A 144179-nucleotide genomic window follows, 5' to 3' on the forward strand; every position below is an offset into this window, starting at 1 on the left:
CTATACACGGTAATGGATTCATCTGATGACGAGTATTTTGCTTCTCCTAGTGTGATTAATGCAATTATTAACACAAAAGAGTTTGGAAAACATCAACAATGCAAAAAAGCGCGCAAAACGCTCTGAAACTGTTTTCTCGCACTCATCGGCTTTGCTCTCTGCTCTTGTCGGCGTTCACTGTGTTATACACAAGCTTATTTATATTGATTTGTATGTAATCAGTTTTATCGCACTGACAATCTTTATCGCACTCACAATCTCGGCACCCTTAGAAACTAAAATGTATTTTTTGACTTTATTTTTTTACAGATACAACCTCCAAACTAAAATTTTGTGTGTTATCGGAAGCCAAAATACAATAAAAATACAAAAAAAATATTTTGAAAAACTCGGAAGGAACTCATAGTGAAACCCTTTAATATAACTTAAACAAACACACAAACTTGTAAAGCTAAAGGACAATGTAGGCGTACTACACTTTCAAGCAACATTTTTTGTTTTCAAGATTTGGTTAGTCGAAGTTTGTAGGAGTTCCTGGTTCAATTAACCTTTCTATATAAGGAGCTGCGTTCCAGCGATGATGCGAAGAGCCTAAATACATTGGCCGCAGGGACGATTAACTTAGTATTTAACGATTGCTTTGTTCTCGCGTGCTTTGTTTGCTATGTACTTTGTTTTGATATGTGCCTAGAATACAAGGAAGCTATGCCCAAATATACAAAAAAAAGATCTATTCATGCAACATACTTTTGCTTATGGTTTTGATTATTGATACAAAGAACTACAAGCATTATTTTTATCTAGGATGACTAACGTCAGTAACGGTACAAGCCTTTTGGATGGCCTCTACGGACGCAAAGCGTTATCCTTTCATGGCCAAATGAAATTTTGCGAATTGGTAGAAGTTACAGGGAGCCACATCTGGCGATACGATGAGTGATTGATGGTTAAAATGCGATTTCTAGTCAAAAAGTCAGTCACAAGAGTGGATCGATGAGATGGTGCATTATCATGCAATAAGCGCCAACTTCCTCCTTCGCGATATTCAGGGCGAACTCGACGAATGCGATGCAGCGAACGCTTCAAAACGCCAAGATAGAAGATTGCATTGACGGTTTGGCCCGTTGGCACGAGCTCCTTGTGGACAATTTCCTTGGAATCGTAGAAACAAATGAGCATCGACTTGTTTTTTGACTTCCCCAAACGCGATTTTTTGGCTGATGGCTCGTCGGGAGCCTTCTATTAGGCACTTTGACACTTAGTTTCAGGTTCATGTTCACCAGCTACAGGTTCATTCATCACCAGCTACAATGTTGTAAAGGAAGTTCTCGTCTTTTCTCATCTCTTCAATGGGGTCTTTCGAATGTTGAATTCTGAGTAAATTTTGGTCCTCAGTTAACTTTTGCGAAATGAAACGTGCACAGACCTTTCGTAAGCCCACATGATCAGTTAAAATGCGAGAAATCGATGTTTTGGAAATATTTAATTCCGATTCTATGAATTTCATCGATGATTTCGGTTCATTTTTGATAAATTTACGAACAATTTCGATGGAGTTTTCGGTGATTACTGATTTTGGGCAGCCCATGGCCCGTATGTTCAATGTCATTTATGTCCTCACAACCATCTCTGAAGCGTGTAAACCACTCATGAACTCAGGCACGAGAAAGACTACCATCGTCATAAACTTTTTTCATCAATTCAAATGTTTCGGTAAACGTTTTACCTATTTTAACACAAAATTTGATACTAGCTCTTTGTTCGAAACTTATTTTTGTACTGATAACACCGACATACTGACACTTGAGACACAATAACTTCGCGTCCACTGAACCGAATATCACCAACTTTCACTGGAAGTCAGCTAGGGATGTAACTTCCAACGCACTAACTCATTAAAAAGATGGCGCCATCAAAAACATTTTTATGATGCCAGTTTCGTTTATTTTGGACTTTTCCCTGTATATATATTTTTTTAATTTTTTTTTTAAGATTCTTAACGTTGCACAATTGCACAAATGGCATTCCATTTGATAATTTTACTTGTTTTAAGAAACATTTTACAACATAATCGCTACTCGTTCTCCACAAGGCCTGCTACGGTTGTGCGTTTTAAACGTCTTCGAAAAGAATTCAGCCGAAGGAAGCTGGATGCTGCATCGTTAGCAAGATTTTTTAGTCGCTGTTTGTGAGCTATGGCCAATTGATTCGTTACTTCAGCCACAGTTGGTGTGCCAAGGTCACGATGAAAGTCACTATTCCTTATATTTAAGTAGTATGGCGCGTTTACTCCGCAGGATTTTGTTTCACAGAGTTCGGATAGAGGTGGTGTACTTTTGGTTAGCGTATTCTCAGAAATGTATACCGTAAGTTCAAACCGGTGTTTGTGTTTGAAAGTTATTATGAACGAATGTTCAGAGGGTATAAAGACTTTTCGCCATCGATTAATACAGTAGAAAGATGAGTTGCTGAAGTTAAACGTAGTCGTACAAGCCCTGAAGACGATCCACGTCAAGGACGTCCAAAAACAGCAACAACACCAGAAATCGTAGAAAAAATACAGGTACATCGTGTTGGAAAATCGTCGAGTGACTGAAAGACATTTAGTTGAACCCCTATTTATCTCATTGGCAAGCAATATTTTGACTGAAGTATTGGGTTTCAGATAGCTGTGTGCACCTGGGTGCCGCATTCGCTAGTAATGGAACAAAAACACATTCGAATGCGACTTTTTCAGCAACATTTAGACTGTTTATGTTTTCGAAAGCAGAAAGTGGATTTGGTGCGTCGATACCTCACTATGGATGAGACTTGGGTCTATCACCATGATCCTAAATCAAAATAAAAGGCTAAAGAATGATGTGAATCTGGTTCTTCGGCTTCGAAACGAGTTTGTTCCCAGAAATCGGCCAAGAAGGTGTTAGCATAAGTTTTTTGGGATAGGTTAGGTAAGATTAGGCTTGGCAGCCACATCGCACATAGAGACAGCGATGCCACTTAGACGGCGAAATGGGTCCGTTGTGAGCCGCAGGGGCTGGGCTACATTTCCCCTTCCATATTGAACCATCCTGAGCTTTTGAAAACGCGTAAAAGGTTTTTGATACCCAAAGTGTATAGATTATCTATATTCATTAAGAAATAGGATCTTAAATATCGGTTCCTGCTTCTGGATAGAGCCGGGCATGTGCAGAAAAGATGTTGAATTGTTTCGAACTCCTCCTCATTCTTGCAGGTACGACGGAAATTATGCATGTAAAGGTCTAATCTCCTTGCGTGATTTCCTATGACACAATGTCGTGAAAGGGCCCCTACTAAGGTCTTAATTTGAAGTGTAGTCAATTTTATAATATTCTTGGACAGACGTAGATTTAGCCTTGGCCATGTTTGCCTAGCAATTTCTCAGGTATTGGCACTAATCCATCTTTTATTTACAGAATTGATTAGTGCGTCCTTAATAATAAGCTGACAAGTTGCGATAATTAATTATGCTTGGCATACAGGTACCTTCTCTTGCTTCTTGGGTCGGCCTTACAGTTCCTTGGTATATCTCTAATAGGACATGGTTTGGCCATCTCATTAAGAGATTGGCGACAATGTAAGACACTCCTTGATATTATTTGGAATGCATACAGGGCCCTAGGGGGGCAGCTTGGCTGTCTGATAGAATGCAGATACCTGTTGATGATATTCCGTTTATCTCTAACCATCTTAAGGCTTCGTGATTAGCGTTTATTTCCGCTTGAAAAACGGTAGTTTAAAGGATTCACGAATAAAAAACTCTTCGCAATGTAACCCTGACTAAAATCCAAGAATTAAAGTTCGAGTTGGTGGAGCATACACCGTATTCACCAGATTTGGCTCCTAGCGACTTCCATCTGCTTCCAGACCTAGCAAATGCATGCGTATTAAGCGTTTTTCATCAAATGATGAGGTCATAGCTGTGGAAGCGTATTTTGCAGCCTCTCCATATTCTCACTTCAGGGATGGAATTCACAAATTAGAATCTCGTTGGAACAAGTGTTCCGTTTATGGTCAAGCAGACTATACTAAATAATAAACTCTATTTCAAGCCATAAAAATGTGTTTTTCTTATAGAACCGCAAAACTTATTGAACAACCTAGTATGCATATTAAACATATTCGAAACCACTCTTCAAAATACTTTTCATAGGCCGATTGTGGAATCGCCTTCAGCTCCATAAGCGCCTTCTTCGAATACTCTTTGATCGCTTCAATAGTCTAAAAATATTTTCTCCAAATGACTAAATTCCAAAGTGAGAATTCGAATGCGTAGATTATTTAACGATACTAACGTCGTTTTGATCCAAATAGTCGCATACAAGATTGGGTACATGAGCAGGTGTATTGTCGTGATGAAGAAATCACGAGTGGTTTTTCCACGTCTTCGGCTCTTTCCGGTGCTCATTCTCCTTCAAACGCTTTGGTGCGCTCACTATTTATTGGGACACGAAAAAATCTTCACTCTCAGCACAAGTTGTGTTGTCGTGCTCAAATTCATCGCATACCCAAAATATCGTATCGTACATAACGCTTTGCACCGATCCGATTCTAAGTAGAATCATACAATAGAAGATTACGCCTTTCCAAGTGCTATATCGTTAGGCCAAAAGGAAGAAAAACAATAAGCGAAACTGATTACAGAAGCAAGAATATAAAGGGTTTTCCAATAACAGGTGTTATTTTGAATTGCCCGCTATTTCGGTAGATGTCAGTTTTGAAGTTATCATTTTTTGATATTTGATAAGTAGAAACTACGCCATTAATAAAAATGGAACGATACACGCTTAAACAACGCATTGAAATTATTAAAATTCACTTTAAAAATGGTGAAAATTTGGCCGAGACGGTCCGTAAAACTCGAACATTTTTGGGTCATCGTGAAGCACCTTGTCGGACCGCAATACAGAAATTGGTGAAAAAATTCGAGCTGTTGGGATAAGTTGGTGATGTGAGGAATAAAACCCGTGCACGTCGCTCAAGAACAGACGAAAATATTGCTGTTGTAGCCGAAAGTGTTGAAGAGAACCCAGGTTTGTCCATTCCTCGTCGTTCTTTAGAATTAGGCATTCCACAAACGTCATTACACCGTATTTTACATAAAGATTTGGGTCTTATGGCTTATAAAGTCCAGTTAACACAAGAACTAAAGCCGCCGATCATCAACAACGTGGTGTCTTTGCTGATAGGGTCGTGGAAATGCATGAAAATGATCCAGAATTCCATCGAAAAATCATCTTGATTGATGGTCATCTCGAGATTTTTATGGCCGGAGGTGGATGATATTGATCTGGACAACGTTTATTTTCAACAAGACGGCGCTACGTGCCACACAAGCAACGAAACCATTGATTGAATATCAAAATAACATCTCTTATTGGAAAACCCTTTAGAATATAGAATAATAAATGCGCCCTTACATCTTTTTTTTTTATGGTGTTGACAAAAAGCATTGAAAGCCGAAAAGTGTGAGACTTGTCTTTTGACTCGTCGCCCTTACATCTGCACGTGCATACATTTGCGTACAAAGGTTTGTTAATTTTTTATACTGACGACACTCATTTGCCACCTTCTGCATTGTCGTAAGCCTCACACGAATATCTTGGAGCAAAATTTTCTTAACTTTTTCGTAGCTGTCGTCAGTCACAAATCACAAATCATTAAGCGTAGTAAGACCCAGACGAGAATTCTTTTACCACTCGTTTGCTTGTGATTTCGACATTGGGGAGTTCCCGGGGGTATTGTGATAAGTGATATTTTCTATGACTTACTCAAAAGCCTCTTACGCACACACTATCCGACAGCTCTACAGATTAACAGGATATTTATTTAAAAAAGAAAAATACATTCTGTCAAAAAAGTACCGGGAATTGTTCAATAAAACGCAAAATAATTGCTTAATCATCAAAATTTATTTGGTCGCCTTGAAAATAGGCTCCATTCGAAGCAATACACATATGCCAACGATGATTGGACTATGACTGGACTAATCAAAGTACCTTTTAAACGCGTTTAAAGAGATCTCCTTCAGCTCCTTCAGCGAATTCTCCTTAACGGCCTCTATCGACTCAAAGCGGCGTCCGCGGAGTGGCAATTTAAGTTTTGGGAAAAGGAAAAAGTCACCGGGGGCTAAATCCGTTGAATACGGGGGTCGTTTGATGATATTTGTCGACTTTTTGGTCAAAAAGGTGTTCACAATATGAGCCTTCGAGACGGTGCGTTATCATGGTACAAGATCCATGAGTTTTCTTTCCACAAATTGGGCCCGTTCCTACGCACATTCTCTTTCAAACGTCGCACAACTTCCAAATAATATTCTTTATTTACCGTAGAACCATTTGGAACGCATTTCGGATGCACAACACCATGATAATCAAAGGAAACGAGTAGCATGACTTTCACTTTTGACCGACTTTGACGTGGTTTTTTGGGTTTCGGCTCATGTGGATATCGCCATTCAGCCGCCTGTTAGCTGGCTTGCATGTCAAACTCATATTTCGCACGTCTCATCACCTGTTATGATGCTTTGGATAAGCGTTGGGTCCGAATTCACTTGCTCAAGTATGTCTTCAGCCACCTTCTTCCGATGAATTTTTTGAATGAAATTCAACTCTTTTGTAACGAGTCGAGCAGCCACGTATCTCATGCTCAATTGATGGTGTAAAATGTAGCGAATTGATTCGTGAGACACATTAAAGTCCAGTTTGATTTTCCAGCACCATTTCCTTGACTTTGTCGACGTTTTTATCCGTTGAAGACGTGGATGGGCGACCAGATCGGGGCAAATCTTCCACGACTTCTCGGCCCTCTGCAAAAGTCTTATACCACTCGTAGAGCCGTGTTTTTGATAAAGCACACTCGCCATAGGCTTCCTGCAACATTGTCAACGATGCGGCACACGAAATCCCGTTCAAAACTTAACGTTCACAAATTTAAGACAAATTCTTTGTTAGATATTTTTATCCATAGTGAAAATCGCAGAGTATACCTGCGGTTGACTAATATAATTAAATGCCAAAAACAAGCTAATTGACAGATCACGCTCAAACTCTGCGACACTATAGAGGACAGTTGCCCCAACATTCCAGCAAAAAAATGTAGACATATGTATGTGTAAGGCGCTTTTTAAATGAACAATTTCCGATATTTTTTTGACAGAATGTGTTTTGCCAATAGCTCATGAGGTTCATTCGTTTAAATGATGTTCATACCTGGCACTTTTTAGACAGAATTTATATGTCCTCGGTAAAGGCCATCGGTAAAACAACGCGACCACGATTGGAGGCGCGTCTCATTCTCGTGCGTCTCATGTTCTCCATTACACGAATATGTCCCCTACCAAAGCTCACCACACATATTGAGTATTTGAGGGGTTGAGTCTTTGCTAAACACCTTCCAAGAATGTGCATTTGCACCGGTTTAGTATTAATATTATAATTAGATTCTTGACTGAAGAAGTTTTATGAAAAACAAAAAACCATTAACAATTAAAAAGCAAAAAGTGTAGGATATAAATACAGACTTGTACGTATGTACATATATTTAACTCAACAATCGATGAAATTATTTGCATGCATATGTATGTGTATATGTATTTGTCAAACGCACCTTCCTTTTGGCAAACATTTTCTCATGCGATCACTGAAAGCCAAGAAAATCCTCGAAATGTCTTTCTACATCTGCATACTTTTGTGCTCCCATATGTCAATCATTTATCAAGGCAAGCGATTTTTTCTCAGAACATTCCAGCTATTTTCCAAACAAACGCATCATTTAAACAGCAATTCTTACTACCTATCATCCCCAATCGCATTACTCCCATTCCACACGCCTCCTCCTGCAGTTCTCTCACTCTCAGATATTCGACTTTCTTGCAATTAGCTAGAATTTTCTAAACATGTGGCAAGCTTTTGGCATGCATGAAGTGATTATTTGTGGATAAAAGTGCGAGTATGCACTTTTAACCTTACCTAAACCAACAATAGCAAGCGCAGCAAAAAAAGAAGACAACTGGAGGACAACAACATAAGCGTCCTATAAATTTCGCTGGGTAACACTGCATGAGGTGTCGATTACGTTGAGCCTAGCGAGTGATTCGTCGTATGTGTTGTGTATACATACATAAGTACTCATATCAACTGGCCTCCAGGGCAGCTGACTTCTCAGAATTTCAAGCAGCAGCAGCAACAATAAGAGCAGCAGCAGAAATAAACAACAACAACAGCAGCAGTGGTGATATGTGAGCGGAATATATAGGAATTTTACGTCGGTTTCGCATTTCGAGCACGTTTTTGATTTCATCTTTTAATTTCTAATGTGCGCGCCGACACCGCAAGCTAGCGCACCAACCGCGAACCAGGCAAGCAGCCAGCAAACATATACGAGTAGAGTAACAGCGACTGATGCGCATGCTAGGAGCATACGAAGGAGCTAACGTCGCGACGTATTGTTGTCGTACACATCAATGACGGTGGCGGTGGCGACGGCAACGGCGGCGGTATCGTCGGTTGTTGATAAAAGCAATTGGGAGGGGCGAAAAGTAAATACGAGTAAATGAAGCTGCATTGAACGCATAGAAAAATTTGCAGAAACAACTTTATTGTTTTAGCGCAATTTTTATGATTTTCAGTACATTCGTTTTTCTTTTTTGCGTTGCATTTTTTGCTACCTTTTTTGTTTAGCTCGCACGTGTTGTTAGTCTTGTGTGCGACGCCGTCGTCATTGTCATCGTCGTCGTTCTCATCAGCGGCATCCACATCCGCTTCAGTATCATCCCTATACACATCTGCATAGGTACTAAATATAACGCAACGCATGTACATGTAACACGGCACACGTCACTCCCCACAAATCGCCCATCACTTGTCGCCAGCCACCAGCCACCAGCCGCCTGCCGCCTGCCGCCTCCTTTGAGCGTGCGCGCGCCTACAATCGCTAGCGCACAGCTTGGCATCCACCTTTGAGTGCACTTGAGCAACTCAATTGAATGTGATTTATGCTGTAAGATACATACGACGAAAAATACTCCAAAACACATCACCATTTTAGATACATACACTTTTCTATTGAATTGTCTTATGCTCCAGCTTATTCACCCAGCTTGCCAGTTTGCCAGCGAGCCAGACCAGCCACCCAACCGAAAACGCCACACTCGCCATTTCAGGCGCATTCATTGTTCGGCATTTCATTGTCGTTTATGCTGTCGTTGCCGATGCTGTCGTTGTCGATGATTTCGCTGTTGTTGTTTGCTCGTCGACATAGTCGTATATTTTGCAAATTTTTTCCTTTAATTTAGGGTAAATCAACATACACATATTTTTTTCTTTCGTGCTAGAACAATGGCTATTGCTGAACGCTGAGCGAGTAGGTACTTGATGACAGCCGTTGACCCCGCGCTTGAGAATTTTTGACTTTTCGCTAACTCGCAAACAGATAATCGCATTCATTGGAGTACACACTTCACTGCATAAGCGGCAAAGACAGCGTACTACTCGTACTATGTCGTTGTTGATGTTGATGGGATGTTTGCGAATTGAAGTGTACTGCAGGGCGTAATGGGGGAATGGATGGGGTAGTGTGCGTTGTTGCTCTGCCACACGCATAAATGCAACAAGAACTATTATATTTGACTATTGAACTCGCCTTCAACAAACTAGTTGTTTGTTTTTATAGTTTTAGTTTTGTTGCTTGCTCGTGCCCTTCGTTGTCATCGTACTTAGTTCGAGTAGTTTCGTATGTACTCGCGGCAATGAAAATAATGATGTTGCTGTTTTTGTTGCCGCTGTTGCTGTTCATGTTCATGTTACTATTCTGTTAGTGTTGCTACTCTTTATTGTTATAAAGCAAAACCAAAAACAAAATAAAAAAAAAGCACAATATGAGAGAATATGTTACTGGCATTTATGCGGTATTGCCATCGACCGGTAGCAGGTAGCACGAATGTTGAGTAAACAATAACAAAACGAACAATAAAAAACATTAATAAAACAAATGCCCGCAGTGCTGTAGCATTGCGCTGCGCTTTAACTGCATCCAACGTGGCACTCGACTTCTCTTACCCCACCAACACAAAATAATGTTGAAACGCTTTCCCTATTACAAACGCTATTGTTGCTTATGGCACAGCTGTTGTTGCTGCTACCTCTGCTGTTGTTATTCGTTCGTTTCATGCATTTTAACCATATTCGCTTCGGCTCCTGCGCATTTTGCCCGATTTTGATGAGTTGATGGGTCGGTCGAAATGTTGTTCGGTCGGTCGTGCAACGAGCCTCACGTACATATCTTCATATGTATCTGCTTATATTTACATGCATGCATACATATGCACCTAAATATGAATATAAAAAAATTACATTGACTTGCATGGTGCATGTAGGATGAGTAGTACAATGTGGTATAGTGCAGTGGGTATTCGCACTCATCCACCAGACAGCCAGTCGACTGATGCGCCTGTAGGCGCTTTTTCTTGCTTGCTGATTGCTTTGCTGTTAATGCCGTTGTTGCTTTTGCTCAACAATTGCACGACTCGAAGACGTTGTTGTTGTTGTTGTTGTCGTCGTCGTCGTCGTCGTCGTCTACTCTGCCTATTGTCCTGTGTATATTGCACGTTATATCGCATACATCCGGCGCATAATACTCGCGGTATTTGAGCACTCTTATTATTCGACATCTGCCGGCGGGAGTAAATGAGTGTGTAAATAAGCCACATTGAGTCACAATTGCGCTGTGAAAGTGCTCTCACATCGAGGTACAATGCAGAGTTTACATTGTAAAAATAATGCAAAAAATCAATGGCTATAATTAGATGGCATTAAATGGAGTGAAAATCATTGGAAATTATAAAAATAAAAACAACCCAAATACTGACAAATTTCACAATATATCGAGGTTTCAAGCCTTTGTTTCATTCATTTTAATTTTGTCATAATGGGAGTAGATGCATGCATACATGTGAGTATATCCATAAATGTGAATAAATGAGTATTCGCTAACGTATCATGATAACCGACTATTTGTTACAAGGTACTGAGGCCAAAGATCGCGAAGCATTTAAAATATACCACGATGAAAGAACGAGTAACTTCGTTGTTGGTTCAAAGATTGTGGGATCGAAACATTAAATATTAGGCCTCTTCGTTTCGTCAAGCTTTAGCAAGTGACAAGTAGACGAAGCAGCGGGTATAAATAAACAAATATTGGTAGCACTACAGGAATGGGGTAAGGGATTCTCACTAAACAACTTTGACACTACAGTCTATACAGTGTTTGAGCAGGTATGTATTTCCATAGACTTAGAATTGAAAAATCTGTACGTCTTCCTAATGCCTGCAGTGGGGCATAAAATACCATGCGGTCGAAGTGCAAACCTCGAAGAATGCGTGCAGTATCTTTCAGGCGGAAGTACTGGCAATTTGGGAAGCTTGTACGTTACTTATCGCAGATCTCTCTTTTAAGTGCAATGTCGCTATTCTTTCGGATAGCCAAGCTGCAATCCAAGCACTGGATTCCGCTACAACAGCTCTAAACTGGTAGAACAAGGTAGGAATAGCCTTAATACCTTGAGCGAAAACCATAAAGTTACCTTAATCTGGTTCCCGGGACATCGGAACATTGAAGGTAATGAAAAAGCGGTAGAACTGGCAGAATTGGCATTCACATCACTGGATACCATCAATAATTTAATTTCCTTAAAATACCTCCAAGTCGCGAATTGTAGATGGAGGGACCAGGGGGCATGTAAAATTAGCGTTATGTCCTATCTAAAACCTCGAACAAATATCAGTACCGATAAATATGAAACGTCGGGACGCTTGGAGACTCACCGCAGTCGTAACTGGTTTTTGATTTGCCGGTTATAAACAGCCAGAGAAGAAGGAAACCATTTTCCATTTCCTCTGTAAACATCCTGCCTTATGGAAGGATAGAATATCTGGCTTAGAAGTCAACAACCTAATAAGGTTCTTAAACCGCACAGACTGGATATAGTCATGCTGTAAACATGCTGTCATTAAACAAGTAGGTAGCGAGGATGTGGCAACAAAATGGTGCGGAAGGGCTAATTGGATTCTGAATGAATCACCACTTTAATCAACCAACCAGCACTGGAAAAGAGCTGTTAAAAATTAAATTTGCTTGGACGCTCTTAATGATTAAATATTAATAAAAGCGCGTTCGTACAGGTAAACATATGTTGCTTCCACTCGTTAACTTGTGATACTCGTACTCTGTCAGCCGTTTTTGAAACTCTCTTGAAAGGGAAAGTGAACAGAGCCCAGAGATAGCGGCCAAAGAGGTGACGAATCGAAGGCGTCTATTATTGATGAAGATCCACAAACATTCCTCTTCTTTCTCTGTTGCTTAAGCGATTTTGGCCGAGTTAAACAAAGCCGCCAGTCGTTTCTTTCTCATGCTAACCAGCGCCAGCTGGAAACATCAAGTCCTTCTCCACCTGATCTTTTCGAATACATTCCTACTATGAAAAACCTTTCACGACAGCATTCTACTGCTCAGAAGCATCATAGTACTGTATGGTCCTGCTTTTGTAAGAAAACAATAATGCACATACTCGTATTTCAATGATAAGAAAAAATCTTTTTTTTTAAGAAAATATGGAGTCCCTAAGTTTTTTATTTTTTAACTAGCCGATGGGATTTACATGTTTTCTGTGCTGTATACTTTATTCTCATTTTTTTCTTCATACTCAATGGCTTTTTAATCCCCACTTATTGTATTTGTGTGTTTTAATTTTTATTTATTTATATGCCTATTTATATTGCTTCCATTTTCAATAAGCATCTTCTTGTTTTTATGCGATTTCTGGTTCTTTTAGAACTTTTTTTCAACTTAGCCTCTCTTTGGTTAATTTCATACAACTTCTATTTCCATTATTTTTCGTACGGTTACAGTTCATGAAAGTCGTTAGTCTTTTTGAATTATAATTTTGTCTTTTTGTTTTCCACTTCCACTCTGTTTAAGCCATTACATTCATTGCTATTCATGTAAATCTTTTTCTACATATTCACTTATCTATTTTTCGTTTAAGCCCATTACATCGATTTCCGTATCAGTTGATCTTCGAAATATTATTGTAAGCAATTTCAAGGTCAGTTTTAGTGAATTAAAAATAAAGATTTTAATATTTATTCACTATTTTTCCCACGTTTGCTACAGTGATGCGCAGTACATACATACATATCTGCAGAGTTCTTTCGCGTTTGTAGCTCCTCACTACTTGAAACCAATACACTGTACATTGTTGAGTGCTTTTCATTAAGTGTTGGTAGGCAGAGTAGGCAGAGGCCGAACTGCAGTACAACAACGCGTCAGTATCGCGAACGTCATTAATGCCGTTGCATTCCCCCAATTGAATGAGCTTAACAACAATGCAACCAAGAAGAGGCTGTCCCATCACTTGAGATGCTGTAACAATGCGTTGAGCTGTTGATGCAACTGCTGTTGCTGCTGTTATTGCTATTGCCATTGCTGTTGCTGTTGCTGTTGCTTATCAACGGCACTTTAGTGTAATTAGTCGCTGCAGTGAGCAATGGTGCGTGCGTGTGCGCCCCGGGCAACCTCAATGGAGGGCCAGATTCCACAAATACTCATACTTTAATACATTGTTATATGTATATGTATGCATGTGTTTGCATAAATGCGTGTGTAGGTTCATACAATGCATCCATGGGGAAGTATGAGTTCGAGTGCTACATATTCATCCTACACAGCTGTCTCTCTATAGCTACTATCAGTGGCTGACTGTTGGACTGACTAGTTGGCCTAGCCGGCCACACATACCGAAATACTCTTAAACAAACATTTGAGCCAAAAACTACTACTCGAAGTACCCGATAACTATGTACAAATGTGTGTTGACGGTGCACATTGGGGCGCAATGTGCTCTGTTTTGCTTAGCTGTAAGTTCGCTCTTTTCTTTTTGTACTCATTTGCCTACACAGAGATGCCAGATTGCTGCACTTTAATACTTCTCTGAAGGATATAAAACCACGTTTTTTAAATTGAAAAATTAATACCAATCTGCGGTGGAAAATCTAAGCTGATATTCAGAAATCTCTCACATGGATAATTTTAAGTGAAATAAGAAAAACTATAGCGGTAAAGTACTGAGAAAGATTCTTTCATTTTGCATTGAAAGTAAATGACGACTGACTACAGAAATGATGCTGTGAAGTATATTCTGGCGGCCGCCATAGCCGAATGGGTTAGTGCGTGACTACCATTCGGGAGTGCGTAGGTTCGAATATCCGTGTCCGAAACAGCAAAATGATAGAACAAGTTTTTTCTAATAGTGGTCGCACCTCGGAAGGCAATGGCAAACCATCGAGTGTATTTCTGCCACGAAAAAGCTCTTTATAAAAACCAGTTGCCGTTCGGAGTAGGCTTAAAACTGTAGGGCCCCCCATTTATGGAACAACATCAAGACGCACGCCATAAATAGGAGGAGCAGCTCTACCAAACACCTAATAGAAGTGTACGCGCTAATTATTTATTTTTTTTAAGTACTGAAGAAACATCAAATAGGGTCTTGTTGGGAAATCTAAAACTTTATAGGAGAAGTATTTTGTCATTTTATGTATTTTGTAAACTCTGAATGTATTTTTCCATAGATTGTTTATAAGCAGCTGAAGTGCTAAAACATATTAAAAAATGTATCTATGTTCATTGCAAGCATTTATAGTTGTCCAGTTTTCGCTTACCTATGGCAATTCGTAAAAAGCTATTAAAGAAGTTGAGTTTAGATGTCCAAAACATATTCCCCATGCCAAGCAAATTGAACTTTTTATAAATAAAATTAGCTTATAGCGCCGATTTTAAAAAGTTGTGGAGGTTTATTTACTAGCTTAGCAATTTTATTCTGTGAAATAAATATATCATCTAGATATGTATAGATAAGATCGTCATTTTTTGTTAGTGTGTTAAAAACGAGTATACGATAACGCGTTTTAAACTGTTGTTTAAAGGGCTGTGATTGACTTTTGTGTTAAGCATTTTACCCAAGTGCAAGAAGTGCTTGATCTAAGCAACACCAATAGCGAACGGGAACAATTGGTGTCGCTGAAAGTCGTCTAAGAGCTTCATTGAAATGGAATTCGGGATTCCTCAGTTTAGGCATATCACATTTTGACTAAGTCTTTGAGTCGTGAGTGGCAACTGGTCACTCATTCCTCAAGATTTCTTAGTAAACTTCGTGTTTAAATTAACAATTAGCTCTAATATTGATTTCTACCGAATGGTTGTTATGTTGCGTTGATTTTAAATTCAGCAGACTGTAAAATATATATTTTTTTTTTCACACATATTTTTTTATAGTCAAAAATGCTAGTTTAATAATATCGGGAATATAATTTATAAACATGGCAAGTTTAAAATTCTGAATTGGAGGGAAAGCTATTGAAACTTTCATGCTTGTAATTAAATTTGTATAGAATTTTTAAATAAACCGAATTAAGGCACTTTTTTAATAGAAATACGCTGGTGATCGAGCCTTCAATCTGTAACCAAATGAAAAGTTATGAAATTTAATTGCTTTAGACTTAGCTGAAAAGAACAAAAACCAAGTAGACTTATTATGGCTCATCAGATATGTTTTTTCAGACTTTCGAAGTAATTTATTCCCAATCTTTTTCAACTTAGTATATGTCATCGCATTTGTGATTGACATCGTTTATGGACTTGTATTGTGAAAACTAGATATTTATTACTTATTTATCTCAAATTGAAAGACAAGCACGGTTGAATTACTTTAAATGGAAATGTGACTTTGTATATGAATTGTGCAATCTTTATTTATTTTTCGAATGCAACAGGTGAAGGGGGTGAACTTTAAAGTAATCCTGCTGAGAAACTGTTGCTAATCTCAATTTCCTAAACAGCGACTAAGGTTTATACGCTTCTTTGGAGACTTAAAATAGGATCCCCAAAGAGTCATTTCAGCTTATTTAATAGCCCGAAGTCATACAGGGTTAAACTGAGGTAAGACGGTGAGGGAGAACGGTGAGTCGCACATGAATAGATAATACAATGAAACGGCAAATTATCGTAGTACAAAAATAAATGTAGAATAAAACCAAAACCAATCTATTAAAGGTTGTATCGGTAAATGAACTGATTTTTTTTTTTTTTTGTTTTATTTCGCCGTGTCCATGTAGCTGCCAGCCCAGAATGAAATGAATTCAATCTTTGTTTTCTACTTTGCTTTAACAAACAAACCTATTAATGATGCGCGGTGAATAAAACTGTTCAAAGTGCCTGGATTTGTGAACGACCTGTGGGAGTTTTTGTTTTTTTGATTTTCGTTCAAAAACAAATATCAATAAAGCTGAGAAGTTTAAATTAAAAATTCAGCTTTCGTTTTGAAAAAAATATATAACTAAACATATATATATGTACATGCGATTATTTTATTAATATTATATATTTTATGTATAAACGCAGAGTAATTTGGTTTTCTTGTACAAGAAATTAATTAAAACATCCCCGAATAAGTCTGGCATTCCTCTTGTGAGAGTCCACACAGCTGAGAGCTGCAAAAAATCGAGCCGAAAATGAGTTGATATGCTGTTGTTGTTATGAGTATTTCAACGCCGGCGTTGACAGCGCTGTTGACGTCGACAAGAGCGATAGCACCAGCCGACGACAGCCTCATTGCTTCATTGCCTTATTGTCTCAGCTGACTGTGGCCAGAAGTTAGTATCAAATCGTCTTTAGAAGCGTACGGTACATAATATAGAAATTTTAATCGTGAAGTGTAGACCAACGCCTATAGACCAAGTGAACCAAGAGTAAGTTGTTGGTTAGCTGTGGTTGAATTTAGGTATTTGAATGGAATGGCATGTCGAGGAATACTTTGGGAAGGTGATGGAGAGGGTGTTTTGTATGTGTGTACGAATAATAATAAGAAAATTTAAATTATTCGTGTAACTTCGAGACGGTCGAGTGGGCGCTCGCGTATATTTGTGCATGCACGTGGGGTTACATTTGAAGTGACTAGAAGTTTGGCTGGGGGTGCTGCTCTTGCCTGCGCCGATGGGGTGGTAGAGTGAGTTGTGGTTAGTTGTGTTTAACAAGAATTCGCATGTGGGTGGTGTGAAGGTCTGATGGTAAGTCATACTTAGGCGCAGCACGCGTGGCTAGTCGTATGGTTACACAAAACAACAATTTCTCGGACATGTGATCCCTGTTGGCCAAGAAGGAGCTATAAAGTGAAGTGATGAAGTAGAGGGAGTCAATGCACGCACTCTAACTATACGCACACAGTGTTTTTAAAGCTCTACCCATAGCAATTAGGTTACATTGAGCGAAATCGAAAACGTTAAAAAACCGGATGGGTGCTATAAAAAATATCCTATTGCAAAAAGTGATACGAATTGAAGTGGTGTACGTGCATAAATAAAAATAATAAATAGTGTAAAATACGAAAAATAACAAATCAATATAAAAGCAAGTGAGTGAACTCGGCGCAGTGAGTGTGGGGACGATTTCGAAATCAATTTTCAATGAATTTCGCTTTGCAGCAATAACAATGTTGCCAACCAGTGCACTCACTGGAAATTGATGATGAAAGCACAAACAATCGCAATAAAGGAATAACAAAAACAAAAAACGACAACAGAATAACGGGCATCAAAAACAAATAAGACGAGTAGAAAAATCGGCGACCAACAACCAATGGGCTCCATGGCCTTCAGTAAACTAGTCACCTTCCTGCAGACAGCTTACAAGATTTGGCTATTCAGCGAAATTGTAGAAGGTAAGAAATTAAACGAAGGAAAGGGAAAGTCATGGAGCTTGAGTGGAGTGCACACTGGCACAGTGGCTGGTGTTTGTGAGCGGCGGGTTTGCGCGGTGAAAACCTGAAGTGCCTATGGAAATATCCATTTGTCTGAATGTGTATGTGCAGCTTTAGCATACAAATGATGGTTGACGCTGGCGGCGGTCTCGCGTATGCAAATCGCACGCGAAGGCGTCGCACATTAGCAACAACTAATAGGAAGACAACAAAAAGCACAACCAGCCATCCCGGCATAAAGAAGGCCTCAGCGTCGTCAGCGCTGTCGGTCGGTACTGGTATCAAACGCCGAAAACGATTTTAAACCGACATTGTTTAAAAGGTACTGCATACCTACTCGTTGTTATCGCGTGTACTCGTGTTAGTAATTGGAAAAAGCTCAGTGAATTCGGTGATTCGTTTCTTATAAAAGTTTCTTCCTTGCGGGTGTGCGTTTTTTTGGTTCCAATTTGCTTCAACGGGGCAAATAGTGCATAGAGCCGCAAAACATGGCGGGAGATTTTTCATTTTCTTATTATTATTTATTTATTTTTTTTATTACTTCGATTGGTGAGGCGTTGAATATTTTACCGCTGGTGGCCGAGCCTCTGTATTGAAGTGGGGTGGGAAAATCTTAGACTTTAGCTGGGTATGCGCTTAGGAGTGCCATTTGTTTGCTCAGGCAAGGTGTGGCGGCGTGTACAGATGACTTTCTTGAAAGATGCGGTAATACAAAACGTTGTTGCCGGCAAGCGGCAATCAAGCATGGTGAAGTTAAACAGTCACGGTTTTCAAAATGTATGTACACAAAAAGTAATCAAAATCAGAAAGTGCAAAATTTATTTTGGTGTTATTTTTTAATATTAAAAAACAAAAAGTAATAATTTGAAATGTGTTTTGGCTTCTTGCAAACATATCAGTGTCATGTAGCCGCATTTGTGCGCTAGTGAAAATGGAATAAAACTATTATCGCTTCGATTTAAAATGCAATCAAGTAAAAGGGGAAAATGTTACGCAGTGCTTAAACAATAAAACGCGGGATATACAACATAATCCGGAAGCTTTTGTTTTTCTGTTTTTTTTTTTTTTTTTTTTTGTATTCCTTTTTTTCGATGCCGAAATAATCCGGATTGCGTACAAGAAAATATAATTTTTCTAACAAGAAACATACATACATATATGCATGTATGCATGTAAGTAGAGTTTTTTGTTTTTGTTCATTCAATCGCGTCGGCAATGGTATTGTTACAAAACGCGTAAGCGCCGGTAATTTCGCGGTTGCGGCGACTGCACTGGTATCAGCAGTGTGTGTGTTATTGCTGTTTTTTGAGAACGAATGCTGTCGGCAGAGTCACTCGGGGGCCATGAGCAAGTGTCCGCTTTCAAGTGTATGAGTTTATCGTTTTTTAACGGCATAATGCGGTCGCACGAGGCTGCTATTTTATCCATTCACGATGTAGCTTTAAAATACGAAACAAAGAAAAAGGAAATAAAATCAGAAAATCAAGTGATAGAGTTAACTCGTATCGAGTTATTTGTCGATTTACGCTGTGTTTTGTGTTGTGTGTGAGTTGCTGCTGCATAGCCTGTTATGCAGATTTGTCCCAAATGTTTGGTTTTAATTTGCGCAGCGCTTATGCGCGCTACATTTCCATTGTCAGCTTTAGAATTATTTCGATTTCTATTTCCACTTCGTATGTATGTATATTTAGTTGTTTGACTCTGAATTGCTAAGTAAATTCTTAAAATTCTCTTAAATACACCGCCGCTGTCACATCTATTGATATTTTCGTTACACTCGCATTCATCCGTTCAATTTGACAGCGATTGTTTATTTTTCATTCCGTTGACAGTGTGTGGGTGGGTGGGTGTCTCAGCAGCTAACATTGCCGTCACTCTCGCGATTTTGTGCAAGTCATTTAACGTGTATGTAGTGCAAATTGTGATTGATTGAAATTGAACACTTAACCCTGTCAGCGCATTGCAGTTATGCTACGCTGCTGCGCTGCGTGCTGAAGTTTATTGTGCAAGTGAAATATGAATGTTTGCGGTGTCACAAAAGTAATTAGATCTTATTTGACATAGTGAATTTTAATATGACAAAAATGTACAACTCTCTTGTGTGACAAGAATAAAGCCGATGATGCTGCTACTTGCGCAGTTGTTGTTGTAATGAGCCTTACAAAATCATAGCTCGAATAGCTGCGTTCTACATAGGTAGAATGTGTGGCGTTCGGGGTCAACGGCATCACACCACCGACGTCAACTCTTTTAAAAACGAACGACCCTAAAACACCAACACCGACGACTAACAAAACGACTATTCTGGTCGATAGAGTTTTTGTTGGCAGTGCAAGACGACATATTCGTATGTATTATTTTTAGTAACTTTTCTATCTATTCGTTTCCTCCTTCCGAGCTGTTTACATTTACACCCTGCAGATGACCTGCTATGTTGTGTGTTGATGACATTGTTTTTATACATTTACTTGTGTGCTTTGTTGCTTTGGCTTTGATAGCAGCAGCAGCAGCGTTCGCTTGTTATCTCTATAAACTATCTACATACATACTTCCATATATATGTAGATGCTATTCATGTAGCTGGTATGGGTCAAATTTTCTTGTGTAGCTGCGTGTGACTGGCATAGTGTGCGATTATATTATCGTTCGTCGCGCGGGCAAAACGTGTTGTGACGAAGGACATGAACGTGTCGGTTATACTAATAACCTTCGGGTGTAAACAAATTTAGAAGTAGAAGAAAAGCATGCAGCAGCAAACGGTATGCAATGCGCATAGTTTGGCAATCGGCCGAAACATGAAAGGAATTTCTCTCTCGTGTATGTATGTATGTGTTATAGCTCGCAGGTGCCTTGGAGTGGGTAGTTTGTAAGATGGGCATAAAAGTAAAAATGGAAAACCCCCTCCCCTAAATAACTAAGCAATGACTAATCATGTAATAATCTACGCCTTCGACCAGTGTGGCTTGCATACATACACACATATACATACATATGTATGTATGCAGCCTCTTTGCTGTCACTTGCCCGATTTTGATTTTATCGTTTATCCGCCAGTCTGCTTGTACGTCGATTTTTGAACGAGTTAAGCTGTTGCGCGCAAGCACAATGGGCTGTAGTTGATGAATTCGACGTCACAGTTATGAATGAATACACATTTGAGTGTTCACTGAAAAAAGTTGATTGTGTTAGCTACGAACGCCGTCGGCGTGGGGCAAAAAGTAAGTATGTCGTTAACAGTTAAATACTAAAAAAGTGGGGTGGAAAATTATAAAATGTATTTACGTGTATGTGTTGGCGATAACGCCGCCGTTTTTGTAATTTATCACGTGCCGGCGGTGTTTTTTGTACCGGAAACATTGACGCGATGCTAACTAAGAAATTTAAATAAAAATGTGCAAATGTATTGTAAGCGCGTAACGGATTAAAGCTCATATTTTGAGATGTAAATTTGTAACGATTTTGTGCGTACGTAGTTAGATTACGAACATGAATTTGTACCGACGGAAGATGAGCTTTTACAAACACATAGTCATACAAACAAACTCGATGATGAATTTTGAAAAGAATGAAAAGTTTGAGATTTATTCCAGAATTGCAATAAATAAATAGCTTACAAAGTGCAATAATACTAACTTAATACTTTAAGAGCCTGAAGCCGTCGGTTATCGGCGCCTATTTCTAGTATGTATGTGTATATCCATATGTTTATGTAATCGACGAAAATGTAATCATCGAAAGCTATCAACGCTGATAAGGAAATGTGTTTGAAAGGAATTACCAATTCAAAGCGATAATAACGGTTATTGTCGTTGTTGCAATACGAAAGAGACTTGAAATGTATTTGGAGGGAAAAATATCTACCTACAATTTTTTTTACCTACAAAAAAATTGAAAAACAAATAAATAAAAGTGTCGTAATCATTGAACTTTAAACGTCGGAGCGCAACAAAAGTGGGAAAATAATGGCACAGGCATGACAAACACGAACTACATACCTTTCGAGGGTAATAAAGTGTGTACATACTTACAAAAAGTGATAGCAAAATCTTAAGTGGTTCATCGAAACATTCGCACTACTTATCTGATGTGTCGTATGGCCAGTGAGTGCAAAGGAAAAAATATAAGAATAAAATGCACGCCACGGTGGTATGTATGCATGTATGCACACAGTTACAAGGGCTAGATCATAACGTTTGCAACAACGTTTTTTTTTCTCTTTTCTTTTTTTGAGTACCCACAGGATTAGCTAAAATACACACACAACCTTTCATAAGTTGTTCCAGTAACCTCTCAATTTCCTGAAATTTTAACTAAATTGCTGAAATAATTTTAGATGACTTAGAAAAGGTGCGCCCCTTCATTTTGTCTTGTAAGGGATAATTGGCACCGAAACTAATTCTCTACCCATTTGATATTTTTAATGCAGAAAATGGAGAGGAGGCCTAGCACCACCAGCTGTGCTATGTCCATTCGCGGGAAATGTTTTGCACAGAGGAGACAAAAACAAGGAAATTGGTGGCACTTCATTGTTCATGTGAAGACAAATGCTGACATCAGAACCAAGCAAGGGAGTGAATGAAAGGGGCAACCCAAATATGTCTATTGCAGTTGGATTTTAAAGTAGCGCAAATTTCAAGTTGGATTTATGATTAGAGAGCGGCCGAGTACTGCAACTCACTCCGAAAGTTTTGAATAACTCGCGCATTTGCGACCACGTCCCAAAGGCAGTGAGAGGCGATGTGACCAAGGATTGCTCCTAATCGAGTTTTTGATGACTTCAACGTGGGACTGATGGAGGAAAGGATGTTTATGTTAGCTCCGCATTTGGTAAATTCAGATTGTCACAAGCCAAAAGTTTAATTAAACTACATACGTAATGGGCTGTTTCCTGATTGAACAACTCGAAAGTAAATCGGGCACGGTGAACTAGGCGGAAGGCTTGCTCCAATTTGTTGCAGATGCACGAGCAAATCAAGGACATGTCATCATATGCAGAAAAAATCGCAACCAGCAATGAATAGAGTCGCAATTCGATTCTCACTACTGCAGCCAAGAACAGTTATTCGTATGGAATGTAGTGGGTTTACCAATAAGAGATGTTATTTTGATATTCAATCAATGGTTTCGTTGCTTGTGTGGGATGCACCGCCGTCTTGTTGAAAATTAACGTTGTTCAGATTAAACCATCCAATTCAGGCCATTAAAAATTGTTAATCATCTCTCGATAGCGCAATCCATTCACCGTAACTGTTGTTCCAGCTTCATTTTCGAAAAAGTAAGGTCCAATGACTCCGCCGGACCAGAAACCGCACCAAACAGTCACACTTTGAGAATAACTCTTGAATTTTCTGAGCCCCAGATCGACAATTTTGCTTGTTGACGAAGCCACCGGGGTGGAAATGGGTCTCATCACTCAAGATGAGTTTTCGATGGAATTCCGGATTATTTTCATGCATTTCAACGACCCAATCAGCAAAGGCACGACGTTATTGATGATCGGTCGGCTTGAGTTCTTGTGTTAATTGAACTTTATAAGCCTTAATACCCAAATCTTTATGCAAAATACGGTGTAATGACGTTTTGTGGAATGCCTAATTCTAAAGAACGACGGGTTTTATTCTTCACATCACTAACTTGTCCCAACAGCTCGAATTTTTTCACCAATTTCTGTATTGCGTCCTAAACTCCCGACCTCTGAATGCCGTCTTCGGAGTTCAACAACCATCTATTGCGGATGAAAATCTTCAGCTACCCCGAGAGACATGCATAATTACTTTCTGGATACTGTAGCAGACTAAAGTACTACCTATCCGAAATCGGCCCTGACATACCCAACATATGTCCAGCACGTGAAGGCACTCCGCACGATACTAACCACCTATTCACATGTCCTCTCAAGTTCACACAGCTAACGCCCCTCTCCCTCTGGAACCAACCTGTCGAAACAGCACGTTCCCTGGACCTACCGTTAGATGAGCCAGACGCAGACGACCGATAACTACATTGCATTGACAGGGGTTAGTAAGCTGTTACAACAACAACAACAGTACTGTGCGCATACTGGTCCGAATACTTTTGCTAGCTTCAAGGCATACTTTTTTTTGCTTGTTTTGAAATCTAGATCAAACTGTGATAGATAATTTTCCAAATTCAAAGTGCGTTTGTCATCGAATTTAATCACCGATACAATACACCGTTAGCGATAGTGGACCCAATTTATCAAGAAAAGATTCATCAGCATTACACCACAGTGCACAATGCGCAAAATCTACCTGATTTGTCGCCAACGCCACTTAATCGACTTGACTCGCCGCTTACCTGTCACTTGCGCGCATTCTTTCGTTTTTATTTCCATTTGACCAGATCAATTTATCGATTCTGATACCTAAGACCTCTGGGAGTCCCATGAGGTTGCATTGTATTCGCCTTACCTTTTTCGTGCTGATTGTTTTTCGTTTTTTTTTTTGTTTTTTGTTTTTAATTCCTTAAACGCTGCACGCGTGCAAACACAATTACACTACACATCACCTACAGCCTTCACTTAAACCACTCATTAACCGTCTTTTCTATACTTTTATTTGTTTTCAGATTGAAACAACAACTGTTACAGCAAGCGAAAAGAGGAGCGCCTCCAATACCTTAGGCAGCGCATTTGAGTGAAGTGAAATATGAGTTGAAATTCAAATGAAAAAGCAGAAAAACTAAAAACGTGGACTTAAAAAGACCGCATAAAAATAACCAAATGAACGAGTTCAATTAAAAAATAATGCAGAAGTGAGTGTAGCAAAAATTAAGATTTATCAGCCAGCCAGTGCGATCGGTATACGCCACGACGTAGCGCTCAAGTAGGAAATTCATAAAATAATACAACAAATGAGGTCGACCACAAATACCCCAAAAGTGCGTGAATAACAAAAGAAATATTACTAAAAACAAAAAAATAATAAAAAACGTCCATTAATAAATAAACGTTGTCTGTGAGTGTGCATGCAAACAGCAGCAACAACTATTCAATACTGTAAACATTATTGCAAAAAAGTGAAATACTAAGTGCATGAAAAGATCGGCGGAATCAGAAATGAACAGCGTTGACGGCGCACCCAATGCCACGATTTTAGCTGAGGGAGCCCCAACGATCGCGACAGTAACGAGCAGAGAAACCACAAATAATGCAACTACCACTATTGTGAGTGCTAAAACAACAGAATTAACAACAACAACCACAAACGTAATAAAAACAACGGACGCTGATGCCACCGACGAATTCCACGAAAGCGACAAAAATGTACAAGTTGTCGTCGTCGTCGTTGGTGAAGAGCAGCTACGGCAACAGCAACAGCGTAATGAAGCGCCAATAATAATAACAACAAAATCTGAAACAGAAGCAATAACAATTGAAACAGCAGCAACAACAAGCACAATGGGCAATACCAAAAACAAAACAAATATTGAAACAGCAGATAGCACAGCCGCCGTAGCGGGAACAACAGCTACAGCAACAGCAACAGCAGCACCAGCGCGAACATCAACAAGCGAGATAATAACAAATATAAAAGATACAGAGGCCAGCGACGTACAAATGACAGATATGGCAACCCCAGAGGGTAATGGCGACGGCAAAAGCAACGGCAGTGGTGACACCACAGTCCAAGAGGCCGCCGCCACTAGTGCCACTACTGCCACCGCCACCGCCACGGCCGCCGTCGTCATTGATAACACCACCGACACTAAGCCACAGCCACAGCCATTATTGACAGCGGAAGGCGATAATTGGGAATTCAATGAGATGGAATTGTGTCGCTGTTGTGGCAAGCCCAATGTCACGCTCTATGATCTCTTCCCCAACACCATTGCAGACGACAACTCGATTGTTGCGAAGGGGAATGCAATTGAAACCCCGGATGCGGAAAATACTGAAGCGCAAGTGATGGCGCAGGAATCAGTGCGGCGGCTCGCTGCTGAGAATAATGATGTGAATCAAGAGATAGCGTGCAATGTTGTTGACGATGCGAAAAATGGAGCACAAATAAAGCACAAAACGGCTACTGACGCACCAACGGTTTCACCACTGATCGTTACGTCGGCCGCCACCAGCAAAGACACAACAAAAAGTGGTATCTCAACGAAGATCGATGCGAATGCCTCGAATACACCGAAGCGTTGTTATCGCACCATAGCTGCATCTATTGCGGCTGCTGCGGCATCTACAGTCACAACCAGCATAACTGACGCGATCAGTGACGCTCCCACCTGCCAAAAAATCAGTGACCCAGTTGTTGCTGCCCCCGACGGCGGTGGTGTCGATATTGTGGAGGGTGAACGTCTGGCAGCCGGTACAAGTGTTGTTGCGCGTGTGAAAAAATCTGCAACCGACGTGGTTGCTGCTACGAAGGAAAATAGCGCTGCTGCTGCTGCTCCCAAAAACACGGAGGCGAACAACGCCAATGGCCAGGGACAAAGCAGCGACAACATGGAGAATATTTTGCAAGAGATGCAAATTTGGCAGCTACGGGTGAGTCTTTGCAAATATTTTCTATATTTTTTCTACTTTTTTTCAATCGACTGTTCATGTTTTATAAATTAGCTGCCTTTCCCAAAACTATTATTTTATTTGCTTTTTTGTGATACAAAAGAATGGGGGGAAAACCAAAAAAGGTGGCATACATACGTACATCTGTATCTGGTTACAGCGAACGTTCGACGGTGCTTCATGCACCATTAAGATTTGTTTTTCTCTGCTGAATTCGGTTGAGTCTGTATTTTGATTGCATCTTTATTATTTATTTGCTCAGTGTCTGCTGATTTGTGTTGTAATTCGTAGTAAAATATTTCTTATATTATTTGTCGACTCTTCTGGTGGTGTATCAGCATCACTGAATTCTGCTTCGACTGACGAGACCTTCCAGTGTTGCCATAGAGGTGATCCAAAGATGCGCAGGTCTTCGAAATGGAGAGTTTTTCGATGGGGCTGAATAGATAGAATAAAGAATAGATAGGAGATTAAATTTCGAGATGCACACTTTGGATTGATTGTCCATTGTAATCACTGCTCAGCCCAACTCTCTAAAATGCTCGACATTTTTTTTATATGGAACAACACACCCAACACCGTCAATCGAAATAAATTGTCAAATTGTCGATTTTTCAGCCGCTTAAAAATTCCACTATACAAAATTCAATAGACAGTGCAACTGCAAGCCCAAAGTTTTTTTAAAAATTCTGATTGAAAAGTGTAAAATTTTGATGAAAATTTGTTGAATTTCTTTGTAGTATTGCTAGAAATTGTGACTTAGAGTCGTGGGTTGACTCGGAGCTCTCCACTCATTCGCCTGAAGTCTGGATCGCGTGTCGTACTCATAAACCCGCGTCCCGTCTCCAGTAATGATGCGTTTGATGGATGTTAGGTCGGATTCAGCATTGGAAATCCTGTCTTTGGCGATATTAACGCGACTCCGTTATTGCGTGAAATTCAAGTCTTTTCAAGGCGCAAACTCAAATCATTAACTAGAATGTCGTGCACGGATCGGTTGGCAATGTTCAAGTCCTCTGCCAGCTCGCTGATGGTTAATTTGCGATTATTGACCAACTTTTCTTTCATTTTATTGATGTTTCCACCAGTTTTCGTTGTGAACGGACTGCCTGAACGTTCGTCATTCTCGATGGACTCGGAACTTCTTTTGAAGCATTCATTATCAGCACCAGCAACACCTGCGCGTCATCTCGTCTGATTACTGGATAACGCCTACACCTGCCTCCTGCTTAACCCGATTTGAGCCGTTGTGCGATTCGCAGTTCCTTTCCCTTAGCCTGCCAAGCGCTCTTCCTTTCGCTGTGAGTGGGTTCCATTCCATGAAGAGTTCTTTGTACTCGTAAACTGTTTCTGCTAGAGATTCATTACGAAAACAGTTTCCCAAGATTTTCGCGTGAAACGCTAAAGTTAATACGAACTCGTTGTTGCAAATTCAAATGCATTTTCTAAACTTTAAAAATTCGAAAACACGTGCAGAGCTAGATTTACTCAAGACGGCGTAATTTTTATAAATGCCAACCAATGACGATGAAAAATTGATAGGAATGTTAATCACAGATGTGGCAACCTAACAAAAAAGAAAAAAACAGAACTCAAATCAGTTGACTTAGAGCATCACCTGGCGCTTACTCCGGGAACTTTTTGATCAGGTGATACTTGCAAAATTTTTCCTTGGTTTAAGCCAATTTGCGTGTAATCGATTAAGTCCGCACCCACCCAAGCCCGCTCTTCATCAACGAAACATGTGGCATCAGTGTTGTATTTTAATTCCGCACTCAACACCAAACTTGATGATAATCCTGCAAGCGAGAGCAATCAATCGAACAGACGGCACTTGACCCCATCCTCTTGGATTGCTCCGAATGTTTGTGGTTTCCGCTTCGTTGCCGCTCAAGGCTTGTGCATTTTCATTTCCGTTGCGCCTTTTCATTTATTACACTCTTGCAAGCAATAATCATTTGTCTATTATTCAATCAAAGTTAAGCTCCTGATAAGGACATTTCCGATGCGTTTACAAATGACGAGTACGTAAATTGCCACAATTAATGCGTTCATAAGTAGGCGATGCCGCTGAGGTGTTACAATCATTTATCTGCACCGAATATACAACGTTGTAATTTATTGACTTTGTGCAATTAGTCTTCGTAATGATTGGTGTGCGCGCCACTCCGCCCCTGTTGAGCGGCGTAGAAGTTCAAGCCACACATAACCTCAAATCAGCGCACAAAGGGGTCATCTTCAGCACAACGCCACGCCATTGCTTTGTGTGCTTAACAAATGATGGACAATCATGATTTAACCATTTTTACGTGCCATTCGCAGTCACAAGTCACAGTCGCAGCTGTGTGTAGTTGCTTTTAACGGCGCTCAGCTGCCAGAATTTGTGTCCAGCAATGCGGCGGCGTGTGTGATGAGTAAGAGCTTCAAGAGCGCTCGCATACGTACCACCCACAAGGATGGAAAACGTTAAAAATAAAAAGAAAAAAATCTGACCTGTCAATTTCTAATCGCCCAACATTTTTCTTTATTTTGAGAATCCCATTTGAATGTAAATGGTAAATTTTTCTCACACTACGCCAGCTGATGGGGTACTGCTGCATTTGGTTAAGAATTTTCTTTATCTTTAATGAGCCTTATCCCATTTTCCACCCCCCTTGATACTGTTTTTCCATTAAAAACAGGATTTGTCCGCTTATCGAATACATTTGAGCACACAACTACATTAAGTTGTTTGATTTTTTTCACGTTTGTGACCAACAAACTCACACGCACTCGGAAGAATTTTTTATACATAAATTCCCATGGCTTAATTTCAATTGCACGTGCGCGTTTTTTGTGTTTATGAGTGGTGTGAATGAGTGGTTTAGTGTCAAAATTTGTTCAAGCGACCAACAGCCGATTAGTCATAAGGCGTCTGCCGTGACTCGCGCAAAAAAACTGTGAATTCATCACATTGCAGCCTCTTGCAGTAGAATTGATTGCCGATTTCTCGCGCTAAAAATACTTTACCAATGAGCTTCAGATCACCCGAAAATCGCAAATGTTGGTTTATCTTATTTTTTGTGTTATCGTTTTATCATCAAAGTCTCGTCTCGGTTTCTTAGGCTTGGGGAAAACATCAGTCATGTACAACTCTTTTCCAAATGGGCAGTCTTACATTTGAACCTTTCGGTGGGTTGCCTTTTTTCTGATATTAGTAATTTCCTTGTTGTCGTATCCTATTTTGGACGCATCTACTAGAGCCAGCTTCCAAATAAGTTGGGTTGCACGACGTCGGTAGCAAACTTCTGAGTCGGTTTTTTATGTGGAAGAAAACTCTCAAAATCTTATGCAGAAGAAAAATTCTAAAAATTCAACGCGATTTTTTAGCAATTTTCACCTTACACTTTATTATATTAAAATTTAATGAGCTATCAAATTGCATACCCAGAATTTTTTCTAGAAGTTCTCATTGAAAGGTTGGCAATTTTGATGGTAATTTAGATTTTTTAAATTTTTATGAATTTTGTAACTACCATTTACAAGGTTTTTGTTATACTATGGATTATATTTTTATAAGGTAGAAATGGCAGCCGGTCTTTAAACTAACTCACTTAGCCCGATGCGGATCCATTGTGATACCACGTAACTGTTTACCTGCTCTTCTTCTTCTTCTTTGTTTGGCGCGATTACCATCTAAGCGATTTTGGGCCGAGTTTAACAAATTGCGCCAGCCGTTTCTTTCTCGTGCTACCCGACGCCAGTTGGACACCCCAAGTGAAGTCAAGTCCTTCTCCACCTGAACTTTCGAACGCAGAGGAGGTCTTTCTCTTCGTCTGCTACCACCAGCTGGTACCGCATCGAATACTTTCACATCCGGAGCGTTTACATCCATTCGGTCGACATCACTCAGCCAACGTAGCCGCTGAATCTTTATTCGCTGCGCTATGTCTATGTCGTCATAATTCTCTTACAGTTCATTGTTCCATCGCCTGCGATACTCGTCGCCGCTAACGTACAAAGCCCCAAAAATCTTCCGCAGAATCTTTCTTTCAAACACTCCAAGTGACACCTCGGCGGATGTTGTCATCGTCCGCCTGCTACTCCTCGTCAAACCATTTTGTTCTAAATGCTAACCCATTGATCTGGCTGGCACTTTTATCTGAAGGTCATCAGTAGAGCTCAAGATCGATGAGCTAAAGTACAATATCTAAACCTAGTGACAGACTCTTCCTCATTCTCATTCTTGCAGCTTCTCCAATAGTCGAAATGAGCTACATTCAATATTTGAGAACGTCGACCTATGAGACAGTGACCTGTGATCAAAGCAACTAAAACAAAGAGACGTTTTTCCTTGACTGCTAAGCGCCTTTGAGCGCCTGACGTCCCATGTTGGCCAAATTCTTTTTGTGGCATTACATGTCACACGAGCAACCGATTTGGTGTTGGCTGAAGGGTCAATGCTGCTTATACCACGCAGCTCGTAAGTTGAGAGGGGTATACCCCTACAATCTCCATACCCAGAGGGAGCCGAGCGGTAGTGCCCTCTCTTGCTAATCTGCCTGCCTTACTATCCCCTGTTATGTCACTATGCTCTGGCACCCACATCAAATGAAGCGGAAATATTTCGTCGACTCGTTAAGAAATTTGGCCGGCATTCGCGTGCAATGATGGCTATGGCCGCCTGGCTATCAGAGTAAATATAGATTTATAAAAAATTAAAGAAAAAAATGTACCATGAAAAATATTGCGAATATTGTGAAGGGACAAAGTGAGCCAGTTGCGTGAGCTCAAGGGTACACTTATTATCTCTTTTAGGAAAGTTCATACCTGGCGTCTTCCCTTTGCGGTCTCGGTTTTCTTGCCATGCGACAAAGTGTGAGCGTGCTTTGGTTCCATATTTCATTAGCGCGCCTAAAAGTAAATGCCCTAAGTGTGGTGAAGTCTGTTCTGTTAAGCTATTCCCGCGCGAGTTGGTCGCCAAGGTAGCAACAATTACTTTATAAAAAAAAAAAATCAAAACAAAAATAAAAAAATATTTTATTGCAATTTTTCACCTTTGTCTCTGTCTCTTCTCTTTCCGACAAACTTTTGGCATTTTTTTTACGTTTATTACCAAATGCGGGCTCCTTGCGTAAATATTTGTTAATCTTCAACTTGACTTAACACAAATGCGAACCGACACTACCCGACGACTAATTGGCCGCACAATTTCATTTTATGACTGCGCTTAAATGCTCGCTAAACCTATATTTGATTTTCCGCTGCTAAATGGGTAAAGCGCTGAATTGCTGAATGACTGAATAAGCTTAATGAATGTCTATAAAAAAGGGTATTCTATATCTCTATACAGATTAGTGACTTCTAATAATAAGATTTATGTTTTTATTGCGCCTAATGGCGGTTGCTGCGCTCCAACATTTCCATTTCCCCAAATCCATTCGTTCGTTCGTTCATCAGTTTGGTTGGTTGGTTGATTTGTTTGTTTGTTTGTTTGTTGTTGGCAAATGAATCACGTGTGCTCAATTTTTATTACCTTCAAACAGCAATAAAAACGATAACAGCACGCAACTGCAACAACAATAACATACGAAAGGTAGTGGCCAAGAACTAAATATTTATATGTATGTGTATGTGTGTTTGTATATGCGAGTATATATACAGTGAAACCTCCTCTCACCGTCAGTAAACTTTTGTGCGCTCATGGGGATGGTAGCTTATTTTAGAACTTTTTTTTATAATTGAATATCATTTTTTATTTAAATAAAAATATTATATTATATCATTCAAACAAAAATGTGTATGGTGGTACTTACTCTTTTAAGAAAAAAACAACATGGCCGTGGAACTTTGCTTCCATTTGCTCACAATTGACAGTTAAAGAAAGGAATTAAGTGAGAGCGTACCAGTTTTGACTCAGCGAAGGGGAGTATACTCGTACGATATGTAGATAGAACAAAGGGGAATATATAATAGGTAGAGCGATGAACGGCAGTGCTCTGTTACAGCGAAGGGTATATAAGGCGACGATATATTTCCAGGCTTTCCAGCTTTTTTAACAATTCGAAAGCAGTAAAGTGATTGCTGCAAAATTGCTTTAAGTTTCAAACTGCATTCAAACCCGTTTTGTTTGCGAAAATTTCATTGGATTCTTCGGTAATATTCTCAGAGCCAGTACTATGATCGTCAATAGTTTCCACGTTTTCATTAGTAACAACATCCAACCCGGAATTTAGATTTTCGGTCCATGTATGTCATAAATTCATAACAATTTGAATTAAGTTATACTCATAGTCCACAAGGATTTTTTATAACTCAAATAACGAAGCCAGCTTTGCTAGCGGACAGTCATCGCCGTGCTCGAACTCAGTTGGCACATCTCTTTTTGTCGAACCCTGCTTTTTGGAAACAGTTTTTATGGTTTACGTTTGAACCTTTGCCCAATATGTCCCCTAAGACATTTATAATTTGTTTAGTCAAGCCAGTCTCGAAGCTTACCAAGAAATGCTAAACGTAAAGGTTTCGATAATACATTTTTAAATTTCGAATCACTCTATCTAAGGCTGGAAAACTGAACTCGTATTATGAGGTAGAAAAATTATTTCGTTATTCCTTGAACGTATGTAGTCCAGAAATAATCCAATAGTAGGAATTCACTGCGCAACCCGAACTAAAGGAATGCATGGGAAAACATCGCACTTTATGCGGAGAGCTCCCTTTTTTCCATTTAGTATTTATGTAAGTAACTGCTCACTGAAATTTTTTATATTTTGTCCGCATATGAGGAGTTCGCGTTTGAGGTTCAGTAGAGGTTTTTAATTGATTTGTTATGAAAAGAAATCTTAATGTTCCTTGATAAGAGATTCTCTTCCGCTCAATAACGGTTTTTGTGTCAAAAAATTGTGTATGAAAAATAACTCTCCGCGTCAGGCTAAGAGAGTGTCCGCTAAAGAGAGAGAGAGTAATTTTTTTCAAAATGTATACTTCAAATTCCCCTAACTCCTCTGCCCAATGGAGATGTCCGTCTAATAGAGGTGTCCGTTAGGAGAGGTTTCACTGTGCAACATAAATGCGTGCAACAAAGTCAAAGGCAACATCAACACAGTATAGTCCAATTCACAATCACTTCCTTCCCCACGCGTTTTCATTGACTAACATTCATATTTACCTTTACGTGCAATGTTTACATCTACATACCTATAAATTTATCTTTAACTAAGTACTGTATCAGTAGGGGTAATAAGGCACTAAAACTGCCCTGTAGGAACACACACTAACAGGTGGGCATTTCTCTTGTATGATACTTCAATGTAAATTCGAACTTAAAGTGATGTTGAAATATTAACGCTCAGCGGTTTAATGAATTCAAGCAATTCATTTTGTCGCACTAAAATGTTTGAGCTTCGTCACAGATGCTGCTGGATTACTGCCGCGTCATTGAGGAGGGTGTAGCCACGATTCAGGAAAAATGCTTATGACAGTTCCGCAGCGTAACATCCTTTAAGTATAACATTTCTTCTGATAATACTTTTTTACCAAACTAATCCGGGTACTAGACTATTGCGTTTAGACATATGAAAATGGAAATGTATGACCGACTCCTCGTTGAGGTGTCTCTGAGCAGAGCTAATATGGAGCTGTTTTTGATACCTGTGTGCTGCTCTTTGACAAGTGAGCAACACATCGAACGCACATCACATGTAAAGTTGCATGTTAATTTTTAGAAGCGTGGCATGAAGACGATTCTAGTCGATGCTCTCGATCTTGATGGAATACTTCACCAGGGAAATCACATGGAGCAGCTCTTTTTGTAGAATGGGGTAATCACCTCAAAATAGTTCTCATCCGAGACTTCATTGGGCGTGATTTTTGCGTGGCAGGTCCCAAAACCAACGCACAGCCAGCTACCCGGATTGCTTCGCCTTATCACATTAGCTCGCTCTCGCTTGGTGTGTCCCCCTGGTGCCGGTTAAACTCGCGTAAGCGGTTATCGAGCTCACGAGCCTTCGGTTGTGTCTAGAATGACATACAAGTTCAACTACTGCTAATTTTGCTACGAAGTCCGACTGGTGACTTAATTATGTTGCTCGTTTCACGCAAAACGACAGCTCCTTTTCGCATTTGGTGGTTTGTGATTTTAAACAATGAAGGCTACGTACACCTCTGTCCGGTATTTGAATGGATCGGCTTTAGGTTTTCAAAACAACCCACATTTACATGCCGCTAAGGACTATCGACCGCCAACTGTTCTCAAAAGTGTATAGTTAATTGCATATTTATTTTTTTCTTTTATAATTATACATTTTTTACTACCCTCCAACAACGCCAGTAAATCCTTTGGCTTGTCAGGTTCTATATATAAGTGAATATGTATTAGTGGTGTATTAGCTGCGATATCCCTCTCGGCTTGGCGCAAGAACGTCTGCTGTTGCTCGTTGGCTTACTCTGCTCATGCCAAGTGTTAGTTACTTTGCTGTAGCTGCAGTTGCTGCTGATTTCGCCGCCCTGTATTTATGTCGGTGTTGCTGCAGCTCCTGCTCTCCTCACGCTGGCAACTCTTTCACAAACGTGCCTTCGATCGCCTTTCATAACCACAGACGACGCATGCATGCTTCCATGATTCCTGGTATTGTTTTAAACTTCAAAATTTTCACTCCTCAATTTTGTCTACTAATTTCAGACATTTATGTCTTTTTTTCTTGTCTTTAATTTTTGTTCACCAACACATCGTTGATTGCTTTCGGCATCTTTTGGTGTCTGCTGTATTTGTATGGGTGTGCATGCATTTTGTGTAATCTTTCATGCATACAAACAAACTTTTTCACATTTTTATTTGCCTTAGCTGTTTTCCCTGCGGGAGTAAGGTGTGAAATTTTACTGTGGCTTAACGAATGAAATAAATTTGTTAATTTAATATTTGGGTACCAAGAAAAGGTACGACGAAGTAAACTACCTTCCTTCCTTACACATTATATTTTTTGCGCTCACTTAGGCCATTTGGTTTGCTTTGGCTCGGTCGATTGTGCGCAACTGACTAAGTATCTGTGTGTGTGTGTAGTGAGTTGTTGTTTGTGCGCAAGCGCACTCTCTGTTCTTTAATTTAATTCCGCTTGCACTCCACCATTGCCGCCGCCACCGCTGCCGTTTAGTTTAACAGAGCAGCAGCGTTAGCCATATGAAAGATCGACGTTCGCCGACATTGCCATTGGCACTCTTGTCGGCACTAGTCTTCTTTGCGCTGTTGCTGCTGCTACGGCTGCGGCTGTGGCTGCGTCTGCTATCTCCTCCTCCTCCACCTCCTCCCTATTTAAAACGTGCTGTAGATTGACTGACTAAGTAGGAGTCATTATTATAGTGGTTGTTGTGGCTGATTCATTTACCGCGTGCTGTTGTTGTTGCTATTATTATTATAGTTGTTGTTATTGTTGTTGTTGTCAATGAGGCTGGCAGGCAATCTGTTGGTTGTTCCTTTTGACCAGCCTGGGCCGTACCATCATCCTTGTTGTTGGTGGTTCGACTTATTGCCTTGCTTTAAGGCTGTTACCACACGCACAGCACTCTCCGCGGCCTTCGCGGCCCCATTACCCTTTTTAACTGGTTGTCTGATAGATTACCTTTTGTTGCTGCTGCTGCTGCTTTTTGCTCTTGTTGTTGTTGTTGGTATTGTAGATGTGCTTGTTTAATTCTCCGCTTGTTTGGTTGTTTAGTTTAGTTCAAGCAGCCTGTCAGTAAGTGCTCTTGTGCATACATCCACATATACATACACACACATACCCCTTGCACTGGAATGTACTAATATGTACTTGGAGTAGTAGTGTGTGGTTATTGTTGTTACTGCGCGCTGATTTATACGCGTTGCTCGCGTGTTGTTGGTTTTTCGCCTTTCATATGCATTTACCACTAACAAAACATGCTCGTTTGTAACTGAAATTCATAACTGCTCGTACGAGTACTTATGCGTGGCGAATGCGAATGCGCATCCTCAAGCAGCAATAACAACAATAAAAGAGCTACAAGAAAACAAGGCAAAAAATCAGCTTGAATAACGTGAGCTGAGCATCAGCACGGATCTCCTTAAAACAACAACACCTCAGCACCTTCTCTCGTGTCGAGTTGAGGGAATTCGCCAGCGGTTTATCGGTTAACTTCGCTTATAATTTACTGTTGCTTTTGTTGATCGCATTGTTTGCGCTTAATGTGCATTAGTGAGCGCGCGTATTGTTGTTGTACATCAGTGTTTCGTGCTTTTTAGTGACTGCTTTTCTTATGCATTTTTTCGCCATTGTTATTTATTCATTTTTTATTGCGGTTGCGCGTCAATTTTATTTCGCTACGCATGATTGCCAACATATTTGTTGTCTGCTTATTTTGATTCTCCATACGCTTTTTTGTCTACACATTTATGTATTTTACACATGCTTTACTCGCATGCTCTTGTTGGTTTTTTGGTTTGCAAATGATTTTTTTTTCACCCATCAATTTCTTCAATATTTTATTTTTATTAACGCTTTACTCTTTGTTGCTTTTGTGTGGAAAGGTTTTCTAATATATTTTGCTTTCTTTTTGCCGTACACCACTTAAGTGTTGTTAATTCATCGCCGCTGCTGCTGCTCCCCCGCGCTTTGCATTGTTTGGCAGTCAATTATACACACAAACATTCGCACTCTTTTGATTTTGTTTCCTTTCATTTGGCTCGCCTCGCGTATTGAATTACGTAGGGATGCTCATACATACGTACTTATACATTTACGCCTCACTCAACGCATCCATCGCGTACCCATCTTTGATTTCTTTTCGGTATCAATGTATTTAAAAACAAATTGAAATTGCATGATCTGATCGCTCGACAGCAGCTGCTTATTTGTTGTTGCATCTTTAATTCACGCTGAGCATCTAAAAATCAACCGCCCCACCCTATTCCCCGTCGTTGCGCGTATTTGTTGTTGCTGCTCCCTTATTTGGTTGGTTACGTGTATGTGTGTATGTGTGCGGCACGAATTCGCACAGTGTGGCGTCCACAGCAAATTACCGACTGTCGACATCGTCGTGTAATGAAGGTACTTAGCTGAAATTTGATTTGTAAGAAATTGGATTTTCGTTTTTTGTTTGTTTCTGTTGTGGGTTATTCTTAAAAGAAATGTTTAGAAATCATTTCTTTTGACTTTCTTTTGATAAATTGGCATAATTTGTTTTGCGCTGTAGGTTGTCTTGTAATGGGATTTCTATTCTTCTATTTCATGACCACGAGTTATACCCTTTCAGCTACATAACATCATTTGTTGCCGTTGACCAATTCACTTTTCTTCTTCATTTTCTATTTATAACATTGATTTCCACTTGTTCACATCGATTTGGCTCATCAATTTACAATAATGCTTTATTTGCTTTTGCTATTGAATGCTACTTCACAGCTATGCATTTTTAATGAATTTTACCCCTGAGAGGAGTGAGATTTGAAAGCTATGCCGACCAATCAGATACAGTTGAACGGTACTCACATTAGAGGGGAGGTAATGGGCTTTATGGGACTAGTTCGATAACTACCTCAGCGAAATTAATAATGACTCAAATGGTTTAAAAACTATTCAACTGAAATATGTGGCCAAAACATATGTGTATAGTATGTTGCGCGGAACAAATCTTTTTTTGACAATCTTTGAATGACAATTTTTAGGTTTGTTTACTTCTTTTCTCGGGACACGAGCTTTTTTGCCGTGCCATAAATAGTGGAACAAGGCTTCAGATTTTAAAATTTCGTTACGTAATCGCCGAATTTGTGAAATTTATGTACGTATTTTCAGTTAAACGTTAATTTTTATTTGTTTTGAGACAATATTGGAGACTTTGATACTAACTCGTAGATCATAAAAGCAAAAAAGCCGTCCGGAAAGTAACTTTCAGAATCTGAGGAAGGAAGGAAAAAGTAAAGAAAATTGCAAAAATTGCTGAAATATGTGCAACTGCTGTGGTAAAGATTGTTAAAAATCCCAAAGATTACTTAAAGCAAGGAAAACGTGACCGTCCTTCTACTGTTGATGAGCGAACAAAGCGTCGTGTTAAGCATTTAGCAGTTAATAAGTCGTTTAGTGCAGGTAACATTAAGTCCCAGTTGTCATTAGACGTCTCTAAATGCAACTGAGTCAGCAAATTTTGAGTACCGACGATAACATCGAACTCGAAAAAAGCTGCATGAAACTAAGTTAAAGCCTAAGTAAAAGCAATTCGCTGACAAATATAAATTTTGGCCGGAAGAGTGGCTTAACGTCGTTTATAGTGATGGAAACAACTTCAGCTTGGACGGGACAGACAGAAAGATGAAGTATTGGAGGGAAACACGCCGCTAAAGGACAACTTGCTATGCTCGCAATTTTACGACGGCTCCCTCATGGTTTGGGGAGCTTTTGGCCATCAGGCGAAGTCACCTATTATTCAAAGCGCATGAGCTCTCAAATGTACCCAGCACTTCTTAATCGTGTTTTAATCGAATTTAGGGAAAGCTTTTGGGGAGAAAATTGGATATTTCAGCAGCGTGTTCCAACTGACTTTTGGCTTCTTCGAAGATAGAAAAATCGGCATGTAGAACGGATTTAACCCCCATTGAAAACATTGAAAATGTTTGGGGTCTACTATCTAGTAACGCTTATCAAAACGGGAGACAAATCAAACGGTTGATTGATTAAAAAAAAGCGATTGTGGAAGAATGCGACAAAATCGAAGTTACGTATCTGCAAAAGCTCATTTCATCCGTTTAAATGAAGATATTTTTAATCGCGGGGCAGCACCCATTATTAAATTTTTTTATTGTTTTTTTTTTTTCTTTTTATCTACTTTACAATTACTTCGTATGGATTTATTGTTTGGTTATGTTTCACGTATGAAATATAAAATGAATTTTTATGGATTCATCCTCAAAGCCTTGTCCTTTGGCTCCTTTTTAATGTACATATATTAGAATTAAAAAAAAGCATGAAATACGTATATTGATTTCTTAAAAAAACTGTTTCATTATTTATTCCATATTTTATAGCCTTTTTTTTGTTCGTTATCTGATTTTGATTTTTTGTGGAGAAAATTTTTGTAATACAACTTGAATAAAATCTACCATAGAAAATAATGAAATTGAGGATGAGGTATTTCTCGAATATTAGAGATCGCCGAACGAACCCTTTTATGGAGGACTCATAAGACGAGTCAATTCTTTGTAAGGCTTGCTGGCCTATACTCGTCTTTTACCTAAAGGTCACTTGCAACTCTCGAATCATAGAGCGCATAGAAGAGCCAAGAAATGCCTAAGAGTTCACCTAACTCCCCACGATGTACAAAATACAAAAGTGGCGTCCATAATGCAGCGCTATTTCGCGCTCAGAGAATTTTTCTATGTATGTGACGTCACACTTGTCCATTTATTAGTGTGTTGTTTTTGTAGTTTTTTCATATTCTCCCATTCTTGTTCGCATTTGCACATTCACATTTCTCTCACGCAAGGGCACCAGTGTGACGTCACACCACGCTGATGGATCTAAATATTCTTGGGCAGTTCCTACTGTAGTGTAGCCGTTGGAAATGAATTTGGTTTTCGATGATGAAACTCCCACTGATGAAATATGTTGACTATGATTCTAGCTCTTGCCACAATATTTATATGGCTTTACTAGTTAAGATAAAAAATAAAATAATTAATCGGCGTCCACAGTTCTGTTAAGTGTTTGGACGAGCTCCTGCTCCAATTTGTGGCGTGCGTTTTCAAGTTGTTTCACAAATGGAGGGACCTACAGGCACCTCCGTTGGGCACCCGGTTCTGGATAGACTGGCTTTTTCGACTTTGGTCATGAATTTAACATATTTCTATTATAGCTAACGACTTGAACATCCAGCTGGCTTCGTAAAACTTAATTTTCTTTTCCAACGGAGTGTTAAAATTTTGAACTGAACTTTTTCAAGTTCAATATGAAACCTATCTAGAAGTACCTCTGCACCACCGTGCATGACCAATCAACATTGGCCAACAACTACATTCAACGCATCATCACATCACATTCGCCTCATTGTCTCGTTTATATCAACATTTGTTCCATCTAACAACAGCTAACCACGCAGCCTGCCACAGCAAAATACAATACAAAGCCACAGTTACGCTTTGTTATTACTATAGCCCGCAAGTGCGGCGCAAAAAACACCTCATTTACCACCACACTTTAGCAAATATTACGTGCTCACAAGCAGCCGTAGCGCGTTTACAAGCCAAGAACCCGCTAGCTGTTGCGTTGAGGGTGCCATAGGTGCACAGGGAGCCACACAAACATCGCAATGCGCCGATGGGACACATCGATGGACTGGCTGTTTGGCTGGTTGGCCAGTTTTGGAAGCTGTGGTTGCAGATATTTAAAGGAATGTTGAGAAAAAATCTACTCATTTTTGTTTTTTGAAAGTGCAGAAAAACGCGTGAATCTGGCAATTTCTGCTGGCCGAGGGGGGACGTAGAGGATGGTAGAGGAGCGGCGCGTAGCAATTGTTTGCTTGGTGGGTACTTTAGACAGCTTTTCATATGTACTACTTTTGCGCTGCTGCCGCTTGCTGAACACAGAGTCATTATTTTTCTGCAGGAAGCGCGCGCAGCGGCGGGATGGCGAACAGCACAGCCGCGGGCAGCCGAGCTGCGAGTGCGGTTAGCTGAAGTTGGGGCACTTAGCATGCTGCATTTTTATTTAGTGCTCATGATGAAGCTTATTTGCTGTGCTTGCTTGTGGCAGTCACTTTGTGTTTTTTGTTATTCATCTTCTATGTGGCTGCTGCTGCTGTTGCTGTTGCTGCCCGTGGGCAATCGACTTTTTAGCCGCTTCTACAAACATATTTTGTTTTCATTAGCCCTCAAATTTGATTGCATGTTGGTTGTTCCCACCACAATACACACAATAATAAACGGCTGGATAACTGAATGGCACAGCGAATGACTGACTGGCTGGCCGGCTGGCTGACGGAGCGATTGAGCGGCTGTACGACTTAAAGCTATTTGTTGCTTTGGCTAGATATCGAGCCAATTTGCCGTTTGCTGAACGCCGCTGGCCGTCGGCAAACACCATTCGTGCTGCAAATTCATTGAATGGCTGCAGCCGCCGCTGCTGCACCTGCGCGCCTTTGGCTGTCCGCCGTGTTCCGCGTGATTGTCGGCATGAAAGAAGAGTCAGCCAAGCAGCCAGGCAGCCAGTCAGTCAGTCCGTTCGCCAGTCAGTTAGCAGGTCAATCGCGCGGCTATATGCAGTATAACTTGACGGCTCTTTATTGCTTGTAAAGTATTGCCGCTTAGTTTTGTAAAAGTTGAAGTTGTTATTGTTGTACGTGTTTGGTTTTTGTTGCTGCTGCTTCTCAGGCAATTAAAGTTGTTGAGCGTCTCATTGTAAACGACGAATATCAGCAACCGCACAACAACAACAGCGGCAACAATGAAAACGGATGGATGAACGCATTTATTTAGACTCTTAATACACTTGGACACACAGGCGACTAGTCGTACTTGTAGATTGTCCAAGAATTTAGGTTATGTCACAAGAGTGATGTATGTTTGCGCACACGGGCATGTGCATACACACATACATACATAGATATGCGCATACGTGCATAGCGGCAAGGGGGTCCGATGACGACTTCGCATAGTTGGTTTTTTGCAGTGATTTTCGACGCTACATGCAATGCACCCATTTTCTCATGCTATCGCAGCCAAATCCGGTGCGCAATACGAGACTGCCCTATTGTTAGCCACTTGATGTTGCAAAAAAAGCAAACACAACAAAAACAAAAACAAAAAACAATGAAAAAACTAACTAAAAAGGAGAAACGAATAAATCAGCTGCCTGCAATTATATTTATTTGCATTTCAAAAAGCAAATGCGAAAAAAAGGCATTGCAAATTTTTTCGCACTATTTGTTTGTGCTGCGCATTTGCCTGCCTGTCGTATATGTGTGTGTGTGTATGTGCGTGTTTGTTTGCAAGCTGTCAAATATTGACATTTCTGCGGATTTGCGATTTATTAAACTCCCGGCCACAGTCGACTAACTAACCAACCAACCAGCCAGCCAGCCAACTTTGGGAGCCAACGCTCTAGCTACCTTTCCGTCTAGTAATTTTATATTATTTCTGCTGAACTTCGCAATCAATACTTCAGCAAGTACACACTGCAATCCATGCTTCAATCAGTATGTGCACGCATGCTTTTTCCCCGCTCCTTTCTCCTTTTTCCCGTCATTTTTCCCCTTTCTATATGCGAAGGTTTCTTTCAGCTCTTTATGTGCAGTATTCAGCGCTATTTGTGCCTGCCAACCAACCCGCCAGCCAGCCTATTTCGCTTAACCGTCCAGGTTCAATATCAGATTTCGCTTTCGCTGCATTTTTAGCACATTAAACTGTGAACGCTGTCGTCTCTAAATCGTCATGTCTGCTGCGAAATTCATATTATTATTATTTTATTGTATTTGCTTTTGCTCATTCCGTTTAATTTCTCGGAATTTCTTTACTTTCGGTAATAAATACACAAATTTCCATTGGACGCGCGTGCCCATTAATTCGCAGGAGCCACAAATAGTGGCAAGAGCGCTGGCGGTAGCTCACGCGTGTCACGGCACATGACACTCAAACTCCCCATATGAGGACGAGTACTCGTACCATTTTTTCATACCACATTTTACATACGCATACCTTCTCTTTCCTTATCAAAGTGCGCCAAAAAGACAGACGGACCACCCGTAGTAGCGGCCAGCTTCAGCTTGCAATCAAGCGGCCGCCACCATCAAAGCGCTAAGTAGTACAATGCCAAAGCCACCTTGGCTGCCGGCTGAAAACTTTTTGAAAATCGATATCCCATGGCATATTTTTATTGCTATAAAATTTGTATATTTTATTTGCTAGAGTAGTTTATTTTTTTGCCTAAAGGGTTGTTTGTTGGCTTGTTGGCTGGCCTCTTCGACGCTTACCCGCCCGTCCTCTGTTTTTGGTGTAATAGGATTTAGAGGTCAGGCGCGCAGTAGGCGTTAGTTGAACATAAATGCGAAAATGGAACAAAAGCTTAGTTACAAGCAATCGAAGGTGTGGTTGGGTAGTTGATTTCGAAAATATGCACATATTAAAAATGTAATAAAGGGGGTAAAACACTGTCGGTGACGTGAGAAAATTATTTGCTGTAATTGCAATTAATTTAGCAAACTAGGGTGCAACAATCTCCAAAATAAGAATAAAAAAAAAAAAACAAAATAAAAAAATGAATAAAAAGCAAAAAAAATATTAAAAAGCAAAAAGCAAATGGGTGCTCCAAGAAAAGAATAAAAAAAAACCAACAAAAACAAAATATTAAAAAACAAAAAAATATAATAATAAAAAAAAAAATTATAAAAAAAGAATAATCAAAAAAAATATACATATATAAAAAAATAATAAGTAAAACAAACAAATATTAAAAAGCAAAAGAAAAATCGGTACTACTCCAAAAAAAAAAAAAAAAAAAAAAAACACAATACAAAACAACAAAAAAATATTATAATAAAAAAATATATTAAAAAGCAAAAAAATATCGGTACTGCTTTCCTATCAGAATTATAAAATTTCTAAAAATTTAAGACTCCCGCCCGAATATCTCCAAAAAATTTTAAAATTTACTTGAGTTGGGTCGATTTGAAAGTATTATTTTGATTGCATCGCTAAACTTTGTAAACGTTTTTAAGCTCGAACTTTTCTGTCATCTGATGTTTGGGAAAAAACAGTTTTGAAAACTAATTTTATTTACAGAAAAATCGAGGTTTTTTATATATTTTGAAATCGGTTCAACTCACGTAAATCGTAATATTTTTTCGAAGCAAATCTTAATTTTTCTCAATTTTGACGAAAGTCTTAAAATATAAGTTTGGGGAATAAGAAATACATTATTTTTCTCGTAAAGTATCGATCAAACAATTTCAAGTTTATGCTCGTTGTCAAGGCGCCATTTCATACTAAAAAAATTATTTTGCTGTTTTTTGATTGTTCAATTCAGTTGTGAGTTACAGGGTGTTAACAATGTAAGTAAAAAAAGAGAAAATTCGGTACATTTTACAGATTTTCTTTGGTAACTTTTTTTTCTTCTTTAATTTTTCTTGCGAGAATGCCGAAATTGTGAATGGTGTTTATGGTGCCGATAATGTAACAGGTAATTACAAGCAATTTTGGTTTCATCAATTTCGTACAGGCGTTTTTGATGTTAAAAAAATGTCAATAAAATCACAAAAATAATTGAAGTTGGCCAGCGTGTTAGTAGTCGTAGCATCGCCCAGGAGCTAAAGATCGAGAAAATAAAAACAGTTTTAAAACATTCGCGCAAAAATTTCAGGCAAAAATAATGGATTTCTTTTTCTCCAAACTTATATAGTGAATTTTATATTTCCGCTGCAAAAACCAATTTGTTTTTATTTTTGATGGAGCACCCTAATGTACACTCTTGCAAACTTGGAAAAAAACAATTTAAACTCAAGTGAACAACTTTAACGCCCGCCTATTGGGCTTTAGCGTACGGTGTGCCGCGTCAAAAGGTTTCGAGTGCAGTTTGTATTAAATTCTCAACTTGGTTTTACAGCATCACTAAAAAAAAGAAGCGATAAGGGAAGAACAGGGTTGTTATGGAGCCGTGGGTCTCTTTGTTAACATATATCAATGAAGAAAGAAGTTAGTCTTAAAAAAACTGAAGAGGAGATATCCTTAATTCCTTAAAATCACCTAAACCAACATCGAGCGAACGCGAAAATGATTGCAAAACTCTTCTGAACTCTCAGGGACTTTACACATTGCATTACAAGGTGGATTAGATAAGCACAAGCCGCTCAAAAAATAACACCCACTTTTCTTTTTTACATATTCTTATTTTGTTTGTTTTTTGTGCCCATTTATTGCGTTTTACTCGTACTCTTCGCTTTCTTGGTATTTCCATTTAATTTACTCGTGTTTCCCTGCCTTGGTATTTTCATGTAATTTAACTCTCCGTTGGGCAGCCAGGTCTGTCCAGACTGAATTTTTCGACTTTGGACGTGAATTTAATATATTTCAGACTTATCTGACCAGACTTTTTCGACTTTGGACGTGATTTTTAATTTTAATTTAATTTAATTTCTATCGATCGTTAATTTTCTATCGATTTGTGGATATAACCTTTTAAAAAGAATCCTTGGACAGGACGAAAAAAAGGCCAAATCCGGATGCCCAACCGACGGTCTTGAAAAAGGTGTCCAACGGAGGGTTAAAGAGAGCAGTATAAGGTGGCGCAAAATTAATCACCCTATATGAAAATTTATAATAATGTTTGTCAAATGGACAATCATATTCGATAGTTGTGTACAAGACAGGGCGCATAAAGATTAAAATAAACATCTCCATCACTCAAAATCATTTTGTTTTTTTATTACAAAAATTATTCAAAAACAAAATTGGATGATTAATTTTGCGCTACCTGATATTAGAAAGGTATCGGGTTGAAAATAATATGTGTGCTGATGAGAAAGAAAAAAACCGAAAGGAGTTTCATGCGATAAGTCCAAAAAACAAATGTCGGACTGCCTCATACGCCGAAAATATTGAAAGAACGAAAAAATCCGAACAGTCATAGTTTTGAAGGCATCCGTGCGATAAGTCGCGAAATACATAAATGCATAGATCTAATATCATGAAATATTAAAAGCCAGACCCATTTTTGGAGCGCATTCTGATAATTTTTTTTTTTATTATTTGTTTTTTTTTTTTAACTTTTTAAAATTCGTGCGATAAGTCGAAAAAAAGTCAGACTTCTCCATAACGCCGAAACCAGTATTAAAGGCCAAAAAAAGTCGAAAAGTCATAATTTAGAAGGCATCCTTGTGATAAGCCGAATTAATACTAAAACGCATAAATCTGATATCATAGAATGTTAAAAGCGCATTCTGGAATTTTTTCCATTTGCTTTTTTTGTTTTATTTTTATTTATAATTTCTTTTCGTCGTTTTGTTTTAATTTGTTTTATAATTTGTTGTAATATTTTTTTAAATTTGTTTTTAATTCTTTTGTTTTATTTATTTTTTTAATATTTTATTCCTTTAATGTTTTATTTATTTATTTTTAATATTTTTAAATATTTTTTTTAGTTTTATTTATTTGGTTATTTTTATTTTGTTTATTTTATTTGTTTATTTATTTATTTCCTATTTTTATTTTGGTTTATTTATTTTTTTCTTTATTTATTTTTTTCTTTATTTATTTTTTATATTTAATATTTTTATTCTTTTAATGTTTTATTTATTTTTTTTTAATATTTTTAAATATTTTTTTTAGTTTTATTTATTTTTTTATTTGTTTATTTTATTTGTTTATTTAGTTCTTATTTTTATTTTTTTTATTTATTTTATTTATTTGTTTATTTTAATTAATTAATTTTTTTTAAATTTATTTATTTTTTTTAAATTTATTTATTTCCTTTTTTTATTTTTATTTAATCATTTTCGTCGTGTTTGGTTGTCCGCACGATTTTCACTACTCAATTGAAATTTTGGACTTTTCGAACCAGACCCATACTACAATATTTCGCGAAGCCGCCGTCTTTTCTCATTCACGTTAAAAAAGTAGGTTTAGAACGAGGATTAGTTACGCCCACTGACTAGTTTCGAAAAAAGCGCACTAAGTTGTAGAGCCTTTAGCATAAACGCGCCCCTATTTTTAATTAATTTTATCTCTCCAACTTCAGAGCGCTACTACAACCTGCTTTGCTGCACATAATTCAGTTTCTATAACGACTCAGTGCCGGATGAGAGCCTTATAGAGAGTGTGAGCTTTGTTCGTTGAGAGAGAACTTTACTGCTCAGTTGCCTACTTAGTCCAAAGTAGTACTTGTTGGCAAGAGAATTAAGAAGTTTTTATGTTTGCACGTACTTTTCAAACGACGTTCGTGCTTAGCATAGCTTGGAATAGCAATCAGGGGAGCGTAAACTTCAGATTTTAATCAAGTTGCACTTTTTCCATGTTTTAACAATGGGCTGATCATCTGATCCGCTCAATTTCTGGAAGTGGCAGGTATTTGATGAGTTAAGCTTTTCATCCAGTTTATTAGCCAAAGAAATTGCAATTTGTGGGCTCTTCATCCAGTTTGTTAGCCAAAGAAGTTGTAATATGTAGCGAGTTTTCTTTGACAAATTTTCTTCCCCGCCTATACAGCCAACTATTTGCTTTCATTTTCTTCATTATTGTTATTATTGTTCTTTCATACAGATTATATGCCTTTGTTTTAGCTGATAGCCACGTTGTCATAATATATTATTTACTGACATAAAAGTAAGTGCCCTAGCACTAAGTAACCTTAATTTGCAATTACACAGTTTAACAGCAAGTAAACCTAAGTATTAACAAGCATATCAAAAGTTTCTGAAGTCCAATACAACGTATCACCTCGCCCACTCACTTTCAAGAGAAAGTGAAAGTGCAATCAAAACAACCAACTTTGACAGGGGCCAGGACACTCATACATATGTCGTTTCCATTTGCTAACTGCCATTGAGACCAAAAACAAACAGTTGTAACCATAATGAGCAAATAAAAACTAACCTAACCATAACTCCAACCTTCTACCAGCTACCAGCTACCTACATCCCCATCCGCTGCCGCACTTTGAACTTCGCCAAAAGCAATCGCTCCCCGGTGTCAGATTGCTATCGTTACAAAAGCAATTTTGACACAATTTCCTAACTACTGCACTGGGAATAGGACAATGATACCGGCGGCTTAAGTACGCCACGAACAGCCAAGCCAAGCCAATGCCAAATGTGGCTAAAGTGCACGGAAGAGTGAAAATCAAAAAGCAAAACCAAAATCAACAAACTCCAAAGATAACACAAACATTTACAACACTACTGCGCTGCCGACGACAAATGCAACTTTAAACGCTTAAAATAAGAATGCCACTCGATGGCAAAACGCTGAGATGCCATAAAATCACAATACACTTATGCTCTAATAGATATGGAGGTCAATAAAATGCGTCGAAGCGGGTGAGCGCTCAATTGGTCGTAAAGGAAATCAATCAGGATAATATTATATATTAATAAAGCAAACAAACAAAAAAACAAGCAAAAGCCAGAAAACCAGAAAACCGAAAAACAGTAGCAGCAACAGCAGCAATAAAGAACAGTAAAAAAACAAGACCAAAAAAAAAATAAAACAACAACAACATGCAATGCGGCGGTTTCTTTAGTTTGCACATTTTATTGGTGCCATTGTAGCGCCACAAATGAGGATTGTAAAAAGATTAGCTGGGAAAAACAATTTTGTTTGCTTGGCTTGCGTAGCGTCAATTGATTTATGATCTTCTGGTTGCGGTCGTGCGGCTTGTCTGAGGAAGTATATGCCACTACATACATGAGGAAGTAGACAGACTACATACTTCAGTGCTCGGTTCCGTGGCGGAAGCACAAGTGATGCAATGTGGAAGATTTATAACAAGCACGGAACAGAATGGAACAAGTGAAAGAGCGCGGGTGGGCGGCAAGCGATGTTGAGCTACCGTTTCCGGTGCCACAATGTCTAGCAGAAAGAAGAAGGGAAAAGGGAAAAATAAAAAAAAAAACAGAAAAAACAAAACTGAAACAGAAAACTGCAATTCATCGGCCGCCCCAGCGCGCTAACATAATTGGTAAAACAAATCGTTTGCAGTGATTCTACGGAGCAGCAAGCAGTTGACTGACTCGAAGGCGCAGTAGCAACGAGTGTACTCGTAGTAGTGCTAGACTTGTAAGAGCTTTTTGGTGAAGTGCGCAAAAATTTGGGAAGCACCAAACGAACTGGAAACGAAAATTGTGTGCGAATTGTAAGCAAAAACGTAAGAAATATGCGACGAAATGTAGAGATATTCTTAGTTTTAGAAAGCTTGAAATTCGAAAACGAAATATGCTCAGCTTCATGCTAATTACAGCGCGTGGTGAGCCAGTGCTTCTCTCACACTTGCGCTCCATACGACTCGGTTCTTTGCCTTGCTTCGCCTAGCATTTATAGAGCGTAAATCTGCATCAACATCAAATGCCTATCTTCTTGGCAGTCTGACATGCTTTTTACTGCTCATAATAAAGGATTTGAAGGTCATAATCCTGTTGTCATCCATCCTCAGTAGGTGTCCGAACCATGTCAGCCGCTGAGCTTTAGAGCGAAACGCACAATGTTTTGACCTGATATCAGCTGTTCGATCTCTTCATTGCAACTTATTCTATAAGATCTATCAGCTTTGCGTTGATGGCACCAAATAAAGCGGTGATAAAACCCTGTTGTAGGCAATACTATTTGAATATCTTATTCCAACGTGTCTTGAAAAAATGTTTGATTTACGTTGTAACCATAATTTGGGAATGCAATTTTCAAGGCTAGTTTCGCTTTGTGGAAGCCAGGAACCATGATTTTTCAAGTTATCGAATTTGCTACATACAGTGGCGAGTATAACTGAGTGCATGAGTATGAAATGAGTTTTTGAGTTAACATTTTTTTTGTTATTTTTTTTATACCATTTTTAACCATATAAATCAAACTTTCAAATTGTACATATAAATTAGAAAAAATCAAAAAATGTTTTTTTGTTTGTTATTTTTTAACTATATAAATTAAGCTTTCAAACTTAATACAAAAATTCAACGAATTGTCATCAAAATTATGATCTTTTTAATGGAAATTTACAATTACGTACTGATATGGCTCATGAAATTTTAGTAAAATAAGTGCAAGTTTTAAACGTTTAAAAAATCGCCTGACGGCGTTTTGCACTTTATATCGTAAATATGAATTTATGAAAAAAATAATATACGTAAGATCGTTTCTACAAAAAAAAAATATATGTATATATAATAAAAAATAGAAAAAGAAAAAAAATAAATAAAAACATGTAAAAAATAAAAAATATTAAAAATAAATAATTAAAAAGAATCTGCTCCACTTTGTACGAATTGTACTTCTTATATCAAAAACTGGCGCCTCTGGCGCCAAATTAACTCAACGCGATTCTTTAGCCGCATGAAACTTGCACTTTATTATTAAATGGACTATGATTTAAAAGCTTAAAATTTAGATAGAAATTTGTTGAACTTTTCTAAATTTTGTATAAAGCTTGAAAGTTTGATTTATATGGCCTAGAAAACTGAAATTCACTAAACTGACGGGAAAACCTCGAATACTTTATTTCGAGCCCATGCTTATTCTTACTTATTTTTGTTGCTGCTTTGCGGCTCATATCAGTGGAAGAATACGAGTACTTGCTCCGGTCACTAATAACAAATACATTTTTGGGTTAGGTGAGTATCGGGGGGTACAGATTTTGTTCTGGATATGAACACCAAATAACCAAATTTTATTGAGGTTATTTCCCGAGTATCGGGATCGAAATCACGTACTTTATTTACCACCTTTTTCGTTATTTACCTATTACTTAGCCTTTTAAAACAATTTAATTTAATACCGATAGTATCAATTTATTTACTTAATTTAATTTTTCTAACATTTCGTTCAAGCTTCTTTTGTTTTCTTTTCTCGCAGTAAATTTTAATGCAAGATTGTGCAGAATTTGATTACAAATAATAATAACTCTTTATTAGGTTAGGTTATTGTTTAAATTTTACTGAGTTTGGCGGGATAGGCTATTTCGCAAATGGGTTCGAGATTATCGAGATCGGGTTCGTAGTCGGGATCGGGATCAACATAATGCACTTTATTCAGGAGTTTTCTTTGTTCTTCTTATTTTGTGGTTTTTGAATTTAATTAAATTAAAAATTTCCCATATCAGAAAAGCCGTGCTATAGACTTGTATACCGAAACCCCGGGCATGAAACACCAAATCGTCCCCTTAGTATTAAAATAGCCTATAAATTTTTTGATGTTTTGAGAAAATGAATTTCAAACTTTTTGTCGAAAGTAGCTCTCACTCAAATCTCGTTATGCCTGTAAATATTTATTATTTTTTGACTGACGTTTTGACCCACTTTGTGGAACTAGAATTTGACAAAATTTTGACCACATATAAAATCGACGATGGAGAATCCAAAAATTCAATAAAAAAATAATAGCCTATGAGCACATAGGCTATTGTTATACTAAGGGGACGAAATGATAGTTAAAGGTTTTTCTAAAAGTGCTCGCCCTCGGCCGGCAATGGCCAACCTCCGAGAGTATTTCTGCGATGAAAAAGCTCTTCATAAAAGTCATCTGCTGTTCGGGGGCGGTTTAAAACTGCAGGTTTCTCGAGACGCACACCGCACTTAGGTGGAAGAGCTTAGCCAAACGCCCAAAAAAGGATGTGAGCGTCAATTATGTGTATATACATATATACACTTGCCTGCCAGTGAGAGAGTAAATCCACCCCCTTTTACTTCGTTTCATATTTCTAGCGTTGCGCTCTAGTGTGATTATCGCATAATTTTTTATTCGTATGTAGATTGGAAGCGTTCATAAATAAAAAACTCTTTAATAATAGTATTATCGGACATCGTAATCAGTTATTTGATTACACGCTGCGCTTGTCTAATTATTAAATCTATAATTTAATTTTATTTATACAAGGGTTGCTATTTATATTTCTGACCTAAAATTGGAAAAATGCACAGTGGTGGTTGAAAACGGTTTTATTGCTTTTAAAAATATACTCAATGATGATCAGTGCACTTTTGCATTCGTTTGAACCGATTTTCCTAGCTATTTGCCAAGTTGTGTTTGCAGTGCGTTTTTAAATTGTGTGCCCAAGGATGCCTCAATCTCACTGTATGTGACAAGACGTTCCTGCTCAATTATTTTGCGCGCAGCATCGTTAAGGGGATAGATAAGGGATAAACGGCCATATTTTCCCTGATTTTCATTAAAATTATTTAAAATGAAGAAGCCAATATATTTTTTCAAAATTGGCATACAGTTTATTTAAGCATTAAAAATAATATAAATTTTTTATTTTAATCATTTAAAATGGCGGAAGGTCGCAGCGGGGAATCTCAATCGGTGGACATTGTAGCATCGGCGTCAGTGACCTGAATACAAAAAACCAAAAATTTTTTTGTTTATTTTATTTTGTTTATTAAGTCATAATTTTTATATGAATTAAAGAAAAATGACAAAACAATTCGCGGAATAAAATGCTTAAAAAAATGGATTTTTGGGGCGAATTTTCCTACTATTTTTGCTCCGAAAAAATTATTTTTTCGAAAAATTTTCGAAAACTTATAAATTCACATAGAAAGTAATATCAAAAAGTAAAGATGTGTGCAAAATTTCAGGGAGATCGTTCAATAACTTTTGGAGTTACCACCAATTCGGAAAATAAAGTTTTGAGAAAAACGCGTCTAAAGTTTGAATACAATGTAACTATACTTCTCCCAGCGCTCGAACGCAAAGAATAGAATCGTCACGGTTGACGATCTATAATATAAGAAATACTTAAATTTGCGTTCTAAAATTTTTTTGACATAATAAACAAAAAAATTTTTTTTCGAAATTTTACAGATATATGTCCCCTTAATTTCCACTAAAAGTATTGATTTTGGTCGTCCTTGCCGGAATTCGTTGGAGGCATCAACATCATCATAGCATCACAGTTCGGGGTGAACCATTGCTACCGTTACAATTCGCTACCACGTCACTCGCCCATCAGATTTTCGTTTTATATCAGATATGCCCATCGTCTACGATATTCGCCGTTGCCAACTTGCAAAGGTCCAAAAATTTTACGCAGAATCTTTCTCTCGAACACTCCAAGCGTCGCTCCATCGGATGTTGTCATCGTCCAAGCTTCTGCGCCACACGTTAGGACGGGCATGATGAGAGTCTTGTAGAGTGTTAGTTTTGTTCGTCGAGAGAGGACTTTACTGCTCAATTGCCTACTTAGTCCAAAGTAGCACTTGTTGGCAAGAGAGATTCTACGTTGGATTTCAAGACTGACATTGTTATCGGTGTTAATGCTGGTTCCTAAATACACGAAGTCTTTTGCAACCTCAAAATTAAAACTGTGACGTGGGTGCCGATACGCGAGTGCGCCGACTGTTTGTTTGAAGACAGGAGGTACTTCGTTTTGTCCTCGTTCACCACCAAACCCATTCGCTTTGCCTCTTTATCCAGTTTGGAGAAGGCAGAACTAACAGCGCGGTTGTTAAGGCCGATGATGTCAATATCATCGGCATACGCCAGCAATTGTAAGCTCTTATAAAAAATTGTGCCTGAGCGATTAAGTTCTGCGGCTCGTACGATGCTCTCCAACATCAGGTTAAAGAAGTCACACGACAGCGAGTCACCCTGTCTGAAACCTCGTTTGGTATCAAACGGCTCGGAGAGGTCCTTCCCAATTCTGACGGCGCTGCTGGTGTTGAGCAACGTCATCTTACATAGCCGTATTAGTTTTGAGGGGATACCAAATTCAGACATAGCGGCATACAGGTAACTCCTTTCCGTACTGTCGAATGCAGCTTTGAAGTCGACGAAAAGATGGTGTGTGTCGATTCTCCTTTCATGGGTCTTTTCCAAGATTTGGCGTATTGTGAATATTTGGTCGATGGTAGACTTTCCAGGTCTGATGGAACGATGAGCTGTATGAGCTTTACGACGACATAGACATAGCGCAGCGAATAAAGATCCAGCGGCTTCGTTGGCTGGGTCATGTCGTCCGAATTGATACAAACGCTCCGGCTTTGAAAGTATTCGATGCGGTACCAGCTGGTGGTAGCAGAGGAAGAGGAAGGCCTCCTATGCGTTGGAAAGATCAGGTGGAGAAGGACTTGGCTTCACTTGGTGTGTCCAATTGGCGCCGGTTAGCACGAGAAAGAAACGACTGGCGCGCTTTGTTAATCTCGGCCAAAATCGCGTAAGCGGTTATCGCGCCATTTAAGAAGAAGATCAGATATGCCCATAGCTGCAAAGTCGCCTTCAATGTCATTTCTCCATCGTTTTCTCGGCCGGCCTCTTCTTCTGTCGCCTAGTGAATTTATTTCGAAGATTTTTTATAGCTCTATATTTCTTTCAAAACCGATTAACTGATTGGCTTCATTGGATTTCAGCACGCAGATGTCGCACCTGTATGTGAGTGCAAATCTTTTGTATATTCGTAGTTTCTGGTTACTAGAACGTCATCAGTTTTGTATGCGCGAAGGAAGATTTATTTGCAGCTTGCATCCTGTCTTGCATGGCCATAGATGCATCTTTCTGTGCGCTCAGCACAACTCCAAGATACCTAAATTCATTGACTATTTCAAAGCTATAGCTGCCGATTTGTAAGTTATGTATTGACGTTGATTTATAAAAAGAGGCAACCCTCGTTCAATCTCAGCTTCGTTAGTTACGCTAACCACGATTTTCGTGTTTCTCTTTAATTCCCATATCGATGTGCAATTTTGTGCAACATTCATTAACGCTCTGCGTAACACGCTTTGTTTGGTTTAGTTTTCCTTATTTATTTAATTTTACGCTACTTTATTTCACTTAGTAATCCATCTACGAAATTGTGAAACCTACACATATTCCCCTTACACTACCCAGTTCACCCGTGCGTTCAGCTTCAGCGCTGAAAACAAAGTCCTTAATAACATTTACAAACTTTTGCCGCCCCATTCGCTTTTAATTTAAATTGCCTATTGTTCAACTTCTGGCCGTCATTGAGGCTTACGCTCATTAGTATGCTGCCCCATGCCACTACTTTTCACTCTTTCCAATTACTTTAGCGCTAACTACCTTTGTAAACCGAAAGCCAACGGATTTGTATGGGCACGGAAGCGCTTGTTGGGTCATACCAACTTTGCTTGCCTTGTGTCTGCTGCTTTGGCACTCTTTCTTCCTGCCACGTCCAAAGAAACCTAAACATAAGCTTTTGTGGGCCAAACGCTGACTGCCATTTTCTTTAGACAATTCCTATTCCTAACTAAATTTCGCATTTCTATTCTATTCAAACATATGATTCCCTTTGGACACATTTGGTATTGTCAATCTTCCCCAGTCCAAGCGCAAATATTTTATTTTGCGAAAGCATCAGCAAAAAAAGTCGAAACTTTTTCAAATGCGTGATGTATTTAATAGGAAAGCAGCTCTCAACCTATGAATGTGTGTGTGTAGTGGACTTATCAAACCCCCCGCGCGCTGATTGTTATGCTTTCATTGCCTTGGCTGAATAATTGTACTCGGGAGAACTGCATAAAACGCCTGTAAAGCTTGGCGTGAATTGGTAAAAATGCCAGTTTCCATTACTCGTCGGTTTGCTGGTGACATTTGTTTTTCATTGTTTGCTTGAATCTGTTCACTATTCACAATTTGTGTGTATGTTTTTTTTATTTAGATTCTTTTTGTTGCCCCTGCGGCGGCTGTGGCTATCTTGTGAACGCGTGGTTTTTGCGGTCATATGCACACAGTTCGCTTGCTTCACTCCGCAATCTGCCATTTTCCGCTCTACGTACTTTGTCGTGTTTGCCACCACTGTTTGTCCATTCAGTTTTTGCTTCGGGTTGACACGTATGTAATTGCATTGCCGCCTCATTCCCACCACACACACACACGCAGACCGCAAGCAAGCATATTTTAAATTCTCAACGACATTCCTCGCATCAATACTACCACCACCACCATCATCGCCATCAGCAGCACCGCAAGCATCGTGTCACTGCGAGCGCTGAGCGCCAAAGTATTTCCGTCGCTTCTACGCTTCAAACGGCTTACACCTTTGCGTCGCACGCAACAGATTTGCCGCTTTGCCAGGCAATTTTCTGCATGCTTTCTGTACTTGACAACCGCGTTAATGCGTCTGCCTCACAATACTGCCATTTGCCCGGAAGATTTGTCAAATTCTATTGTACGAACCATTGTCGCCCAACTCAGCCCAACCGGAAGGTGACAGCCAGGCGTTTCCATTCGTACATTCCTCATGCCTGGCCAATGTCATTCTACATGGCTCATTATTGACTTATTGTTATGCTTCTAGCCAGTATGCGAGTGTGCTTTTGTTTGGTGTTTACTTTTATTTTGCGAAATGCGTATCCATGCACTGCGTATTCCCTGTATACTCAGCCGCTGACATGTTTAATTCGCTTGCCGAAGATTCAGCGCAGATAACTCGCGTGCACCACACAGCAGATCTCCCGAACTCCGCCAACCAACTAGTCAATTTGCTGACACATAAGCGCACACATTGCTGCTCAATCAGTTGGCCAATAAATTGACTAACCAACTGACCAGCGGACAGACGCGCGTAATCGCAGAAACGTGTGACTATTCATATGACCGGATTGCTTACAATGTACGTACACATCTATGTATGTACCAACAACGCAACAGTTCACTTTGCTGACCACCCTGTCGCGTGGTCACTCATTGCATGCCAACAACCCGCTAACCTTTGTTCGTAGGGCGACCGGACGGCTTTCTTGGCTGGCAGATGACCAACTACAAATGTACTTACCTTTGCAATCTCTTGCCGCATTGACCGGCCTAACTACCCCTGGCTACCGTCCAGCCGGTAGTCCAGCCGTTTTCTTAGCCTTTACTTGACAAGTTGTTAATGCACTTTCTGCGCGTCCTTCAATGCCAACTCAACTCGTCACCACTCAGTAGTCAGCGACCCAATTTTCGCTACGCTGCTCTGCAATACGAGTTTGCTTGTGCGTCAGCGCCTACCCAGCGGCAGCTGTTCGTCGTGGCACTTATACGCCGTCATCGACTGTTCATCATATGTTTATGTTTGATCATCGTTTGTCAATGTGGCGTCGTCGTTCGATGTCTTCCTCCTTCTTCACATCCACTTTTCCTACAAATCTGTCTGTCACTCGGCCGGTATTTACAAAGCGATTTTTCATTGCATGGTTGATTTCAATATGTGGCTTGATTTAATAGGTACCCAAGGTGGGTAGCGCTCTGTTGTTGACATATTATCGCACACAACGTGCCACATTCTGTACGTCTGTCCACCTTTTTTCCACACCATCAATGCTTTCAAAATCGCAGTCATCCTCAACCATCGCCACCATCGTCATCATTAGCGGAACACCAACGTCATTGTCATCAGCAACGCGACTCACTGGTATGCATGTGAATGTATGTGTGTATGTACATGTGTACGTGGAGTGCGTAAAGTACATAGAGTTACGGCTTTCCTCCTAGTCATTATTGATGGCTAATACCTATTTAGCGCATACTCTGCGACGCCTACTCATCGCACACGCAGAAATGCTCACAAAGGGCCAGTTGGAAATTGTGGACATAATTTGATTATATTTTATCGGCCCGTCTTGCACTACAGTTACTGCATAAGTAATTCCCCTCGATAGCTGTTCTGTCAATTTGCTAGAGCTAGTCAATCTGCCCTCGGCAGTGGTGTCAGTTTTCGCTTGCTACTAATATATTTTATTATCTCAGCAATTTACCAATTTGGAATGAAACCGGCCACTGCCTGCAGTGCATTGCGTTCGCCACTGTGAGACAATGGCAGGTAATCCAATCCACTATTAATGTTTTTATTGCGAAATGTTACGTGCGTTGATATGCCATTGCTACTCCTAATGCCATTTACTAGCCCGTCAATTAGTAATCTATGAGCTGAATAACTATTTCCATCGCCCTTTGCAAGGCATTCTGTTGTGGGGGGAGCAAAGGAAAGTTTTCGTATTACTGCAAGGGATTATACGAGTTCCAAGTGCAGTTACAGAATTTGAGTCGGATGTTTTTGGAATATGCTTTGCGATCTTAACTCACTGGTAACTACTACAATTTACGAGCGCGTTAATTGCGATTTGGTTCATTGCGCAAATTCTTATCAGTGACTTAATTTAAGTTCGTTCCATCTGTGCAGGCGCATCCAGTTTATATGATTCATATGCGCACGAATAATGGCAATACTGGAACGGATTATGAAATTAGTTTTATATTGCACTCAAAGTCAAGTCCATGCTCATAAGTGATGAGTGCCGGGGTAAACTTTAGAAGTACGGCCATTTCGAGCGACTCTGATCCGCAAAGCTCAAGTAATAATAACTAGTTTCCAAATCCTGCTTTCATGTCAAATGCACGCAAGCATTATCAACAATACGAGAAACACAATGAAAGTTTTTGTTTTGTTTTTGTCAATTCTGTAATTACAAGTGAACAACTTTCCACATAACTTGCCACTCAATTACTTCGGAAACTGGTGCACCAATCGTAGATTGGGCAAATGAACTCATCAAACACTAGCATTTTGGTGTTTTTGTTTTTGACATTTTGGGCGTGTAGCTGTTTTGTATTATTTCATATGAAGCGTCTCGAAATAAAATATGTACAGTGTGACAAAAAAGTGTTGGCATGTTTTCCATGCCGAGCTCCTCCTCACATTTGTGGTGTGTGTCTTGATGTTGTTCTACAAATGGCGGGACCTACAGTTTTAAGCCGACTCCGAACGGAGCTTTTACATGAAAACTACAGCAAAAGAAACATAGAAACATTACAAATTTGTACAACAATTGGTTGTTTTACAATATTTAGAGTTTTTAAGGTTGTTAAAAACTATTTTTTTTGGTTTATTAAAAATCGTATAAATTAAAACTTCAAACTTTGTTCAAAAATCCAAAAAGAATTATAAATTTTCAACAAAAATTTCGAAATGTTTACTAATTTAAATAAAGTCACAATTTTTTTAGTAATATCGTATGCAGAAAAATTATTAATAGTTTTTAATAATTTTTTTATTTTTTTGTTAAATCAAAAAAGTTGTTAAAAGTCCAAAGAATTTTAAAAATCAGAAAAAAACTATTTAAAGGCAAAAAGTTATTAAAAAACAAACAAAAATTAAAAGTCAAAACAATTATTAAAAACCAGAAGGAAAATTGAAAAAGAAATATTAAATTTCAAAAATTATTGAAAATGATTAAAAATAAAAAAAAATTATAAAAAATTAAAAATAAAAAAATTATAAATCAGAAAAATTATTAAAAATCAAAAAAATATTAGATATCGAAAATATTGTTAAAAAGTATTAAAAATCAAAAAAATTTTAAGAATCCAAAAAAATATTAAAAATAATAAAATTATTAAAAACTATCAAAAACCAAAATAAATTATTAAAAATCGGAAAGTTATTAAAAATCAAAAAATAAGAAAATATTGCAACTCAAAAAAATACTAAAAATCAAAAACATTATTAAAAATAAAGAAAATATTAAAAAAAAGACGAATAAAAAAAAGTTAAAATAAAACAAATTAAAAAGCAATAATTTATTAAAAAAAAATACTAAAAAAATATAATATTAAAATAGAAATAAAAAAAAATGTATTAATAAATCAAAAAGAATACTAAAAACTATTAAAAACAAAAAAAATATTAAAAATCAAAAAAAATATTAAAAATCAAAAAAAATTTTAAAATCAAAAAAGTACTAAAAATCAAAACGAAAAACAAAATACAATATTAAAAAACAAAACGTTATTAATAACTATTAACACTCCAGAAAATTATTAAAAAAAAAAAAAATAAAATAAAAATATTAGAAATCAGGAAAATCCATAAAATTGCTTACCAGAAATGTTTTTAGAAAATATGAGAAATGTTCGAAACTCTGCTGAAATTTCATGGATTTCCTTTTAGTTTTGTGCAAAGTTGAAAACTTCGATTAAAACATGGTGGCGAAAGATTAAAGAAATTAATTTGGGTTTTGAGCAACTTTTTTTACTAAATAAAAAAAATTATGTTGAGTGATGAAAATCTTTATTTTGACCCTTTGTATACTGCAGATGTGTCAATTATGACACGAAACGGCAAATGACGCACGACGCCATTTGCAAAAATTGTAAATTTTCCAATACGGTGATTAATTTTGCACCACCTTGTGATTTGACACTCTATGCTCGAAATAGGAATTGAAGGAATCGATTATACTAAAAACTATATTTTCATACAAAATTAACGAAACCATTTTGAATAAAACACTGAATATTGTAAAAAAATCACTGTGCCAAAAAGTTTTTGACTGACTGTAAGTAGATATATAAAATATAGTGTATATAGTTGTTGGTGCATACAGTTTTGAACGGCGTTGATGCCGTACTTCTACTTCAAATTTGGCGTAAGCATTGAGGTTGCCTTACAAGTGGGGGATTACATCAAATGTTGGGCTATCTAACCGCAGGGCTGATAGATTACCAGGTTTAGCTATCCGCTATAGTGAAAAACAAAATTGTGGGAGTAACTTCGAATTAAAAGGAAGAAAATTCTCATTATCGGACGCAAAAAAAATTGCAAAAAATGCACGCGATTTTTGCCAATTTTTCTTAACTGAAACTTTCTTAGAAAAATAAACTAAACTCTATTCGATTAAAACAGCTGAGAATCACAAGTGGAAACTAAAAGCCCCCACCATGACTACCCCAAATCAAAATAAAAGTATTTTTCATTATCTTGATTTTTTTCCACATTTGATTCGGTAAAGAGCTTTTTAAATTAGAATTATAGTGGTATCTTTATTCACTTTAAAATAGCTACGGAATTGCTCTTCACTTAAAGTACTTGCGGTACTTAAAGAATTGCATAATACAGATATTTTCAAAATAAATTTGACTCCATTTCACCTTTCTCTGACTCATTTTTTTTAAATTGTTTGAGAAAGATAGCAGTTCGATTGCTTATCGTTAACTATTAGTGTAGCCATATTGAAGTAATATAAAAATAATTTGCACTCGCTAATCACCAGAATATTCAATCCACTTGTCACTAGCATGAAAGTAGTCTAACTTGGGCCTATCAGAAAATTGAGCTTGATAAAGTAATTCGCGTAAATTTGTGCATATCTGTGAGCTTTAGAGAGTTTAAAGCGATTTAGCATTTTTATCTGTCCAACTACAGGGAGCTTGATGCTATTTAACCGGGTTATGCTACTTATTTGTTTAGTATTTAATTCGACTAGTATACTCGTACACAATCAGCTTATGAAGTAAGTGGAAACGTTCACTGCAAAGCAGCCCAAGGCATCTAAAGCATAGTCTTGCCTCTAAGAGCATTAATGGATTTGAACGCATTCAAAAGAATTTTTTTTGTTTTGCTCTGAAGTCGTTAAATTTCGCAGATCCGATTGCTTTGTATGAATCTAGGCATGCATTAATAAATTTAAAACCTTTACTAAGTGGAAGTGTGATCATACTCTCACTCTGCTTTGTTTTTGATATTATAACGGGGGTAATGGACTCTCCACTTCTCCTCAAAAATGTGCGGAGCAATAATCCGTTCTTCGTACAGGGAGATAGAACTGTGCACGCCATCATATGAAGAGAATGTGAGACAGAGAGAGAATTCCATGGCTTTGGGTTATTTAAATAAATATTAGTTATGTGAAAACTATAAGGTTGCCTGTTTTTTGAAGTCTGTAAGAACCACGTATTTCCAGATTTACTTAATAAATAAATAAATGCTGGAGTCTTCGATACATAAACCACAAGGCTTATTTAATTGATTAGTAGTTAGCCGCACCATGTGTTGTTGTTTTTTTAAATTGCTCTAAAGAATGGTAACGAGTACTGTTTTTGCACAAAATCTTTTTGAGCAAGTGACAAAGCAGTCCTTGGTCGGATGCAAAGAAAGCCAACTTATTTTACAACAAACGAAACGAACGAAGTAATTTTTCTGTACTGGAACCATCCAATTGAATTCCTACCGCAGTTCAGCCTGTAAATTATTGTGGGGGAAATAATAATATGGGAATGTTTGGTTAACAGTATAATAAGGCCTTCAGGGTACTATAACGACATCTAATATTTATAAAAATATTTCAAGTGACCCCACTTTGTCTTTCGCTGAATAAAATTTGTTACTTTGATGGGTGTTTCAATAAGCTAACCAACTCAGATGCATATTAAAGCTGACAAAATAATGGTTTGCTAGAAAAAATGGCGTGATTTGAAGCAGACCTGCATGGTAGGCTGAATTGAATTCTTTCGAAAACTTGTGGCGCAAAGTCAGGGTAACGCTAAGACCGTGAATACGAGTTTTAGAAATATTCCGATTCCAGCGCCACCTGGAGGATCCAAATAAACGTGTACTTACTCGAAATAGTTCACTAAAATTGCATGAGAATCCGATGAGCGAATTAGTAGTCTACATATATGGCACATGTACAAGGTGGCGCAAAATTAATCACCCTACCGAAAGACTTTTAATTTTGGCAAATGGCATCGCACGCCAATCATATTTGACACTTGTGAACTAAACAGTTGCAGTTTATAAATAGACAAGCAATAGAGCGCGCAAAGGTCAAAATAAAGATTTCCATCCATTTATGAAAAAATAATAATCTTTTAGTAACAAAATAAAAACAACTATTTTTTGTTTAAATACTTTTTTTTATTAATTTTTTAAATATTTTTTTTTAATATCTATTTCTTTAATTAATATAATTTTTTGACCAAAACAATTTTTTTTTAATTATTATTTTTTACTAAAACATTTTTTTTATTTATTGTTTTTTTACTAAAACATTTTTTTTTTATTATTGTTCTTTTACTAAAACATTTTGTTTTTTTATTATTGTTTTTTTACTAAAACAATTTTTTTTTAATTATTATTTTTTCACTAAAAAACATAATAAAATGAATAATAATTTTTTAGTAAAAACATAAACAAAATTGTTTTAGGAAAAATAATTTTTTGTTTAAATAGTTTTTTAATATGTTGTGTTTTTAATATTTTTTTTTAATTAATATAATTTTTTTACTAAAACAATTGTTTTTACATATTATTTTTTACTAAAACAATTTTGTTTTCATTTTTATGGTTTTCCAAAAAAAAATATTTTGAGTGATTGAAATTTTTAGATAATTTACTAGATATTTATTAAATAATTTTTTTTTAAATTCAAGTAAAAAAAAAATTCAATATTTTGTTTTATATTACAAAATTTAAATATTTGTACAAATTTTTCAATTAATAATTTAATAACAAAATTATTTATTTCTAGTAAACAAAGTATTCAAAACAAAATTGCATGATTAATTTTGTGCCACCTTATATGTGTGATATGGATCCCAACTACGAGTACAAATAAAAAAAACTAAAATCCAATCTGATTAAGTGTGACTCTATTTACACTGCACATCTCTGTAGGCAGGCCTAAAACATGAACGATGGAACAACTCATTCTAATAGAGGTTGCCCCACTGTAAATAAATGGTAAACTTCCGAGCACATTTCTGCCCCGAATAAGTTTTCCATAAAAAGACCCTTTTGTTCGAAGTCGGAGTTGTTTGAAGCCGTAAGTCCAAGCATCTTAAAAGGGAGGCTGGCGCCGTTTATACAAGTAGTAGTATGGAGTACTAGGTGACGCAAAATTAATCATCCATTTTTTGAATAACTTTTACTAAAAATTATAAAAGAAAAAATATTTTGTTTGATGGGAATTTGTTGTTTGACCTTTACGCAGTTCATTGCTGGACTTTTTGTTAATATGCTGAAGCTGTTTATTTCACAAGTGAATCGAATATGATTAATTTATAACGCCTTTTGCAAAAATTAAAAATTTTCCATCAGGCTGCACCACCTTGCATATACGAGTATATATAAATTTTGTTGTATAAAAAAAACATAAATGTTTTCAATTTGTTCGCGAAAGTGTCCCCTACTTTTACTTTTCATATTTATAATCCCCACTGGGTCACTCTTATCGCTGCTTAATGCGCCCACGTTGTCATCAACATCACCATTACCATCGCCTTCACCATTTACCATAATAAACAGCCACACCATTTGGAGCAGGAGATTCCCCTCTTCAAACACAATTCAACTCAACTCAACACTTTAGTTCAAGCGGCTGTTAGACTATTTTTATTACCACTTCTGTTCGCGCAGCGGTTGTTTGCGTAGAGGCTAGAGCACATTGTTGCTGTTGCTGTTGTTATATGTTTTTTTGTTTTTTTTTTAGAGCTCTAAGCATTATTTTATTCATATTTTTGTATGCCTTTATTTTTGCTAGCCAATAAGAGTGACTTTGTGCGCTTTTAGCAGCCTTCTTTCTTCGCCGATCAACACTACGAAGGTGGTTGGTCTTTTTACTTGTGGTTTTTTTTTCTTTATATTTTGTGGTTTATATATTCTATATTTTTTGTAACACTCATGTAGATGTAGTGTGCCTCAGGCCAACATTGTTTTGCTGCTTAACAGTTTGTTGCCTCTTGAAGTTGTCGACTTGACTTTTTCTTTACATATGTAAATAGCTAAACAGTTCTAGAAGAGCGACCTGCATGCGAGTGGCGTTTTGCTCGCAGCAATTAACAAAATCTGCAACGTCAGCGGTGATTGGGCAGTTTTACGGTGTTTCTTTTTCTTAATCAAGCGATTGTAAAGAAAATAATGATTCATTATTTTTAAGCGATTGGTTTCAAACAAATATTTGTTATATTTTTTGTGTGCGTTTTTCGGCTCGCTTGAGTGTTAATTATTAAAGTAGATTGTCATTTTCCTTTCAAAAGGTGTTTTAAAATTTGTGACGGGATATTTGGTGGTCTTGTTTTTAGTATGGTAGCACTTTTCTTATGAACACTTAATATTTGCTGGATTTGTCCGTCGATAAGAGAGAAACAAGGGTATTTTAATTTTCAAACAATACGAAGTTGACTTCTAAGTTTATGGCGATAACGTTGCCGGAAAGATAACAGTATTTAGATTTGAGTTTATTTTGAAAAAGGTCTCATTTATTTTGAAAATGGTTAAATTTAAACTGAAAATGCTTTAACCTTTTTCCCTCACGATTCGTATTAAACGGATATTCCAGTTTGTTAATATAACTGACAAACCTTCATCTACTTTTTCTGATTGCTCGTATTGTCTTTTATCAACGGACTCTTCCTCAGCACATTATGAAACTTGGCCGCCTGGTCGGTTTGAACAGTCGCACTGGTATAGATTTTCTTAGAAAATGTTTTGTAATCGGAATAATCACAGTGACGATTCTTGTTTCCGGTTTAAATTTTCGTTCCGGCAGAGTGTTGCAATCTTTTCGAAACATCAATAAAGTGCAAGAAAAGTTGATCAATAACCGCAAATTAACCATCAGAGAGCTGGCAGAGGAGTTGATCACTGCTTATGGATCCGTTCACAACATTTTAGCTACCGATTTGGGTTTGCGCCGTGTTGCTGATAAGTTGGTCCCAAAAAAACTGAATTAAGCACAAAATAGGAACGGCGTTGATATCTTCAAAGTCACGATTACCCAACATTCATCAAATGCATCATTACTGGGTTAATTAGTACGACACCCAATTCAGACATCAGGCGAGTGAGTAGAGAGCTCCGAAAGAAGTAAGACCAAAAACATCTCGTCGTTTTTTTTTTCAAAAAAAGGAAACAATGCTCATGGTTTTCATGGATTACAATGGTATTGTACGCCACAAATGTTCGCCCAGAAGTTAAAGATGGAGCATAAAACAGTTTTAAATCATTTGCGCAAAAATATTGGATTTCTTTTTCCCAAACTAATGTATATTTTTAACCTAGTTAATATATATTTTTATCCTGCATTATTACTTGCTGCCACTAAGCATTAAAAACCCCATCAAAACTCTCTTGCACAGCCTTGTCGATTACTTTTTTTCGGTCCCTCGTGGGAAATCGGGCATCAACCGCGCCTGCGCGCTATCTTGTGCAATTTTTGGAAATGTACTTCAATTGGTTCCACCCCTTTCCGCTACTTGCAATTTGCCCTTTCAACTATTCGCCTCCAAGTTACCGTTGGCCTACCAGTCGTGCGATCAACATTCGTGAGAGTGGTGCACTCCACACGCCGATTCCTCTCACATGCCAAAAAATAAAAGCAACAACGTCCCTTGCGCCAATGAAGTGGAAGTAAGGGGAAGCGTGTGTTCTACTTTCTACGCATGAACATATGTGTAGGGGGGAGCTACTTTGACTTTCTCCGACCATTTCAACCTAATCCAACCTAATCATTATTGAACTTCTATTTCTTTATTTGCTACATAATATTTTATTTTCGCTTTATTTCATTTGAACATTCTCTAATTACCCTATTTTTCAACTTCTATAATCTCACTCGATCCCCTTTGGCAAACATCAACTAACCACCACCGCGCGCTGCTCTGCTCTTACTCATATCGAGTTATTTGCTCTTCACCACGCTACTTCACTTCACCCATGGGCGCCGCTGGTATGCTTGTCATCAAGTATTTGCGCCAACTTGTTAATGAAACCAAAGCACACACAAGTCAATGCTCGCTCGCTCGCTCGTCTGTCGTCGCAGGTTGTTGACAACATCGATATTGATCGATTGAGCACAAGGCATATCGGGCCAGCGCACGCTCAAGCTGACAAGTGGCAGCAGCAGCGCGATCGTCTGCATACAATGTAACATTATGTATGTATGTGTGTTGGTATGTTCGGGCTCATTGGCAGCTTGACCAGAATATTGTTGGCAACATTAAAAATATTTTATTGTGCTTTATTTTTATTTATTTGTATTTTTATTTATTTAACCACTATTTTTGTTTGTGTGTAATCATTGGCTGGCATATGTGCACATTTTCATGTGGGATTTTGTGCGCATGTGTGTGTGTGTACGCGCAGGTTTTTAATACAATTTTCATTCCTAACACGACATTGAAATGGATGCGTGTAAGTTATGCGGCCTTAGAAGCGTTACTTTTATTTGCCTTTGGACCATTTCTACGTCAATTCACTTTGTCATTGACAAGCGTGTCGGTTTTACTACACACATATGGTTTTCTTTTGTACTATACACATACATACATGCGTGCTACACTTGCTGGCATTTCTCGATTTATTGCATGCCATTATCTTTGCTATTCTTTTGCATTATTTCGTATTTGGCTTAACTTTTATTTCTTTTACAATTTTATGTTTCATTCGCTACTTTATTTGCTCGCATTATTTGCCATTCTTCTGCGTGGATATTATGTATGTATGTTGGGTTGTATATATACATATATTTTTTTCTTTTGTTGCTGTTTCCGCCTTTTGTTTCTCAACTACCCCCTGTACGCACCTTGTACTCTCCCTGAGCCCTTGCCACGCTTGCTTTTAATGGCTTGGTTTTTGTGTTTGTTGTTTTTGTCTTTTTTCTTGCGGCTGTGTCTTAATGCACGCGCATGTAATGTGTTCTCACACTTCAACGCTTCCCTGGACGCCTCCACATGTTACTCCTGCCCTGCACTTTCTCCGCTGCGGCTGCTTGCTGTGCGCCTCATTTCCCGCTTCCGCTTTGTTTCCTTGCTCATTGTGTATTTAAGTATTTTTTCCTGTTTTATTTCAAAATTTTCAATTCACTTTGAACGCTGTTGATTTACAGTTATTGTTGGCCACGTCTATTTGTATTTTTTACTTATTTGGTAGCTTTTAGGTTTATGCTTTTTTTATATGCTCCTGCATTTTATAATATCATTGTTGCTGCTAAAGTCCATTGCTAGTACTTCCTCCGCCACTGGTCGGCACGTTTATTTGCCCTTGATCCGCTAGACCTTTTGTGGCTTTTTGTGCGCCCGGGCGGCGGCGACCAGCGGCAGTAACGGCCGTCGAGTTCGAAATTGTGTCCCTAAGTACTTTAGCAAATGCCAGCTCATTTTCTTAAGTCGTTTTTAGGTATGTATGTGTGTGTGCTGTGTGCTCGCAGTTGTTTAAACATATTGGTCTTGCTATTACCTCATATTTTATACAACATACATTTTATATGAATTTCAGTCATTTCACCATTTCTCATTGTGCCCATTGTTGTGCGCCGCGCTGCAGACGGTTAATCAAGTGTTAACCCCAATACGAGTACTTTGGCTATGTCATTTTATATGGGCCTTTATTTTTCTTTTTATTCCTTTTAATTTTTTTGTTGTTTGTTTTTTCCTTGTACAGTGCACTCGCGGTAACTCGAATAGCCGCTAAGTCGAACGACGTGCTAACTCGAACACATTTTTTCCCCTATTGACTTCTTTGTAACTCGAACAATAAAAAAGCGCTATAACTCGAACAAAAAAACAAATTTATTTGTACACACATTCTTTTCAAACATGTACATTTTGTACATAGATACATATGTAATAGTATATGTATATAAATTATATGTATACTAGTGTATTGTCCATATGAATATTTCGGCGTTAATATCCCGTTAGTTTTCTGGGAACAACATCTTGCATTGACCAAATTGCTTTAAATTTGTCATTTGTAGTGTATCAGTGCACGTGAGTAATAGATCGTAAAAGGTTGAAGTGTTTAACATTAAAAGAGAGGGCTGAAGTCCTTAACAAAATTAAACGTGGACGTAGTGTTACTTCTCTAGCGAAGGAATATGGGGTAGCCAAGTCCACCATAAGTCTTATAAAAAAGAAAGATAAGGCAATTTATGGCTTGCACTAACGCTACCGGCAGCCATAAGCTTAAACTTCTCGTTATTGACAAAGCAAGAAATCCTCGTGTTTTCAAAAATTTTAACTGTCCGGTGGAGTACAAAAATTCCAAATCAGCCTGGATGACTTCGGCGATTTTCAAAGACTGCTTTCATAATTCGTTCGTGCCGCAGGTAAAATCCAGATTCATTAAAACAATTTTTTTAACCAAGTTAAATGACTTTAATATTTAGGTAAGAAAATATTTGAAAGATGGGGGACTACCTGAGAAGGCTCTTCTTCTAATTGATAATGCCCCATCACATCCCAACGAAATCGAATTAAAGTCCGAGGATGGTTTAATTTTAACTATGTTTATGCTGCCGAATGTGACACCATTGATCCAGCCAATGGACCAAAATGTAATTCGTATAACGAAACTATACTACAGAAATTTTCTACTGGCTTCCATTTTCAACAATCGATCGAAAAATCGATATCGATGACTGTTTTTTTAACATAGCACACTCAATTGATAAGTCGAACAAATTCGATAAATCGAACAGCGCCTGTTTTAATTAGTTCGAGTTATCGCGAGTGCACTGTATTTCTTTTTTCTTCCCATTTTTCTTTCCTTTTCGTTTGGTTACTTAATAAATTTTGTCGAAACCTCAAGGCGAAGAAAATGCAAAAATTTTGTATGCGAAAAACGTGACTCGGGGGAAATGCTTTAGCACGGCAGCGGTACCTCGCGTTTTCCCTCAACCCCTTTCTTTGTATGCGCTTCCGCCCGGCTCACACATCGTGCAACCCTTAACAGTTGAAAACATCAAAAGTCACCACAAAAATTTTCGCTTAAGTGCTCGAGCTCTGGCTGTGGCTGTGGCTGTGCTTGAGAATGGATGTGACCAAGAAGCCCAGAGGTGGCGGTGACGGTGGCGGTGGTTTTGTGCCTCACGGTGACGCTGTGTTGAATGATGCGCGAAGAATTTAATGACTCGCGCGAGGTTTGCACTCGCTCGCCCTCCAACCCCCTCTGCTTTATTGTTGGCATGTGTAACGAATATTAAATACATTTTTGTCATTTTTTCGCGTTTCTTTGCTTTTCGCTTTTATTGCTTACAAACAAATTTGTGTCCAAAGTGAGTATCTAAATTAATATGGTTTGTTTCCACTCCCCTTCACTTGTTTTTTTTTTCGTTCTGCTAATGTTTTCTTAATGTACATAAATCTCGATTTTTTTCTCGGCTTTGCAAACAAATCGTGCATCGGCATGGAGTGTTAGAAGGTCATCATCCGTACCTCATCAGGCAGGTAGTCAGGCAGGGTGTGTTCAATGAGTGATTGTAGGCAAAACTTTACACTTTTACCATTCGCTCTCAATTAGGAAATTGTTTAAGGTGTGTCCAACGTCGAACTCATTATTTCTGCTCTACAAATTCCTTGCACAATCTCGCACTAAATTTGTATGGTAGAATGACTTTCTTTTCAGGCCGTTGATGCAAGTCGAATTATTGCCATTATTGTTTTCTTAGATAATTTATGGCCAAGGGCGTGAATTGCAAATGCGGCAAGTGAAAGGGTTTCACCAACCAAATAAAAGTGAAAATATACCCTTGACTTTTAGTCGTAACAACAATCTCGTGTTACGTTGGTTTGTGGTTGTTGCCGTAGCTGTTGGCGTTGCCTTTTTTGTGGCATTAACCTTGTTGCCCTATTATTAGCTTATTAAAAACAAATACAACAACAGTAAGCTTTACAAGTCGTTCAGAACGTGCGCCATTACTCCACTCCTCTGCGCATTGCTGTGGAAAATTGCTTCATCACGCATTTTATTAAACTTGCCACTGTTTGTTTGTTTGTGCTTTTTTTGTTGGTTATGTTGGTTATGCTCTTGCTGTTGCTTTTGCTGTTGTTGTCATTGGAAACTTTTCTAGTTAATTAATTAATTGCGGCTTATTAGCTGTTCGATTTGTTTTGTTGTTATGGCAAATTTGTGAAATTAATAAGTGACTCTGTTTGTACGTCACCGAGTCTCTTAGGAGCAGCTGGTTACTCTACTTAGGCTGTGCCTGGGATGGGTGTTGCCTCTGGCTGCTTTTAAACTTTTCAACTCTCGGGTGGAATTTTGCACTGCATAGCTTATTCTGTTTGTAAATGAAGAGTTTAGCATATTTTATGAGCTTACGCGGGCGTGTGTATATATGTATGTCTGTATGTATGTAAGCCTTTATTACTTGGTTACATTACAAATAATTTTGTCTTGGAATTTTCACGAATTCTCTCGAGACCGAAAATTTGAAACTACGCGCACGTTAACGGAGTGAATAAGCGCACCGCTTTAGTGTTGTTGTAGTCTATTAAAATTTTCTTTACAAGTTTATAATTAATTTTTTTGTCTGTCTGCTTATTAAGTGCATACCGAATTGCGCAAAAACGTGATAATTGCTTGTTCCCATGCCACTGAGATGTCTAAACTCAATGAGTCTAATTTCCAAGGGAACACTAAAAGAGAGCTGCAAATGCGCCAATAAGACGGGACTCCAAACAAGATGAGCTTAACGCACTTCAGAGAGGGACGAAATAAGAGATGCTGACTTGATCCCATGCCAAACCAAGGCAAACTACGCTTAATGCTGACATGCACTGCTAACACCCTGTAACTCACAACTGAATGGAACAAACAAAAAACAGTCAAATAATTTTTTTAGCATGAAAAGTCACCCTGGCAACGAGCATAAACTTGAAATTGTTTGAACGATACTTTACGAGATATCGATCACTACAACCATCTACCGAGAAAATAATGGATTTATTTTTCTAAGCATTTCGTTGTATATAAAGAGGTTTCTGTTGGTTGTGAAATATATTATAAAATTAATGCTTATAGAAGCGGAAGACGGTTTTAATAGAATTTATAGTAGTCGTAGACGTTGGGTGCATCCACAACTTCGAGATCGGCATAACTTGGTTAAGCCTAGCCTTTTTTCTACTCTTTCCAGGTTTTATCGAAAAGGCCAGAGTGCATTTGTATCTACTCAATGTACTTAAATTCCATTAATTTCTTTGTTTTCATTTGATATAATAAAAAGCACCATTGATAAAAATTTGCGCGATACAAAATTGTTCCTCATTGAACAGTTATCATTTGGCCCGGACGTCAAAAGTAGAAAGTTGCCAGGTTTTGTGCATTCCGGCATGACGTACGGCACGTATGTGGCGCTTTCGGCTCAAAAACATCGCATCTCTTTAGCTGTCAGTCAAATTCATTGCCGCAACGGATCCATTGTGACGGGCCTGTGAGATCCAGACAGCTGCTGATGTATCCATTTTGTGTACAACAGAGCCTGTGTGGGTGGAATTTGTAATAATAGATGAATATAAATCAATAGCTAGAGAATTAATGAAACCAAGGCGAATTCATGGAATTTGAGCAACAGCAACATTTACACGCATTTTGTGTTTGCAATTTGGTATTTTGAATGTTCAAATCTCAATCAGAATGTTATCAGCAAAGAGGTCGGCCCCTTCGGCACTCGAAATACCAAATCGAAAGATAAAAATTGCAGGTAAATCAGCTGCTCTTACGATATCACTTTGTATGAATGCGCCTTGATTGAAATTCTTAAACCTCGATTACCAGATCTTTTAGCAATAAATAATTCTGCTATCAAGAGTCTTATATACTTCATGGGGGTACTTGAAGCCCTAAAAGGCGTCTTCGATTCACCGCTCCTCTACTCGCTTTGTTTGGGCTATGCTCGCTTAATGAATAATTTGGAAAGTTTCATTATACGCGTTCCACGTCTATTTAGCTTTGCTCTCTTTCTCCGTCTATCTAAGCCACATGCCTTATTTTGGTTTCGTGTGCATTAAATAACTGTAGCAATAGGATTTATTGACCACTCCTTTATTTTTTATTTCATTTTAATATATTTTTTATAAAAATATGGTTCATTCTCGCCTACAAAAAAATTATCAAAAATCAACGCGGTTTTTGGGGCACTTGAAACTTTAACTTTGTTATGCCAGGATTTAATGGGCTAAAACTGCATACCCAAATTTTTGCGAAAATTTTGAATTTATTTTATTTATTTGCACAAAGTTAAAACTTGCATTTATATGGTTTTCGAAGAAAATTAACTATATTTTTATAAAAAAGTATTAGATTTACATATATGAAAACCAAATAACTTTTGAAAAGCTGTCAAGTAAGTTCCTAAGCTATAGCTATTTAAAGATGTGCAAATAAATCCTAAACCTCCAGGGAGGAACAAAGGGCCTCCCATTTGCCTGATTGAAATCATCAAATATTTTTATTTTTATTTATGTAGCTATGTTTTTTTTTTTGTTAGTTTATTGTATTTAGTTTTTCTATTATTATAATTTTCTTTTTTCATTTAACATTAATTTATGCAATTGTTTATTTTTCAAAGCGAGCATTTAATTAATCGAATATTTCTTTTTTTGCAGGTAAGCTTGGAAAATTCAATTTCTTTTGAATTCTAAAATACTTTAATGCAGCTGTGTAGACGGTGTGTACGGTAGGTGGTTGACCGTTGTAACAAATTATGCTTGCACGTGGCAAATTGACTGCTAGTCGGAATATTGAATAACCGAAAGTAATGAATGAAGTAGTGAGTATCGGCTTACAACCCGTTGGCATGAGTTATTAAAAATAATAAACACGTTTAGGGAAGTAATGTGTGTTCAATCGTTAAAGGTGGAAAATCTAAAAAAATCCAATGCGTCCAACGATACTACTTTATTGTAGATCCCACATTTCTTTGTGAAACAAAAAAAAATTAACAGACCAGACTTGAAAAACTTAAGCAGATCTCTAAACAGAGCATAAATTAACTAGTCCGTATATTCCATTACATTCTGGCCCATTATTTCCTAGGAAACTGTATTAGGAATTAGAATAAGTTGGGAAATGTTACTGAATTCAATATCATCCTCGTGTAAACCAATTCAATTCTTGATAATAATGCAATGTGGCTAAACATAGACGTACGGGCATGCGTAGTTTTATTGCTTTTGAAATATTCTCGAATTAAATTAAATACAATTTTAGTTTTTTGATCTTATTTTATTGCATTTAGCTTTATTTAATTTGGATTTATTTTCATTTATAATTTTCTTTAATTTAATATAATTTGTTTGTTAATTTGTTTTCTTTATTTCATTTCATTTTATTTTCTTATAATACTACTTTATCTAGTACAATTTAACTCAACTTTTTTGTTTTTATTTGTATTTGTTTATTTTCGTTTTTTAATTTAATGTAATTTTATTTTAGCTTTTTTTTTATTCATTTTCGTTTTTTTTATTACTCTTTTCTTTATTTATATTCGCTTATTTTTTAATTTAATGTAATTTTATTCTAATCTTTTTATTCATTTTCATTAAATTTGTTTTTTATTCATTTTTATTGATTTTTTTTTTATTCATTTTCACAAAATTTTTTTTTATTCATTTTCATTTTTTTTTTTGGTTATTTATATTCGCTAATTTTTGTTTTAATTTAATGTAATTTTATTTTAATTTTTTTTAATTCATTTTCGTTTTTTTATTACTAATTTTTTTTATATTTATATTCGCTTAGTTTTTTAATTTAATGTATTTTTAATTTAGTTTTTTTGTTCATTTTCATTTTATTTATATTCGCTTTTTTAATTTAATGTAATTTTGTTTTTATTTAATACATTTAATTTATTTAATTTAATTTAATTTATTTTTTATTATTATTATTTTTTATTTGATTTTTTTAATATACCTTAATTTATATATTTTTTACGTTATTGTCGTTTATTGTATTTAATTTAACTTTGATTTATAATATTTTATTTTTCTTTATTTTGACTTAATTCTTTTGTATTTTATTATATTTTTATTTTCAGTTTCTTGTTTTTCATTTTATTCATCATTTAATTTTTTGGTCGTTTTGCATTTTATTTATTTATTTTTGTTGTTGTCACTTATTTAATCGCTTTCAAATATTTTTGCGCACTTTCTTCTACTCGAATTAAGAATTCTTAGCGGCTTGCCCCTGGCACGTACGCGATTCAGTTACCTTCGTAAGATCACTTTCCAACGGGCACGTATGTACATACACACACATGTAAATGCGCTAAATATACATGCGAGCTTATCTACACGCACCATTAAATTCTCTATCAATGTGACAATTAATGCCTTTATGTCGTCAACTTTCTCTATATGTACGAATGCAAACATATTTGCCTTTCCCACATTTGGTTCGATATTTTGGGGTCAAGTTTTTATGTGAAAATTTCAAAGCAGTAACGAAATCTCACTACTAAAGGCAAATGAACTTACAAAGTCGACTTCAGACTTTATTCAACTACAAGATTTACATTTCATTATCTTTACGCAACCATCATCTCACAACGATAATTCCTTCAAACTATCCTCTAAATCCTGCAAAAATTCCTTTTCATCGCTACAACTGCCACAACCCCTTCAACAAGTCATTTATTCATCGACTCATGCCACAGCACTAATGTGCGTAGATATGTATGAGAGTGTGCATACTCTGTGTGTGATATGTGTGCGCTGGTATGCAAGTACATTTCGTATCTGTGTAATTAATGACGTTTAACACGTTGTCCGACATACTGTTGTTGTGATTGAATACATTTAACAGATGAGTCACTGTAAACAATAGTCTCTGTAATGTGTTTGCCGCTCCTGTCTACCCCATGCAGAATACAAATGCATTCATTATTTTGCACTTTGCTACCAGTGCGACATGAATACAATAAAAACAACAGTTTACCTCCGCGTCTTTACGCCTTCTTCCGTTCTATGCGCTACACTCGACTCGGCTGATTGATCGATGTTATTGCGTTTGTCATTATCTACTTGTTTACTTTTTCTACTTGTACGTACGGACGTACTTATAAATGTTTGTATGAGTGTTTGTGGCCGTTTTTTTTGCCCTTTGCGCTATGTAATCCCCTTTGAGAAGAAAGATATTTGATTACAATGAAATTAAAGGCTTTCTTTGGAGTTTTCTCTGCGGACAACAACAACAACAACGATACAAGATAAAAAACAAGTAGACGACTTAATTTGCATTAAAAGGTTTTTGAGAATTGACCTGCTAGAGCGCAAACAAATAAGTTTGAACTTCTTTTCAGAGGAAAGATGCCAGAAAACAAAAAGTTTGGTCTGCAGTTTTGTGAGTGAGTGGGGGAAAGGAAGATGTAATATGTTGAAGTTTTCGAATTACTTTGTTTTCATGCGTAAAATACCTTTCTTGCTTTGGTTATCGGTGCGTGAGCAAATACCGGGGGCTGATAATCAAAGCGATAGATATGCACAGTTTACAATTCCCTTCTCAATTTATACGATAGATATGCGTAAATCGGCTTAGGTTATTATTAAATGCGAAGAACAACCAAAAAAAAAAAAATTAAAATAAGCGATAGAAACATTTTTATCGCTGTCCTTTTCATTGATTTTACAATTATAAAAATTTGCTTTTAGTACACTGAGGGGCTTCTCCTTTTGACAAAAAGCGTGCATGTTCACTTTTAGAGAGTAAGAAAATGTTGATGTGAATATTTTGGAATTTTCGAAAAATTCATTATTTGGCAATGCAAGTTTTTTCTTGAAGTTCAACAAATCTTTTTTAAAGGAGTCAGAATAGTTGCTAGACTAAGTTAGGATGGGGTGAAGTGCAAGCCGCCTGTGTCAGGAGGAGACACATTGAGTTCTTTTAATCGCACAGTACCTTCAAAAAGTTACGTTTAAATCCATGATAAAAAACATGGATGTTGAGTGAAAAAGATAAGAAAAAAACTGGAAAAATTCGAAAGGAAAGTTCTTAGAAAACAATTTGGTGCAGTCAGAATTGCACAAGACGAATGGCGCATACGATGGAATGATGAACTGGACGAACTTATTAATGGCGAAAATGTTGTGTGTTACATTAAATCGCCACGAATACGATGGCTAGGCCGCGTTATGAAAATAGACAGTTCAAGAGCCCAGAGGAAAATTCTGTATGCGAATATATATATATATATAATTGGCGCGTACACGCTTTTTGGGTGTTTGGCCGAGCTCCTCCTCCTATTTCTGGTGTGCGTATTGATGTTGCTCTACAAATGGAGGGACCTACAGTTTTAAGTCGACTCCGAACGGCAGATATTTTTATGAGGAGATTCTTCATGGCAGAAGGAGGTTTGCCTTTGCCTGCCGAGGGGCGACCGCTATTAGAAAAATGTTTTTCTTAATTTCGGTGTTTCACTGAGATTCGAACTGACGTTCTCTCTGAGAATTCCGAATGGTAGTCACGCACCAACGCACATGGATGCGAATATATACACAAATAAAGCAAAGGGAAGACCAAGATCGAGGTGGATAGATGAAGGGAAAGAAGATCTGGAACAGTTTAATTTAAAGAACTGGAAGGACGCGACAATGGGTAGAGCAGCATGAAGGTGTATTGTTCAGCTCACAAGAAGCCAAATGAAACACAAACAAAAATATTATTTTTTATTCAGGGTTAACTTAACCTTATTAAATCAGTGAACATCCCAGATGAAATTGAAGAATTTTTATATTTCCACTTTCTTTTCTGCCAGGCGTTTCAACTAAAGCTCTGCGCTTCAAAGTGGGTAATGGTGATACTACAATACTTCATCTTGATAGCTTCTTTTTTTTTATTTTTTTATTACAAACACTTAATTATATAATAGTTTAAAAGAAACTAACAAGCAGTATGATTTTAACAATTTTGTGGGGTTTTTATGAAGATAATTTTAAAATCTTTAAAATTCCTAAAATTCGCGAACAGTACGCGCATCTTAATTGATGCATATTTTCGCTAAAACAAAACAAAATCAAAATCTCTGCGTGGCTTCGGCCAGTCAGTATAACCTAACCTAACCTGAAGGTGAGATATTTAATGAACCAAATTTGCATATTCAAATCTTTAGTGGGTCAGTGCTCCTAAATTAAGTTAAAGAATACACCAAAATTTCTGCCACAGCACAGAGGCAAACTCTACTCGAAAGATAAGGAAGACGCAAACATAACTCTATAGAAATTCATATTAGTTAGACTTCCAACACTCAAGTGGGGTTGCAGATGTTTTATTCGCAAACTGCATAAGTACAAAGTGGCGCAAAATGAATCACCTTATCGGAAGGTTTATAATTCTCGCAAATTGCGTCATATGTCAATCACATTTTACACTTTGGAAGCACACAGTTGGTTCGACTGGAGCGCTTAAAAGTCAAAATAAAGATTTGCATCAATAAAAATAATTTTTTTTTATTAAGGAAAGAAGTTATCGAAAAATAAAATTGGATGATTAATTTTGCGCCACTTTGTATATATTAAATGGCAAGATGTGCTGATGAAGTCGCTTATGTTTACTAAGACTCACTCAAAATCATTTCTTTTTTTATTTAGGAAGAAATTATCGAAAAATAAAATTGAATGACTAATTTTGCGCCACTTTGTATTTATTAAATGGCAAGATGTGCTGATGAAGTCGCTTATGTTTACTAAGGCTCACTCAAATTCATTTCTTTTTTTATTTAAGAAAAAAGTTATCAAATTGGATGATTAATTTTGCGCCACTTTGTATATATTAAATGGCCAGATATGCCGATGAAGTCGCTTATGTTTACTAAGACTTACTCAAAATCATTTCTTTTTTTTAATTTAGGAAAAAATGATCGAAAAAATAAAATTGGATGCTTAATTTTGCGCCACTTTGTATATATTAAATGGCAAGATATGCCGATGAAGTCACATATGTTTACTAAGCCTCACTCGAAATAGTTTTATTTTATTTATAATGAAAATAAATATAAAATAAAATTAGATGATTAATTTTGCGCCACCTTGTGCCACCTTTGGAACTCTTTTCGTTTGTCATTCTTAGTTTTAAAATGAAAGAATCTAAATTTTTACATGTTTTATTTGAAAACACCATCTAGGCGCGTGAAACACCCTTTATATTTGTATGCCTGTCTTGCACACTCTGTGTACTTATTTTTAGTATGCACTTGCGCCGCGAAAACTTGTTCTTATCCAAGTCGTACTATGTACAACAACAATTGCGGATTGATAAATATTGTTGCTTAAATTTTTTCATTGTGTTTTTCTCTCTTAATATTGCTGCTATTTTCTAGTTCGTTTTTCTATTTCCATAAAGTGTACATTTAGTTATGTCTCTGTATGTAAAGTAGTATTTTTGTTGTTCTTTTAATTTATTACTTGTGCTGTGGAATTTTTAATTGAAAACTAGTCAAGCCAGAAATTAGGAAATATGCTCAAATGTACGTGCAAGTCACCTGCCTGCTCCCAGCAACAACGTATTTGTATGCACCTTTGCTCAAATGCGCCATATTAATGGATATTGATTTTGTAAATGGAAAAAATGCAAATTCATTTAGATAATCTTGCAAATTTTAGTTGACTGCTAATTACTACAACGAACATAAATCAGAAATTAATTTGTTTATATTTCACTCGATTGATAATTTTAAGTATATTAAAAAGCACACTGAGGTCGCCTTATAAACAACACATGTGCCCTTGTTCGCATTCAGGCCTTTTTGACTTAAAGTTATTTTGTTACTAGAAAAGAGAGTAATCAAATATGATACTAGTTTTAGTTCGAGGAGAAAACCAGTGGGAAACAATCCGAATCAATTGCTAGTTCAATGAGATTGAAGCGATTCGATTTTCGCAGGCGATTTTATGCTTTCCGGCCATTCGAGTTCGCTGAATAAAAAGGATTTATATTTTACTCCAGAAAAGTAGGAGAGCTTACGCGAAATGCTAATGCATCTTCTTTAGTGTACACTTTTTTACTTGCTCTTATCTTTCGGCTCAAAGTTCATTTAATTCTTTCAGAGTAAGGGAGCCTCTCTATGCCCTCCCAGTGTTCCCATTAATGTTTCCAAAAGGGCCAGAAATCACTTGTGTAAAGTGGTACTGCACATTAATGGTCTGCACCAAAAAAATTTGGTGTGAAAACGAGTTCTATTTATCTTTTTTTCCTTCATGCAGCGTTCGACAAAGAAATCTTTGCAATTGAAAGATGCGCTCATTTTAACCTGGAACGTAACTATAACTATAACATAGTTACGCCTACTGATAGCCAGATAGCAATGAAAACTCTCAACTCTTCCCAAGTTACATCAAAACTGGTGCTAGAATGTCCTGTGGGTTCTAGAGCCAACAGAAATTAGTGGTTCCTACTGAAAGAAAATCATACTGGGACAATCCACTGGGTTGATCGCAATCAAAATCAATGTCAGGCTTTAGCTTAAACTGATTTAAAGAGTATATGGAAGTGAATAAGAATAAATTCTACCTGGGAATATACAGGGAATAATGATACTTACAGGCTCTGCTTAAAGGAAGATGAAACCGCTAAACTGCTGGCATTGTGCTCAGTACTGATGGATAAGTAGCATAAACACCTCATTATCATAAATTCATAGAGTTCCAGTGTAGAACATGAGGCCACAGCGAATTTCTTCCATTCGGGTTTGTTTTGCGCCTATCCCTTAACTTCATTCCAGCTAAGGCGCATAGGGCGGTCTGCAGCTTCCTTGTGGATTCCAGTCAATGGCGGTCCTGTTAATAAGTCACCATTTGCTCTGCGTAGAACATGGCGAATCCAGCTCCATTTTCTCTTTTGGATCTCTAATAGTATTGGCTTCTGCTGGGTTCTGGCCCATAAGTCAGCATTCAAGATAATAATTGGACAGCAGACGTCGTTTTCCACGATTCATAACCATAAAGTTAAATCAAATTTACATTGGAGTTAAAAATTTGCCGTTTTGTGCGCCGTAAAATGTATGATGCGTTCCAAATTGCTTGCAGAGAGCCAAATGCCGCCACAGATTTCCTTATTCGGCTGTTGATATCATCGCTGGAACCTCCAAATACCGATATAACGCTGCCTAAATAGCAGAAAGATTGTACCTCTTCGAGATCAATACCATCAATGGAGAAATTTTGCGTATTTCCTGCGTTTATACGCATGACTTTGGTTTTTTGGATATTGACTTTTAGCACAAGATCTTCAAGACAGATATCGTCTGCATAAATAACTAGGTAAGCATATTTTACTAGAGGAGTAAATAAAATTCAAAATAAGACAAATACTAAAATTTATGGAGGAAGTTGAGCTCAGAGAAATTCTTTGAATTCATGAAGGAGGCACAATAGATCTTTCAGGTCGCAGTGCCAAGCCCTCACATAAAAATTACATCAATTATTCGACAAATTCTGTCCTTAACTCTTATAAAACTTTAATTCTATTCAAATAAAGCCAATTGAGACAATCATGTGCTCATTATTAAAATGAGCAAGGAGCGAGAAACTTCAATATTCTATCTTCAACGGGTGCGCCTTCATAGTTCGAGGAGCTTCACAGTTCGAGAAGCTTCAGTTGTTCATGTTATCAGCACTAAGTGGTCACGAGAGAGTCTTAGAGAAGAAAGAGTGAGAATCAGAATGAATAATGAACACCCATTGGCTGAAATACGATGTACCCTCCGATACCGAATCAATTATCCAAAAAGGTTGTAAATAATTATAATATAAAATTTAATCATTGATTCCGTTTGGTAGCACATTGAAATATTTTTGCTGACAAATTGCATGAATAGAGGAGAAAATCAAATACTAGACCTTGCTTTTGCTTTCATACTCCTATGGATGATTTTTTTATGTTTGCATGAATTTACATTCAAATTTTATTTCGTTTCTAATTAGAAACATTTCATCCATCTAATCCACTTTACACTTAGTTCAATGAACTCGTAATTACGCCAAAAGCTAGTAACATTTCCTGCAAAGTACTAAAGAAGAAACAGTAGTGACCGTCTGCGTAAGAGACTTTGATGACAGAGCTATTTTACGCTGAGAATAATAAGAGTAAAGAGTAAAAAGGAGAGTAAAAAAGTATAGCACCCATAACAACGATCTTACCGACCATTGTACTCTAGTTTATATGAACTTCTTCAGCGAAAAGTGTCACACTTATAGCCAGCCAGTACCTTTGAAAAGAAAAAATAAAAAATAAATAAAAAAATCCACTACAAGCTAAAAATCATCCCTTATACTCTACTTTCTTCAATCGAGTGTTTCGTGTAGCTTAAAAAGTCACCTTTTCTAGATGTATCTTATCGTGCCCGAATTTAGTAACAAGCGGTTGCTACCAATTTGCTCCCTTTTCCTGTTGACTGAAGATTCCGTATGCTTTAGTCTACCTACTACCGATGTGTGTGTCATTAGTCGCCACAGATGTTACGAGTGACACTTTTCGTACTTTGACATCATTACACTTGACTTTGATATGGATATTCCCCCGATTGGTAAATTGATTTTTCTATCGCTCTCCTTTAATTTCTTTTCCAATTTGGCATTGAAAACAATAAAAATTTACGGTCTATGACTTCAAGAGTCTGATTAAGGGTTGTTAAGCTATCTTTCGACTTTCACAGCAAACACAGATTGTTTAAGTAATCATTGAGGTAATCTGGAATTCTTTCAGTTATTTCGGATGAATTTCAAGCATGAACCTATTTTTGCCAAATAACTTGCGTTTATTTATACTTTGCAGCTCAGTGATAGTATTTTCATTTGCAATGAATTCACAGAATTTTTATGTGTACATATTCGGTTTTTTGGTTCAATATTAATTTGATTGTTATTGCCAAGGTTAAGAGACAATTTTATCAAAAGCCATGTGTATACATCTGTGTCTGAAGGTATTTGTATTTGTAGTTGTCGTGGATTGCGTCACTTAGCTGATAGAATTTTTTGTTTTTCAATTAATTTGTGTACCTCTCACAAATAGTTCTGTAGCAATTGAGTTAACAGTTCTGCTATCGTTAAATTTACTTTGAATGTTTGAATTTTGAATTCTGTGAAGGGAATCATATGCCACATGCACTTCAGCGAAGTCGTGCGCAAGTGAGTCCAAACAAGGACGTCATATTGACAGTGAAATGTCTACGTATTTACGTATGTATGTATGTGTATTAATGTATGTCAGAGCTGTTGACCCTTCACTTGCGTCAATTGTTAATGATCTCAGTGTCAATTGATATTTTAGAAAACTACTACTGCCTAACGTATACTTCTATTAAAAGGCTTAAACGTTTCTTTTTCGAACAATAATTTATTTGAAAAACAATGTGAATTTGTTTTATATAGAGTTTTTATATTTATAGATTAGATAGTATTATAGATTTTTTCTTTTTTTTTTTCTTTTTTTTTTACTAACAAAGTTTCTATTTTATTATATTTTGTTTTAAATTATTATATTATTAAATTATTTTATATTTATATAATTCGCACGCATACCCTTTTTGGGTGTTGTGCCTAGCTCCTCCTCCTATTTGTGGTGTGCGTCTTGATGTTGTTCCACAAACGGAGGGACCTACAGTTTCAAGCCGACTCCGAACGGCAGATATTTTTTATGAGGAGCTTTTTCATGGCAAAAATACAGTCGGAGGTATGCCATTGCCTGCCGAGGGGCAACCGCTATTAGAAAAAACATTTTTTTTCTCTTCATTTTGGTGTTTCACCGAGATTCGAACCTACGTTCTCTCTGAATTCGTAAAGGTAGTCAAGTAGCAACCCACTCGGCTACGGCGGCGGCCGTATTTATTTTTTTAGGATTATTAAATTTAACTTTCTTATCATTTGGCATTATTTAATTTAATTTTTTTCAATAATTTTTTTTAATATAAATTTTTTATTTAATATTTTTTTCTGTTTATTCTTTTATTTTATATTTTATTTTATTATATCTATTTTACTTAATATAATTTTTTTAATTTGTTTTTTTCTTTTTTTATTTAAATAGAATATTTTTGTCACTATTTTATTTGATTTTCCCGTCATTTAGCATTATTTAATTAAATTTTTTTTAATATATAACTTTTTTAAAATTTTTTTTTTTAAATTTTCTTTGTTGTTTTATTTAAATAGGATGACAAAAAACGTTATTTCATTAAATTTTCTTATCATTGAGCATTATTTAATTAATTTTTTTTTAATATATATTTTTTGCTGTTTATTCTTTTATTTTATACTTTATTTTTTTATATCTATTTTACTTAATATGTTTTTTTTAATTTGTTTTGTTCTTTTTTATTTCAATAGAATGTTTTTGTCACTATTTTACTTGATTTTCTCGACATTAAGCATTATTTAATTCAATTTTTTTGAATAATGTTTTTTTTGTTTATTTTTTATTATGCAAATTTTAGTTTTTATTTTGTTGTATTTTATTTAAATTTTTTTTTTTAATTTTCCTTGTTGTTTTATTTAAATAGGATGACAAAAAACATTATTTCATTAAATTTTCTTATCATTTAGCATTATTTATGGAGGTTGAATTAGTTTTAAAGGTTTTTTTCGAAGATTTGGGGCTTTATTGTGAAAAAACGGTACAAAATATTTTATTTGAAGTATTGACCATCGCTAGCTATAACTTTCGCCCATCTTTCGGGCAATTTCCGGATGCCGTTTCTCCAAAATTCTGGCCGCTGCTTGGCTATCCATGACTCAACCCATATTTTGGTAGCCTCGTACAAGGAGAACCGCTGGTCCGCCAAATCGAGACTCATATGCCGGAGGGAGCTATGTCTGGACTATACGGCGGGTGGGGTAATACTTCCCAGCCAAGCGTTCCAAGGTATTTTTTGACAGGTTGAGCAACATGCGGCCGAGCGTTGTCATGTTGCAAAATAACCTTGTCGTGCCTTTTTACCGTTTCCGGCCGTTTTTCTTTCAATGCCCGGCTTAAACGCATCAATTGCAGTCGGTAACGATCCCCCGTGATTGTTTCGCCCGGTTGGAGCAGCTCAAAATATACGACCCCGACCTGATCCCACCAAATGCAGAGCATGATTTTCTTGCCGTGAATATTCTGCTTGGCCGTCGACGTTGATGCGTGGCCGGGCAAACCCCATGATTTTTTGCGTTTTGGGTTATCGTAGTGGATCCATTTTTCGTCGCCAGTCACCACCCGATGCAAAAAACCCTTCCGATTTTGTCGCTCGATCAGCAATTCGCACGTAAAAAATCGCCGTTCGACGTCGCGCAGCTTCAACTCGTACGGGACCCAATATCCTTGCTTTTGTATCATTCCCATCACTTTTAGACGCTTACAAACGGTTGATTTATCAACGCCCAATGATTCAGCAAGCTCTTCTTGGGTTTGGCACGAGTCCTCGTTTACCAATTCCCCCAATTCCGCGTCCTCGAACTTTTTGGGCTGGCCAAGACGCTCCTTGTCTTCGGTGTGAAAATCACCACTTTTGAATCGTCGAAACCAGTACTCACATAATGAAATCGACGGAGTATGGTCTGGGTAGGCCTCCTGCAGCAATTCACGGGCTTGGGCTGTATTTTTTTTCAAATTGAAGCAGAAAAGCAAAGCTTCCGGCAAATTGCGTTTCGACGGCACGAAAGTTGACATACTCGGAGCACGAAAACACTGCGTTGTTTATACTTCAGCGAAATGACAGATACTGATAAACAAAGCCTAGGGATGAGGCTTTGTCATGAATATATATTCAGTATTGCCAACGCGATAAAGTGATAAATAGCGCCATCTGTGTGTCACCTTTAAAACTAATTCAACCTCCAATTAATTTTTTTTTTTAATGTATGCATATCTTTTCTTAATTTTTTTTACTGTTTATTCTTTTATTTTATTATAAATAATTTTGCTTAACATGTTGTTTTTAATTTGGTTCGCTTTTTTATTTAAATAGAACTTTTTGGGGTTATTTTATTTGATATTATTATTTTTTAATATTTTGTTTCTGTTTATTTGTTTTTTTATTATACAAATTTTATTTTCTATTTTGGTATATTTTTAAAATTATTTTTTTAATTACCTTTGTTTTTTTTTGTTGTAAATAGGATGACGAAAAACATTGTTTCTCATCATTTAGCATTCTTTAATTACGCTTTTTTACATATTTTATTCCTGTTTCTTATGCAATCTTTTTTTCTGCTTTTGTTTTATTAAACAAATTTTAGTTTTTATTTTAATATATTCCACTTAACATTTTTTTTACACTTAAATTTCTTTGTTTCATGTTTTTTGTTTAAATAGTATTTTTTTGTCATTATTTTATTTTGTTTTACTTAATTTTCTTATACAATAATTTAGCATTATTTAATTTACTTCTGAATTTAATTTTTCTATTTTATTTTATTTTACTTTATTTGGTTGGTTGGTTTGAGGGTGACCCCGCATCGGAGTGCCACATAGACCGCAAGTTGGGTCCGTTGTGTTGCCCTAGAGCTCATTATGTTATATGATTTCCCCACCTAACCGAGATTTTTATTGTAGATTTTGGTCAAAGATATTAATTCGTTTCGAGAATTTGATGAGAGATTCGATTTTCAGGTTCGAGAGTACTGAAAGATTGTCAATTGTTGGAGAGCCTAGAAGGGCGAGTCGACTTCTGGCTAGACCGGGACAACTGCACAGCAAGTGTCTGCTCGATACTTCCTCATCTTCGTCCTCGCAGTATCTGCACAGGTCGTTTTGAGGAACCCCGAGCCGACGTGCGTGAGTGCCCAAAAGGCAGTGACCGGTGATGAGAGATATTATATGCCTTAGTTCGTGTTTCGAAAGACTTATAAGGGTTCTTGTCTGTTTCAGATTGTAGGATGGCCAGATTTGTCTGGTCGTTACGCAAGTAGTTTCCACTCGCCACCTCCGATCAGCAATGCTGTGAAATTCTCGATCAATGAGCAATTTGCATGTTGAGAGCGGATTGTGGATTGTGGGTAAGTTACTAACATTTGATTGCGCAGCTCCAGCTCTTGCGAGCTCATCAGCTTTACAGTTACCTTCGAATCCACTGTGACCCGGTATCCAGATAACTTGGACAGAATTCTGAACACTTATCTCGTTAAGAGATATTTAATTAAATATATTTTTGTATCATTGCTTTATTTTATTTCAGGTTTATTATAATTTATTTTACTTCGTTTTAGTTTCTTCCATTTTATTTTGTTTTACTTTGCTTTATTTTACTTTTTTTAATAATGTTTTAACATTATTTTGTGTGTGCTTTTATGTAATTTTATTTTTCGCTATTTCATTTTATTTAATTTTTTTATCATTTATTATTTACCATTATTTAATTTTTTTTTATTTTTTAAATTTTTATTTTTTATGTAATATAATTTTATTTATTTGATTTTATATTACGTTATTTCATTTCATTAAATTAATTTTATATATATATTTTTTTATATTTGATTTTATATTACGTTATTTCATTTCATTAAATTAATTTTATATATATATTTTTTTATATTTGATTTTATTTTATTTTGTTTTTTTGTTTACTTTTGGTTTTATTTAATACACTTTTGTATCCTTATTTTATTTTATTTCGTATAAATTTTTTATTTATTTTTATTTTATTTTATTTTCTTTTACTTGTTTATTTTACTGTATTTAATACAATTTTTTATCATTTCATTCTTACTTCATTTTATTGTTTATACTATTTTAATTTAATTATAATTCATTTTATGTTATTTTAGTTTTTCTCATTTCAATACTTATTTAATTTAATTTAATTTTTTTTTAAGTTTTTTATTAATTCTTCCTTATTTCGTTTCCTATTTTCATTTTTGTGTTTTTACTTTATTTAATAACATTTGTTTTATCATGATTTCATTTTATTTCATGTAATCTTAGTTTACTTCATCTCATTTTTTATAATTTCTTATTAATTTCCTTAATTTTTTATTTTATTGTATGTTACTTTATTTCATTTTGTGTAGTTTTATTTTCATTAAGATTATTTTATTTTATTTCTTTGCTTTATTTTACTTTATCTTCGTAATTTCGCTGTAATTGAATTAAGTCTGTTCACTTTATTTTATGTCAATTAATTTTATTGATTTTCGCACATTTTCGATTTGCAACATTTTTTTATTCATTTTTATCTTTTTGTAATTTTTAGTTATTAGTTACTTAATTTGGTCTTTATTGTATTTGTCATACATTTATTTCTCCATTATAAATATGTACTTTATTTATGTATGCCCAATACCGCCTTTATTAATCTTCATTTACAGTTGTACTTGTCCGCAAATGCTTTAATTGATTATCGATTACCAACAAATGCCCTATTTACTTTTCGCCTTCTCAACCAAATCATTTAACAACATAAAATTAAGCGCACCAAAAGCTCAGCTATAAATTGTTTCAGCTCAACAGCTCGACGACTTTTTCATTGCCTTTCGCGCCACAAAAAATATGACCAGTTGAACTGCACCTCCAGTGTGGCCCAAGCGCACACAATACCAATATGCATGTGTGTGCATAAGCGTATGTTGTTCCATAAATAAAAGTGCCACCTACATGTGATAAACCATAGCGCACGCTCAGCTTGACTGTACTACGGTACAGGGCGAAAGCCTCTTCTCCGCCCCACACTGGCACTGGCTGGACAAACATGTACGTATGGCCTGTGTACATACACCTTTCATATCTTATCTAATTTTCGAAGTTGGTATATTTTGTTCACAGCCGTAAATTTTCTTCATCGCAATATCAACTTATTCTCTTTGGATTTTTTACATACTTGTATGTAATTAAGTGTGTATGTTTGTGCGTGTTCTTATTTATTTGACTCTTCGTTTAACGCATATGCCCCAATTTGGCAGCCTAGTTAGTTGCCAATCTAATATTTACCGTTTATATGTAGAGATACATGCGAGGCAATGCTCGTTTCTTTTTATGAAAAACATTTTTATTATTTCAGAAATAATGCTTGTTATTCAGTTTTCGCTTGCTTAAGGCTTACATAAATATTTGTATCAGTTCCGTTGAGTTGTATGGCAAAACTTTTAATCACTTCGTTTAACAAATATTGCGCAAATGTGCAACTCATTGAGATGTGTGTGGTATGAAAATCCATAGCCAGCCAGTGCTGCTATTTGTTTGATTTTCGTTACATTTAGATAATGTCAGCCGTTTAGGCTAAGCCGCGTCACATGCCGTTTGCGCATGTATTTTGCGTGTATGTATATATGTAGATATAACTTCAGCATTGTCAAGCCTTATTAAATCATATCGCATTGTGCTTCATGTGCACGCTCGCCAATGCTTGTCTTGTCACCACTGCCATTCTCTACATAATTAAGAAAATATCGCATATGGCTGTGTGCAACAAAATTGCAATTAAAATCATTTTTATTAATAATTTCATTATGAATGTGCGCACTTCTCTGCGTGGGCTACGTACAGATGAGGTATAAGCACTAGCAGGCTTACAAGGGGACATGTCGAGATACATTCACACATACATACATATACATATCTTTACTTGAAATGCTGATTAACAGCTTACGGTTGATTTTTTTTGTTGATATTTTTTCCTTTTATTTCATATTATTTTGTGCTTACTTACTCGGGCATTCCATTGTATTCTCAAGCAATGCCTAATGAAGTAATAAACTTCGTTGGCCTAATCTAGATTGTCATTTGTGTAACGGTATTAAATATGTAATAATTTGTGTCATTACAAGGCTGACACTTTCCACACATACTCGTACGTGGTTTGGTATGTAATTTGAGAGCGATTGGTGTTAACTGGAAATGATATGTTGCTCCTTCACCTTAATTACATTTTACGCCCCACTTACCACGAGGTGACTGTTGAAAGAAGTCAGTTATACGAACATGATTTTAATACTCTTACTTACTTATGTACTAATTGTCTTTCCCTGTAAAATCGCAGTAATTGAGGTGACCTTTTAATTACATAACCTTTTTCGCCCTCAAAAATATGCTTCGTTCTACTTATTTAACAACCCGCCGCCGTTGTTGATGTTGTTGTTGTAGCAGCTTACCATGATGTTGTTGTTGTAGCAGCTTACCAACTCGCAGTCGTCGTTTAGTGTGCTTCCGCTGGCTGAGCTTCACCTTTTTGGGAGATCAAAGTTATAGAAAATATTCACATAGAAACCATCTGCCTTTCGTAGGCGGCCTAAAAGTTTGGATGGGACTTCATTTCCTCAAACACCACTGAGGGAATAGGCCGGCCTTAACACCGGAAGGGTTGCATTCGATGAACTATTACCTTTATTTAAAAATTTGATTTTTTCTATAACGAAAAGGTGGATCTTGGCTCTAACAGTTACACCCATACAACTCTGTTCGAAATACTAGCAGTGACTTGTATATGGAGGCAAGATTTTAATTGAGAAAAAAAATATTAAAAGAAATATTTTATTTTTGCATGTATTTGCTCTTGTTTATGTATATCTGAATTAATAAATAAAATACTCATCGCTCAGAAATATATTTATTCCTTTTCTAAATAAATAAAAATGTATGAAATGAATATGTTTAGCTGTGATCGAGGCTGATTTAATTTATTTTTATTTTTTTTATACCTGGTTTTTTTCTATTCATTTGCTTTCTCAAAAGAAGCGAATTCAAGATGGGAAAGAACCAGCTCAGGATCGCGAAAAACATGTTACGCAGGCACAATGTCAGGTCTACAAACTATATTTTATTTCTTCCCAGGGAAAAGTGTAAACTTGTAGTGGGTATACTGATGGCACACTGTCTCACTTCAACGTAAGCGGCCAAACTGAAGCTAATGCAGAACGATGCATGTTGAATATGTAACTAAGTCAACGTGAGAGGAACTCTGGAACACCTACTCTGTCACTGCCCTGCATTTAGCAAAATACGAATAAATTGCTTAGGCTCTGCATCATTTGCAACATAAAAAAATGTGGCACATCAAACAATTAGCAGCTTACTTACATTATCCAAACTACATATGTATTAAAGAGAAAATAAAAAAATGAAATAAAATAAACTCTCCATCCTAACATTTGGTATCACTCTGGATAAAAATCTGTTTTATGTGCGATCTTCAGGATCCACTAAGTCTACCCTAACCTAACCTTGGTTTCCGTGTTGCCAAATTTTACTTGAATTACTCTAAACTATCAATCTTTATTTATAGATTTTGTCATGTCTTGACCAAAGGCAAAAACAAAATACACTGCTTGATTTTGTACTACTGCTATTGCGTGTTCAATCGGCTTTGGCTATGGTAAATAATAGCAATTTTTTACGTTTTTTCAATAAAAACAAAAAAAAGTAATTAATTCATTAAATGCTTTGGGGAATGGACATCGTAAACAATAACAGCTGCGTATCTTCGAGGTATGAAATCCATTAAACGTCTACATTTCTCGACAGGAACGACTTTCTAGTCTCATCTTACGGTATCTCACATTTGTCTTTTACATTTGGGTGATTCTTCTTTGCCTGCGGCTTCCTTGATATCGGTTTTGATGAGATTGAGTTCAGGAGACTCGTAGGCCATTCCATGACCTCAACACCGTTTGAAGTCAACCAATTTGTTGCCATCGTGCTGGTATGCTTTGGGTCATTCTCTTGCTGATAGAGCCATTTCAGGGGCATCTTCTAGCCTCCACTATTTGATCGCATAAGTTCCCATCTATGTTCCCTTTAATCCAACAAACCGATCAAGTATTGTATCATAATATACATAAGAACCAGTACTGCTTGGTTGCTCGCTAGCCACACTTGATAGAGTAGCAGATGTGATATTTCAAAACAATTAAACAAATTTGGGTTTTCATACCAATATTCAAAAAATGTTACAAAAACTAAAAATTTATAAAATTTTTGAACAAAAAAATTTACTGAAATGTTCGGCTCGGCTGGTGTCAGCCGAACCCGAACTGTAATGAAGTTTTGTGGCCGAATATGGCCGCAGTCGGATTCGGTCGTTATTTAGTTATACCACAACTTGTTCAACTCTCCGGCAAAGCTAAAAGGTAGTTGACATGCCCAGTATTTTGTTCTACAGTGGATTTTGACTACAGTCTAACCATAGTAAATACAAAAAATAGTTAATTAAAATGAGCCTTGAATCCAAATACGAGTATGTTTTACGTGCTTGGCTGCATTCTCTTTTTCATTTTCAATTACTTATTCATATTTTGCTTTATTTCGAATACATATACATTACACTCTCTCTTAAATGGACACTCAAGGGACTGAAAAATTTGTTCGCTTATGAGAAAAGTATCAAAACAGTTAATAATATGCTAGAGGGTTGTCTGAGTTAAAGATGTGACACATTCAGCGGCCGAGGAACTCGCAATTTATTAAAGAAAAGGATTACTTTTGGCTTTGTTGAATAACTCATTAATAGATTCGCTATTTGTGTATAAGTAGTAAGTTGGAAGAAAAATTACTCAAAGCAAAAAAACGCTAGCTGTTCTATTTTTGCTATATTTCCATACAGCGAAAGACACGTTTTTAGCATTCGCATTCAAGTGCCAACGAACTTTAACACATCAGTTACACACATTTTACAAACCTTTTCTTCACCTGGAAGACCCCAACCAACTCCTATTAGCTTCATTGCAAATAACCAATGAATTCATTAAAATGAAAAAACTGCAAATTTGGCCTAATTGTTTTGTTACTGTAAGTACGAACGATAGAAAATCGTAATAGCACTCACACTAATGCACATGCATACACATAAAAAAAAAATATACAAAATGTGGAACTCTGTATGTATTTTGTAATAAACACAATCCGCCCCTACTCGTTGCAAAACTTCTATTATTCGAAAGTTTTCCATCACACAGTAGCTGGCTTTATGCTATTATTTCATCAAACAAACAAATGCATATTCGTCATATAAATATCACATTTATTGTGCTAATATAGGGTGCTCCATTGGGGGGAGGAAAGTACTGAAATCAAACTCGAAGGCATGTGGTTTTAAGCGGAGAGAACAACCTGCCACATGGCCAAGGAAGCAATCGAATTATTGTTTTGATAAGGAAATTAAAAGTTACACTGAAGACGAAGGGGGTTTAACTTGCGAAAATGTGGATTAGACAACATGAACGTGCGTTTTGGAGCTCTTGTATCTCTTTCATTTGCCTTTTTGTGTAAAAAAACGGTGTCTGCTAAGTAGCACAGGAATTAACTCCAGACTGAAAGCCGAGATTCGATACGTCATTGATGGAAGTCAGCTCTTAGCCAAGGTGGTTCTGGCTGATCTGTAAAAAGATCTCACTTAGACTTCTTGGGTACATTGTGAGCACTTAGCCAAAGTGGCATTGAAAGATGCATCAAAAAAATCAACGAAATTAGTGCCATTATAGTTACCAGGTGGACATCTATCGAATATTGTGTTCCTTCACATGACTATACAGAAAATTTGAGCTTTTCAAATGAACATTGGATTTGCGTGTCGGTGTTGTTGTTGTTAGTGTAGTGTTGGAACTTGGTGTTGTTGTTATTGTTAGGGTTGTTGCAGTTGTTGTTTGAGTTGTCGTTGTTGTTATTGTTGTTGTTGTTGGGGGTTGTATTTTTTAATTGTTGTTTTATTATTATTGTTATTGTTGTTGTTTGTTTGTTTTGCAAATTTCGAAACAGTCGTTCTAAATGGCACACCCTATACTTGCACACATACCTTTTGTGCTATATGGATCTGTGTATATGTGTGCATCTACACGTCTGTTGACCGTAAATATGCGACTACAAATATGTACACTTCATACGCATTTGTTGTTGTTGTTGGGTCTTACGTAAAGTAAACACTCAACAAAGTGAAAACAAACATATCAACAATGATAAGTTCAACCCTCTCGAACGAATAATGCCTACACTTTTTCTAGACGTGCCATGTGCACGAACTTGGTAGCTGACTTAGTCAATGCGCCGCATCAGCGGCAGCGGCGGCTCCACAACGGCAACTACCTACTTACACCCAAATGTATGTATGCACAATAGTATACCTGTATGTGTACCTTTGTTGTGTGCCACTTTTGTGTTTGTACAAAAAGAAAAAAATTATATAAAATAAAATAAAGCAACTAAAAGAACTTTGGTTGAGTTTGTGTTCGGACCCCAAAACTGTACCGCCATTATCTGAACTTATTCATTTCTCTTTGGGACTTTTGCGTGCTCGTCCAACGACCCACCTCATAGCCTACCATATGCCCATCCATTCATTCCTCCAGCCATCCATCTATCCATTCATATAGCCATCCATCCATCCATCTTTTTAGCCATCCATCTATCCATTCATTCATGCATACCCTGCATCCATCCAACTAGGCGGCCAGCCATTCAAATGAACTATTCCATCTTTTGACGCCATAAAGAAAACAATTATGCTGCAATACCTACATATTTGTATTATGGCCGGGCTGTTGCCTGTTGGCAGCGGTAGGGAGTGAGTGCGCGACGTGATCTGACCCAGAGACATTCTGGGCCAAAATTGTAATGCTATTGTTTGTGTATTTGGTATTACATCGTCAGCATTTTGGCAGCAGCGCTTGGCTCGGTTTTAAAATAATCTCTCTTTTCTATGCCTACTGTTATTTTAAATGCGTTTTTTTGTTCAGATTAGGCATGCTTTCATGTTGGTGCGGAGGTCATTGAAATATTTTCATTTTGATTGTTCATTTTTTATAATTTTCTCGCTCTTTCTATTGTCGCATATTTCTTTTTATGCAATTGTTGCTGTGATGTTCTAGCCATTGTTGTAATGACTACAGAAGAAAGTGTGATTACGTAGCTTGAGGGGACTCAGCTTTGATTTTTTGTTGTAGCAAAAATATGTACATACATACTTACAAATATAGGCAGTCTATTTTGTCATGTCACTTCATCATTTTCTGTATTGTTTGTGCAATTTTAAGTATATAACAAATTTGGTGCTTATTGGGTGTTGAAGTATGTTTTAAGCAGAATTTTTCATAGAGGAATACAGTTTGTTTTAAGTTTGATTTATTTACAAATACATTTTTTTTTCGTTATATTATTCATTTAGCCAAAAGCGCAGGTATTCCCATTAATTTTGGAACACGATTTCACTGTTAACCCAGTTGTCCAGCACCTTAGTGACAATTTTCAGCTCTATCTCAAGCTTGGCATGCTCAATATTCACCTTAAACGCCTGAATCGTTAGTGGATTGTGCGTAGAACATCGGCTTTTCATAGCACCCCACAAAAAAAGTCTAACAGCGTCAAATCGCAGCTCCGAGGTGGTCTATTAAACTTGGCGCGCAAAAGATCGATTGCGGCAGAGCGCGCCATTCTTTTGAATCGAAGGATCTTCGAAGCTCTTCCCTTTTGGCCTCAAAAAATCGTTTATTATACTCACCGTTGACCGAAATTGTGTTGCCCGCAACAATTTCTAAGGAAAATGGGGCGATGTTCGAGGCTTAACGATTTACTCATATTTCTCTGACATATTTTATCCTTGCGCATCGCCACTTAGCTGCCTTGTTTCAGAGTTCTTCTTCTCAGTCAGTACTGCGAACTGTACGAGCGCATTTTTGATTAATCAAGTTAGTTATTTATTTATTTATTTAGTTTAGTCCAGCCTACTCTGACTTTGTGATATATAAATTATTAGCTATGCTGTAGTTTCGCGAAATCATCACTTTTATCTTATCTACATTTGTATATATTTATGGCTTAGTTTTTCCTCTTATTTATTTTGTTAATCTATAATTTTCTTCTTCTTGTTATTTAGTAGTAGTTCATTTGATTTGTTTAAAATTATTATTTTTTAATTTGCTTCATTTTTGTTTATAGAGTAGAATGGGGTAAGATAGGTCTTTTTTTTTTGGAGAGCTCTTGCTACGGTGTTTTTGCATTGATTTTGAGAAATAAGCAAGATTTTGAAAGGTTATTTATCTGCTAACATTTTGGTTATACTGACTTATGTTTGGCTAAATATTTTTTGGAAGCTGCATTCAATAAGACAAAGGTACTTTTTTTCGATATTTTCAAAATCGGGGGGCACGATAGGTCACTATGTGTGAGAGGAAAAGAACAATGTACATGGCTTGGAAATTAACGTTTTAACTTTTATTTATAGAGTATGAACACTGCACATGTTATAAAAGTTAGGAATTTTTCTTTAATTCATCACGCGAGCACGTAATGTTTCGAACGGAATTTTAAATTGTTTAGAGGCTGATCGAACACTAGCGCCATCTCGGACTGCCGCGATTGCGTTTTTTACATCCTCTTCATTTCGTTTCGGCGTTTTTCGCACATAATTACGCACCATTTTGCTGCAAAAATAATTAAAATTTATTTTATTCAATTAAAAGTAGTGACCTATAATGCCCCCAGACGGCTGACCTATAGTGCCCCCAAGCACATGTTTTATGTTAGTGTCGATATTTTTTTTTAAAACAAAAATATCAAAAAACTAACACATTATTCGTGTTCAGCATTATTTTCTACGTAAAATAAAACTCACCTGACAAATATTTACATACATTAAATGCACTGCACCGTAGAATAAAAAAAATGCTATGTCGGAGAAAAGCTCACAAAAAACTAAACGACGCCAGAACTAGGATAACTAATCAATGGTGACGGCCGAAATGACAGTCGCGAACGTTGTTCCCCACCACGTATTCAATTCACATAAGACGAGTGACCTCTGCAAAAACAGTGCGACGAAAACCCCACCTACCTATTGTGCCCCCATACCTATCTTACCCCATTCTACTCTACCCATTATTCCTCTGTTTTTTGCTCTTCTCTTTCCATATATGTACCTCTTCCGTCGCGCTTTGGTTTATTTACAATCGATTTTTTTTCTATACTATTTTTATTTCATAAAATTTAATCCTTTTATTCGACTTAATTTCGTTCCATTTTTTCTTTCCATTTGCTTAATTATTTTCTTTATTTCTTTCTTTTTGCTTTTTCACACTTTTTTAAGCTTTTTGTTTGCGTATGTACTTTGTTTCATATTCCCTGATATTTTGGTATTTGAGTAGATAAGCACAAGCAACGCACAAAATTAATGCCCACTAAGTCTTTCTTACATTTTTGTTTTTTTTACATAATAACTTTTGCTGCCGATTTGCTGCGTTTTACTCGTACACTTCCTGTGGCATTTCCTTTTCTTGGTATTTCCATGTAATTTGAAGAGTGTCATACAAGGTGGCACAAAATTAACCTTGGTAAGAACTACTGGCGTGTAAGTCATCCCACAAAATATTTGATGGATTATAATTTGTTTATTTCTAACATCTGGAAATAAACCGTTAGCTGTATTTTAGCAACGCCGATCTTACTCTTCGAATTCATGCAGTAAATCCTTAGTAGTTGGTGCGCCCCGAATTTATGCAGATCTAAAAAAGTTGTTGGGTGAAATTTACCCCACTTTTTTGCATATACAGTCAACGTCCAAAGAAAGCGTACACCATATTTTGGCAAGTCTAGAACACTGCCATCATCACCAAAATCAATTATTTCATCATCCAAATCAAATCAGATAACAAATCTTCCACCTCACTTTCTTTACGAGGCCGACTTCTAGACCTTATTGCCATTATTGCTCTAAAAGAAAATCACTTCTTATAGAAAATGAATAAAAACAAACATAATTAATATGATAACAGTTATTGAGGGGGTTTCGAAGCTTAGAACATGTGATTTTGTGACATTTTTCAATATTAAAAATAAATTATTCAGCCCAGACTGTACGACAGCTGAATCACTAGAATTTCTTATTTCAGCATAAACTTTTAGATCAACAGCATAGAGAAGAAAATTAGCAAAGGAAAAACACGAGAGATATCGTTAATCAACAAAACAAATAGCAAAGGTGCTAAAATACTACCCTGAGGTGCACCAGAGGGGGCAATAAAGTAACCCATTGGTAACTACAGCATTGCACCTCTTTATTAAATTGGGTCGAATTCAATCAAGGAAAGTCGATAATACTACTGCAACTAATTAACTCATTAGCAATTCACTAACTACTTTTTACGAAATTGTTTTTCTCGCGTTTTTTTACTGTCTTATTTTTAGTTTTTTCTAAAGTCAAAGACAATTTTCGGATATATTTTTATGTTAGTCAAAAACCAACATTCGACGATTAATTTTGCGCCACCTTGTATGTGCATATACTTACATACAGTTATGCCTATAATGTTTGTATTATATCAGCACAAGCCATCTAAAACAACGGCGCTAACGCGCCAAATAAGCAAATATTGTAGTTGGTCACCTTTCTCGGCGCTTTCGTAGGTATTATCGTCATATCGGCTTGGATGATTAGTCCTATATCAGGTACAATATTTTTATTTCTTATTTTAATCGTTTGGCTTTTTTCGCATTCTTACGTATACCATACATACATACGTACATATATATTAAGGTTTTACGACTTCACACCTCAATTTACTTATGTTATTCCGTATGTACACAGACAGTAATCGACCCAAGTACAGACATATACATATACCCAGCTTGGTATCATCCCTCTGTGTCGTAAATTGTTTTCCTACCTGTGTTCGCTGGTACCTTGGCTGGCTGCTCTTTATGGCTGTTCTTAGCAAAATCCCGCTGAATTTGTTTGATCAGCGTAACATATAATTTATAGAAAAAGTGCTTTTCTTTGCTTTTTCAATCTTTTGTAGTTTTCTTCACCATTTTATTACCATTTTGACTTTGCATTTGTTAACCTTCTCCCTTCTTCATACTCTGCCTATTTGTGTTGGGCTTAACGCAGTTTTCACACTTGATAACAGTAGCGAAGGCTCCAACGTCGTCTGTATGCACCGCACCGGAGAGATGGTATAAATGAAGGTAAATTGGCGGCCAAGCGCACGCGCGTTAAATTGATTTATGGCGGCGTTGCAGCAGGCCAAAATGTTATTTGTGCATATTTGTTGATATATAAATATATAGCGAGTGCTCATAAGTAAATATATACACATATACGTATGTACATATATGTACTTAGCCAATGTTTGCTGTTGTTATCGGAAATTTAACCATTTTGTAGCGCTTTACGCCTTTTCTTACACGTACATAGACATTCACAGAATTTCCCTTTCGGGGGAACCGTATTTACAGGTATTGCTAAAAGTCTGTGCTCATAAGCTGCTGGTCTCTATTACTTTTTGGAAGTACAACACCGGGTGTTCTAATAATGGAGTTCTGTTTGGATGCTGTATTGTTTTCTATGTGTGCGTTTGAGTGCCATCATTCCACGAACTAGCTTTAGATAGGCGTGAAGATTATTTTTAAGTGCGCTGCGCTTATTATTTCACTCGGCGATACACAACAGCAATAAGCGTCATTTATTTATTTGTTCATTCGTCTAGCAAATGTCTACACCTCTCAGATGGATTACGAATTGGTACGAGTATACTGGAAATGTACATTACGTTGCTCCATACTCTTCAATTTTGCGTATTCGTGCCACCATACTCCTAATTTTTGGGTAAATTTCAGTTTTATATACAATTTTGCATTTCAATGACTTTTTTTTCATTCGCTAGCTCACTTATCTGCAATTCTCCACAGGCTTGTATAGGGCATATCCTGATTAATAGGATATATTTTTTAACCAAAAGGTGTATAAGAAGTATATAAATATTGGATTTAGGAATAAGTTCGTAGCGTTTTTACCGAAGACTTTTATTTAAACAAAAAACAAGAATTATGTCAATAAGTTGATCAATTATATATTCGCCGTTGCTGTTTACAACCTCTTCTCACCTCTCGTCAAATTAGTTGAAGCCGTCCGCCAAAAATCGCCTGGTTTGGGGTCTAAGAAGTTGTTGAGCCAGTTTTTAAGTATATCTTTGTTTATCGAAGGTAACGTCCTTCATATGGTTTGACAGGGTGCGGAACAGATGGTAATCGGTCGGTATAAGGTCCGGAGAAAACGAGGACATCCCATTCGAGCTGTTGGAGTGCTGCTTAGACGACTTGTGCAACATGGGGCGTGGCGTTGTCGTGCTGGAGGGTGGTTTTGACCTTATCGATCAGGTATTTTTAGTCGAATTGCCTCATTCATCTAGTGTATCTGGGCAATGTAGAGCTCCTTGTTGACTGAGGCATTCCTTTCGTGCATTTCCCAGTGCACCATGCCCTCCCAGTCCCAGCAAACACATATCATGATCTTCTTTTGGTGAAGATCCGGCTTAACTCCCGGATTTGGCGTCTTTCCTGGAGCCACCCACACCTTTCTTTGCTTCATTTTGATGTATAGGCACCATTTCTCATCTCGCGTGGCGATTCAGTACAGAAAGCGCTGTTTATAACCGCTTGTTGCTCGATGGCGGGCAAAATGCTGAGTTGAGTTCGTTAGGCACCCAGGCTCCCAATTTTTCGGTAAATCCCATTGAATGAAGTTGATTGAGAATCGTTTTATGCAGTTCGTTTTTATATCCAAATCACGACTGGTTTGGCGGCCGTTCTCCTTCAAAAGTGATTTAAGACGTTCTTCATCGAATTCAGAAGGCCTTTCGCTGCGGGACGTGTCATCGACGTCAAAGTCGCCGTGTTGTAGACTCGCCTATGACACCTTCTTCATTACCTTCACGTCGCAAATGTCCCGGTCTGCTTCGACAGCTTTGTAACGCCGTTGAAAAGCAAAGAAGAGCAGGTGTTTAAATGTTGATTTTTGCCTCCTGGTATTCCATTTCTAAGTCTCAAAACGAATAAAAAATTAATCAATTCAAAAATACAATTAACATAGTCTTATAAAAGAAAAAGAGTTGTAAAATAAAAGAAAATATAAAAATGCTATGAACTTATTCCTCATCCCAATATTTACAGTAATGGAAATGTTTATTTTGACTGACGTATGACGGCATTTGCAAAAATTATACATAAATATTCGGATAGGGGTATTAATTTTGCGCCGGTGACCTAAGCCAATCTTCAGCTGATTCTTTCAAATTCGCTGAGAACCGGTTTAACGGTCTGATCTTGGCCACACCTTCTGAATTCCATGGATCAAAATATCGCGCTGCAATTATTTTGCCCATTAGTGCACATTAATAGGATGCTCCAGCGTCCGCATTAACTGCATACTCTTCGGTTGGGCCATCTTTTGCAGCCATCCACAACAGTGGTCTTCTGTGACCCTTAAATTTAATGCATCAAATCCAAATGGCTTGTACTCCCACATGTAGTTGATTAGCACTGAATATAAAGAAGTTCGCTTCGCTTGAGAAACCGTTTAATCGCTTGCTTGTGTCTGGTGATTCTGAGTTTTCACCAGAGAAAGGCGAAAGGTTTCAGCGGTTAGTTAAGTAAAACGATAAGTTCATTTCTAGCAGACGCTTTCTACCATTCTTCCGTCAAGCTTGACGCGTGCAGAAATAACCGTGCCGCCACCAGTCATAAAATGGTATTTGTTCTCCATAAAATTGCCGGCGTATATCACTGAGTGGTTTTTAATTAGGCCATCTAACGTTTCATAAATGTATTAGCCACTCCAGTGCGTTGTTGATAGTCTTATGCACTCGTAAAATTTCTAGATCCAAAATCCTGATACTTAGACAAGTACTTGTCTGCACTTGTTGTACTTATGTATGTATGTATGTGCATATGTATGTATTTACGTATTAATATGAACCACCTGTATGGTATTAACTAACCTGTGGTCAAGCTATCATCGATCATGCGGATGCGTGTAGATATGATTTGTGTCGGAAACCGCCTTTTCCCCATTTTCGACGAGGTCGTTGCGGTCTTTGACCCAACACTCAATGCTCGCTGGTGCGTCTACATTATTTATCTGCAGACTTAAATATATATGTATAAGTATATGTACATCCACAAGTACATTCATATATACAATTTTCGGTGTACTTTGCACAATCTCCAAAAGTAACACATTTAATTGCGGCGAAACAATAATTTCATAGTTTGAAAACGTTTTTAATTGCTGCAGGTGGAGTGTGAATTAGTTTATATAATTAACTAATTTTTTGTTGGCCTTTCAACAGCACCGTGGCGCAAAATTTCGCGTGTGCTTGTGTTTATGTAATTATCGTGCTTCGTTAAGCGGGGAATTAGACAGTGAACGAAAAAATAAATGTATTATATTATTTGTGGGATTTTGTAGCAATTAAATTGAATATTTAATATTCTGGAAAACTGATATTTATTTGTATAAAAGAAAATGCGATTAAAAGTGAGTTAAATTCTTTTGGTATTTTAATAGATACGAAAAGGTGAACGTGAAACTTGAAATTATTCATTAAAAAATGAAATTCTTTTTTTTGAAGCGGGACAGTTCTCCTCCTTTACTAAAACCCGCGAGCAACATTCTTGATCCCAAAAATGAATTACTTGAAATAGAATTCACATTGGAATGAAATTGAAATAAAGCCATGCAGAGTCAAGAACCCCAAGCCAAGCCGGCCAGTTTCTATAATAAACCTCAGGTTAGAAATTTCGATACACAAAAAATTTATTTGAACAAAAAATAATCATTTTAGAACCAAGAATCAATTGAAACCCGAATTTTATCAGAATCATTTGATTTTGTTTTTCTTTTTGTATTTTTAATTTTTCACGTTCCTAAATATTATTTTGTTATTCAGCCGAAAGCCCTTTATTTGCTAGAGCTGCTTAGTTTAGTTTGTATATGTGCTTATTTTGTAAGCTTTAATAAAAAACTCTAAACAAAATATAAAAAAATAATTCTAAAAAAAAAATAAAAAAAATAATTAAAAAAATTGAATAATAATAATAAAAAAATTAAATAATACTAATAAAAAAATTAAATAATAATAATAAAAAAAATTAAATAATAATGATAAAAAAATTAAATAATAATAATGCAAAAATTAAATAATAATATTAAAACAAAGAATAATAATAATAAAAATAAATTAAAATAACAAAACAGTAAAAAATAAATATTTTGTTGGTTTATTATACTGTTAGACATACGGGTTCCTCAATCCACTTGCGAGTGAGTTTCATTGCATTCATGCAGTTAAAAATAATGATTAAATGTATGTGAAAAAAAAATGAAAAACAAGTGAAAATACCCACATTAATCATGGAATTAAAAAAAGTAATTCAATTTAATTGAAAAAAAAAAAAATTAAAAATAATTAGATAATTAAAAATAATCAGATAAATAAACATAATTAGATAAATAAATTAACCATGTAATTAAAAATAACCATGTAATTAAAAAAAGTAATTAATTTAATTCGGAAAAAAATATTCAAAACAGTTAGATAATTAAATTAATCATATAATTAAAAAAAGTAATTAATTTTATTCGCAAAAAATCCAAAATAATTGAAAATAATCAGATGATTACGTAATTAAATCATGTAATTAATGAAAAGTGAATCAACAACAAGTGAAAATAATCATATAATTATATAAAGCACGTAATTAAATAAAACAATTAATTTTATTCGAAAAAAATCAAAAATAATTGAAAATAATCAAATATTTAAATTAAGCTTGTAATTAAAAAAGAAATTTACAAAAAAATTATAATGAAAGCAAAATAATTATTAATCATTAGAGAGGTACAAATAATTGTATTTAAATACTTAGTGGTTACTCGAAATAAAACACTCTTTAATTAGTTACCATTATGATTTTTAATCCTTTTACAGGCATGATTTCTAGAATACCATCCTTTGTCCCACATTTTGTGTTTAGCAGTTTCAGTAAGATCGATATTTGCAGCTTTGAAAATGACCGCCATGTTATCTGATTTGCCCATATTTCATACTAAGCGTTCTTTTATCGTACTGAGATTCCTTGAGATATCTCAATAACAATGGAAGGAACCGTTTTAATGAAAATAGGGTAAATTCACTAAATTGCTTATAATTTTTATGGGTGGGCGAGTGAATTCTCTTGAGTGAACGATTAAACTCGACATAGTCTATTTGAAGAAAATTTAATAAAAAAATTTTTAATTTAATTTTTTAAGAAAACGTTTTTTTCTAATTGTTTAGGAATTTTTTTATATATTATATATTTTGTAATTTTTTTTTATTTATGATTTTTGTTTTGTTTTAAAATTTTGTTTTTAATTTTTTAACAATTTTTTTTGTTAATCTTTTAGCAATTTTGGTGTTTTTCTTAAAAAACTAAAAAAAAAAAAATTGCAAACAAAGTAAAAAAAAATTGTTACACAATTAAACAATTTTTTTTTAAATTTTTTAACAAATTTTTTTTATATTTTTTGCAAACTTTGTTTTTTAGTTTTCTAAGAAATATTTTTATTTTTTAACTGCATTGTTCCTGAAGTTTTTAAGAATGGTTTTCTTAATTTATTCAGACAACTAAATTTCAAATGTTATTGACACGAATAGCTGGCTATTATTATGCCTGTCGATTGCCATATTAGTAATCAGAATCAGTTAAGCGTGTCTTAAGTTATGGGCATATGCATATATTGTACTACTACTTAAAGAAAAATTCTAGAGCAAAAATGTTTTATTCAACTTTTTTTGCTTGATTAATTTCGTGGTTTCGAAATCAGGCTACAAACGCAAAAAAAAGTTGAAGCTCGTGATGGAAATTTGTTTTCGCTTTTGCTGTCTAGTGTAAGAATAACAATAATGATTCAATTACTGAATTCTTTATAAAAAGTTGAACTAGAGTCATATTTTTGAAATGACTTGCAATGAAGCGCGCTAACGTCAGTGTTAAAACTGCGATAAATTCAGTTAAAGAAATAATATAGCAAGAAAAACTAATAAAAACAATTTATTGAATGGGAAAAGTTTTTTGCTTCATAGCCAAAACTTTCAGCGATAATCGCTCAAGTATTTTATTTACATATTCCTAATTTTTCATTACATTTTTGTCGTTTTTCTTGTTTATTTTTTATACCACGCTTTCACCCACCAACAGGCACCATTTGCTGCGTAGGCCGTCAACTAAGCTTCTACTTTTCATTTAGACATTGAAAAAAAAAACGTTTCATTGTCCCAAATTGAGTAAGTTTGTGTGTGTGTGTGTGTGTGATTAATAAGCTATCGACCGTCACCAGTCCATACTCTCCGATAGACCTCCGCATGCCGCTATAAAAAAGTGCTAAAAGTGAGCAGTTATTTGCTTTACTATGCGCTATGGCTACCAAAGGCGGATGCAAATGATTTTGGTTCACGCGCAGGAAAGTGAAAGATTTACTTAGAAAAATATAAATGAATAATTGCGGTAGAAATTTGTTTGCACAATAAATTTCTACAAACCGAGTGAGACCTACTGTAAACAGTATAATAAACTGGCGCATTACGACTAGTTTGGATGCAGCTGCTTCTCAAAGTTGTGGTTTGCCCCACGGCTTGTTTTCAACAAACAGAAGCTTCGAAAACTGTGTGCCGCTAAGAGTTTTGTAAGAAGTTTTTTTGGCTTCGCTTGAGTCTTCCGATTATGAAAAAAAATTAAAATAAATATTTCTATAATTCTATTCTGTTTCATATATTCGGCGGATATAAACTTTCATATTTAATTTATGTTAATTTTCATTCGCTAAATACTTCAGTAAATAATGCCAATTGAAGTGATGGACTTATGGCTATTAACACCCAGATGGTAATTAATTTTTTGCTGTCTTAGCAGTGCTGCTACAAAGTGTCTATTAACCCAGTTGCAACGGTTGCCGATCACAATGTAAATATGTGAAGTGTGTATACGTAAATATTTATGTATATGCAAATGTAGCACATGGCTGAGAAAGCCGAGCAAGCGCAAAATATCTTATCCATTGTCTAAACTAGAATTTAGTGTCGAGCTTTGAAAGTGACTATACCTCCTCTATACCAGTTAGAAAATTAGCAATTAAAAACGTAAAACGAAGGAAATGAAGCAATATGTTTAAGTATTTAATTGATTTAAATTAGCCCTCAAAATCCTAGTTCTGGGTGCGTTTTTTTCTATAATTTATTACATTAATTGTGAAAGGGGGAGCTTTGGCACTGCTTTACCCACTAATAACTAGTGTGCAACTAGTCTATAGCTGATGCAGAAGCCGACAATTTTTAAACAGTTTTACTCAGATGGTTTCTTCATTTCAAATTCACGTTTGATATCAATGTAAAGAGATGGAACACAAGCCGGGTGAGCTGCGAAACGAACTAGTGATTTTTTCTATTTCTTTCGATACTTTGCTTTTGGTAAATACTGCATGTTTTTATTTAAAGTGTGTTTTTAATACAGCAAGCAATTTTTTTTTAATTTCCTATAAACTCGCAAATTTTGTTTACTTTTTATTTTCTACTTTTGATTTTATTAATTTTTAATATTATCATATTTTTATTTCTTATTCCGTAGTTTTTTGTAAAAATGTTTGAAATTAATATTTCATATTTCTGTATTTGTACTGAAGTATTACTTTTTTATTCCATATGTTTTTATTTATTATTATTACCTTTCTGCTATTCTGCATAATTGGATTTTTTTTTTGTTTTGTATCATACCTAAGATAATTTTCTACTAACTCATCACTGATTGCTTTTTCCCCCACAGTTTACTCATGACATAGCGCCTTTCAGCTTTGCTGTGTAAATAATTGCCAAATAAAGGAAGAAAATTCCAAAAATAATAATTTCTGAAAACATTAAACATTACACATTAAAACCACTTTCGTGTTCGAGACTCCCTACAGTGCGCTTGGCCCACTTTTGTTATGCTTAATTGTTATTGTTATTGTGTCTTATCACCCATACATTGCATGTATCAGAAATGTTAATGTTTCCTCTTTTACATAAAAAACTACTTGAATACAAATGTTTTTGCGCGCATACCCACACACACACACACACTTGAATGCATAGCTTTTACTTAGCATATGCGCGCTAGTTGGGCCGCAATTAGCCGCAATAAAATGTGTAAATTAGTCAAGTGCTGGGGCTCGCTGGTATGGCAGAGTAGGAATGTGGATGGGGTATGGTTTAATATTATTGTTTTCGCCTTAAGTACTTGACTTTCAAAAATATTATACAAACATGTGTTGGAAACGTGCATATTTTCACAGTTATCTTTTGTGTTATTTAATTTACCATCCATATTTTGTATTTTATTGGGTTTTTGTTGTTGTTGTAAGTTTTTTTTGTTTGTTTTTGTTGTTGTAAGTATTTTATTTTTTTTTGTTTGGTTCATGAAGCCTTTATGATTTCATATTCCTTATTGTTCTCAGCTATGCCACACCGGCCACATGCAAAGCGGCAATCCATTAACTTCATTGCCTCGCCTTTTACTTTGTGCATAAATGCATATGTGTGTATGTGTGTGCATGCATTTTATAGTTTATTGTTTATTTTCCTTATTTCTCTATTTGACTTTGGAAAATAATGTAGAGTTGCTTCACAAAGGTTAAAAGTGCACTGAGTAAGCAAAGCGTGCCAGCTGGCTGACTGATTAACTAACCGGCGGCAGGCATACGCACTACCTCTACTTGGCATGTGTGTATGTATGTATGTATATAACGGTATTCACAATGATAGCAGCGAGGCACATTGGTAATGTTTGATTATTTATTTACTTTTAATAATTTTGTTTTGTATAAAAATTAGCTCACTCAATGATTCACACTTTGTACAAAATTAAAAAAAATTCAAAAAACTTTAAAAACTTCAAAGAACAATTTTTCAAAATTTCATAAGTTTTTAAGTTTTATGTCTCATTGAATTTTGGTAGAATTTAAATTTTGGATAAAGTAAAGGGTTTCCCAAACATAGGTGTTGTTTTGATATTCAAAGAAAAATGCTATTTTTAATATAAATGATCGGGTGTTTATTTCATTATAAACAGGAAGGCATGCCGTTAGTAGTGGAAAATAACATCAGGCAAATGACCACGACGACTACGCTCACAGGACAATATCTTTTTCATGAAATTTTGCATAAACGAATTGCAAAGTGGCTGCCCCATGTCCTCGATAGATTCACGAATTCCATCGTTGAGGTCTTAAATCGACCCTGGGCTGTTGACGTAGACCTTCTCTTTCCCATGGGCCCAAAGAAAAAAGTCACAAGGTGTTAAATCACAAGATCTCGGTGGCCACTTGCGATCACCTCTTCGAGAGATAATACGGTCCGGAAAATTTTCCCGTAAAAGATCAATGGTTTCGTTGCTTGTGTGACACGCACCGCCATCTTGTCAAAAATAAACGTTGTCCAGATCAATACCATCCAATTCCGGCCATAAAAAACCGTTAATCATCTCCCGATAACGCAGTCTATTCATTCATAACACCTATTATTGGAAAACCCTTTACAAGTACGAAGAAGCTCAAAAACCGCTTTGGTTTCTGCAAAATTTTTTTTGCTGGCTGTCTTCTTCATTTTCTCCACATAAAAAAACTTCGACCACTATATTCGTTATATGGCAGAAAATGCATTTTATATATCGGCTGGTTTTTTAGCTGCATCAAAACTATCGATACCGATAACCATGGTTTGACCGCTGAAAATGGCAAACTGTGTTGACATCCCTGTTCAGTGAGGTTTGGCAAAGCGCCAAAAAAACGCTTCCAAATTGCAGAAATTTACTCAGAAAAAAATAAATCTGTTCGCTAAATTCATAGCGCACTTCATCTAATTTACGTGGGGCTTATACGCTGGCGGCATCATCGGTGAGAGATTACCGGAAAGGAACCAATATCAAGTCATAACCTCTATTTTGAAAAGAAACCTTGAATTACAAAAATCAGGAAAATCATGAACTCAATTTGAGTTCAGGTGGCTCTAAATCAACTCTTGTTTTGAGTCTAAAAAGGACGGGATCGATTGCGTTTACAGCTATAGAATTAGATAATTTCCGAGTGACCGCTTACGCATCATCAAACCTCTTAAAAAAGATGACCTATTGCATCAGGTGGCCGCCGTAGCCGAATGGGTTGGTGCGTGGCTACCATTCGGAATTCACAGAGAGAACGTAGGTTCGAACACCAAATTAATAAAAACCTTTTTCTAATAGCGGTCGCCCCTCGGCAGACAATGGCAAACCTCCGAGTGTATTTCTGCCATGAAAAAGCACCTCATAAAAATATCTGCCGTTCGGAGTCGGCTTAAAACTGTAGGTCCCTCCATTTGCGGAACAACGTCAAGACGCATACCACAAATTGAAGGAGGAGCTCGGCCAAACACCCAAAAAGGGCGTTCGCACCAATTATATATATATATTGTATATATATATATATATATATTGTATATATATTGCATCTGAAGTGTAGCTCGTCCTGTTCGAGCATTCTTTTTAAAAGATTATATCCATAAATCGTTAAAAAATTAAATTTTTGGAAGCTACCTGGAACCTCAAGTCGTTAGCTATAATAGAAATATGTTAAATTCACGTCCAAAGTCGAAAAAGCCGGACTGACCATACCCGGGTGCCCAACGGATGGTTGAAAGCGATATTGGTAGATCAGCTGATTTGTTTAAATTTTTTTTTTTATTTCTTCGCGTACATTCGGATATCAGCACAAAATGAAATGACGAAAAGCCGTCCATTCGCAGAATCGTCGTATGCTTTTAGTTTCAAATGCTTGTCGGCTGTTCAACGCAGTACGTCCTTTTCGTTTTCTTTGCCATTTTCATCTGTCGGGACATCTCAATGTACAAAACGTTGTTGTTGTCCAGTACCATCACTGAAACATGAATGCCCCTCGGTTCATGCATTACTTTCACGATGCATAGAGTACAAAGATGACGCTCATCTCATACCGTTATTCTACTCTCAGTGAATTTGGATTTAAATCTCTCTCTCTCTTAATGAATTTGACAGAATGCAATAGTCGTGCAAATTAATTCGTGTGTTGTTTGTGCGATTTCTTCTTCTTCTTGCATTATTGTTCGCATTTTCACATTTCTCGCACGCAGCTGCACCAGCACCATGACGTCATACCTCTCTGATAACGGTGAATACCAGATTTCTCTCTGAATACACGATTTTTTATTTATTTTTTATTCTATTGCTCTAGCTTTACGCTGCTCTGGCTTAGAAATTAGCATCCATGCAATTCACCATTTCAATTTAACTTCAATTTACGACAAAGGGTCGAGACGTATCCTCTCATTACTTCAATTCCACTCATCCGTCTTTTAAGCCTCTTTTTACACGTTCACTGAAGTTTGAAAGTAAGTCCCAATGTTCGTCCCTTCAATTATTTCCAGACCTTCATCAGCACCCACTTCGCTCATCCTCACCTCTCTCACCCCTTGAATTCTTTCTAGACTTTCTTCGGCACCCACTTCGCTCATCCTCGCCTCCTCTCTCATTTTTTTGTTTAGGTAAATTTCTTCATGTTCTACGGAACTCGTTTGTCTGTCGGTGCTTTTGTTTTCGTTTTCTCAAAAAGTTCAAAAGTAATAGCAAACAAAGGAAAAAAATTGCGCAAAAATATCTTAACTAAAACTCTTACAAATACCATTAAAGCTTAACAAATTATTGCTCCTTTCAAGAGGCATTTCATTTTATTATAATTAAAATATTTGCCTTTTTCTCGCTACCTTCTACTTGCGGCACTCACCAGCACACACACAATAGTGCCTTGGCGTACTTGCTGATTTTGCCACCGTGTTGCAAGTAAACATATTTACTACAATTGCCGTTCAACCATGCATTCCAGCCAGGCAGCAGCAGCAGCAGCAGCAAGAAAAACAACAACAATAAAATCGAAAATACAAAAAACAAAAACACGTACGTCCAACCATAAAGCATTCGAAAAAATTGTCTGTTGTGGTTATTGCTTTTTAATTGAAATATTTTTCTTTGCACTTCTTATGCTGCTGCTTCTTCGTACTCTTGATCGCCTGACTGCACTGCAAACATACTTATTTAAGTACCCATAAAACCCTATTAACTTGCATCCTTTACGCTTAAGTACAATGGACGAGAGTCCAGCAGGAGCAGCAAAAATTTACAGTAGTTACATTGACTACAAGCGTTGACCCTTAAAAATCACACTTACCACTCCACACTTACACATGCATGCACATACATACATACACACATGAACAATTTTAAATATTTTTTAATTTGTTTGGCAGTACCAAAAAATGCGCTAACAAAAAACAACAAAGAAAAAAGAGAAAACAAAATACAAAGAGTTTATGGAAAAAAATTTACACTTATGCCCGGTGTGATTTATGACTTGGTCAAGTTACCTTCGCAAATAAGCATCTCAACTTCTTAGGCTGCTCCGGCGTGCATGTAAATTCATTAATTTCTTGTTCTACTATTCGTTTGGGTATTATTGGTTTTTCAAGCATTTTGATTGATTTTTGCTCAGGGTTAAGTAAAGTTGAAGTAATTGTCATGCTTTTATGAAAGGCTGCTACTGCCAGCCCCCCAAAGCTTAAACTGAAAGATTCGTACAATTATTGCTCGGTTGTAAAACAATTTTCAGAGGAGCTAACTGTGATGGCTGCAATGGTGGCCAGCAGTAGATGAAAGTAGCAATCCCAAGACAAAAAAATAAATTCTTACAGAGTCTCGCAAATTTCGGTGTATCGGAGGTGTTTTGAGTAGTTCAACACAGGATAGGTTGAAGCTGATCTTCCGCTCCGAATGAACGGTCACAAGTCTATATTAATTTGCGCATTGGCAAAAAGAGCACGTGGGGTTAAAGAATACATTACGGACATTTGGAATGAAATGGGTGAAAAGTGCGACTTCATGGACTCAAAGTCAACTTAGAAGCCAATAGGGGCTACATTATTTGTGGAAAGAACGTGAGGTTGGTCTGCCTGAGAGAAGTGGGATGTTACTTAACTGATGGTTCGAAGATGGAGGCAGGAACTCGAGCTCTTCTCTGCTCGGGCGAGCTGTTGGAAGGTTAGATAATTTTACCGCCTGCTATATAACCGCTGCGTCAGGCAATTGCTGCAGAGAAGGTAGCGAGTGTGATGCAAGGACACAAGAGACAATGAGGACGAAGTGTAAACCTCTAGTCAATCTATCTGGTGTGACGCACGGTAGTACAGTTCTAGACAAAAGCGGCCCTATCTCTCCCAAAAGTAGTGGTATTCGAAGTTTTGCAAATAAGAATTGTAAAGAAATGCGTTGCTGGTGCCACTGGGCTAGTTCTGCCGGACTCCCAAACATTGCCATATTCAAGTCTATAAAATACTATAAAATAGCGGTTAAGTTAGTTGGATATGGCTTGGAAATATTAATTAGCTAAGAGGGAGATCAATGCCAATGGACACAACCTTTCAAGCCAAGATTCATGGCAGAGAATGCCTGCGAAGAGGTTTCAGAGAAAAAGCGTCTGCATTTTGTCAGCCAGCTTCATGTGCACTGCAGTCTCACATAATAACATTTAAACTCGTTGAGGAATACTTCAGTGAGTAAATCATCATCATCATCAGCATAGCATCACAGTTCGGGGTGAACTATTGCTTCCGTTACAATTCGCCTCCGCGGCACTCGGTCATCAGCTTTTCGTTTGATATCAGATATGTCTATAGCTCTAAAATCGTCTTCAATGTCATCTCTCCATCGTTTTTCGGCTGGTTTCTGTCGCCTTGTGATTTGTAGATAATGAATGAATGAAAATGAGGTGTGTACTTCAATCGCATGGTCTTTTATGCCCTCTTCTCAAAAGAGTGTCACATCCAAGCCCAGCTCCCTTAATAAAACTAAGAGCTGCTGAAAACCCTCGAAGCAAGGAACACTAATTTGCTAGACCGGGTATCAGAAGATGACGGAAATGAAGAGGCGCACTGCCTACATCAAAATTCCTTGTACGAGAACTCTTTTGTGAGCCCACATAAAGAAAATAATCAAGGACTGGAGAGACAAACAAAACAGTTTATGCAGTTATGCCTTCTAGAAGAGCAACTAATATGTTCCTAAACCCAGACAGAGAGAACTTATGAACTCCTCTAGATACCATTTGTTACATTGTAATAGTCGTTATCATTTTAGGGTTGCTAGAAGTAACAGAAATAAGCGTCTGCCATGGGATGTCTGGCTAATGGGACGGCCAAACATCTGATCTCGCAAGACGAAAACTCACACACCTACGTGATGTAACTCTCTAAATCCTGAGGTATCAAATTCATTAGAAGCATTGTCGCATCCTTTCGAAGTTCCATCTGTTTCATAACGCAAGTAATGGAGACTATCAGTGACGTGTAACCTCCATACGTCATAGGTAGAGATCCTGGACGCAGGTTTCTTTTATGGTTTATAGACACAGTTATGGCTCCAAGCTCGATGTAGTGCAAATGCGGTCCCGCGGTGGAAGTCAGCCACAGAGGCGTGGTTTGTTTTAGTGGGAACTTACCCCACTTATCATTGGTGCGAAGGCTTCAATCAACATGTTTTTGACATTTTTATCCTCCGCTTCCAAAAAAACAAAAAAGTGCTTTTAGCCCAATAATAAAAATAATAAGTGGATATATGTACACTGAGCAAAACGGCCACTGTAGGCGAAAAAGAGTAATTGTAACGTCTGAAGGCCATCATGACCAAAGTCCGACAGGAATAGCATGAATAATTTCATGAGTCTGAATCTTGGCTTAGTCATCACTGTGCCGATGCCTTGACAATGGCGCATACTAAAGCAAGTCCAAGATAATGAAAAAGTGGAACCAATATATCGGTCGATGTACAGGACTGCTGTCGAAATGATGAAATCATTCAGAGTCAGATCATTTCAGTTGTTTTATAAAAATAGCGGAATTAGAAGTGCCGTCACTCCTCAGTTGTTTTTTGGTTTTGTTTGGTGGTTGGTTTCGAGCAACCGTCGTCTACTGCGTTGAGTGGTGTGACCACTAAAACAATCCCTCCTTCTCTTCTGGGGAGACTGCCTTCCCGGGACTACTTTTTCAGCTTCATGCTATAGGCTCGTCTTCTTATGTCTCTGTCTGTGAGGCTTCGCATTGTCGTACTGTGTCGAGGGCTATATTTTTTTTCCACAATACGTCTTCTATGTACTTCCGCTTTAGTTAGGAAGGTTTAATGGTTTTTTAGAGCAATGCATTGATTAAATCTTACATTTATATTGACTAAACTTTCAGCTGCACTCTGACATCTTCATCTAACAAGAGTTCTTCTGCGTACTCCGTGATTTCTATGATTCTCACGAACTCTATTCGAAATACCTGAATTCACACAACATTCAACTTGAAGCGTTGGTAGCGCAGAGCTGTTAGCTACCGAATTTCCTCTACCACTGGCTTCTGTTTGGCTGCCTGCCATCAGATTTTAGTTTTAAATTTCCATTTTAAACCATTTTCGTATGTTGAGATGTTGCGCATAATTTATGATATTTTGATACTTTACTTTTATACTTATGCATCTAACTAATTAAGAAAATTATCCAAATTTATAATTCATATAATTAATAAATTTTCTTTCTTTTATTCACAGGTAAGTCTAAAAACTACAAACACAAATTATGACCTCAAAGATTATAAAGCCATTCAATAAGCAGCAGCTGTATGTATGTAAGATTTGAGTTGTGGGTACTGGACGGAAAGAAGTTAAAATAGTGCGTTTAAAGCAACACATTGGCGGACAATCAGGTATCTACCTATGGGACCCATTTTTTAGTACGAAAACTATGCAAACTCCTTTTATTCGAAAATTGTCTAAGATAAGACACACGGTGGCCTTAAGGCCTATTGTGATACCTACAATTGATTTCCATTATCCAAAGTTATTTAAACCACTGGGATATTTTTAAGGAGGGAACCACTCCCTCCAGTGAGACATTTTACAAAATTCCCAGTTCTTCGAAAACACAATCGCCAAGATATTTGGCACGGCTTCTTTGAAGTGCAGGACATTCACAGAGAATGTTTTGTACCGATCACGGGATGCAAGTAAACAGGCAAACATTCCCATTCCAGCTAAACAGTTTTACCACCTCTTTGTCACGCTTTGTTCAGTGCGATGGCGCATTGCCCTCAAAGTAAATCACTCTGCAGATCCAAAATGGTCAACTCCTGCAAGGAGGAGATCAAATATCTTGTGTGTGGTAAGATTTCTCTGATCTTGCCAGGAAGGTGTGAACTGAATTGATATCAGAGGTCTCCTATTCCATCATCGGCATCCCCTTGAATGTTGTTAAAGGTTAATTGCACAATATTTTTGCCAGAAAAGCGCAGAACGCAGATGGAGCTCCATTTCTTCGTGTGCTATTTTGAAAACCCTTTGGCCCCAGTGCAATGGATGCAGGATGCGGATAGTTCTGGGGGCTTTTTGCCTTTCAATTTCCAAACACGTAGCTGTGTTTACCGGTCATTGGACGATCGGCACATATGCAGGAATGCTACATTTGCCATTTAATCCCCATTACAGAAGTTGTAGCTGAAGACTGTTGAAAACTTTCTCTGTAAATGTCCGGGTTTTAGCAGCTAAACGATTAAGATCACTGGTTGCTCCTTTCTTCGATAGCCTGAGGCAGTGCGCCAACCGAAATCCCATCAAACTTCTCCTTTACATCAACTCCTCTGGTTGCCTGTAGATATCTGCCCATTGGAATTCTCGAAACGGTATCAAAATGGTGCTTTAGTGCTACTTGGGGAGTGCCGGAGTGGTGCTTCAACCCACTTACCTAAATCGCTGTGAGCTGCTTCTTTTGATATTACAGGCATTTTTTGAATAAATCGCTATTCAATTCACTCAAAGTTGTCGGAAGCATTGTTTTTTTTTTAATTTAACGGTTTTTTCTTTTTTAATTCTTTTTTACTTTATTTTTTTGTTTTTAACCACCCGCTTTTCAAAATTTTTTTCCACTCCATTTAAAAATGCATACCTGATTTGCATATGATAAAACGCGTGCAAGCGCGCCAACAGGTGTTTGCATTTTTCGTAATAAAATATTTAATTATGCAAATCAATGTGGCCGCGGTGCATATTAAGCCATAAACTCGTGAATTATGTCGCTCTCGAGGCTACGTATGGAGAGAAGTAGGCAATGGCGAATAAATGAAACAAATCGATTAGCAGCAACAAATTGAATAGGGACATAAATATTTTTTATTTAAATATAAACGTTTTATTTTACAAATCACCAAAGTCGACGAATGGGCAGCAGTGTTTGTTACTACAGAATTTCTGAGACGGTTTTCGCTACTTTAAGGGCGTGTTGCAGTTCAAAATGAGCCAAATTAGTCGATTTTATGTAGTTCGCAGAAATTGGGAATTTCTCAGTACTACTTATATATGGCAGCGAATTCCCCATGAATATTTTGGTCTATCCGCGTTGTAAGATCAAATTTACTTAAGAAGCGAAGCCTCTTGAGCATTAGATGCATGAATGTTCTCAAATTGACTGCCAAATATATTTCTCTTGTCTATAGAAGAAAGACAATAGCAGATTACAATACCAGAATATCAGATCATTTGCATTTTGTACCCCTCAACAGATTTCGCAGGTTATCAAAAGTCAGAATTGATTGAGGTTTTCAGGAAGAGTAATCAAATAAAAATTGCTTTTTTCCCCATTAAATCTCTTTTTCGGACTTGAGTAGTAAATTGTAGAAGTGTGTGTGAGTGTTCCGGACACACCCGTGCTTTCCAGCAAATTCAAACCCATCCACCATCTCCCCTCAGTCTGTAGAAATTATTACAACTATCATGAAACAGGTTTTTGTTATTTTTTTGTGAATATTTTTTAGGAAAATTTTATTTTTGATCTCCTTTTAGTTTTAATTTTTTTTCGGCTTGTGCGTGTAATCCCCAAAATGAACCAAATATCAATAGAAACTGTACCGTAAACTGGTACTTGCGTGTGCTTACATATACAGCTGCCGGTAAACGAAGTCTAACAGCACTTACAGTATACGTGTATTTACATATGACATACACGTACATATGTAGGTAAATTTCAATAACTAATGGCACGTTCGGGACAACATACCTGTTGCTATGTAAATCTGTGCGTATGTAAGTCAAAACTTGTCCCATTGCAAATGTGCGTCGTGTGTCAGAAAAATATTTTGTTTCCAATACATGTGCACACACACATACTCGTATGTATGTAAAATTGTATTTTTGTTTTTTTCATCCTCTCGCACTTTAGCGCAAACAGTACCCATTTCAGCTAACAACTGACTACCAACTCAGTTTGGCGCCTCGCCCCTTCGCGATTATTTCTCCTCTTTTAACAATGTGTCACAATCTCTTCCTCGTGCTTGACACCTTCCACTTACTATTTACTCATACATTGAATTGCCTACATATTACTAGCGAATTCAAACAAGTTTTTATGGCACAAAATGAAAAATAGACAATTCTAGTAAATAAATAATAGAACGCATTAAAATGAGTATTATGAGTATTAGTTAGCCTATGAAAAAGTACTAACTGATTCAGATTAAGATTTCATTTCGCAAGCAAACGAAATACTCAAATACACACATTCATGCATGCACATTCGTTTGAGAGAAGATGTAAGAGAAGAACAGCAAAGTTGTTTGACGCCGATAGTACGAGTGTACATATATGTATGTAAATGTTATGTATGTTTGTGTTGCATGTATATTTGCATTGCGGCGGGGACACCAGGAAACTGGAGCAAGACTACAGGTGCCTTATATTTGCATACACTGAACTAGTATGTTTGCAATATTTTACACAACAACAAATATATATTACAGCACACATACCTGTTAGGTAAGAAATTTAATACATCTAAGTAAATACGCTTTTTCCTGCTCTTACATCTTCAGAAGTGTTTGGTAGGTAAACGAACTAGTTTGCAATTGATTGTTTAACTAGTGTGCACTGTCTGTGGGTAATTACTGGTTTTCTCTCAGAAGGTGCAGATATGTATGAGGCTTGTGCTCGTTATTTAACATGATGTTGTGCTAGGCAATATTTTATGCATCTATATGTGACTAGTTTTGCAACTAGTTTGTTGTAAACTAGTTTGCAACTAGTTTGTTTCGCACTAGTGTGCAACGGGTTATTTTGAATTTTATAGTTTGTAGAAAACCATTTTTTATATGAACCCCAGTCATTTTTTATAAACTAGTTTCCAATAAGGTTGTTGCACACTAGTTTGCATTTAGTTTGTTATAAACCAGTTTCTAGCTATTAATTTTTTATTTAGTAAATAAGTTATTATAATTAATTGATCACCAATTTTGCCTCACTTTGTATCTATACATTTGTATATAATTGAACAACGAGTAATATACCGTATCTGATTATACTGTCCCTACAGGATAGTTAGGCCTGTAAATGACGTATTTTATTTGTTACATTATCGTGTTAATAATACTTGCATTGTTTTTGTTGCTGCTTCATATTGTCGTCAAATTAAAGGGCTCGCTTGTGTCCCCACCAAAGTACTTTTATTGCCTATCTCCAGCTAAACGTGCTTGCTTGTTGCCATCCAATCTGCCAGCATTCATTTATGTGTATGTGTGTTTGTATTATTTTCCCCTAAACTAATCAATGAAAAAATGCTGAGGCATGGAAGTGTACACAAACACACAAATAAACATAATTGTGTAAACAAATTTGATTGAATTTTTTACACGCGTTGACGTTCACGAGTTACAGAGGGAATAAGGGAAATGCACAGGGGGAGAAAAACATTTGAATATTAAATTATTTAGTGAAACTTGATTAAGGTTTGACTGCCGTCTGTGAAATCTCAGAAAATATGAAAAATAAATAAGTAAATGGAATTTAGTTACTGCATATTTTAGTGCTTATGTGCGGTATTGGTTTACGTAAAATTTGACAGTAATGCGATAAGTGGGAATGAGAGTGAGGAATCGAAAGGAAGGAATCGTGTGAACTTTCCACTGTGCGCGCGGTGGCGACTTTGGGTGTGTCGCCGCAGGCATTGATTACAACTGCGGATGAAATTTATTTTATGAAATTTTGTTGATTCAACACAAAATAATTAAAAGTTATGTCGCTGAAATTTAATTATGTAATAAATATTAGTTTTTTACTCCGAAACATTCGCATTTTAAATGTAGGCCAGTTAATAAATTAATGCGGGTATAATTAAAAAGTAGCGAAAATTGAGAATCATTTAAGAAATGAACGAAAAAATAGTATAATAAGTATAATAATAAATAATATTAAAAGTTATTATGGTGATTGATATAAAAATTGATAATATTTCGTTACAATTTTTTTTTTTTAATATAATATCATGTAAAAGCTTTTCAAGTCAAATTTAAAGATGAAAACTAAAAATGTGGGCATTCCATAATAAGCGAAAATAACTTAAAAGATTCAAACAGAAAATGTCTTTTTTAATGTTTTTCATAAAAAAACTTTTTGAAACAAATTTAATGCTGAAAACTGAAAATGAGGACCTTCCAAAATAAGCAAAAATAGATTGAAAAATTCGAACAGTAATACAACAAAAATGTTTTATATCCTTAAATGTAATGTATAAGTATAAAGAAATGAATGTAACTAAAAAGAGTTAATATCAAACATTGTTAGAGAAAAGACTTAAAATTGCAAAAAAAAAAACATTTAAAAAAAAAATGAGTTAAATGGCCTATGTATCATAAGGAAGCAGATATGAAAAAATATCAATGAATTAATAAATATCAAGTTGAGGGCGATAAATACAAGTAAGCTAAAAACCCAGGAAAATTAATTAACAAAAAAAAAAATAAATTTTGAAAATACTAACACAACAAAAGAATTTGACAAAAAATTCAGTATAGTTCATCAAACGAAAACAAAAAAGGCATTTGTTAATTTAAAAAATAAGCCTAATTAAATAGAAAACTGAAACTAAAAATAATCGTAAGATTTTGTAAATGTAACTTAAAGTGTGACTATAATTCAACAATAAAACAATTATTAAAAAAAAAAATCTATTAAAAAAATTATTAAAAAAAGATTATAATTAGAAAAAAATTATTATCAAAAAAAAAAAATTATTAAAAAGAAAATAATTATTAAAAACGAAATATTATTCACAAAAAAAAAAAATATTAAAAAAAAAGTTATTAAAAAGAAAATTATAAAAATAAAATGTTAAAAAAAATATTAAAAAAAAAGATTTAAAAATAAGTAAAATCAACAACGAAGTAACTACACAAAATTTTAAATAAAAACTCGAAATAAAAATAATGTACATTTTTTTACAAATAACTTCAAATGCCATTTACTAAAACAATAAAAAAAATTAAATAAAATAAGAAGAATCAAAAATAAGTAAAATCAACAACAAACTAACTTAACAAATTTTGAAATAAAAATAATTTAAAATTTTTTAAAAATAACTTCAAATGCTATTTACTAGAACAATAAACAACATTTAGTTAAATAAGCCTAATTTAATAAGTTTGTTAGTTCCTAATAAAAAAATATTAAATAAAAAGTGAAAATAATTTAAAATTTGTAAAAATAACTTAAAAATACTTAGGTAAAATAATTGCTTTTGAGCGATGAATATCTTTATTTTGACCCTTACGCGTCCATTGCTCATCTGCTTGTGTTCAGCAGCTATCTGACGCCAATTGCAAAAGTTATATATCTTCCATGATTAATTTTGCGCCACCTTGTAGGTATGTACATCATTTTTTACAATTTTCTATGCGTATCAAAATTCATATTGTGTCTGACTATGCAATGAAATAAACCTCATTCGACTTCAATTCCATTTCACACTTCAACGCCGAAATTGCGTTACTGTCAACCAGATATTTAATAAACTCGCCAAATAAAATAATTTATATAAAAAATAAAAATAGCTACATACCGACATTAATTAAAAAAATGAAATTGAGTGCAGAAAAGTGAACATTTTATTATCTTGTATATGCACATGTGTATGTGTTTGCGTATGTATGCACGTCTAGCTTTATTGAGATAAATGGCGAAAATAACAAAATATTTGTATACATGCAATTATTTTTAACCAAAAACCACAAAAGAAAAAAAATCAAAACAACAAATAAAACATGAAGAATAAAAACATTTGCTTATGCTAAATTACAAACAATTTCGCCTTAATGCTACAGAAATTGCCAAGATGATAAAGAAAGATATTTCAATAATAAAAATTTCAGATCGCCACAAAGCAAAGTACCAGTGCAAGTTATTCAAACTCATTTACACACAGACACGCACACATCTAAAAGATACACTAAAAAATACCAACTCAGGTCATAAATTAAAAAAGTATTTTTAATTATTTTTATTTTCTTATTCTTTTAGTCGCGCATAATAATGCGTACATAATTTAGATATTTTTCTAAGCATTTTAAAAGCAAAACTACAATTAAACAAAACAAAAATAAATGACAAAATATGTACGTGGGTTTTTTTTAATTTAATAACCACATACACACAAGCATATATGTACGCATACATACACATATCTATGGCTAGTCATTTACACTGGTTTCGTACGAATTGGCTTTGGGCGCTTGGATGACCTCATTAACAAAAATGAAAACAAAAAAAAAAGTATTAAAAAAAAACAATCTAATAAAAAAAGAATATATCACTAAGTAATATAAAAATCAAAATTATGCATAACCGCATACAAAAGCATCAAATGTACTAAAAAGGAGAGAGGAAAGCTCAAACTAAGCAACACCAAAAAGTAATCGCATCGAGATACTTAGCCATGGTTCTTTTTTTACTTTTTTTGGCTTTGTGTCTTTTACTTCTTCGTGCGTGGTTTTGTTAGAGAAAAAAAAATTTAAATCGCTTAAATTATTCCGTATCTTTTAAATTTATATACAACTTGGACTGTACTAAGCGATAAAATTGAACACCAACTAGTCGCCGATGTTGCTTGGTAATGCCGATTAAATACAAGACTACGTGCACATACATATGTGTGTATGTATGTACATAGGCAGCCGCTGGCAACATTACGCGCGCACTGTCCACTGACCAATCGGACAGCTACAACTTGTTGATCGGCTACAACTTGGGTGCGTTGCTCAAATTTGGCGTTCATTGACTTGGATGCTTACGCTGCTTAATTCTCTATTCTATTTATGCTAATTTTCTAATAATATTTTAGTAATGAATACATGCGAAGACATGAGCTAATGGTACAATAGATTGCTAGATGCTGCTGAAATGGCGTGTACTTGTGCATAAAGGGTTGGCCATCGGGTGGTTTCTGTTAGTTAGAAAATGAACAGTTCCATTTATTAATGATTTTTATGTTAATTGAGAATAGTAAACTTTGCTATTGTATTATTTGTGGAACGTAAACTCAATCAAATGGCCAGTAAAATGGGGTAAAACTAAATAAAACAGAATAAAATGAAATAAAGTTAAGTGGATTAAGTATCTAATATTAAAGAAATGTATTTATGAATTAAGTGGGAAAAAATAAAATTTAAAAAATATAAAAAACTAAAGAAAAAAATATATTATTTAATTTAATTATATAAGCAGAATAAAACACAATAAAATTAAGTTAAAAAATACATTAAAAAAACAAGACTTTAATAAAAATAAAATTTAAAAAACTAATAAATGGAATTAAATGAAAAAAATATATAAAACATAAACGAAAAAAAAAATATTTAATTTAATTATATAAGCAGAATCAAATATAATAAAATTAATTAAACAATAAAATAAATAAAAAAACAAGAATTAAAAAAAAAAATTAAAAAAATAATATAAAATTAAATAATGTGAAGTAAAATAAAATAGAACTAGAAGAAAATAAAAATAAAAGAAAATAAAATTAAATCATTTTAAATAATTTGAAATAAAATAAACAAAAGCATGTATTTAAAAACGAAAAGATAAACCAAAATAAAATTAAAGAGCAGAATAAAATAAAGTTAAATAAATAAATCATAAGATAGATATAAGAATATGAATAAAAGGATACAGGAAAAAATGATTAAAAAACTAAGTAATTATTAAATTTATTAAAAATTAAAATTATTAAAAATTAAATGTAAGTAAACAAAAATCAAAAAGAGATTGTATAAAACAAAAATTTTGATGATAAAGGAAGTAAGATAAAATGAAATAAAGTCAAGTCAAATAAATAAAATAAAGTTAAAAACAAAAAAAATATGTATATAAAAAAATTTAAAATTGAAAAAAAAAAAAATAAAAGAAAATGCGATTAAATTAAGTAAGACAGAATAAATAAATAATAAAATTAAATAAAAAAACAAAACTGTACTAAAAATGGACGTGAATTTAATATATTTCCGACTTATCTAGCCAGACTTTTACGGCTTTGGTCGTGAATTTAATATATTTCACGCTTATCTGGCCAGACCTTTTCCACTGTGGACGAGAGTTTTATATGTTTCAGACTTATCTGGCCAGACTTCCTAAAATATAATTTTCTATCGAGTTATGGATATAACCTTTTAAAAAGATTCTCGAACAGTACGATAAAAGGGCTGACCCGAGTGCCCAATCGAAGGTTCTAAAACAGGTGTCCAAGGGCGGTTTAAATGAAACGAAAAAATTTGTATAAAAAAAAAGTAAAAAATAAACCAAAAATAAAATAGAATAAAATAAGATTAGCACAGCAAGGCTAAATCTTATAATTATTAGTGTTAGTCACAAAAAATGGATTAATTCAATTGAATGTACAGCTGTGTTCAAAATAAGAGAAGCGCGATGATTTACCGAGTTCTAACTATTTGTTTGCCAGTAATGTTGCTATTTTCTGTTTGAATAAAAGTAAAGGGTATTCTACAGCAAAAACCTTATAAATCACAGCACCAAACTTTCGATCAACTAACTGAAACTGAAAACTAACTGATTAACACCAAAAAAACAAAAATCCAATTTTATAATATATATAGGGGGAAATGGGGAGTTGTGAGACACAGGGAGTTGTGAGACATTGTTACCTTTCGGCATTATTCATTTGTTTACATTCGATTTTAAGTGTCAACAAGTGTTCTCGATGTGATCTCACTTTTCAGCTAGCATTGGTCATATTTACACGCATTCGACGCGTCTCTCCAGTTACTGTGTTTTGGAATTCCTCGGTAAGTTTTTTTCATCATTTGTTTTGCGATACATTCGATCAGTTGTTGAAGCAAATTGAAAATGTTAATATATACAAATTATTAATTGTCCTATTAGCTTTGAATTTACACATTCACTTGGGCATGAACGTTCGATGTGTTTATGACTACGCGGCCATTTATAAAAAAAACGATTTGGGGAGTTGTAAGACAACAAATGTGGGGAGTTGTGAGACACCGTTTTTTCGACGTTTTAACGCATTGCATCTGCAAAGGTGCAATGCCGAAAAAATTAAGCAGAAACAACTCCATTCATTGCAATGTATGCGATCGAGCTGTGCACCTAAAGTGTGACAATTTACAAATTGGTTATTATACATGTTCTCACTGCGAATCATCAGATTAATGGCATTGCATTTTTTATACACTTTTTTTTATAACAATTGTCTTTTCTTTTTTATTTTTCATCTTAATAAAGAACTAACAACTAAAATAAGTCATTTTTATTGATTTAAACCATGGTGTCTCACTACTCCCCACATTTTTGTATTTTGTATTATATTTTATATTACTATATACAATACAATTTTAATTTTAAGGAAAATTGTAGTTTTGTTAAATAGGCCATACCAATAGCTTCCAGTATTCATTGACTAAAGATTCCATCGTTGACATATGCAGAATATTAAGATTTTGAGTAATAGGGGTCCAAAAACAAAACCCGTCTCACAACTCCCCATTCTCCCTTATATAATTAATATACACCCTTTTTGGGTGTTTGGCCGAGCTCCTCCCCCAATTTGTGGTGTGCGTCTTGATATTGTTCCACAAATGGAGGGACCTACAGTTTTAAGCCGACTCCGAACGGCAGATATTTTTATGAGGAGCTTTTTCATGCTGAGGGGCGACCGCTGTTAGAAAAATCTTCTTCTTAATTTTGATGTTTCACCAAGATTCGAGCCAACGTTCTCTCTGTGAATTGCGAATGGTAGTCACGCACCAACCCATTCGGCTACGGCGGTCGCATTTTATAATACAGTTGATTTTCAAAAGTAAAAAAAAAACAAAGAAATTTAATATAAAAATAAATATTTAAAATTTGGTAGTCCGCTGCGCCCTATTACTTTGAGCGTAGATATATTTAAAATAATTTTCACTAAACTAAATTGAATTTAACTAATTAAATGATTTAAATCAAAAGCGTTTATTATTAAAAATATGCAAAGAAGTTTGTGGAAAGGACGTTCCATAAATATATTCTGCTTATTTTTCATGGACATGAAAATTTATGAACTACTAAGTTCAATTTTTCACTTCACCACCAACTCTTTGTGCACTTCATAAACGAAGTAATCTTTTAGCAATAAAAAACAACCGAATAATACATTGATATAAATCAGGTCGTAAAATAATCATAAAAATAAATTGACAGTGTTATAGCACTCATAAGTACTCCCACATTACCGCAACTCGCTAAAAGTAATTATAATAAAATTTTATAACAATGCTGTAAATGCGGCGCAGAGTTTACTCCTCACCGCATGCACTTGTTTTGGCAAATATTTGACTTTGCTTATACACACACACACTCACACACAGGTACTATGTACATAAGGCATCCACCTACATTTATTTGTCTTCAACTCTATGTTTATTCGCTTGTATTTATTTACCTTTATGCATACGCTAATATTTCGAAATTCAAAAAGATTCTAATCGTTGTGATAAAAAACATTTTTCTGTTCAACATTTATCTTGCGGCGCAATCTTTCCGCTTCATCCCGCTTTTGGGTGGGAAAGAGAGAGAAAAGGGCCACAAATAAATCGCAAACACAATTACACATTAAGAAACCAAAACAAACAAGTGAATGACAGACGGGCAGACGAGTAAGTAGACTGGCGGGCAAACAAATAAAGCACTTAACAAAGTCTAAACAGCCGCCAACCCACTCACTCACTTACGCACTTGCTTTGCTCTACTCTGCCTGCCCTGCTTGCCTTCGAATCGCCACCAAAATGCAGTCAGTCGCCCCAACACACGCATACAAACACCAACTCACAAGTGCTCAGCATAGCATAACTTTCATTTCATTTCATTTGAATTTCAAGTGCCTGCTTGACTCACTGCCTGAGTAACTGACTGACTGACTGGCATAGCCTAACTGCTGACAACCAGGCTGTGCGGTGCGGATGTGCATAGCAGGCGCACAAAACACCCAACATACGCCGCTAAACAAACATATAAACATTACTTACTATTCATTATTATAAATTTTCATTTAATTGCTTTCGACGTTTCCACCGTCGCCACCAGTGACCATACCGCCATATACCACACACACACCCACTTTCGCTCTCGCCTTCTCCTGCCGCTTCTGTATGGAATTGAATATTTGCTATTTTGCTTCATCATAACTGTAGAGAATGACCTGCAGCCGCAGCTCAGTTCTACCACCAATTATTTCGTCAATTCTCAATCGTCGGAAATGGCTTTCTTGCTCTGGCGCTGTTTGGAGATTAAAAAGATTAATTTATTTCTATTTTGGTTTTCGCATATGAATAAGTGTACCTCCTCATACATATTCACGTATGCAAATATTTTGTATGATTTCATTCCATGCACGTCTAATTAAGGTCATAAAATACGTAAATTCTGTGTATCTCTAATGAAAGAATTTATTTACAATGTATGCACGTGTGCGTGTGTGTGTGTGTGCCTCGTGCACTTAACCCACATCACTTCCATGGCATGCGTTATTGACTCTTAACATTGCTTATGCATTAGTTAACAACGCAATAGGAATTTGTGAGAAATGCTTTGCATTGCACCCTCCCATTTTCCATTTTTGGACTGGCATCACTGGCGCGTATGCCTTTCGAATACTTTTGGATGACATTTTTGTCACTTCAGAACTTATCTTTCCATCATTTGTGATGCCTCATTATCTGGAAAATCGGGTTGTTTTTTACGATCTGAGACAAATCAAACTATCTCGCATTGAGACCTCGATACAGACGACGTATTTTACTTATGTTTGTACATTAGGGAGGAGCAATAGTCTTTGGATATTTTTGATTTTTTTAATGAGATAGCAATGAAAAGTAGCCTTTATAAGAGTTAATAAAAATCAAAAAATATTAGCCTCATAGCATAACATTTTCAGTTGCGCACAGCTTAAACAAATATCGTCAAATAAGCGAAGTTTTACGCAGCTGTGAATAGGCTTCATTTAAGGTCAGGTTGGGTTGACCTGGCTGGCTGAAAGCCATGACATAGACCTATTGGTCCTTAGTGTTAGCAGATGGAGCTAGACCTTTACGTTTCTTTGCAGTAGACTTCTTGTAATACGTCTGCGTATTTTGCGAATCTAAGTAAACTCTGAAGCTCTGTCCCCGAGAGGCATTATCACTTCTCACATAAAATTCCGTATAAAAATTGAACTTTTAGTTTATAATTTGTGTTTAGCTGCAATAATAATAAAGTAAAATAATCATCATTTTAATAATAATAATAATATTTGAAATATACATATAACACGGGTCTCTCAAAAGTGGCGTCTAGATTTCAGTGGTGAATAATTTCAAGACGATGCCTTTTTTGAGGTCATCCTTGAATTTTATTAAGTCGACAGATGTACAAATTTACACAATAGAACAACGCGTTTAAATTACTTGAACTTATAAAAATGGTCGATCTCCAAGAACAACATATTGCAAAATTCGTCATTTTTTGGTGCAAATAATGGTTCGAATGAGCTGACCATTCAAAGGTTGGTGAAAAAATTTCAAGAAAGTGCTTGGTGCTGAGGAGAGAAAAAGAAATGTCTGAACAAAAATTGAACGCTATGTTGATAATATTGCTGCTGTAACGCAAAGTGTTGCTGAACAACTTTCAACATCGCTAACTCGATGTTCTCAGCAATTAGGCATTTTTTAATCGAATTTTTGGCGGATTTTACCAGTGGTGCACATTTTTCACAATTGTTAATTATTAAAATTCGTATTTGGAATGATAATAAAGAAACTTGAAAAAATCTAAATTTTTACATATTTTATTTTAAAACAGCAAGTCTTTTGAAAGACCGCTTTATATATAATTGGCGCTTGCACGCTCTATTGGGTTTTTGGTCGAGCTGCTCCTCCTATTTGTGGTGTGTGTCCTAATATTTTTTTTCCGCAGAAGTAGGCACCTACAGTTTTCTGCCGCCTCCGAACGGCAAATGGACTTTTATGAGGAGTCTTCATAGCAGAAATAAGCTCGGAGGTTTGCCATTGTCTGCCGAGGAGCGACCGCTATTAGGAAAAACTTTTTCTGTTAGTCGGTATTTCGTGCCCAGAGTGACCGAAAGTGACACAACTTATTACCCGAAATACAAGTTCGTCAACGAAAGTAATTTGTTGTCAAGAAATATATTAATAATTAACGTCATAAGTTACTTTAGAAGGCTTGGAAATCGTTCTGAGCACTAACAAAAACCAAAAGCGAATAGTACCGAAGTTGCAAGTGAAAAAACAGTTTTTAATTTTTTTTTCTGAAATTAATTTTAGCATATGCAAATGACGGCAGATCTTCCAAAAGCGATGCAAAAAAATCACCCCACCCTAATGTAGATTAGGTTAGGGCCTTTGAGTACCAATTCCTTAGACTATGTAGATTCGTTGTGGTACCACTGTGCAACACGGGAATCTCAGTGTTTGTTCATTATGGAACCATTTAGATGGCCTTAAATAGGTCTTATCCCAACACCGGATAGTTCCGTAAGAGAGTGAAAATGGTATTTTCATAACAACCTTGCTCTACTCACAGCTAAGGCTGCACAATTACAGAGGAAGGGTTCTACTATTTCTTCCTCTTTCACGTCTCTGCGACGTTTGCAGTATTCATACGAAAATATTCCTAGCCTAGAAAAGTGCCTACCTAACAGCCAATGATCGGTGACACAAGCCACGATCTTCGAGATGTTCTCTCTTGGGAGGTTTGGTAATTCTTCTGATATTTTCTTACCTATTTCCGGCCAAATTAGCCAAGTATTTTCTTCTCTCCATGACCTATTGGAATTTTTTTTAAGGCTTATGCACAGTTTATCCTTGAATTTATAGCGCGCATCTTGAAATTCTCCCATAAATGCAGAAACCGACAGTATTGTGATGCCTTTTAACGGTAATAGATTTTTTAATATGAATTTTCAATTCATTAACCCTTTAACTGTTTATGTCGAGCATCCTCGAAACTCGAGGCTAACGAAAATTGTAGGCAAATTGTCGAGTATACTCGTCGTGAAGATAAAAAAAATCACATTCATATTATTATTTAACGAATCAACTGTAATTTGTTTTCTGCAAATGTAAAAATAAAGATCTTTAAAAAAAGTACATTTTACAATATTCTTTAGTCTGGCAACCTTATTAATTTCAATAAATAATAGCTTGTATTAAGCTGGAATAAGAAGTTTTGGGAAAGTACCGATACATCACGATTTTTTCAAATAAAAAAAAACAATTTGGTATGCATTTATCAGTTGATTTGTATGCATTTCTCCCATGATTTTTAGTCATAACTGCCTACTTTCACAAGTAGAAACATTTTATTCCATCTATGTCGAGTATATTCGCCTTTGCTGGAAAATAATCAAGCAGACAGAAAAAGGTTTTCGACACAAAATTAAACAGTGAAAGGGTTGTACTCCTCCATCGCCTGTCTAGGAGTGGGTGCTATTAGGAAAAATTATTTGATGTTTTGTGTCCGCATATGAATGCTATATGAAGAATTTGCAATGCTAACCAAAGATGATGAGCCCTTAATGTCTTGAGGTCTTGTCACTTGACCCAACTGGATTTTATTCTCTGGGGCTACATATAAACTATGATCTGCGACAATTCCTGCGCGTTAGAAATGATTTGTGGTATGACCCGGACTGTGCCAAAAAGTCATGGAAATTCTGGATGTGGGCGTCCTCTAATGTCAGAGGAGTAATAATGGCCATTAAACGGACATGTGCTTCATACATAAATGCCATAGATTAAAAAATATGATGGAAATAAAAAAAAATCATTGCGGTAATTCTTTCGGCCTTTCTTTTTATAAGGGAATATCCGCGGAATATCTTCTTGAATCATCGTGTATTTTTTTTTTATTTATTATTTTTTTTTGTTTTTTTTTTTAATTTTTTTTATATTGTTTTTTTTCCTTTTTTTACTTTTTTTAAATAATTTTTTTTTTTATTATTTTTGGGTGTTTGGCCAAGCTTCCTCCTCTGTGTGGCGTGTGTCTTGACGTTGTTCTACAAATGGAAGGGCCCAAAATGTTAAGGGGGTATTCTAGTCTAGAGGCCCGAACTTCGAGCATTTTTTGACGGTGAATAAAAAAAAAAGCTATTGATATTTTTACCATCCATTTTTTTATCATTTATTTATTTATATATTAAGAGCACACAAAATTAATTTAAAAAATAAAAAATAAATTTTCATAGAATTATGCGTCCTTGAAGTGGAAGGGGAAAACAAAAGGCAGTGTCCTCGTCGTCACGATTTCTACCCTTGTGGTCATTTGAAAAACGAAAAGATGACAAATTGTTAATTAATATGAATGCCATTATCGTATGACGCAGAAAAAAAGGTGGACACATTTTTTTTCATAAAATGGCGGCTACTCAAAAAATGGAGTCGATTTTTCCCTAATTTTTAAGCTTTCTCGAATTGTTTACACATATTAAAAAATTGAAATTTCCAGTTTTTCGTGCGACATGCGATAGAGATATATTTAAAGAATATTCATGATAAACTTCAAGCAAATCGGTTGATTAGAACTTGAGATATCGTGCCGACAGTATCGAAAGAAGTAGTTTCGACAAAACCACGTTTGAGGTTCGCCGTCCGCTCAAACCAATCTAGCTGTCGCGTCACTAAAATAGTTGTAACTTCGAAAATAATTCGAATTTTGAAAAATCCTTTTAGAGAGATATTTTTGAATACTTAAACTATCGAATTTTGAAAAAAAAAATTCGTTTTTTTTTCAAATTTCTACACTAGAATACCCCCTTAAGCAGACTCCGAACGGCAGATATATTTTGATGAGGAGCGTTTTCATAGCAGAAATACACTCGGAGGTTTGCCATTGCCTGCTGAGGGATGTTTTCTTCATTTTGGTATTTCACGGAGATTCGAACCTACGTTCTCCGAATGGTGGTCAGGCACCAAACCATTCGGTTGCGGCGGCCAGCATCCTGTAGTTTACTCGAACAACAGTCACTTCTCACTCCGTTGAAAACTGAAAAGTACGCACATCAAAGCTCCGTTTCTGTAAAGTTAATTGCGTTCATTGCGCACTCAAACTTGATTTTAAAACATAAATTTGTCTGCTTCTTCTCTCTGTCTACAAATATCGAGCTAAATCCGTTACTTAATTGCATTCCCCCACTAGTCAACTATCTTCGTCTCACTCATACAGCATTTCTCATATTCTCATAAATTATATTCTGCCCGAATGATGCCAGCCAGAGCCAATAAGTCAAGTAAATTCCAATTGATCACCCGGGTTTGCAATTTTATTTGCTCATTAAGTTTTAATTTTCATTACTTCATAAATTTAAATCAAAAATCCAATTTATTAACTGGGTACCTAACAATGCATTACGACCACTTAATTGCGGGCCTATATAAAGCTCCATTTATATGTGCGCGTATTTATTTATTTATATATACGACCCATTGCCATGCCTGGTATGTACATTTAGCACATAAAAGTGTTATCAGCTTGTTGTTTTATTAGTTTAGTTTATTATCTACCATTTATGTATTTATAAACTCCTGGCTGATAAGATAGAGACGATAGTGAGTGACAACACAAAACACAAATGCAAATAAAATACAGCAAAAGTCAAGCATTTTGACGAGTTAATGCACGCCTGCCAGCGCATGCTGCTGATCAATTAGGAAACGCGGTGCGATAGAGTTGCTGCTCAGACTGCGACCGACGGCGACTGTTTATCAATTCATGAAATAGAAAAGTAATACAAGGAAATGTTCGAAAGTGGGTGAGCGCATTTAAGTTAGTGTAAATATAGAATAAATACGCTGAGTGGCGGTGTAAAGTTCGCCGAATGAAAATGAAGGGGTGTGAAATTATGTATGGAATTATTTTTCCCTTGTGTTATGTTCCCCTTTAAGCGTAATCATAGTTCACTATCAGATATTAGGAAAAGTTTGTGTAATCACACACAAACAAGAAAAGAAAAAACAAAAAAAAAAAACAAAAATGTTTAATTCAAGTTTTCAAAATGAGCCGAAAAAGTTGTGACGCCAACTTTATTCGTATCATCAATAACTTCTTTTCGTAGAATTTTTCCATATTATGGAGAACTCTTCTAGGAAGGGGATTGCCACAAAAAATTGTCAATATAAGCAAAGGCCCCCGGCCCTTTGAAGTTCAAACTGGGGTGCGGCAGGGCTGAATTTCGCCACTAATGCTATTTATTCTCTGTTTAGGCGAAGTAATGCGTGCCTGAATGAAAGGTGGGCGCGGAATACAATGCACGTCGTTCTTACACCTCGCGCATCTTTAATACGCCGATGAGATGTGTGCATTGTCAGTCACAGACTAATTGAACTGGAAGCAAATCTTAATCAATTAATAAGACATGCATACCAGAGCAGCAGGCCTAGAAACAAATGCAAGAAAAACGAATGTAATGTGCAGTGGCTACTGCCTCACGATCATCTCTAACGTTCTTTTTAGGCGAGGAATGAATTGCAAGCACGCACGGAGCTTTGTATATTTGGGAACGAATGGAAATTGGGCCAAATCTCACGCAAAACAAAACTGCGTCTTTGAGTCCAATGTTAAACCAGTTCTATTTTATGGATGCGAAACATGGAAAGGTTCCTCCCGTACCTCCCTCCGGAATCGAAAATTCATACATTTATTAACAGGCCGGAAAAAATAAGAAACGTACCACACAAGAAACTGTAGGGACTGAGATTGGTAGGCGTAAATGGCGCATACTCCACAATCCCGTGAAAAATTTTGGAAGGCCGTCGCTTAGATAGAATCCCCTGGCGCTGCGCGAACACTTGGAGCAGAACCATCGATAGGGAGCTCGCCGCCGCAAATTACAATTGGAATATTTGGATATTTGCCGTGCAGCACCTAATAGAGTGCAAGTTAGATCTATTGTACGGCCTATATGCTCCACGAGGAGATCTGGACGGCAGTAATATACAATAATATGTAGTAGTAGACATGGTGCAGCAAATAAAGATCCTGCGGCTTCTTTGGCTGGGTCATGTCGTCTGAATGGATACAAAGGCTCTGGCTCTGAAAGTATTCGATGCGGTACCAGCTGGTGGTAGTAGAGGAGTGGCTTCACTTGTTGTGTGCAACTGGCGTTCAAAGTGCTCCGAACGTGGACAAAAATTCAAAAATCGAAAAGTTTGGAACCCGGACTTTTTGGTATCATTTGAAAGCTAAAACTTCAATTAAGAAAAGTTTCTAAAATATTTTGTGATAAAATAAACCTTAAGCTTCATGCATCCCCTTGGATATACACTTGGATGGACACTTGGCATATAAAGGTAGCTATGGAAAAAATGTGTTAAAAATACAGTTTTATCCTTAACAAGATGTACTGCTGTACGTTTATAAATATAATTATGATGAATCCAAAAATATATGTCTCATGAAAAAAATTTAAAACACATATTTGTTTTTTTTTTTAATATCAAATAAATCCGTGTTTGAAGATGCCACAACCCAAAAATTGAGACTAAAGACATTCTTACGTTTACAGAAATGGGTGTTTCAGTCTGTTAACAACTCGAAAGGCAAGTCGAAGCCGACGAAAGAAAGTTTTCCGAGGAATAATGACGAAATTGTAAGCTGGTCTCCACAGTCGTCAGACACAAAACCTATCGAAAACTTTTGAACAGAAAGATTTTGGCTAAAGTGGTTCTAACATGTAAAAACCAATTCAGTAAAAATGAGCTACGTATAGTGATGGCTAAATCGTAAGCGAGTAATGGGGCAAACAGAATAATAGCATAATTTTTTAGTTCAATTTGATAGTTTATATTTTTTTTACTTTTACCGGTACCTTTTTATGGTATCTTTGGCATTTGTGAAGTACATTTTGAACCATGGAAACGTGTTCTATCGTGTAAATGATAGAACAACGCGTTAAAATTATTGAAACTTATTACGAAAATGGTCGAACTTTAAGAATAACATATCGCAAAATTCGTGATTTTTTTACCTGTAGGCCTGGTGCGCATGGTGGGCATTTAAATGATGTAATGTTTTACATATAACTATTAAGAGCCGGGTTTTGAATAAAAATAGTTAAACCTGAAAGAATTAAAATTTTTATATGCCTTATTTTAAATCAACATATAGTTGTGGTGGTTTGGAAAGTTACGTTTCCATTCAAATTTCCTTTTTTGGTTAAGGTCCTACCTCTCTCACCACACCTCATATGTCGAAATTGGTAATATCAATACACTTTATAATTTCATCGATGCGAAGAGGATGTGCGAGAGTAATAAAAACATTGAATTGAATGAACAAAGCATTTCTTTAACATAATTTTCACTTCATTTTGCCCACGTATTTTTTGAGTTTTTTAAAAGAATTCAATTATTTATTTCTATAAGGATGGATTTTGTTTACTTTGAAAATATTAAGTAAAAGTAAATAAATAAAAATAAAGAAAATTAAATATATTAAAAAAAAAAAATAAATAAATTTAAATAAAAAAATAAATAAAATTAGTTAAAAAATAAAAAAAATAAAAAAAATCCTACTCTCCAGCAACATTCTATAAAATTGATCAAACAATACGTAATTCTGTAAAAAGACAATAGTTACATATGCTATGGCCACCACTGTATGCATATACATATATGCACTTTTAAGGACCGCATGGGAGAGTATTTTAACTATAACATAACAAAAACTGTTTGATTTAATCAAAAATAATGGCCACTTTGCTAAGCAGAGGCAATTGCCCATAACTGATAAAAAAAATTTGAATTCATCAGCAAGCATTTCATACACTTCACACAAATTCATAATGCAGATATGAAAAAGTGTATGTATGTTTGTATGTATGCAGTTTATATATTTAGTGACTCATTCTATTAATGATTCTAATGCTAAAAATATATGCATACATATGAATGATGCTTATGCATTTATGTATACTCTGTCAAGACACTCCATTGTGTTAAATATTTGCTTGCGGTTTTCACTTGAATTTTATAATTTTATTTTGCTTTAATTAGTATCGTCCCATCTCTCGCACGTTTTAGCGCTAATTTTTTTCACTATTAATATTTATTTACGATCTGTTTGCTTAGCTGTATACATACATATGTATAAAGTAATCTTTCTTAGTCTGAAAGGCCCCGCGGGGGCAATACGCATGCGTCAAATCATTTGTTAGTGCTCGTTCATGCCTCAACTGGACTCAACTAACCCTACTTAGTTGTAAAGTTTGGCACTCTGTGTCGGCGAGTGTTGTTGTTTTTATTACATTCATTATTTTCACTTATCTTTTTTTTTTGACTCTAAGTTTTGACATTGACCTTAGCGCGCTTCTGCTAGTAGAACCATCGCCCTCGACCGGCTTTAACTTAGCATTCAACTCTCGTGCTTTTCGCATTTTCAGTTGTTTACATAACTACTTTAGATAATTATTGCTTTTACGCTAGTGGTGTAAGAGTGATACTCTGCGCGTCATTTATGAATATTTAATTTTAATCTTTATTTTTTTTTAATTTTTTTTTATCCGTTTTTTACATTGTTTTTTTTCAAGTTTTTTATTTTTTTAATATTTTTTATTTTGATTTTTTTTGCATTTTTTTTGCATTTGTTTCAGTTTACTTTGACTTGCCTCCCTCGTTTACGTCTTTGTAGCGCTTTTAATTGTACTTTTATTTTATGTGTATTCGTGTGCGTGCTTAGGCATAAGCGCTGCTTTGCCGCCATCATCCGCCTTTTGTAAATCTCAGCCGTTGTTGAGGGACGTGTGTGTGTTTGTGTGTGCATGGATGTGGGATATTTTGTTCTATTATATCGTTTTAATCTCATTTCAATACTACTTATTTCCCCATCTCCCCAGTTTACGGGTTTGATGAGCTGCCATACTCACACTTACTCACTTGCTGCTGCTCTCCAATTCCGGTCTATTAATTTCATAAATTAAAGTAGTAGTAGTATTTCGATCGGCTGCCACAGTACGATTGACAAACTCGTCTCTGTATTTACTTACTTTTCTATTTGCATTTGATTACAACTGGATTTTTACAAACAGCATTACATTTTATGCTTTCTATATTTGTAATGAATTTACTTGTGTCTGTAGTGGGTCTTTATTTGTACAACGGCGCGGAATTTAGGGCATGTGGACGCGGGTCGATTGGTTGGTTGGTTGGCTCATTGGCTGGCTGGCGACGGCGTTTGTGCAGTTCATTCGTTTCATCCGCTCGCCGTTGTGGAGGTATTGATGAGTAAAATGATCAGAAATCACATTTAATTTGCCCTGAGGTTGTGTGCGCGTAGAATTTTTATGGCTTCGTGCTGTTGAACTAAATAAACATTAGTTGCAAAGGTGAGGTGGGCGGTTAGAACTTTATCTGTGCTTTAATCGTTGGATAATTTAACCCAATTTTTTGCTGTTTTTGTATTTTATCAACAATGGAGTACTTCGTTTTTAATCTGATCATTTGTATGCCAACTGGTGGTGTTTATTTGTGGAAAAGTAATTAATATTTGTGAAATGGTTTTTCTTAGAAAAAGTGGGCGCTGGCAATGTAAATTCAATAATGTAATGTAACGTGAATTTAAATCACCTTTGGAAGACTGCTTGAAACTGTTAGTATAAAAATGGGAGTTGGGGGTAAATATGCAAATGTGAAAAGCGAAACTTTTTATTTAAATCGCTTCAGTTGCTAGCTTGCGCGGACGGCATAGACATTTTTGCATCAAAGCTACCTAATTTGAAAGAAGCCCGCGAAAGTATAGAAAGAGCAGCAAAAATGTGGGCTTAAAAATAAATGAAGCCGAAACTAAAGCGCTTCTTCGGACTATTTCAGGCACAATGTGGGTGAAATACACAAAAGCGGTGATTGTAGTTTTGAAGTAGTAAAGGAATTTAAGTACCTAGAAGTAACCATTGAATGACAATGAAATTTCTGCAGAAATTGCGCACAGAATCCTTATGGGGAACCGCTGCCAATTCTCCTTGTGCAATCACCTATAGAGCCGCCTTCTAGAAAGGAAAACCAAGATTTCTTTGTACAGCTAAATTATTATTCCAACTTTGATGTATAGTAGTGATACCTGCTCACTCAGAAATGCGGATAAACAGAAGCTGCTGATATTTGAAAGCGCAGGTCTGCGAAAAATCTTTGGCGCGTTATGCGATAAAGCCAAATGGAAGCGGAAGCTCTACAAACATGAACTTGAAAAATGCATGTACGTGCAGCAAGGGTTCTACAGCTAACAATGAACCAACTATGATGATTCGATCGTCAACTGATTAACGAACAGTTTTGTTCGTTCCCACGACAGTCGGTTCTAGATTACCAAAACGACCTGGATTTATATCCGGCCAAGAACTGTCACTCCAGCAGCATTCCCCGTGTAAGTTTTCGGAATGTATATGCTGCTACAACAACAACAACATGAACAGTTGAAATGGGAAGAATTATGCATAAAAAGCCAGCTTAACCTTAGGCTTAATTTTTTGTGCAAAATGCGCGTTTCGCGTGCTTAAGTTGCGCTAAAAAAATGTTCTATGCGAATTGAAACTCTGAGCCGTAGAGTTCAAGTTCATATCGCAAGTAGAAGCTGGCACTGGTATAAGCAAGGGTGAATTCATATTGCAAATAGAACTGCGATTTCCCCCCTAAAGTGTGTTTCATTATTTTCTATTGTTTCCCGAACGGCAAGCGTTCAATACAAACGACCTACAGAATAAATGCCAGAACAACATAAAGACATTTCAACGGTAAGCCCACCATTAAGTAAATAGCGTAAGAAGTTTATTTATATTTTTTATTCGAAAATTTCCCGCTGCGCGTAAGGCCACCAAGAGCAACGTGAAAAGGGAAAAAACAAAAACAAAAAAAGGAAACATAAAATGCATAAAAGAAAATTCTCATTATTGCACTCAGCAGCTTAGACGAATGTTTATTTTTATTTAACTTCTTTGCTCATTTATACATATTTACGTACATGCCGTTGCATAGGTATGCGCACACACACACACATATGGCCTGAGTGTGTGGCTGTACTGTAGTTCTTCGTTAATGCAACAATTACTTAGAATTTCAAACAAATGGCTGTGCGCTTTTATGTTGGTACTGCGTGTTTTTTTTGTTGTTGTTTTTGTATGGAATATCACAATATAAACGTGGGATTTGTTGAAACCGAAAGCAATTCGCTGCTATGAAGCAACATTGGGGGAAGAAATCAAAGCAAAGAATTGCAAGAAGAGCGGAACTAATGGGCACGAGTATGGATTACAAATATATTGAAGGCAAGCACAACAACAAATTGTTGGTATTAGTATTACTCGTTTGAGTAGGAAAGTCTAAGCGCAATAGTAGCACACACACACTCACACACATGCATGCACATATGTGACAGCATTCTACAGCTCTCCGCCTTCCACCCAACACCTTGACGATGGACTTGTTTATAAGAATAGAAAACTATTGTTGTCCAGTCGTGTTTGTTTTTTTCTTTGTGTTTTGTTTTATTTGTTCAAATCCAAGCCTTGTCTCGCCTCGGGGTGCCAGTTATATTTACTGCCATCACTTACAATGTTGCACTATAAATGCACACATACATACGCATATGTGTGTACATAAATATATATACATAGATTGGTGTGTGTATTTTTAACTTTCTGGCAATGATTGGATTTATAGCTTTATCTCGGCATCTATTACTTTAGCTTACATAAATACTCGTACTTGCACGTAACTTGATTTGTTTTCTTGTTTAGTTGTTGTTCGTAGAGCTCATCACATTCGTGGCTTTAACCGTGGATTTGCATATGAAACTGCTGCGCTTCATTTCCAAGTCCAATTACAAGAATGTCAGCTTTTGCCTTATTTTGTTGGAAGTTGTCTTGTTTTCAAGTCCCAACGTTGGAGTCTGTTGGCATAAACTAATTTCCTGCAGATAAGCCATCGACGACACTATCATAATACGTCACTGCGCTGACATTGTCATATAAAATCGCTGTTGAGAACATAGAATGGGTTGCGCATGCGGTTGATATAAGCACTTGCTGAGCTCGTGTAATATTTTTTTTAGAATAACTCGTTTATTTTTATTCTCTTCTATATCTGTATTACCTTTTTAGTCTTCCCCACTTTTCATTAATTTAAGCGATATAATTTATTTCGTTCGCCCACCAGCTCTCGCCTGCATTACTCAGAAGGGTTTCGAAATACATATTTCCATCAACACTAAAACCATGAACCCTGTCCCTACCGAGTTTGCGTATTTCTCCATCTCAGAGACTATCCACACATTAGGTGTCAGAGAAAGCTGAAAAAATATCCATTAAAACCCCTCTTAAATTTAGGCGCTGTGTAGCAGCAGGCGATGTCAGGGTGGAAAGATTTTTAGAGGTGGTCTATGTAGCAGACCGTTATCCGACTCTGAGTGAATTTGACACAATCGGCTGATGGGCTGACGTCACTTGGGATGTGTTTAACAAAATTTGGCTCGTCTTGTGACGTACGAATGCCATGTCATGAGTATTGGCTGTGTTGATCTTTTTCGTATATCACTAACTCAAGCTAAATTTTGTTAAACATTTTCCAAGTGAAGTGGCAGCCAAAGTTCTATCCAACATTTTTTCCCCGCCATGGTTATCAAGTAAACCTTGAATTCTATTATCCTTGAAGCGATGTGGTATACTTCTCCATGCCATGTTGACTACCGTGGCGACAGCTTAGAAAATATTAATGAACCGTTAAGTTTTTGTTCGATTCGAGGTCACCACGAAGCGCCTATATTTTCCGGCCTATGTCTTGATTATATTAGTTTGGGGAAAAAGACCTCCAATATTTTTATTATTTATTTTGCGCAAATGGCTTAAAACTGTTTTATGGTCGATTTTTTTTTTTTAAGTATTTGTAAGTATTTCAGTTCATATTACAACAAAAACCATATAAAGCAAAGTTTGCAATTTTGTATAAAATTTGTAAAAATTTGGCAAATTTTCATCAAAATTTCAAACTTTTTACTCAGAACTTTTAGAAAACTTTCGTGTAAGTAATTTTATAGATCATTGAATTTATATAAAATAATATAATAAAGTACGAATTTCAAGTAAACCAAAAATCACTCTGATTTTTGAGAATGTTTTTTGATCGCGGTCTTGTGCATTTTCACCATTTAACACCCAACATCGTCAGCAGAAAAATTTTCAAAAATCAACGCAATTTTTGAACTGCTTTGCCATTGCCTGGCGAGGGTCGACCGCCATAAGAGAACACCTTTTCTATTGGTGTTTAATGCCAGGTGTGTCGAACCCGGGCACAACCGAATGGTAGTCACGCACCAATCTACAGCGCCGGCTTTATTAACATAATTCAAAAAAGCGCGGCACTTTTCGGGTACCTCATCAAATACCTTCAGAGTGGTTTACTAATGGCCTGAATAAAAAAATACAATAAGTTGAAACCAGTCAATTTTATCCATGACATCAACAGCTCTGGTTGGCTGTAGAAATTTGCCTGTTGGAGGTCTCAAAATGGTATCAAAACGGCGTTTTGGGGCTACTGGCGGAATGCCGGAGTGGTACTTCAATCATTTCACCTACCTACTTATCTACCTTGATGACTTTCCACAAACGGAGGGACCTTCAGTTTTGTGCCACCTCAGAAAGGAACTTTTTTATGATAGAAATACACTCAGAGGTTTGCCAATATCTGCCGAGGGGCGATTGCTATTAGAAAATAACTTTCTATCGTTTGGTGTTTCATGTCCGGAATTTTGTACCAAATTGTAGTCGCGCACCAACCCATTCGTCTACCGCGGCCAACGGCCTCCAACAGATTAACAATTAACAATATAAAATATAGCGCAGGAAATTAACTTCTAATTTTTTGTTGTTCATATAAATCCAGCAACTAACTATGTGGGTAATTTAGCGGAAAAACTAATAAAGAACTCATAGCTTGAAAGCTCGCATAAATTCGAGGTACTTTCAACTTAAGAATATAAAGCAATATTATTTATGCACACAAATATGTAAGTAATTAATATTTGCTAAGTAAACAGAGCACTGAGAATTAGCTGAGACCAACAACAACAAAAAAGAATACTTTTCCGGCTTTCATTTTTTCTCATCGCCTTTTTCATTTATTATATTTGAAGATCGTAAACAATAACATTGTTATACAGCGCATAATAAAATTAATAACAAAAAAAAAAAAAAAAAAAAGAATTATAAAAAATATTGCAAATATAAATAAACAAAGAAAAACTGCTTGAAAGCGCGATACAGAACAAATACCGAGAATATATTTGCCTAACCGAGCTGCAGGTCAAAGACCAAACACAACTCACCTGTGGTAATAAAAAACAAAAAACTATAAGTACAAAAAGAAAATAGAACAAACGCAAATAATATAAAAGAGAAATCTGTACAAAATGCATTCAAGAGTACTACAAAGAGCGCAGACAGACAGACTTGCAGATAAATAGATAGACAGACGTAGTATGAAGATGGGCTTTGGTGCTATTTGTGAACTTTTTTTTTCTTTTCTTTTGTGAACTTTTTTTTTTCTTTTCTTTTGTGGTGAAAAAGATATTCATTCAGCAGCAGCCGCCAAGCACTGGGGTTGATTTTTGGTTTATTTGCTTTTTTTTCTTTTGCCTTCATTCTTTTTTTGTTGTATTTGTGTTTGTTTTTTTGTGCTCTTATTTTTGAATGTTACGCATGTCAAGAATTTATTAGCCAAGACGAGACAGTAGCCGTTGATATAAATCTTGTTGATTGAATAAAGAAGCGCGAAAGTGTAAGAAAATTACAGCGTAGCTGAATTAAAGGAAGTGAAGGGAGGATGGGAAATTATGAGCGGCTTTTGGCGAGGAAGCGAAGCCGCAGGAATGTCGTTCATTGTCTACAGTCAAGAATCACCTGCAGTGCGCCGACGATTATTACTATTCTTTTTGTATTTGTATTTGTATTTACTACTTATTTACCCAAGACTATGGCTGTCTGCGTGACTGACTCTTCGCAAAACTTAATTTGTAGGTAATTCTTTGTAAGCTGCTTTTTTCCCCATTTTCACAGCGCGTGAATGAGTGGCACACATAAGTAGTTAGGGTTTTTCTTTAATATCTCATTATGGGTAGATACGTAAGTGTGTTCCGGCATAGCGCCTATCAGGCTACTTCTGTTTGATATTTTGATATGATTTATTTATGAGCGGTAATAATGAAGATGCGGTTTGGTTGATTTTTTCAAGGCAGGTGGCTTTTGGCAGGGTAAGGCCGGGCTGAACGAGGATAAGCCGTCGGGAAAAAGGAGTGTAGGAATTGCTACGCGAATGTCGTTAGAGTGGTGAGTGTATGAATATGAAATGTAGAGAAATGTAATAATGAAAAAAATCAGACAGTTATTTTGATTAGAATTATATTTAATTTATTTATGTCATGGCCACGAGTAGCGCAATCCAATCAGCGAGAATACTTGGCTGGGAATTTTATTGCTACCTGATGCAATGATTGCAACATTTCGAAAAGAACGAAATGCCATTTAGTGACGTGCATACGAGGTTTGACATGTCTACACGTCCGCGACCACTAGTGGAAGACTTTTATTTTGAATCCAGTACCTTTCGCTTCTGTAACCACATCTGTATAGCCATAGGCTTCGTTCGCAATGGAGTGGCAAAATTTTAAGCGTAACAATAGACTAACAAATCGCAGTGGATGAAGCTTAAAATATGCCAAAATATTGCCATCAGGACCACCACGCGATGCCTCTTGATGTCTCCCACCTACAACATCTACACAATGGCTCTACTGCTTCCCGTCAAGGAGCACGATAAAATGCTTAGCAAATAGTTTCTACTTGGGTAGTTTTACCCATGTAGACACCTGCTTGAACAGCTTGAAACCGCCTCGCCGACACGTCAGGACGCAAGACGAGATCTAGGAGAAAACAAATCGACAAATACTGGACCGGACAGTGTTTAGACAGACAATAAACGACATTCATCGGGAGACGTTTACCACCTTCTGAAGCTCCCAACACCCGAAGTCGTCATCGGAGTCCAACGACCACCCACAGCAGATGAAGAGCTCCAGCTACCCCGAGAGACCCGCGTAACCTGGATATTGTAGCAGGTTAAACTCATATCTATCCAGAAAAAGGCGCCCCGCAGGATAGTAGATACCCCTCTCCCTCTGGTCCCAACCTGTCGGAACAGGAAGTTTCCTGGGCTTACCGTTAGATGAGCTAGACGAAGACAACCGGTAATCTATATTACACTGACAGAGTTTAGTATGCTGCTACAATAACAACAATAGTCTCGTTCTCTCAATAGTCCCCACAGCATCTGCAATGGGGGTTAAATGGTAAACCTTGTTTTCTGCGTGTTAGCCGATGGTCCAAAGAGCGGTAAACACAGCTACGAGTTTGGGAATGTTTTAGTGGGACTACAGTTTTTTGAAATTAGCTCATGAAGAAATTTAGTTCCTTCTGATCTGTGCTTTCCGGAGAAATAAGTTGTGCAGTCCCCCTTTAAGAACAGTACCATGACCGGGTAGGAGGTCTCTGAGACCAATTCAGTCAACCACTTCCTGGCAAGTTAATCAGCAATTTAGTTTCCCTCTATGTTTCTATGCCCTGGAACCCAGATCCGAGAAATGTTACCTGCACCCCCGAGAGATTAGATCTCCTTACAGGAGTTGACTAGTTTCGATCTGCACCATAGTGTCGTCAGAACCTTCAACTTTGATTCACACTTAATTCTCTTTTTACACGATTTTTTTTCTTGAATTTGATTTAACACGAGTTAAAAAGAAAACAAACATATTTTTTTACACGAATTGTTTTGTTTTAACACGATTTTCAATATTTGATAAACTTTTCTGGAATCTCATAGAGCAAATAGACTGAGATTTTTCAACGCAGTTACGGAGCGTTTAAATTAGTCTCAGGAAACCTTTCTGATACTCGGTAGATTTTGCTCTCGCCTTTTAATAATTTATTTTTTGCAATATATTTAATGAATTAAAATGTGTAAGCACGAAATAAATTCTTAAGTAAACTCTAAAACGATTTTTTAAATTCTTTCGCCTAATTCTCTTTTTACACGAATTTTTTTGGAACGTATCTATCATGTAAAACGAGAATTAGGTGTATATGATAGTTGTTATGCAATGCAAAAAATGAAAAGTAAAAAATAATTTTACAAAATTAAATTATGAAAACTTAAATTATAAATAAATTACGAAATTAAATTACGAAAAATATTTCTTCTATTGTAAAAAAGTTAAAGTTACTTAATTATGTGACCCCTATTGTATATGCAAGGTGGCGGAAAATTAATCACCCTATCGCACGTCAACTTGTGAACTAAACAGCTGCAGTAGACACAGAGATAAGCAATGGAGTGCGTAAAGTTCAATATAAAGATTTCAATCACTCACAATTTTTTTTTTATTTAGTAAAAATTATTCAAAAACAAAATTGGATGATTAATATTGCGCCAATCTCATTCAC

General features: G+C 36.2%; 1 protein-coding gene across 7 annotated transcripts; it reads left to right on the forward strand.

The window, feature by feature from the left end:
• Positions 1 to 16727: 16727 nt before the first annotated feature.
• On the forward strand, positions 16728 to 118552 carry LOC128871657 (uncharacterized). 7 transcript variants are annotated; one of them, XM_054113590.1, is made up of 3 exons: positions 16728 to 16817; positions 24413 to 26336; positions 113882 to 118552. In XM_054113590.1, the coding sequence occupies exons 2-3, from the start codon at positions 24879 to 24881 to the stop codon at positions 113939 to 113941; spliced, it is 1518 nt and encodes a 505-aa protein (XP_053969565.1). In that variant the 5' UTR covers positions 16728 to 16817; positions 24413 to 24878; the 3' UTR covers positions 113942 to 118552. The 7 variants fall into 7 exon arrangements, with proteins under 7 accessions (XP_053969565.1, XP_053969559.1, XP_053969563.1 ...); XM_054113584.1 differs by lacking the exon at positions 113882 to 118552 and having other exon boundaries at positions 24413 to 37682; XM_054113588.1 differs by lacking the exons at positions 16728 to 16817; positions 113882 to 118552 and adding an exon at positions 16863 to 17135 and having other exon boundaries at positions 24413 to 37682.
• The last annotated feature ends 25627 nt before the right edge of the window (positions 118553 to 144179 follow it).

Source organism: Anastrepha ludens, chromosome 2 (genome assembly GCF_028408465.1).
Source record: "Anastrepha ludens isolate Willacy chromosome 2, idAnaLude1.1, whole genome shotgun sequence".
NCBI lineage: Eukaryota > Metazoa > Arthropoda > Insecta > Diptera > Tephritidae > Anastrepha > Anastrepha ludens.

What these genes read in the sequence shown, in the direction of transcription:
- LOC128871657 (XM_054113584.1), top strand. Translation starts at nt 24,879, where the DNA reads ATGAAAAGATCGGCGGAATCAGAAATGAACAGCGTTGACGGCGCACCC.